This window comes from Tauraco erythrolophus, chromosome 18 (assembly GCF_009769465.1).
Source record: "Tauraco erythrolophus isolate bTauEry1 chromosome 18, bTauEry1.pri, whole genome shotgun sequence".
Lineage (NCBI taxonomy): Eukaryota > Metazoa > Chordata > Aves > Musophagiformes > Musophagidae > Tauraco > Tauraco erythrolophus.
Genome location: NC_141482.1, coordinates 15,211,515 through 15,345,138, shown reverse-complemented (window position 1 = coordinate 15,345,138; position 133,624 = coordinate 15,211,515). Strand labels below are relative to the sequence as shown.

Here is a 133,624-nt window from a genome sequence, read left to right as displayed (position 1 = left end):
ACACTGATCCTAAGGGGAAAAGCATTTAGAGGAGCACTCTTTGGCAGACAAGCTCCTCACACCATAGATGTAACGACCTTCAGCCGCTGCGACAAAGCAATTAACGCAGCAGGAGAGAAACCACAGACCTGAGTTCATGTCTCACCGCTTTAGAAACAAGGGGTTTATTTCTCACTACGCCGCGGAGTTCCCAACAAGTTACGTTCAGCACTTGTTGGGATAGTCTTGTTTTAACTTGTTCACCCGAACAAGACTGAAAACAGACGTAGTTACAGACTTAACCATGGCAGAGGATCCGTTTGACTTGGAAGTATCTCTGCAGCTTTGACACAGGTGACCAGCCAAGGACAGCCTACAGACCTCAAGCACCTTCCGTTATCTGCCAGCCTGGATTTCAGTTTAATTCAGTTTGGGTTAAAAATGTTAAATCAGCATAAAACCACTCTACTGGAAACAGTGCCCCCCGCCCCCCCGGCCCAGGCTCAACACACCAGGGTTAAAACACACGCTGTTGATTTTTTGCAACCCATCACTTCTGGCTGTCATTTTTTTGCGCTACGCGTTTCAGCCTTATTGCTCTTGGCAGAACCAGACCATACACCAGTTTCCTCCGCTGCCGTCTGCAGTGACATTTCGCTTCTATTCATGTTGATGGACAGGTATTTAGAGGCTCCTGGCAAATGCCTATTTCCCTTCAAATACGTCAGCTTTTTAGCGATTTCAAGGAAAAATAAATATGCACGTGAGTGACCCAGTCATATCTCCTGGAGTTTGAATGAGTTCTAAACTGCTATGAATGGAAAAACATGCAAGTTAAAACAGGGAGATGTTAACCACCCTACTCAGTCTGTGATTTTTTTTTTTTTTTTTTTTTTGATTCAAGATCAGGTTATATGGAACAACTGCAGCGTAACTGAAGCCCTTAGCCATGGGAAACACTTGCTTTTTTTTTCCCAGCTAATAAAATGAAGTCATTGCTTATGAAAAACAGCAAACATCTTACAAGTGGGTTTCAGGAATCTGAGCATCACCTCAAGAAAAGCCCTGGCAGCAGAGGTACATGTGCCAAACAACAGCAAGAAGCCTGAATTTTTTAAAAAATCCCCTTAATCAAAAGTTCATCTGTGACGTTTTGCATTTTTTGTCATTTTGCAACGCCACCAAACTGCTCTTGATTTCCCTGCAACTTCCCGGCGGCTTTGCTAGCAAACGGGGTGCCGAACACTGGCAAAAGTGCCGGATTGCGTATGATTTTTCCATGTTAACCAGGGTTACACAGGATCTGAAGTCCAGTGAAATAAACACACGGGCTCCTCCGCCGATCCGGGCTTACCGCAGGGTCCGATTCACCCGGAGGTGTCACTAAGGGCAAGTTCAATATTAACCCAGGTTGGACCCAGTAAGGCTCCAGGGTGTGGATCGTTACTGGTACTAAAGCAGGGAGCAGGGACTTCATCTCTTCTTCCTAGCCCAGAGGCAAACCCATCGCTATTTTGCCTCTTCTCCAACTTTCACTTTCCTACCTGTAAAGCAGGAATAACAAACGCACCTGTTGGAAATGGTGGAAGATACACAGCTGGAGCAGCCCCTCTCTGCGGGTCACCTGCTGGTCCCCAAGCCCCCACTGGGTCTCCATGGCCCCTTCCCACCCATTTCTGCCCTCGCTGGTGCCACCATCCAGCCAGGCTGGTCTGTGGATCCCGGAATGGAGGGACCACGGTGACATCAGCCTTCTGGCAGGCACGCAGCCCCCGGCACGCTGATCCCTCTCTCCTGTTACTCGCCCAGGGGAGGAATTTGGAGACAGCAACACATGGAGAATGTGGTGAGTATTTCCACGGCCTGGAAAATGGCGGGGGGGGGCACAACACACCACTTCCCACTTGCCCCAGCAGTGTGCTCAGAGAGGATTTGGAGGTTAAGGTAGTTAGAAATCTCCTTATTTATACAGGAAATTTTAAAAGCAGTCGCTTTAATTAAAGAAAAAACAATTCTATGAAAAAAAAAAAATCCCTGCTGCATGTTTAAATCAGCACAACCAGAAGTGAGGATGCGGAGGCACTGTGAATTATTTCCACCCTCCGCAGCCACAGTTTGGGGACGTTTCCTCATCCCAGAGGGCATCACCATCTGCACAGAAGCGCTGGCAGAAGCAATGTCACCCGATGGCCCACTCGCTGCTGGACATGCGAGCAGAGCCAGGGACAGCCCTGCAGAAGAGACCAGCGACCTGCCCGAGGTAGGGACTACATCTGTCCCACCGTCCCCGAGTGCTTTGCTAGTTAAAGAACCTAAAACAGATCAAAAAAAACCCAACACCACCACATTCAACAAATCCTTACTGTTCTTTCCTGGAAATCTCCCGTGTTTCAGTTCCTGTATTGAACAAAAGGTCCGAGTTATCCCAGCACTGGTCTCAAAAAAGTAAGGCATGAGTTTCACTTCTCAGCTGAGCCTTTGCAGCTCCCCATAGCCCGAGGGGGCTGAGTAACATCGGCTTGATGCAGACCCACACCGCACCTCCAGCTGGGAAAAACCCACCCAGACAAGTGCTATTGCTAACAAACCCTTCCAAGTACTGTCCTCTCCAGCAGCAGGCCCGCAAGTTTTGTGCTATTAACCACAAAATAGAAGGAAAAAAACAAAAAAAAAACCCAAAACAACCCCAAACCAACAAACAAAGCGCATTTCTTACAGCCATCAGTCCAAAAGAATTGCTAAAGCAGTCCTGGCAGTTTTCAAACCTGAATGGGAGTCCTGAAGCTACTTCACCAGAAGAGGCTGAGACCCACCACCCCGCGCAGCATCGGCACCGCTGCCCCGACCTGCGCGGCACCAGCTCCAAGTTTCCCGGAGCACAAAACCCTGCAGAAGTTCCCTGCTCCGCCGATACCCACGCGTGCCCCCGAAATCCACAGCCCCTCTGGGGCATCCCGGCAAACCGAGCCCCAAAGGGGCAACGAGCCACCGACCTCCGGAGCGGCACGGCTTTCCCTGGAGTCAGCCGGGAGGCGTGACGGATCCAGCTACATGCTGAAATTGTGGGAGAAGCGGCTCCAGCGCCTCGTCTGCTCCTCAGCGGGATTAGAGATTTCAATCCCCAGACGTTAGGAGGGGTGAGGAAGGGGAGGGAGAGGAGGGGGAGAGGGGCCGCGGTCCCTCCACCTCCCTCGCGCGCGGAGAGCGAGAGACGGCTTCTACGGAAAACTGCAAAGGGCTTTCCGTGGCTTTGCTAACTCGATGCTAAATATACATCCCAGAAGCTGCACACTGGGTTCCTAGAGATCAGCAACAAGTGGTGGCTCCCGCCCACCGTCACGCTCCCAGGGATGAGGTCAGTCCGGCCCCATCCACATCCCATCAAGTATTTTTTAAAGCCCAGCGTTCGCGCTGCAGGCAAATTACGCTGCATTTCTTTAAGGAAACGAAGCACATCTGCAAGTTTTGCAAGGCCAGAGGCTGAATCATGAACTAAAACTCAACAGTGCTGCAGACTTCCCAGCTGTGGGATACAGCCCTGGAACTCCATCGGTATGTGGTCCCCAGCCCCGGGAGCGCCTGGGAGAGCCGCCCAGCTCCGCGCCAAAGCTTTTTCGGAAAGATTTTTGTCCTTGTTGCCAGGAGTGGAACAACTGACAGTGTCATTTCTTGTTACAAATTGAGGCCAGATTTTCAGCCGCATCTCGTGTCAGCATCAGTCTCCCGTTGCAACAGAGCGAGCTGCAAGAAACATGTAGTTGGTAGGAAACACAGGCAACTTTGAAAGGGTTAACTCAAATAGGAAAAAGAAATTTAAAAAATCATAGTTTCTTAATATTTGTGCACACCAAAGAAACATTTGGTCGTTCATCACCATTTTGCTTTATAATCTAGTTCAAGTGTTTAAAAGCATCACTGTATAGAGGGCAAAGGATGCCACCAAAAGGAATCACTTAAAAAGGAGCAGTTTTCACTAAAAGAGGAAGAGTTGTCACTGCCCTACATGTAAACACCACAAATTACCTTTTCTGTAATTCCTATTGGATCTCAGTAATTGCTCAGATTTGCTACAGTTTAATTTAAAACCAGGAGGAGATGAGAAAGGAAAGAGCACAGATCTCCTGCACCTCACTTTCAGGGAATTCGGATCCAGAGCTCAAATTCGTGCTCCATTTATGTCAGAAAAATCTGGAGCTGCTTCCCGTGCTTACGTCCAGGCTGTTGCGTTCTGGCCTACCTTTCCCACAGTGCCCACGCGATGCTGCGGTCTCCTGGCTTTGTCTGACTGTAGTTCAAGGCCAACACCATGGATTAAACCTCAGGGCCACCACAGACACCCAAGCCCTCCCTGAACGGCAACGCAAACCAGAATTTAAAAAGCAAAAAGGCAGACGGATGCTGCTTTGCTTATGCACTGAATGGCGTGAAACAACAGCTGTGAGCACACTGATAAATGGCTTAAAAGATGGTCTGGTTTCACTTAGGGGCTGGAAGGACCCCAATAGATTATCAACACAAACATCTTGCTTGGACCATGTTCCAGGAACGCTGTGCTCCAAGTAGTCCTCTTAGCTCTGCACCAGCATTGGGGAGCACACATCCTCTTGTACCAGGGGAAAAAAAAAAGGCAGTCAGCAGTAATGCAACAACTAAGACACCAGATTGTCCAAAAAAAAGTCAGCTCCCACCTTAACACAAATCAAAATGACTGTTCATTTGGTTTGGGTTTTTTTGTTTGTTTAAGACTTGGTTGGTGGCCAAAAGAGCCGCGCTGAGGGAGCTGCCCTAAGCAGGAGTGCTGGCACGCATCGCAGCATCGTAGGCTGATCTCGAGCAGGATGCTCCATGAACTGGAAAGCAAGGAACCTCCCCAGTTTCTTGTTATTACCTGTTACTCTATATTTAGCTCACTCTCAGGGTAGTCTGCATGTGAGTCTTCAGCGTTGCCTGCAAACACAGCCATCTTGGGAGCAGCAGGGCCCAGGGGGGCTGGATTTTGGCAGCTTTCACTCATTTCTGTTCCCTCCCAGAGTCAAACTCAGACTATGACACATTCCATTTTGGGGAGACACTGTTTAGGGTCTCTCCCTTCCCCCACTGTCTCCTGTCACTAGGTTGGGAGCAGCCTGTGACGTTTGGGACCTCTGCCTGGCTCCACGCCGAGGTGAAGCTGGTTAATGAAATGAAGTATTATTAGAGGGTGGAGACACGGAAGTCTCATCTTTTCAAGAACCAGTTGAGAAGAACAACCAGTCCTGGCTGTGAGCGTGGCCAAGCCAAGAGAGTAGCAGAGACCTTAGACTTTCTTTACAAGGAGGCACACATCACTGTATTCGTTTCCTTATTTTCTTGACAGAGGCAATGGTGCAGCTTACTGGACCATCTGGAAAGCATGTTGTGCTCTTGGTGGACTGCACAGCCAACTCAGAGGAGCTCAGGCGCACTCACTTGCTCGGTACCAGACTTCTTGCTGCTTCCCAGCTCATACCACCTGCCCTACAGCTTGGCTGGGTGAACGGCTTGTTCTAAAGCTTGGCTTCGTGACCTGTTGAACTCTCCCACCAGCGTTACAAAGGAGCTCGGGACCTCTCAAGATCAGGTAGAGCCAAACATTCCAACAACGTCAGAATGTGAGGCTTTTCCATTAGAATGTATTTATTTGAAAATATATTAAAATGCCTGGCTAACGTTTCACAGTGAATGGTCAAAGCCTGGTCCCTCCCCACAGTCCCCCCTTGCTTAGTGGAGCGTCCTGCCTTTCCCAACAGCGGTGGGATGAGACTCCTCCCCTCATTCAATGGCTTCCATGACTTCCAGCACGAGGGTTCGTGGTCCTGTCATGATGAGGCTGCTGATGGTCTGATAGTCCAGATGCAAAACATACATACCGTTCACCGAGAAAACAAACTGGCACACCTGCAAGGAGAGGAAGGGCAGGTTACCTTCAGCCCATGTCTTCAGGGCAGCTTCTGCCCGTGGCTGACTCGAGCCAGAGGCTGCAGTACAACTTGCTGCAAAATCCTGCAAACCCTAAAGCTCCACTCCATAAGCTGCACTAATAATCACTGCGCTCCCATCGCTGCATCATAAAAAAAGGGACCGAAGGGATTTAGGCTGTGAGCTAACAGAGGGAAAGGAAAAAAAAAAAAGAAAAAAAGGCTCGTTTATGAGCAGTGGTTCATTTCACAGACGGAAATGAGGCACAATATTAACATCTAGCAATTTGGTGGCAAATGAGATTAGGTAAGGAGAAATTAACTGGGCTCTTGAGTAAATGAAACAAACTCATCCATCCCCTTCCAAGCCTGCCTGAAGCAAACAAGGAGTCACACTCTGCCTCTGAAGAATCCAATTATTTCAAATATCCGTGTGACTTTAGAGTTAAATCAGCTGGTAGAAATCAGTCCCTCGCTGCTGGGGGGTTTATAGAGAACTGTGAAACTCAACATCTATTTCATTCACACCTGAAACTCTACACACAAAGCCCATACATGCCTGGGTGTAAAACCAGTCTCAAGACCTCGGTTCATTTCACCTGAGCTGGAAATACTGGAAGTTACCTGAAGGATCAAACCAAGGCACCAGTCTAAGGTTGTTAAGCTTTCATGTACATGGAAAATAGCTCCACACAGAACTACATTGTTAAGAGCAAGAAACACAAATTGCATTACATCTCAGGAGCTGTGAGAACAGGTGATTCAGGATAAAGTTCTGCTCCTTCCCTGCTTCACTGGGGTTATATACACTCACTGGAGCTGAACTGGGAATTCTCTGCTTTGTTTTTAGCAGCTCAAACAGTTTCAGCAGCTCCAAAGTCTGCCACAGGGAGACAGCTTAGTTTGGACAGAGGTTTTTTTTTCATTTTTTAGCTGCCCACAGCCCATGTGCTGCTCTGGGAAAAGGCAAATCCATCACCGTGCAGCCACGCACAGCGCGCTTTGCCTGCGGAGAGCATCCTTCCCTCCGCCTCTTCCAGAGCTCCACAGGCCCACTCGCTCAGACTCATGTCCACTGCAGGAGCTGAGATTATCATGGAAGATAAAAAAAAAAAAGCCCCAAAAAGCTCAAACAGGACATAAGTTCTGCCTCCTGTTAAGCCACCACGAGTAAGAAGTACCTTCATCCCGGCAGCAGCTGCAGGTCCTCCTGGGTCCACTGCCTGGATGTGACAAGGTCTTCCTCCTCGGACCACAAACCCCCAGCCCACAGCATCCCCCACAATCTACGAGCAGAACAAAAGGGTTTGAAAAAGCAAGGAACAGGCTGGATAGAGGAGATGCAATGGTTCTAGTGAGAGGGAGAGCTCTGCTCATCGTCCTAATCTGTCATGGGTGGGAGAGGCAGGGCTGTGCACCAAGTGAGATGCAGAACCACAGAATAACTTCTCTCTGCAAAGCTGCTTTCTGATTAATATTCCCTGCCAGCACGTGCAGAAGAGTGAAGCATGAAATCGCAGTGCAAGGCATGCACCAAGAGCGTGCTGAGAACACTTCCAGAGCACGCACACGGTGCCTTTCCCTTGGCACAGAAGAGCATTTCCAGGGTGGAAGTAGCCACTCAACTTCTCGCCCTCCTCTCAGCCTGCCAGAGCAGTTTGCTGCAATACTGTGGCCATCTGATGTGACTAAAAGAGAAAAGGAATTCCCAAAGGACTTTGCACATTACCCATATAGATAAATAACAGCAACTGCAGAGCTAAGCAGAAGGAAATGAGCCATGAGAGGCCCAGGCTGGCAGAGTTGAAGGGCAGGGCAAGAGCATTCAGGAGGAGAACAAACAGCACGTCCTCATACATGCCACGCTGATCACCAGCTTTAGTTTTTCTTGCTCCTTCCCACCGATTTCTACAGCACAGTTAATTCAGGCACCTGATCCACAGCTTTTAGGTGACCACCTCGTGTCAAGCCAGTACAGGAAGACAGCCCCCGCGCTTCCCAAACTGGGCACCGTGAGATTCCCCTTTCAAAGGTGGGCAGGAAAAGGCTGAGAAGTTTTACACAAAAATAAAAAAGTGCGACAGGATCTGCAGGGCCGGTCCTACAGCTTTAGAAATAATCAGAGAAGCAAAACCCCAAAACGCAGGTTTTCTGCAGCATCTTTGACAACATCTTTGTCCCCATCCCTGGATGTGTTTAAGAATAGGGTGGATGATCTACTTGGGGATATGGTTTAATGGGGATTAGGGATGGTTGGACTCGATGATCTCTAAGGTCTTTTCCAACCTAGAAATCTATGAAATCTATGAATCTATGAATCTTGGAGATTTTTGCAGTGTGTTCATTTTCTCCATGAAAAAAAGCCCATCCAAAGAAAGGGGAGAGCAGCCCTCAGATGCTCCCGGTTCAGTGCTGCTCCATCAGATGCTGATGGATCATATAAACATATCCGATCCGCATCAGGAACCTGAAAGATGCACAAAGCCACGCATGAAGGTGACATCTGTGTGTCTCAGCTGTCACAAGGCTTGACTGATTCTACAGTATGTATGGAGCTGGATGAAACATAAGTGGGAGTTTTTCTGTCCAAGAAACATTCTCTTTCCTGATCTACCTCTTTGATATACATTAAACTAAAGCAGAAGCTGCACACATTTTCACCCACAACCATATCTGAAGACATCGACCCACTGACACCAACAGAGAGCCGTGATGATGTGACATGTAATCAAAGGTTCAACACACAGAGGTCAGAGCAGCACCCAGAAAGCTACCAGAGAGCAGTCGGGGAGCTCAGCACCATCAGGGTAGCAACACCATTCGCAATGGTCACTTACAGTTAGGGTTTTCTTGATGTAGGGGGCCCCAGGGGACAGAAGCTCTTCGTTGGTGACGGGTCTCTTTAACACTAGAGCAGAAGGTGACAGATCCTATCAGAATCAACAGTTTTGTACAGTAAAGTGCATAACGAGGCATCCTGGGGATTACCATGGGTTGGAGAACACGTTAGAACCAGCCACAGGTGCTGCACACAGAAATCTTTGTGCTTATCTCAATGTTTTTCAAAACACTTGCCCAACTTTTCAAACCAAGACTCAGAGGTGAGGCTGACCCTCTCCTCTTGCAAGCCACCAAGCTCAGAGTGGATGGGTTTGGACCTGCGCCTTGAGCTAGCCCGTGCCCTGAAGGACTACATGAACCCCATACAACGACAGGGCGATGCAGAAGCCCAGACCTGATTTGGGGTTGCACTCAGCCACAGGAGGGAACACCAACGCAGGAGTCGTGCTGAAGTAGGGGTTGGAGTTTCCAGCGAGGGAAGTGATGCTGCTCCTTCGAACTGCTGAGACAATTTTGATCTCCTTGTTGGTCTGGACTGAAAGAGGCAGAAATAACAATTACCTGAGGAAGGAACAGACTAGTTTAAAATAACAAACCTCCCTCAACAGCCTGATCCACAGCTGAAAGGTAAGCTTCCACTGAAGATGGCGTTTGAACCATTTCTTGAGAAAGAATAAAACTAGCTTCAAAGAAGGACCAAGATCTGAGTTGGTGGTAAGTTGAGGTTTTCTCCTGGGACGGGGAGCTGTGATAGAGACTGCAACTGCATCATAACATCAACCATGAACCAGTGGGACGGGTGATCACTTCATACAATGCCTGGAGGAATACCCTACGCTCTGCTCAAGCAACACCCTCAGCTCTGGGATACTCTGGTAACATAATCCTTGCTTTCCCACCCCTCCACCAATACATCCACAGTTACCAGAGAGAAAGCTGGTGTTGCCTGGGTCCGGGTTGAGCTTGCGAAGGCAGAAGGGGCTGTCCGGGCTCTCGGACAGGGTGCGAGAAGAATTCTCATTGAGTAACTCTGTGAGACGACGCCTCCGCCGAAAGTTGATCCAGAACTGGTAGAGGATGTCACTGTCAAAGAAGTGATGCCTGTTGGAGACTAGGAGAGAACAGGGGAGGAGGGAGAGGCTGAAGGGGTGTGAAAAACACATAGCAAATATACTGAGAACACCAGATGAACTGCTTTTAATGCCTCTGTCTTCTATTGCAGTTTTTCTAACTGTTTCAAAACACTGCTTGCAGGGCAGGAGGAACAGCAGGGCCACCTCCCCAGGAGTAGCCATCTCCCATGGGTGCACCACCGAGCCACAGCCCTCTACCTGTCCCAAGACACTCAGAGGACTCCATGTCTTCTGAACTGAAAGTTTAATTCCTGCAGATGGTTACGATCTCCAGCCAACATTACATCCTCACAACCCAGCCCTCCAAACCCAGGGGTGGACCCCAGTCCTGCGGCCGGAGGCTTTGAAGAACTGAAGAGCAACAGCTCAGATTTCAGCTCAAAGCCTTTGCGGGTGGCGGAAGATTGCTCCGATTTCAAAGGTCACCAGCTCCAAACATAGAACTAAAAGGCCCCATTGCTATCTCCAAGTGGGCACTTGACCAGCACTTGTTGCACGACATGAATAGGGATTTGTTCCTGGCAGAGCCCTCACAGCTATGCTCATCTCTTGCCTTCCATCCCGGCTCCAGCCGGACCCTCGCTCACCGTGCTGAATGATCCCATGCTCCAGCAGCACCCGGCCCAGCTCCACCGCTTCCTTTCGGTTCTCCACCTCTCCCTCCTGAACAAGCCAGTCGATCATCTCACGGCCCAGGAAAGTCCTCTGATACTTCACCGAGTTCTCCTCTCTCACCTTCAGAATTGACTCTTCCACGCTCACCAGCCTGGCACAGAGGTGGGACAAGGCTGCCGTGACGCCGTACGGCCCCGCCGTCCCAGCGGGACCTGCAGCCGACGCACGGCCAAGAGAAGCCGGCAAAGCGTTACAGCCAAAACCTCGCTGCCTGGGAGCGGTGGGGTGGGAGGGAGGAACACAGGAAGCCTTGGAAGTCTTCATCGCAGCGGAGGAAGCAGCTTTAGCGAAATCAGTTCAGCTGCAACCTTGGCTAAAGACAGCAGGGCAAAGCCAAGCAAAGAGCCGGACACGTGCACCAACTGGCGGATGGTCCGAAGTGATGGAGAAGGCGCGTTTCGGCCAACGCACGTTCAGCTTGCAGCATGTGCGAGAGCCGAATCCAGCGTGTCCACGAGAGGGTGCAGCGGGCTCAGGCGCGGCGGAGGCTCTGCCCGGTCCCACGGCCACCGCTGCCCAGCAAAAGCAAAGCAGAAGGGATGCACGTCTGCCAGAGGGACGGGGAGACACCTGAAGTCACCCCCCCCGCCCGGCTGAAGGACTTCTCCTTCAGTGCCCCTTGGGGAATCTGATTGCCAGGGGTTGAGGATGGAGGAGATGTGAAGAGGCCGGTAGAGGAAAGAGGTCCAGAGGGTGGTCTGGGGTTGAACCCAGTCTAACAAAACAGCTTGCGAGGTGCCTGGGAAAGATGGCTTGGATTTAGAACCAGAAACCAGCAACGCAAAGAAAACTAAATGCTTGGAGGTGGAAGGTGTTTCCTTTACTGTCTGAGGATCAGTTTTCCTGTTACAAATTTTGCAAATAGGTTAAGGGAGGTGCAGGGATCCAGACCCACGAGGGCCCTGAAATCCTATACCCCCACTGATTTTGGTGGGACAGAAGTCTTAACAGTGCTGGTGGAAGCAGCTCACCCAGGGAGGCTGGGGGAGCGCCCACCCAGCAACCCTGCCCGTATCCATCCCGGGAGCACCCAAACTGCAGACTGGACCTCAGCGCTTCCCTGGAGCACCCGAAAGCATCCGTGGTTCGGAGTACAGCTCCGCTTGTCCTGCAGCTGTGCAAAGGCTCCGGAAAACAGCGTTTCCCGATGCTACAGCACAGGGCACAGAGAAGGGGGAGAAAAGGCAGCAGCAGCCGTGGCTCCCGGCTGCAGGACCATCAGCGAGGGCAGGCGGCAGAGCCCACTCCCCGCACCTCTTGCTGGGAGCTGTTTTGCAAAGGAAGGACTCACGTACTTCTCATACAGGCTCTGCCCTCTCATGAACACCTTCACGTCCTTGCTCAGCGGGAAGGTCCCGTCGTCCTTGCGGAAGCGGTACAGCAGTTTGGCATCCTTGTAGTCGGCGTGCTCGTCGCAGACTGAAAGGAGTTCAGAGCAGGGATGTCAGCGCTGCGGCGGCTGTCAGTCCCTGCGGGACAGACGGACAGAGCTGCACAGGGCAGGCTCAGCAGGCTGTTATCTCCAGGCTAAAAGCTACGGGGGGGTTGCATGCGATGTCCTTGGAATGAACTGGGAAAATGTTTTTGTTATTATTTAAATGTTGGTAGTTTGGTTCAGACTAAAAGAAAACAAACAGAATTGTCTCAATCAGCGCTTTTTTTTTTTTTTTTTTTTTCCAGAAAGCTGCTGCCACATGTAGGCAGACTTGGAGGACAGCAGGAAAAACTCACACTGCCTCCAAACCCCCATTAAATCACCTCTGTCCCTGTCAAAACCATTTGTAAGATAAAACGTATGATGACACCAATTATTCCACACCATTTTGTGCCAACCCTCATTTGCATGGCAAACTGACCTCAAGAGAGAAATTTTTCTTCAAAGCCAGGTGCAGACAACTGGAATAATTGAATCTGTAGGAAAAGCCTCACTTTCATGTTTATCTTGGGAATGTGCACGCAGTCTGTAAGTGCATGGCTGTTAAGTGCACGCAACATTTAGCAGGTAAATATTTGGGATACAGCTGTGAGATAAACTTCCCTGCAACAGATTCCTAGACTGCAAGTCAAAACAAAAACCCAAAAAACCAACACAGTCCAGCTGCCAAATCAGTCAGCCTGCCTTTCTGCAGGTCCATTCATCTGAAGCAAGAAGGAGAAACTTCAGCAGTAAAAAAAAGAGTAAAGAATATGCCCAGAAAATGAAGAAAATTCACCAAAGGGAGAAAAAAATCTGCAAATATTTCCTTACTAAAGTAATGTAATCCAATAGAGTGAAATTCAAAAGTCATAAAATACTTCACTCTTGTCCATTCTTCTGCACAGACTGGTAAAACTTCGTTCCCCTTTTGGGGAGCAGCTCAATGCTAAAAACTGTCAGATTATCCAGAGTTCATCATTCCTCCTGAGCTGCTGTCTTGGTGTGCAACCAGGATGCTAAAGCCCACCAGCAGGAAGGCAGATCCAGCAGGTCGGTTGAAAAGGTGAAAGTTTGCATCTTAACAATTCCAAGCAGCAACCGTTCAGATGTCATTGCGATGGGAATTAAACACAAAACCTCACAGGGCTGTGCTCATAGAAAACCAAAGCATTTTTGCTGTTTGAAGACCAATCTCAACGTGTTTCCAGCATGTAATAGAATAACAGCTCAAATCACACCAGACCATTACGAGGCAGCACAGAAAATGATCTTCATGAGCTAATTACCATCTCCTGGATCCCAGCGGAGAAGAGGGCAAAGAGTTTAGACAGACAATTGCAAAGCACTTAGCACAGTCCTGCAGTTAACAGGCAGCCCCGTTTCCATAGGACTAACAACAATTCATGGTGATAAGGCAAGTTGGAAAGTCAGCTTCTGTGTCCTGCCAGGAATTGCCACGGAAGCAGGAGGGACGCGGCCGCGATAAGCAATCAAAAGAGCAGTGGTACCCAGCGCTGCACAGGTTTAATTAACTAATGGGTTTATTTGAAACTGTTGGCTGGGGAGATGGAAAAATAATCAGTTTTAAGTGTTAATGGTTAACTGCGAGCTCAGTGCTTCAGCTGCGTGCTTCTGTGATAAAGCACAGCAGCAGTTTATTTGCATTCAAGGCAGCTTAATACAAAGGGCATTAACCTCAGCAAGGAGCAGGTGGGAACAGAGTGCTTGCCTTGCGGTGGTCCAAGGCAGATATTTCTGGGCCCTAGAGAAGAGGGGGAGGAGAGGGCTGAATTTGGTATGGTTGTCATCTGCTGCTGTCCCCTCAGCTTCACCCTCTTGTGACAAAGCACCACCCAGCTCCGGGTTACCATAGCTCACGTCCCAAAAACTTGGAAGCAAGAGAGCCCAGCCAAGAGTCAGCAGCTCAGCCACAGCCCTTCCCACCAAGGGCAGTGGTCTCCCAGGCCTGCTTGAAAATCCAGGACTTTTGCTCCTGATTGGGCCTGAAAATCACATGGAGAGAAGCGGCTCTTTGCTAATATGGAGCACTTGGTTTGTGTTGTTTTATCAGGATCAAGGACTGGACCTTGGGGACGGCTCTGCAGCTCAGGGACACGCACAGACCACAGTACATGACCCGAGTCGATCCAAAACTGCTGAAAGTTCCAAATAATTTTAAAAAAGAACAAAGCCTTAATACTAAGTGCTGGGCTTGAGCACCAGGATGCTGTTTTCCCCCCTTTCCTTTTTCCTTTTTTTTTTTTCCTCTCCTTTTAACAGGTTCGATGGACAAACCTTTGAAATGGCATCACTTCATTCCCAAGGGAGGCATTCCTACAGGATTACTTCAGCCCCAGGTTCACAGGAACTGGATGACTTTTTACTTCGGGTGGTGTGGACTCCACACCTCTACTTGTCCCACCCCAGCACGGATGGGGAAACTGAGGAACACTGGGCCCTTACAGTATAAAAAATGAATTTTCCTGTAGATGTGAAGCAGGTGTTACCATTCAGCTCCCACTTCTGCACGACACAAACATGAGCTAGACCAGCTTGTGTAAAAACATCCACCACCAGCTGCCACTGCAATTGCTGTTGGGCAATACAAGTCAGGCATCACTGAACTTGCTTTCAAATAAGAGGCACTTCAGATGCTGTTTCACCAGTGCCCAGCCCAACTCCCTTTTCTGCAGGGCAGGGAACTGGCACATCCCCAAAAGCAATGCAGCTTCACTCGGATCCAGCCCCACACAGCCTCATGCCTGCCCATCACCTCCCAGCTCCTCTGTAGGAGGGTCACGAACAGGGACCTGACCGTGCTTCCACATCCTGGGCTGAGGGACACAACGTGGTGACCAGACACACAGCCACCTCCCTGGGGAGGCTCAGCAGGTAGCAGAGAAACCCACACACCATGATGGATGATGTAATGGTCCATCAGCTTCTGCATGAGGCGGATGCCCGTCTCTCGGTCCGGTGCTTCTTTGTGGTCAATCAGCCAGTCCGTGAGCTCCTTCGCCACGAAGCAGTTTGGGTACGTTCGGAGGTGGTAACGTCTGTCCTTAATGAGCTTCCCATCATGGAGGCGAAGCCTAGAGAGAAAGACAGCCACTGAGCTTCGCTGGTGCTACAGGGGAATTTGGGTCTAACAGCCCAGCGTCTGCCCAGCCTGGAGAAACCACTGATGATTTGAGACTTCTGGCAAGCACCCAGCGACCCATAAATTCAACCAAACCTCTTTGCCTTCCAAGACTGTGTCAGTCAATCCTAAGCAGCCCCTCCATCATCCCCTTCTCTCCTCCTATCACTACTCACATTATATAATTACCTGCACCAGACTCAGTCTGAACCATACGTGTCTTCTTGTTCTAAACGAGCCTTTAAATAATACACAGCAGCAAATCGAAGCTTGTGAAGAAGGGCCAAAACACAGCAAAAAAAAAAAAAAAAAAAGTATTACATATATTTGTCATCTCGGTGCCATTCTGTGTTGAGTTCTCCTTCCCATAACCATGAAAGCAGGAATGTAGCTGCTCCCAGGACAAAGTCTTAAGTCTCAGTCAAACAGCAACTACCCTATCCTGAAAAACCTGACGTTATGGCCAGGCTGTGACTCTGATGGAAAGATACATATGGGAGAAGGTTACTCAGGTGAGCATGGCTTTGACTTTTAAAAGGACCTTAACAACTGAGCAAGCCACAAGGCACAGAGATCTTATGTGTTCAAGCCAAAGCCAACCCAACTTGGCAGCAGATCTGTTCAGGCACCAAATTTTGCCCTGTAGTCATGACTGTTCCCAAAATACTAACCCTGGAAAACGGCCAGTGCATGTAGCAAACTCAGAGGGGAGATGTTTAACTAATATCTTCTCTTTAACTTCAGGATATTTCTGGTTTGAAAAATATTCATTTCAATTCACAGTTTTGCCTTGGGCCAGCATATTTTACAAAGGTATTAGTCACTGCAGCCCTTTTGTTTATTGAATGCCTCACGTTCTTTTGTTCTTTTTGAAGAAGTCATGCGTACGCCTCATCATGTTGGACAACAGTTTCAGGCACCATACGAGAAGTTTTAAATATCCTGAAAATTTATCAGATAATAAAGGATTATCCTATATTGTAGGACTGACAAATACCAGGGTTTCAAAAGCCTTTAGGCAAAATCTTTTGTTGGAAGAAGAACTAGTAATTAATTGTTGTCATTAATGCTCAGGGTACTATGAGCTAACATAATTCTTAACAGACATTTTCGGACCTTCCTGGTAACTAAAACACTAAACCACAGATTCACACAGAACCAGTTCCTGGCCTTGCCTTTGACTGGCCTCCCTCAGATACTGAGGTCTATATTCAGAATTTTACTCTCTTTACTTGGCAGGCTCATTCCCACAAGTGGCCAGCAGTCATTCTGCACATGGATTTCATCTGAAGAGAACAGTCCACAGGCAGCTGCCTGCCCTTTTTAGAGTTTTTAGCTTTTTCCTTCCTTTATTTCACGGTCCACTGTCAAAATGCAATCAGACCCAGGCAGCAGCAACCGCAAACAGAGAGGCTCCCCACCCGACATCCCTCTGCTGCAGGAGAGGACAAGTAGTCATTTTTATGTGCTTGCTTTCCTTAGTACTCAGCAAGTGGGATGCCACTTTAGAGGCATGTCTGGTAGAGATAAGAAATGTTTAACCAAGGGTACTCTATTGCTATCAAGAGTCTGCAGGAGTCTATAAAGACATATATATATATATATATATATTTGTATACTTATATCTACACACACACACATATATTTACCCACTATAACACATGGACCATAATCACACAAGGCCTGAATGGAAACTGGTTGGGAGAATACTGTTTCCCCTATAGGTCTTTTTTTATCACAATTCAGAACACCGCAGAAAATACATGGATCTTGGAGGTGGGGGGAGTGGGAAGAAAAAAGATTTTCAGCAAATGTTACTATTAAAACCTAGGATTTAAAAAAAAAAATAAAATACACTTATTCTGAAACTATTATACTGGGAATAGTTGCCAGGATAGGATTTAAGTGGTATTTAAGCACCTCTGGAGCAGCAGTACCTTGGACTTTTTGGGGCTGTTTTAAGCTTATTTTAAGTTTGTGACAAATTTGCCCTCCTGCCTGCAGACCCAGGGCAGCGGAAGCTGCACAGCTCCGATGTCCTTGCAGCCTTTTCACTTTCCTCTTTTTTACTGTTTCCCATCAGCTAGGAGGAGAAAAAGCCTGTCCTTCAGACACAGAAGGACGTGACACCGTGTCTTCGAACAGCTCAGCTGACACCCTCTATAAACCACTCCACGCACGATGTTGCAAAAACAAAGCCAGTGAAACTACGAGTGGCTTATAATCATGCTTCCAGATAAAAAAAAAAAAATAAGGAAGGATGTGTAATGTGTTATTATGAGTTTTCTAGATGCCAAAAGCTACCCCATGTACACATGAAGGGAAAAAAAAAAAAAGGCAGAATAATGCAATGATAAAATGCTCGCTGGAACAGGAGAGTCAACTTAGGAAACCCTCCTGGCTTGGCAGCCGGCGCTGCGGGTAGGCTGCGTTGGGCAACCCCATTGTTTCTTTGTCAAGGTCACTACAAAGACATCATTATTCATCCCATGTAACCTTGTTGAAAGGCAGATCCAAGCAGTGTAAATAGAAGGGGGGGGGGGGAAACAACAAACCAAACAAAGTAAACAAAAATCACAACCCAAACCTCTAGGGAATCAAAAGTTGAAGCCACTTCAGCTGTTACAAACACAACTTCCCTGCTCCTCCAGCGGGCCATTACGGATGTCCGCTGCTGGAGAGCGACCCAAGGAGCTTCTCGCTTGGTTACTTCTGTGTGGTTCCCATTTCACTCAACTGCAGAACCAAGAGTCTAAATCAGGGGCTTACATTGAAGCAAAGGGATTTCTTGTGATGGAAAAGGTGCTACTTTTACTGTCTCGCAGTCACACAGCCAGAGCAATCCCTAAAGCCATAGCTATTCCGCACCGAGAACTCGTACGTGCCCACACGGAGTGGGAACATCTCCCCGGGATGCTCTGCATCACCTTCTGCCCCTGTAAACAGACCTTGAGCAGCTCAAATGCCAAGGTGGATCTTCCAAGGAGATTAACTCCAGTTCACATTCCCACAGCCCTTAAGTACAAACAAATGGCCCTGGATGGAAAGATGCGTCACCCAAAGGCTATTTTCTGTTCCTATCTTTACAGGAAAAAAAAAACAAAACACACCAAAACCAAATCCAAACCAAACAAACAATCAAAAAACCAAACAAGCAACTAAGCGCTCAGCAAAAGGCAGCAACAGCCACAACAGCATCTCTGCAAAATAGCTGCTGGAGAGGCACATTCAGGCAAAACAACCGAACAGGCTCAGCAAAACCCAGTTTGCTGCCCTCCCAGTCTGCAAAAGCACCAGTAGGTCCTAGGGGAGAGGGGGAAGCTTCACACACCTGTGGCAGCCCAACGTTTTATTTTCCTACTTGTATTTAAATGTATGTATAGGAAAACAAAACTTAAAGAGAAATCCCTGAAAGCACAAGTCTACTTCCCAGTCCTCACTTTCCCTCATGCTAAGAATTTAATAATCAGCTTTTTAAGGTCATTCTGAATAACACTCACCCAGCAACTGCCACCTCAAGCAGCATCCCATGGCTCCTCCATGAAGACATCCTCACTTCAAGAGATCCGAGTTCAACAGAGAACCACCAAATCTCCTGTGGACCCAAGATTTTTGGCCAGGAATACAAATTCTGGTGTGTTCAGCTACACACCTTTAAATGCATCCAATTTCCAGAGCGTCAAAGTACGAGCACTTTATTTAACAGAATCTCAATTTGACTATCCAAATAAAACACTCAGCACCTTTGAAAATTTTGGGCAGTGGCTGAAATCACAATTTTGTTCTTCATAGGAGAAAACTTTCCTTCTCCTCTCACTTTTTCTACCCACGTCATAGATTTACCAAGCATATTTTATGTTTAAGAGTGGTTAATGCAGCTCAACAGAGTTCTTAGAGAACAGCTGGTCCACTTGGCCATGAGGAATACCCAGAAGAGAGGGCACAGGACTTGTCTGTACCTGAGAAACTCAGATTACAGCAGGGTGTGAACTCAAAGCCCTTCCAGAATATCTCTGTGCAGATAAGCCATTTGCTGCAATTAGAAATGACTAATTGGGCATCTCTGACAGGGTACCACCCAGGAACACACGACGCCCAGTAAAACCAGTGTGATTTTCATGTCAGTTTATGTGTCTAAAACAGTGAGACCGACAGCAGGAGATGTGAGGAATGAGTCCAACAGAGCAGCCCACTCAAACTCAAGACCAAGACATCAGTAGAAATTATTATCTTCATCTTTTTGATGGGGAGAGACTCGAGACCCAAAACTCCTCTTCCCCCTCCATGGACTGGAAGGCAGCATCCCAGCAGGAGCGAAGGGACCCTGGCAGACAGACAGCCCAATGCACAGCATCCACCCTCCCCTCGATTCCTTTAGGATCTGTTTGGTTCCCGGCCATCCCCACAAAGCATCCCCTCACCCCTCGCTTGCGCGGCTATTTCTGGCGCTGAGAAACGCATCCTGACACTGAACAGACTCATCCCTCCGGCCAAACCAGACTCAGGGGGATTTGCAAACTTGCTGGGAAGCCAAGGAACTGTAAAGATGGAGCAAAGGTTTGTTTGGTTAAATACAACAGTGGGTAGGCAGGGCTGGACGTGGAGAATGGGGAAAGACAAATGTTTGAGATTTTATGTAGATACAACAGTGTTATTTGCTGATTGAGGCTAACAGAGTCAGGGCAGACCCGGAGGCTCCTCTACACGCTGCTTTATGCCTTGCCTGGAGGAGAGCAGGAGAGGACAATGTGGGCATTTAGCCCTGCCCCATCTGCTATTGCCTGAGGCATCATCCAGCCTCCGTGCCTCAGTTTCCCCATTGCTACTTATCTGACACCCGGCCCTTGGGAAGGCTCATATCACTAACTCCTCATCCGCCAGGCTGCAGGATCCCCAAAATACAAGAGACAGACCCAACGTGCTCTGTTCTGCATCACTCAATTCTCCATTCAGCTGGATGAGCCGCAGGGGAAGGAGGAGCCCAGCCACAGTCTGGTGTCCGTCTCTTCACCCTCCTCCCCGGGTTTTCACCCCATGCTGGCCAGCAGCTCCTTCCAGTCTTTCTCTGCTGGGAACAGGCTCCTGCCCAGACCAAGGCAGAAGGATGTGGCTGCTCTGTGCCAAGCCACCAGCAGAAAGACCCACCACTGTCTGCAGCGGGTAACTCTGGGGTCTGTCCTTGGTGTTCAGACCCATCACCCACAGAACACAGCTGGGGAAAAGAGCAGTTGTGCCGGATGAAATCTGCCCACTCTTCTCCATGCCACAAAGAGCTCGAGTGCCTCAAGAGCAGGTCAGGGACGTGAACCAGTCGAGGCTGCCCAAAGGCAGATCGGGTCTGCGCCCTGGGCTGCAATGTTTGCAAAGCAGCACGCGTCTCCCAGCATCGCGGTTTTAGCGTACGACAGCCTCCGAGGCGAGAGCCCTCACCCTGTCTCCCCTCGTGTGTGTGTTCCTGCTCCTCCTATCACCCCTTCCAGCAGAGATAACCTGCACCAGCTTCATCCTGCGGTAGCAAACTGGACAGGAGCAAGCAGTGCAAGATTGCAAGCTGCTGCGATGGGTTTGGTCTGAAAACTCTCAGATTTAGGGAGCTCCCTGAGCAGGAAACTCCAAGGCACTCCAGGTATGGAGGAGAGGGAGGGGGAAGGAAAAGATGAGTGCCCCCAAAAGTACTTATATTTTGGGGTTTCTATTTAACTTAATCCCAGTGGCACTAATGGCAAGTTCTTCCCTCCCTGCACAAACCTTACCTCCCTTCAGGGTTTAGCATCCTTTTTAAAGGCTCAGGGCATATTGACACTGACAACAAGGAGTGAAGTTTCCAGACGAATGTTGGGAGGAACAAAAGAATTGGCGTTACCAGTTTTCAGAAGAGCAGAAGAACATTTTTCAGAAGAACATTTGTACTATGCCTTTATCTTGCTTGTAAGAACTTGCGTAGTGTGCTGCCTAGTAGAAGGGCTCTGTTCACAAACAGATTCACTCTGTCCCCTTCTCCTCCTTACAGTCACAATCACCAAACAGTCCCAGATCTGATATATTCCTGTCCTGCAAAAGGCATGAGGAAAGCACATCATCCCCCTTGCACACACACTGATCAGTTTTAACACATGGCTTGATTATTATATTTTCTCTCTGAATACCTGATCCTCTCCTTTGGTCCAGGCTACAGGGTCCATTTTAAACCTCAGTCACTCCAAATGCGTAAAATACTGGAAATATAAATATGAATAAGCCTACCCTGCCCACGGGATGGAAAAAGTCATAACTTTATATCTCTTGCACAGAGTTATTGAAACAAGGCAAGTCACTCTTAGCTTTTCCCCATAAGAAAGTTAAGCTCTTTTCCAAAGCCTCCCTTACGATGCAGACCATAAATCCTGCAAGGGCAGAAAGGTTGATGCAGCCTCCACTCCCAACAGCAGCTCTCCCAGTCATTACCTAAGGAAAAAAATTAATTTCTGGAGCTAGAACAGTAATATTTGTGAAAGACAATAGACTGGAAGTGTGGCTAACCATCACTACATGGTTAAAACCCAGCCACTTTGGACATTGACTGTGTTTTTAAGATAGGGCCCTAATCCTGAGTTGGAAATTATCAGTCCTTCGTACAGTACAAATAATAAAGCTAAGGTTAACACGGCTCACTGAGAACTGACAACAGAGTGACACGTTGCTAATTTTAGGAACCTGATGCTAGCAAACTTGGGCTCTGGGTTCTTTACATTATTCAAGGATATTTTTCCTATTTTCCACTCACATTTGAAAACAAAACAGAATGGCTTTAGATACAAACAAGCAAACTCTGCTCAAGAGCTAGAAAAGCCTACAGTCGCACGCTTAGTAGCACGGGGGGGGTTCTAACCCTGGGTACACGAGGAACATGTTTTCTCAGCCACACGAGTTTTCTTGCGTGGCAGAACGTATCTCTGTCTTCATAAGAAATAACAAGCCAGAAGTTGCTCGAGAAGTGGCACTACAAACAGGCAGAAGTTTCCAAAAGTGACTTTCAAGAGAGGGAAGACCCTACATGTTGTTATGCAAAACAATTCAGGTGCACGGCACCCATGGGACCACCTCCCAGTCACCCCCGAAAGTCCGAATGCCCCCGGGAGGCATTGCTGTGCCCATCCAGCCAGGGACCTTGAGGAAGCTGCTCAGTGTCACCACATCAAGCTCTGGGCTTAAGGGAGAATGCAAAGGAATTAAAAAAAAAAAAACATGTTACCATCTAAAACCACCTGCCAGTCCCTTGGCACCTGGGGATGGAGGCAGGAGATGCCCAGCGGAGAGCGGCAGGACAAGGTAACGCGGGAAAGAACCGCTGATTTGGTGGGTGAGGGAAGCATCAGCAGATGCTTGGGAAGGGGAGACACTGGCACCTGGGAGGGGGAAAACACTTGCTCAAGGATAAAGCTTTGAGCCTCCTGCTACCGGGGCACAGCCCCAGGGCTGACCCTGGGCACAGCCCTGTGCCAGCCTGGAGAAAGGACCCATCACCTCCTACCTCAGCTGCTCTCCAGCGATCATCACCTCTGCCCGGTAGTGCTGCTCCGTGGCTTTCTTCCTCAGGCTGCAGCTCAGGCTCTCCATGCCGGCCCGGGGGCAGCGGGACGCGCCGGGGCCGTGCCCGCCCCATGGGATGCGGCTCTCGGGGGTGCCCGGCCCGGCCCCGACGTGCAGGTGGGCGGCTCCAGCCGCCCGCCTCTGCTTCCCTCCCCGGAGGAGGAGCCTCCTGCAGCCCCATCCCGGCTCCGCTCCATCCTCGGCCGCTCGTCTCCAGCCGGGGCCCCTCCGCAGCGGGCTGGGGGCCGTGTCCTTTCTGCTGGCTCGGTGGGAAGGACTCCAGCGGGCTCCGGGCGTTCTGGGGCTGTAGGATGAGTGGTTTGATAAGCAATAAGATGGAAAAAGCGCTTCCTTCCTTAGGCTGTAACTTTCCTGTGCAGGGTTCAAGATGTGCCGTTCCCAAACGCACAGCCTCAGGATGGGCGGCTTGATCCCAGCCTCTTCCCTGAAGGGTTTCCACCTCTGCCCGGAGTGGTCTGCATCCAACACCGTGGCCAACGCTTGCTAAAAAGTGGGCTCAGGGCAGCTTGAGCCCTTCCCCGTTGTAGCGACCATCACAGAGGCTGGACAGAGAAGCACAGGCTGTAATTAGCAAGGGCTGGCACTAATAAGTCTGGGACTCCACTGGTGCCAAGCTGGTTGCCTGTAGGGTGCTGCTAGCTTCAACCAGTAAAGTCTACCTCCAGGCACTGGAACCTGCCTCAGTTATTACCAGTCATTTCCAGTATTTGAGATATTTTCTGCAGGCCAGAGCTGATCTGAAAGTGATAGTGTTCAGCAAAGAAGTAGGCAGAGGAACTGGGATGTGGAGAGGGTTAATTACAACCGTCATTACCATCGGATGCATGCGTAATTATATTGCCATTAGTTAAAGCAGGAGTGAAAAACACTGGCTGGCATAAAGGACCATAGGACAGGATGCCAACAGGGCAGGACCCGCTTTCACAGCCCGCCTGCCGTCCGGGCTCACCTGTGCCACCGATGCCTTCCTTGCCTCTTCTGACCTCTCTCCCAAGAGCAAATCATTGAAACACTTTTGTCACCGAGTTCTGAGAAGTGAGATTTCAGATCGTGACAGCTGAGCTCCCGGGTTCCTAAGAGGTGGGTGCTGAAACATTTCAGAGAGGGGAACAGAGGCCTTGCAAGCTCTTCAGAGCCCAGGCTGGGGTGTAGAGCCCAGTAACACCCAGCTGCTGATACAGTCACTGACAAACACTGCCAATTATTGCCAAGTCAGGAGAGGACTTTCACACCATCCCAGGAGAGATCCCACTCTTGTGTCTGCTGTTCTGTAGGTGCCAAAGCACATCTTTACGAGGGCTGAGCTCGTGCCACGCAGCTCGTTCTTCAGGGCACAGTTGGCAGAATCACTTTGTTGAGGGTGCAAGTGCTGTTCGTCTCCTGTCCAGCAGCCACCTTCTCCTTGCTCAGATGGCTGTGAGCTTCGTTGACTTCAGCTGATCCTCTCTAGGTTTTCTGCCCCATAACACAGCCCTACATCAGGCTTTTACCAATTTGCATCAGCTGTTCCACCACATCTCTATCCTTTCTGTTGATCAGGATGCAAGCACGGCCTTCCTGCAGAGGGTACCAATGCCCACCTGGATGGGACAGGCCCCTGGCACCCCAAGAGATGTCAGTACTCCTGTGCAGGTATTCAGGGCGTGTGTTGCACATCTCCAGATAGCCGAGTATGGAGCATAGTATGAGCAGAGGGAGAGAAGATGTTTCTGCACACGCAGAGATGGGGGCAGAGCAAAAAGAAACAGGCGACACCGGGTAAAGGCATCCTTGTAGCTGGAGGTACACTGGTCCTGCCCTGGCCAGCAGCACGGCTAGCTCTCCATCCATGAAGGAGCAGCAGAAGTGCAGCTGGTGGGGCTGAACAAACCTCAGTCTCATGCTCCCATCCAAGTCAAACAACTGCTGCAGCCTGGCTGTGATGGGCTGCACCAACAAGGCTGCTTCTATCCAGGCTCTCCCGGAGAACACTCTCTCCATGTCTTGCTGATCACGCCATGCCATAAAGGCAGGCAAACAGGCTCCCCTTGTGCGCAGGGTCGGGCTCAGCGGCAGCTCTCAGGCTGTCTCCTGGAGTCCGCTCCAACATCGCTGATGCCTGTGTGTCTGTGCCAGTCTCAGCCAAAAGGCCTTTAAGGTGCTCCCAGGGCAGGCAGGGCTCGTCCCTGCCCAGCGCTGCAGCATCCTTCATTCATAACACGAGAGTTCCCCAAATCTGCCCACCCCATTGCTCCCCCCATCACAGCACAGGCAGCTTCCACACCCCACCCGCACACGGCAGGGCACTGTGTTCGTCCTCAAAGCTGGAGCCCAGCTCTCATGCAGCACTCCCCAGCCCATCCAACCTGCAGAGCCACCACAGACCCCATCCTTTCTCCTAGCCCGTGGCTAATTCTGAGTTTGTCAAACAGCAGCACCTGTAGGCAGCTGCTTTCCTGCACCCACTGTGTGCACAGGGCTGCTCTCGAGGGTAGGAGCAATGGCACAGAACAAAAAGCAGAATGGTCTGAGGTTAATGCCACCTTATCTCCAGCGTTAACAGGTTGAGAGGATTCTCCTGCTGCTCTGGCCGGTCCCAGGACTGTCTCCTCTCGCCGTGGAGGTGCACAGGAAACCAGCAGTTCACCCTTTTCTTGCTTTCTAGGTCTGATATTCTTCACTTCAACTAGGGAGAAACTGCTGCTGTTTTATTCATTGGATAGTAAATGCCTTCCTAAAAAAATAAACGAATAAAAGGGAGACTATTTCAAGTGAAGCTCCAAGCCTGAAAGTTAATATTTTGCTGTTATAGTAACAAGGTAAAGGATTTCAGCTCTTGCCAACTTCTTCCATGAAAGATACAGGAAGAAAAAAGCTTATTGCTTCCATAAATAACCTTGTAAAATGTACCGTTTAAATTAGACATTAATATTTCTACTTAAGCCACAAAAACAAGGAAGAGAAACTACTAAAAATATATTATCTCCCCTTCTCAAGCCCCGAGAGTACTTAGTCAAGAGAGCAGAGGGAGGGCACGGCAGCTGATGATATCCAGGTCTGCTGAGGATGGTGGAGCTGTGCTTGGAAAACTGCCTGTGGGGATGACAGGCAGCCAGATGGACTAAAACTTCTTATGAGAGGACAGAGGGCCACTGTAAAATACACCTGTTTCAGAGAAGGTGACTATGGAGTAGTTGTTCTCCCAACAAGGACCAGGGCCAGGCTCATAAAACGAGTCAGCAGGCTCGAGACAAATGACGGGATTTTTTTCTCCTTCACCAGCATAAAATTAAATTGTGCAATTTGTCACCTCTGGATATTAAGCCTTGAAATCTAAATAGATTTTAAAAAGGGATTAGGGAAATTCACGCAGGACAGGCCTTGGCATTGAACATGGTTAGTGAATATGTTAGTGAATATGCACAGATATGTTAGTGGAGAGGTTACTCATCTCTACTTATCTTATCTTAAGGGTTATTCTTATCCTTTTTCCCTGGCATCTGCTACCAGTCCAGATAACAGCAAGGATCCAGACCTGGAGGAACAACTTTCTCTCCTCAGCCCAACAGCCTGAACATCACAACCTTATGTTTTCACACCAGACGTTTTGGAGGAAGAGCACCTCATCAATTCAGGAGAAAAGGGATGTTAAACCAAAGCCAGGCATGCCCCATGCTCACAGCACCGAGTTCTTATTTAACCTCAGGAGCATCCTTCGCAGATTTGGCACCTTTTCCCCAAAGCATTTTGTGCCACTGAAGGGAACACACACCAAGCAAGCAGCTGTTAACTCCATCCTGGAGGTGACAGCATTTCAGGGCTGACATATCCCTGGCTATGACTTCCCCACTCCCCATCCATGCAGGGATTAAGTAGATTTAATTAGTTACCAGCTAGATCTACAGATGAAAGGTGCTGTTCGTAGAATGGCTTTGGAGTCCAAGGCTACAATAAATATGCATACAGCACTGCAGGCTCACTCCTTTAGGTCTCCTCTCCAGAGGAACTGTAGTATCTGGATTTTTCTGTTTCAATAGATTAATGAGTAGTTTGACTCATTAAGTGCTCAGAAAAGATAGAGACCCCACTGGGTACAGCCACCTCTCTTGGTTTTCAGCTCCCAACAATATTAACAATGTCAAATTGAAGGTTTAGCACCAATTTTTAACTTTTTCTTCTTTTTCCTATGGAGGGCTGAGGAAAAGACAGGAGGGAATTGGCTAAGTTTTTTTTTTTTTTTTCAAATTATAAGCGCACAACTTGTCAAAAGATAAAAACCTGTTTGCAAAGCACTCCTTTTCTGCAGCGGCAGGTCAGGAGTGAGCACAGAGGACGCCACGAGCTGTCACAGTCATCCCTGTCAAGGACTGCAAACTTGGCCTTAGTCCTTTCCCTGAATTCTGTCCTCCCCACGGCAGCCCAGGCTCTGTGTTTCACAGAGGTGAGCAGAGAGCTGCTGAAATCTCCCGTGCAGAGCCGGAGAGCCTAGCAACAGCTTGGGATTCAGATTTTTCCTGCTCTGAGCTGGCACACCCGATGCCAGCAGCTCACAGCTGGCAGCCAGCCATTGCTTCTCACCCCACACACTGGTTTGGATTCAGCCTAGCCAAAAAAAAAAAAAAAGAAAAAAAAAAAAAGAGTTCACAGCCAACATCAACACAATAAAACCTCTGATTTTGCAGGGCCTGCATTTCCTCTGAGCAAGAAAGACATCGCCACGCCAGCCGACAGCGAGCTGCTCTTGCCAAAGACCGTTTTCCCGGGGTAACTCCTTGTTCCCAGCAAGGTGTGTGTGTTCCCTGGGCCAGAGCCCGGCCCTGGGCTGGGCAGCAGAGCACAGCGCTGTTTGGGAGCTGGTTTCAGAAAAGACATTTTATATTTGCCTGTAAAGCTCACAGTCCACCCCCAGGGCTATTTGCTGCTTAACTCCCTGATGTCAGTGCCACAACAAATTCTGCAGACCACCTCCCAGCAAGCACCTGCAGGGAAAACCAGTTAAAATAGTAGATCAGCAATACTGGGAGCATCTTGTGCATGGAGATCTCTCATCCAACAGCAGCCAGGGGAATGGTCTTGCAGGATTCAAGCCAGCCTTGAGATTGCTGTGCACCGGGGAAGCGTGTCACGCCATGGAGATTCCTTCGTTTCTGTGTTGGGAGCTGATAATGAGACTGGACAGCAGCGTTCTTGGAGCTCCAGAAGTTTGGGTAAAGATTTATGACCTTCTAAGAGCAGAAAATGAGCATGTTATTCAGCAATTTCTCATTAGCCAGTTATAAATCTGAGCTGGAGCTCTCATGTCATTGAGTGTCCTTCGTTTTGTCCAGAAAATAAATTTGGATGTTAGAGCAATATATATTGCTTCTTTCCACAGAAAAGAAGGACTGCCTTCTCCAAGCAATCAAATGTAAATCGAAATAATCTGGCTGGCTTCAAAATGGCAAATGGAGTATCTTTATTTCCCTTACAATTTTAAATAATTACAGCTCAGTCACAGTTCTCCAAAACTACAAAGAATAGAACTTTATCTTGAAAAAAACAAAACAAAACAAACAGAAATAAAAAACCAAACCCAAAACCCTGAAAAAATAAAATCTCCCACAATTTCATTGCTTCAGGACCTGCAGCTTTAATGAAAAGACCACCAAATACTTACCTTCATAATGAATAATGGAAGTTTTCATTGGGGAAAAAAAAAAAGAACAAAGAACAACAACAAAAGAATCACTCTTATGCAACAAGACACGGAACCTGTGTCATGTTCACTTCCCCATTCCTCATCAGCAATTAGAACACTGAAAACTTTCAATAGTGCTTAACGCTCAGCTCCCACACCAGTGCCTGGGTGTGAGACTTGGTAGCAGACCAGTGAGCTCAATTCCCTCTGCTCACCCTAAGGGTGAGGCTCTTCAACAGTGTTTTTAAGATCAAAGCCAGGAGTTGCAGACCCCTCTGATGGGGACACAGAGACATCCCAGTCCCTATCCTGGGGGTCTGTGAGATGCTCCTCCGCTGCTCCAGCTCCACAAAAGCCTCCCAGTGAGGAGCAGACTGCAGAGCTGCGCTCACAGCTCTCCAGCACGGTCTGGAAACCCCAACCTGGGTCAGGGCCACGTCAGGTCCTGCACTGTACATGCAGTAGCCAATTCTAGACCCACATTTCTCCCAGAGAAAAAACCCTTAAGTTTCAGAGGTGGGAAAGTCTCCAGTCTCATGCTGTGATGGGAACGTGCTAATTACAATTAGCCTCCAGCGAAGGCAGCCAGAACCATTCCTGGCAGGGTAAGCGTAATCCGTTACAGAGAACTGTTGGCTATCGCTGTGCTGTGGCAGGAGTGATGGAGAGGACAGCCCTGTCCCAACTCTGTACCACGGGTCTGCTGCTTCCTCATCCTAAAGGAAGGGCTGTTGCACTGGTTCGACAGCAAAGGGCCAGGATAACAGCTGAGAACCTGGTATTTGTTCCAGCCTGAGCTTTAAGCTGCCTCTGCCCAGCCTGGTGCACCCAGCCGCGGCGAAGGGAGAGCTCACATCCTGAGGCAGCACGGCAAATCAAAAGCAGAACGTGTGTGTGGCTGGAGGAGAATTCGCGTGGTGTAGGTTTTGAAGGCAGAGGACGGGATGGGGCTGCGATAAGCAGATACAGGAGCACGACACGTTTCTAACCCTGCATGGTTACTCACACCCCGTTTGAGCTGTTCCCTCAACAGCCATGCACAGCAACACCATCCCCTCTAGAGGAAGGCAGGAGAAGTGAGGCTCTCCACCAGCAGCATTGCTCTGACCACAAGCTCCAAAAGTAGCATCTTCCACGTAAGCTGGTACGTTTTCCCAGTCCTTCATCACAAGCGCAAGAGATGGTTTGCACTGGGACTGATCCGGAGGAGTTCCTGGAAGGAGATGGGTCTGAGCCTCCGGACTGCACCACCCGCAGAGCCCAGGGTGTGCGTGGCCTTTTACGGACGAAAAAAACCCTTCGGAACCACCATCACAGAGAGGACAGGCATTTCACAGACGTGGAGATGGGAAAGTCGTTCTGCAGAGGCTTAATTTAACTAGCTTGGATATCACTAGCAGCCTCCGTTACACAAGAAGTACTCATTCCACTTCTTTGATATGCTTTGTGCTCCCTAACAAGTTCTATGACCAGCTTAGAGACACACCTCAGTGTGGGCAAGAAGTTTAAGAGACTTCCAAGGGGTCTTAGATTCAGATTCTGTCCGTCTTGCCTGTACTGCAGTAACACTGGGGGGCTCGAGCTGAATGGCTAAGCCCTGCCCAGGTAGACTAAATTTATAATTCCAGTTTATTGCATTGAGATACACTCCACAGCTGGCAGCTGATGGCTGGAGTCAACAGTAAATTTGTGAACAGAGATAAAACAGCAATTCACTCTTGAGCTGTAATAAGCTTCTATGCAATAACACCACACTGAAAAGCTTCTGGAAAGAAGAGTATTCCTAGTTTTACCTCGATCACAACAGCCTATATATAGTCTGGCACATCAATTTACATATATTAACCATCCATGCCAGCAGGCCAGGAAAAAGAGTGGGGTTTGCCCTAGGCAGTCAAACACTGTTGTATTTAAGGCAACTCGAGCGATCCAGGGAAGAACTGCTGATATTAAGCAGGAGCACTTCAACCAGAAGTGGTGAAATTTTTTTTTCACGAAGACCCACTCCAGCCTTTCTGTGTTTCCTGGCAGAAGCTGCTTTATCTATTGCAAAATTCAACAGCCTCAGCAAAGCCCAACAGCCTCTCCGAGGGAGCGTGCTTTGGCAGAGCTTACAGGGCAAGACAAAAACCGGTTTACAAACTGCGAGGAGCTGATAGCACTGGATTTTCCTGCTTGAGCAGCAATCCTGATCCTAGTGAGGTACAACACAACCGTACTCTTGGCAGTCCTCGTAACCAGCCCAGCCAGAGACTCGGTCTCTCCCACTTGTTCTCAGCACTTGTAAGCACAAGCAGGTGTCTCCTAGGAGGTTTTTTCAGTATTTACTTAATTTCTTCCATTTTTAGCCAGTTTTAACATTGCCATTGTGGCAGTGTTGGTGAAATTCAGAGCTTGGAAGAGCATTGTTTGAGGATAGAAAAACCTATGGTGGAGTTTCATCTCACCTAAAACAAACACCAGTGACATGCTCAGAAGAGGTGGCTTAACCTTCCTTCTCCTGCGTTACTGGTGAGATGCGGCTTAACCTTCCTTCTCCTGCGTTACTGGTGAGATGCAGCTTCACCTTCCTTCTCCTGGTTACTGGTGAGATGCAGCTTCACCTTCCTTCTCCTGGTTACTGGTGAGATGCAGCTTCACCTTCCTTCTCCTGGTTACTGGTGAGATGCAGCTTCACCTTCCTTCTCCTGGTTACTGGTGAGATGCAGCTTCACCTTCCTTCTCCTGGTTACTGGTGAGATGCAGCTTCCTGCTGACAGCACAACAGCTGGAGCCAAGACAGACCGGCAGCATGTCTTGGCCACCTTGCACATTAGTGACTTAGCAGACGATGGGTGATCGTGCTGCACGTACGTCAGAGCTTTGGGTTTCACAGCTTCCCAACAGGACAACTTCGCTCCACTCCACTTTCCATACAGGACTTTTTCTGGTTTTTTGGCTAACGAAGGCAACTAGAATCTGAACGTGAAGCATCACCACCAGCTGAAGGATTCGTCAAAGGAATCTCACTTCTTGGAAAGGAAAACTGCTTTAAGAGTTACCTTTTTCTCCTGTGATAAGTGCCTTGGTAGACAAGCTAATAAAAATCTCAGAGTACATAAATCTATGTGCAACCACTTTGATTTCTATTTTATAGTTCTCTTTAAATAAAGGAGGCAACCAATGTCTTAAAACCATTCCTAATTCAAATAGATCTTAAATTAGCATTTAAAGTTAAGACTATGAAACTCCAGTGAAATATAAAGATGAAACACATGGTTTTGGCTCTGTCAACACTGGCAGCTTCCTTTCTCTCTCATTACTGGCAGTGAGGAACACCCATGACACCAGCACATCAGGACACACATTCGTGCTGTTAACATCAGCCACTCTCCTCCAACACGACAATTTCATACTCACATTGTAACTACACTTTCCCACTTTCTGAATTCCAAAGCATCCCATTTTGAGCTTACTCTGTGGTGCCAACCATAGCGAGCACTAACTTGGCTCAAAAGGCCACAGAAGCTACGCTAACGCACGTGGATTTCGAATTCACTGAAGTCTCCTGAAAAAGGGCTAAACACCACTCTGCTCCGTATCTCTTTGCTTTATTAGAATGCTCTTTGAAAGATGACACTGCAGTTCAGGTCCGGTACCACTCTACAGAACAAAGAACAGCGTTCACCGAAATTCCTGTGAACGTCACAAAAAACACATCAGGAAAATCAAAGATACAGTACTCCACACTGACCAAGTCTGCTGGCATGAAAATGAAAGAGGGCTCGTCAACTACAGGTCACTAAGCCGTTAAAATCAAACCCCAATAATGGACATTGAAGTGTTCCTTGATTTCTGGTTAAATCACTGATTGCTCAAGCCTTTCTCAACAGGGTGACTGAAATTTCACATTGCCAAAGGAAGGTGAGAACTGAAATACCTTGGTAACTGCTGTTCTCCAAGAGGACCACTGTATCTTTAAATGTATCCTGGATTAAACAACAAAGGTTTTACCTACACTTGTTAAATTATTGCACAGGTCATTACACTGATAAATACATTATGAATCCATGGAATGTTACACAGTCTGGCTTGGAAAATAAAAGCAGCAGCATCATCCTTGAGGTCTCAGCTATGAGGAGGAGCTGGCCAAGCACTTCTTAAAACGTTATAATTATTAACAGATTCCAAGACACAAATGAAGCATTTTAAAATAATCCCTAACTCCTAGGATCAGGTTCCTGGTTCAGGAACATTCTCTAAGACTTTCACTCTTTTGCAAGTGGCACTTAGTTTGAATGTCTTGAAGTTTTTCTTATTTCAGACTACCTGTAGGAATCCAGCTGCTCTGTATTTTCCAGAGTTGAAGCCACACAAAGGAATAAACCACTTTGAAACACTAGGAAATTTAAACCAAACGTTACAATGTCCAATTGTTGCAGCAGTCGTTTCACCTTCTGCGCTCTCTCCTGGCAATTGCTTGTACAACTTAAAATTGTTAATACATGGTGTGGGACTGGCAGGGAAGAGGACCCCCGAGCATCCACCAAGCAGGTGAAGCACACGCAGCGACACGAAAGCCTTGCCAATCCACAGGCTCACTCAGATTCACGGCTGTATCGTCACTCAGGTAAGCGGGCTCAGCTTCAGCAGGCTGCACTTAATGCCTCTAATTAGTGTTCACAATCTGGCCAATAAAAGAGTAACTGGGGAGAGAAGGGGAGGGATAAAAAAAATAAAATCCAATTTATAAACACTTGCTTCATACATGCAACTCAACTGCATGCATTTCACCAAACTGAGGACACTTCCCAGCCATCTACTCTTAAAAAAAAAAAAGTAAAGGAACTAGATGATCTTTGAGGTCCCTTCCAACCCTAACCGTTCTATGATTCTATGAAAACAGAGGCTTTGCAAAAGAAAATGCCCTCATTTCATCCTTTCCTCTGGAAGACATGATAAAACGTTCAGATACAGACAAGTCATTAAAAAAAACACCACTGTGGCTGTCAAATTGAGAGCTGTTGGTTACTGCACACTTTCTGCCACTATACTGGTTTTAATATCTTCCATTAACACCTTTCTGGGGGTTGTAGCGTTTTGTCACCTCTCTGCAGCGCTACACAAAGAGATGGCAACTGCTCTGCCACTGTCTCCTCAGCTGGAAGAAAAATCGTTACCCAAAGCTTCTGCCCGAGCAGGGCCCTGGCTGTTCAGTTCAATTTAGAACATAAAGTCTCAAGAGATACAAAAATAAAACACGACGAACAAACAAATGGCTCATGCAAATTGCAGCTGCAAGTATATAAATAAAGCGGTTTTCTCCTAGGCAAACCAGGCGGCTGCGGAGGCCGCACGCAGACACATCACAATAGTGCTGATGGAACGGACTGAAACGAAGCTTATCCTGCTAGGAGTCATTCCAGGAGGTTTAGAAAGAGAATCTGTGATAAATTTGTGCACAGGAAGCAGAATCAGCCGCTCCAGGCAGACACCAGCCATCGGACAGTGCAGCCCATGGGATGTGCTTTGCTGTCCCTGCTAACGCGGCACTTCAACGTTCCCCGAGGACCAGGCAGTGCCACTGCACACACACCACAGCACCACCTTCCAAGGACACACCTCACAGCTTCCTACTGGGCACCGCGCAAATGACAAGTGGGCAACAGAGGTGCGTGCATAAAAACACAAAGGAGTTACATCTGACATGCAATTAAGCTATGGCAAAGGTATATCTGGAACAGGAGAGGAAAAAAAAGAACAAAATCCTTGTTTTTACAGTCAGGCTGTAAACTTCTGCCAACGGTATCACAAGTAGCATTGTAAACAGAGATCTCTCGTGCCTTCGGTGCCTCCAAAGTATCAGCATGTTGGCAAGAACACCCTGGGCACTTCATGTAGCTCAGCCCGGAGTAGTGCCTGGGTCAGGAGCACCCCTGGGTCCTGCAGCACAAGCTTCAGAGACAACACTATCAGGAGAAGCGAGGGGGGAAAAAAAGAAATCCCAACTCTTGCAGGACAGGGCTGGAGAAGACTAGAAAAATATTTTGTTCACCATCTGAAAGATCCTACTAACAGAAATACAGAATCAGGCTGCAAATAGAGCTACTTCTACTTAGACTTAAGCCTTTAAAATCTGCTACTTTTGAGGTGATTCATGATTTTCCTTCCTTTTTAACCTCTTATTACTATAAGCTTGAAAACCTCTGAAGAGAAAAAGAAATGAAAGATTATTTAAGGTAACGTTGATAACTTAAGACGGTTGTTTGCTTGAACACATTAATTAATTTTAAAAAGAAAAGGCTTTTTAGGTATTTAGTAAGATCTACAGGGTCCACAGTAAAGAACACCATGCTTGTAGTAAAGCAGACTACAAAATGACATCATGATTTGAAGTTTTCAAGTGAGCTGATTGTTTTCAGGCTGAGTGTACATTTACAACCCACTCCTAAAAAGAAAATGAGATACACAGGCCGTCTTTCTTTGACATTAAAGTCAAAATTCTTCTGTAAAAGTTATGGTTTGTGTCATGCAAAGCAATTTGTTGAGTCAAAGCTGAGACATGACTGAATCTTCTATTCCATTCCTTAATGCTGACAAGGAGTTTCTGAAGTTTCCAAAAGAGTGTTTCTTTAACAAGATCCAGGAAGAAAACGTGGAGAAATACATGATAGAAACAGAGATAGAGTTTGACATATTAATTTGGAAAACATCTGCTTAATTTAAGTTTTACTATTAAATCCAGACATCTACTCATCTTGAAAGGGGCTTGCTGCCAGCCTCTCTCCTCAATGTTCTCATATTTTCCACCCACTTTTTCTTACTGGAATCTTTTTTATAAATTTGTTTCACTGTGAAGTTGCCAAACAGATGTCCAGAAGGCCACAAGCAGCAGAAAGATTTCATTTTTATCAGAACAGATAAAAGAGACGGGTAGAAAGACAGAGAAAAAACAGACTATACAAAATACTCCACCTGGAAGAAGGGCCTAGGTAAGGAAGGAGAACCCCACAGCTTTGCATTTTGTCTGTGCAGGAACGCTGCACTGTGCAAACTCTTAACCCACCAAGCAAGGGCAGCAAGTGGAGCCGTGCTGGATAGCCCTTGCTGGCCCAGGACAAAACTACGAGTTTACACAAATCGTTATCTAGCCTCAGATTCCTTACTCATCCTAAGGGGAGAAAATAAGTTTTAAAAGACTAAAAAAGGGATCTCAAAGTTTAAAAACAAAGCTTCAATAAAAAGTATCTTAAAGACCATCTTGAATTGCCAGACTTAATATGGTCAGAGCAATCCGTAAGGCATCCGAGCTGGATCTACAGGACTGCAGTTTGCTTACTTCATGGCTATCTTTTCAAGGCACACCCTGTCCTTTGTTTGCACTAAACAGCTCGGATTATCTCAAATTCTAGGAGGACTGGATGAACACCTATTAACCTACACATGCAAGGTTGTGCCATGAAAGTGTGCTTGCACTGTTTTTTTCTTTCCTTTAAACATTCGTGCTAAGATAGTCACTGTATCCAGCTTCAATAGTGCAGGGAAGATTAATTTATCACTACCCTTGAAAAAGAGAGAGCCACCTTTATGTAATAAAAGATTCAGATGCTGCTTTTTTTTTTTTCCTAAACTGAGATAAAAGAAAGTAGAACGAATGGGAAGCACAAAAGTAACAGACCAGTAAGGTAAACCAAGATACTCCAGTTGTGTGTAAAACTTTCTCCCCTCAATCAGCCAGCATAGCCTCCCCTTCCTAGCTGTGCAAAACAGGGTTAACAGAGTTCTACCAGTTCTGGTTATCCCACCCATCATCAGCTGAAGACGCCTTTTTTGTTGCCTTAGGAGGTTTTTTGGTCTTGCTCTCTCCTCCTGCGTTTTCCCAGTTGGTCTCCCAATTTTCCCAACTGTCGCTGTTACTGTTTTTGTTGTTGGAGACTGTTCCTGAGCCCCACACGTCCCAGCTATCGGAGCTCTTCTTCTCTGTGGAATTGTCCACATAGGTCCAGCTCTCACTGCTTGGAGATTTATGAGCTTTTGGTGGATCTGAGTTGCCAAAGGTCTCCCAGAAGCTTTGATCTACAGCATTGTTCTGGTAGCCTTCCCCTCCACTGTTCTGGTAGCTGTCTCCCTCAGCTGGTCTTCTATGGTGGGGGAGGGAAAAAAGGAAGGTAGAAATAAATTAGTTATTACAAACATAACAATAAATGACCCCAAACAAAGGAAACTGTAACACTACTGCCCTTTGCTTAAACAAAAACTGACGATAAAGGCAGAAGAACTAAATACATTGCTCCAAAAGGCTTAAGATCATGTTCCAATTCACAGATTTTTGCTGACAGCCTTAAGTACTACTAATAGGCCCAGGGTGAGGGGACATGCCTTTCAAATAATTTCAAAGCCCAAGTGCTATGCAGTATTTTGTTCTCAGTTTAACAACTGTCAAACAAATAGACTGAATTCCTCCCGTATTACAAACAGGAGGATGAGCAAAGACAGAATAACTTCTTCCTATTTAAAAATTACCTGCTACTGCTATACTGCAGAGAATATAAAGGAGATAAAATTATGTTTTTAAAGAGACACAGAAAATAGTAACAAGCAAATACCTTTCAGAATTATCATCTGGTTTGCCAGAAAAAAAAGTGGTGACATCTCGCCATCCCTTACTTCCAACTCCCTGAACCTAGAGGAAAAAAGAAGACGACACTCCATTCATTTGGACTGAACCAATGCCTCTTCCAAATCCAACAGCAAAAGCCACAACACGTTCCTCCACTTGTTCAGATAAAGAGAAGGCATTTCATCAGAAAATTTCACTCACAACTTAATGTTTTTCACAGGCAGTTATGTGGTTGATGTAAAGAACATACATTTGACAGCATCGTGCTGCTGGAAGATGTGAAAAGTAGGTCAAGTTCAGCTTTTCCACCCATCATTTTCAGTAACTGCTTCTGAATTCTCTCTTAGACATCCTTGACAAAAATGCTGGAATTACTCCTCCCATAAAATTAAACTTAACGACAGTTAAGTTGATGTTTTGATGTTACAATTCGTGTAACTGGTATTTGTAGTTCTACTGTTCTACAAAACTACTTTCACTCCAGTTCAGTAGCATTATTTCACTGCCCACGTAAAACAGGCTGAAAGTTGAGTTCCAGAATAAACATGACTGCTAGGAGAATCCTTCAGGGGTTACTATAACGGACTGGCGTTGCATTAGAAACAAATTCTGAAGTGACACTCATGGAAGTCACTACTCTAAGTCACAGACATGGAGGATGAATCCCAGAATTCAGACTTAAAGTAACCAGGCTCTAAATAGAACAGGTACCATCACTTATTTTATTCAAATATTACCAACGTTTAAGGCACTCAGCTGGTACATGACAGAGGTTCCAGTGCTGACTTTCATGGCACTAGAAAGACAGATCCTCCTAGGGAACCCTGCACAAGTTACCAAAGCAGACCTTAGATCGTACAGGACTCCTGTACGTAGCAGTTGTGGACAACACTTACCATGTTACCAAGCAATGACAGCAAAAGAAGACAAAGAGAAAAGGTAGAACATTAGTAACTTTAATGGTACAAGCGTAACGCAAGCTGTCTCCATATTCTCTAGCAGGCATTTTCTTTTTGTGTTTGGGCCACTGGTTGTATTATAACTCTACATCATGCCCTTGGTGAAACTATTCCAAGGACTACATCGTACCTACGTAGCTTGTTAACACCTCAGCAGAAGTACTGCTTACTGAAAATCACACTCGCAGAACTTCTGCATCCAGCACAAGCAGAGACAGCAGCTGCACCATCTTGTTTCCCTGCAAACTCGTTGCAAGAATATGGAGACTGGCTTACAGTTTGGCCTCCTCACAGGCAGGCAGGCACTTCATACCTTGCTGGCCAACTGGGATACCCCCACGGTGACCTCCTCAAATATTTTCCCCTCTTTCACCTACGTGGATCAAAGTATTGGTAATTAGTCATAAAACAAAGTCTTACTGAAACCTTACGACAAGCTTACTTGTGCTTACCAGCCAAAAATCAAAAAGCATTACAAAGCCCCAAACTGGAAGTGAATCAAAACATAATTAAGTCAAAGCTAACAAAGTTAAAAAAAATTACAGGTAAAGTCCACTGATCTCTGATGGAGTGAACTTCAGTTCTTTGAGGTTTGTCGGAATTTTCTACTGATCTATAGACAGTTTGAGGAAGGCAGCATTACACTAACGCTGAGCATAAAACACCAACACAGAACAATCTGCAAACGGGACATTTTAAAAATACATTTTAATATATAAAAAAATAGTTTTGAGAAACTTAATTGATCAATTTTATTCTTTATGATTTATACTTTATTATTTAAATATTAAAAGTGCTTTGAATTTTGGTCAACCAGAATACAATTAGTGCCTTTCACCAATTAATAAATGGCAGCTGATCCAAAGCAAGTGACCTTATATAACCATATAAGTGCCAGGCAGTGATCACTGAGCCCGTCAGAAAGTAACACTTATTTAGAACTAACAGAACAACATCCTAAAGGAAACAAACTTTTTTTTTTTATATAGAATGCAACATTCCTCATTAACTTCTCCTACAAAATAAAAATCAGCTCAAGGAAACGCACCCTAAAAATAACCCTGAAAATAATGCACCTAAGCACTCTGAAGTAAGTTGTGGATAATTCTAGGGAATAGGAAACAAATTAGAGTCTTCTCCTGTGATTTGAAATGCTACATAAAGAACGTGGAATTAATAAAGGTAACGCAAGAGAAATTATTTTGCAATGTGGTTAAACCATTCGTTTCAAATTGAAAATTAATCCATATCCCAAAGTGGTGGCACTGCTTCTCTTAGGAGAGCAAAATTAGCCTGCTTTATCAAAACCAATATATTTTGGGCAAGGGTCTGTAAGCAAGTAGAGCACCACATTCTCAGAAAAGATTTCATCAAAATTTTGGAGCTCATCCAACATTCTAGAAGCACAGAACAAATGCTCACCAAATGGGAAAGACGTAAAAGTACTTTTTTTTTTTTTTAAAAACACATGGCACAGGAAGGCAACATTTGATGCTAGGGAGAACTTTGACTAAAATTTACACTACCAGTGATCACTAGTCCCTCATGAGGACTACCTTGCTTTTTTTCCATGCCCACTAGTGCCCACCTGCATTTACTCAGGCCAGCACGTGTGCTTCCTTCCAACTGCTGCTGGTAGTGCCACTACTCACAGTTGTAAAGGGAAGATGAAAATCTGCTTCAAACCAGTTTCCTTGGAACAACAGTAACCAGAACTGCTAATCCAAGCACTACTTTAGCACACACCTTGCCTATGGATGCATAGAAAACTTGGGTTTTAACTGATCACCAGGTCATTCTCAACAAATACCAAATAACAGTTGCAAGAATATGTTACTCCTATTGATAAATTGTCCCCACTCATCTTAAACACATACTTTGCCCCAAATTCTACTGTCCCTGGATGAGGCAGCAGATGAACTACAGTGGTTCAAAGATGCTTAGCTCAATTACAACAATATTGGCAGGCAGATGAGTAAAACACTACGAACTCAACACTCAAAGATACTATTAATAGTTGGGGTTGTTTAATAACAGATTTTTGTATCCATTTAGGGTGCATTTTCCACACATCTTCCATTATTGAATGCCTGAAATCTAAAAAATAGTATCTAATGGGGAAGAATGTAAGAGACTCTGGTGGACATGGGAAAGATTGGTGCAGGGAAACCAGCCCCATTAATCTCTCTTTGGTCACGTACCAGCTTTGAATTATTTGATGTTTCCCCTTTGCTACTGTGCCAGTAGATGAAAAAACAGAAGGACGCACAGACAAACTGGGCACTTGTGACAGGAGGAAACAATCACTCCTTAAATCAGCATAACCATACTCTGCAAGTAATTCACTAGTTCCAAAGTTACCTTTTCCTGTGCAGGTTTGAGAACATTTTCATTTAATGTCTGACCTAACTCTGACGCCTAGTTAAAAGCAAAACAAAAACAAAGTCAGTTATATTTTATTTAAAAAAAAAAATAAAATATATCCACCACAAAAAAACACAGCCAACATCTTTTGCAGGCTAATTTCTCAGCAGTATCTCCAAAACCACATGAAGCTTCAGGCTTTGATTGAGACAAGCAGAATGAGCTGAAAAGCACACACAGTACAGTGCTGCAGAAAACATTCCAAGAAAATAAATTAAAAACAGATGCACATGGCAACAGGTTGTTGGAGATGCCCAGAGCCCAAGCCAAGCCTGACCTTGCACTGGAAGCAGAAGCAACAGTTCAGCCAGTGGTAGCCTACAAGATGGGCCCCTCGCTAATGCCGGCAGCTGAATGGCTGGAAGAACTGACTTCCTCCACCCTTGTTTTTCCTTACTAACGCAATTACTTGTAGAATTAGATCTTTTTGGCCAATTTTTCACCAATTTTTCTGTCCTGTAGTGCTGCAACTGTCATCTATGCATAACAGCCCAACTGTTTCTAAGAAAGAGACAAGAAGCAAAGCTGTTACAGAAGATTTTTGGTGTTTGTTTGTTTTACAGCTCCAGGTTTGCAGGGAGAGAAAACAATGCACTTCAGAAATCTCTTGCAGTCCAGACCAAGTCCAAGAACATTGTACTACAGAGGCACCTTACAAAAATGTAAGCCCACAGTGTAAGTCACAAATATACTTTTCTAAGATGACACTGACACAGACAGCAGGGTTTGCAAATGTTCCATTTGAAACTATTCCTTCCCCTGCTACCACCGTAAGCCTTTGATTGATCTAAACTTTTCTTCAGAATCACCATGTTATATCAATTACCTTTTGAATTAGCCCAATTAATCCAAAGGTGCCAATTTGCTTGCGAGACAAACATTATTCCTAAACATCAGCATAGACTAAGGAAATTTCATTTCCTAAGAGTCTGTATCTTATTGCTAACACAGGTTAGGGTGCAAGCCTGCATTCCTATTCTTCCTGGGCATGGAGCACCTTGAGCATCCCTCCTCCACAGATTCCCAGTTGTCCAAAAATCTTTTCCTTCAGCCACAGCACTACTAGGATCTCCTCTCTACGCAGCCACCATTATCTCCAATACTTCTACTCCTTACCAGTTCAAAAGTTATTTGAGAGGACAAAGGCAAAAGGAAACCTCATTTCCACCTAGTAAGAAATGCGAACGCAAATCACAAAGTTTCCATTGGAAGTGAGGCTAGAAATTGTTTAAGAAAAACGAGAAAGGGGATTTTTCATCTTTGAAAAATCCTTCAGAGTCTACTAAACCTGGCAAACTGTTTATGTTATATAATAAAGCATATCACACACTAAGATTAACAGGTTAGGTATGCCAAGTGAAGCTGTTGCTAGAATCAGGAAAAATTCTTGTATCACCCCATTTACTCAGGCATAATTTTGTGAATTCAGAAAAGGAAGATTTAGGTGCAATCGTGTTTCCATCTGAACCACTCCTTTATCTGTTCTATTGTTGAATTTTGGATAGCATCCTAAGCACCACTACAAACACTACCTAATGGGGCATTTATTGAAGAGTCTGCCTTCAAACAGCATCCCAGGGTAGCTCCTGGTGTACTGCATGCCTGGATCAGACATGCAACGGAAATCCTGAAGTCATCTGTGGTTACGAAAAGCATGAACAAAAGTACAGGATGTTTTCTGAGAGTGCAGAGCTTGGATATCTCCATCTGATTTAACTCACTTAAAATAGGTTTGAAGAAACATTACTGTACGAAACACACATTATTCTAAAACAGATTTGACTTAAGGCAAAAAAAAGAACAGACAGCTCAAGAGCAACTGAACATATGCAGCACCAACAGTGACAAGGAGTCCATGCACAGGAAAATACAGGAGGGCGTTACCGGCTCCGGCTGCTGCTTGTAGCCCCAAAACTTTACCCAGAGAGCAAAAAAGAAAGAGCAAGGAAGGTAGAAGCAGCTTTTAGCAAAAAACTGGCAGCATGTTTTCAGGCAAGTTAAGTAGCACGAACCTTTTCCAACTTTAACATCTACTGACAAGATAAACAGTGAATATGTTTGGTCACTGGCCACTAAATTTACTTTTAAACAATATATTACATCAAAAAGATGTGAAATCTGTTCTACAGTGCAAAAGATCAGATGTTTCAAGAATAAAATCTAAGCTTCAGTAACACAGCTTAGACTCCAGAGCACCATGTTGCCGTGGTCCTTGTCAGTAGATGTGAGGAGCTTTTACACTTAATAATAATTGACATTTGCTGATAATACTAAGGAAAGAACAGTTTTCTAAAAGGGACACTGCTGGAAGGAGTGACAGAGGAAGACTTGGAGAACACTTAGCTTTGTTTTAACCCTAGTTTGAAAGAGGAAATCTTGTAATTGCTACTTTTTTAAATACACACAAGCAAGTTAATTTAATAACAATATTAAGCAGTTCACATTTGTAATATCTTATTAGGCTTTGGCAACGGAAAGATGACTTGCATTACATTGTATCACTGAGAAAATGGCTTTGAGACAGACCACACTGAAGGTTCACAAAAATTAAGAGTATTTTAAGTTTGCAAGCATGGTTTAAAGCACTTCATTCTACTGCCCCTCCAACACACCCCGCAGTTCCACACAGCAGAGTATCACTGTTTATTTCTTGCTGAATTCAATCACTGCAGTTGATTGTAATCCCCATGGAAATAAAAGCTAGAACCCCAAAATTACTGTGCACTGTGAAGGATAAACACACTGGTCTGCTGATCAAGTCTAAACCGATTGTTGCAGACAAACACTTGACATTTAAAGCCAATTACAGCCAACAGACACAGCTAAATCTATAATCACCTTTTGACTTGCTTGAGATCCAAACCTGGTAGCCTGCGAAAAGAAGCAAATTCGAGTGTACTAGGAACAAAACTTTTTGATTTTTAAACACACACATTCAGAAATGCTGCAGGATCCTCTCCAAGACAAATGGACCTTTGCCAGAATTTCGCAATGAACAGAGAGTATCCATATCACCACCCCTGGCGTTCCAGATTGCTCTGGGGAACCATTGGTTTTTCTCAACTTACAACAGGTGGAAGACAGGGTCTTCAATACAAACTAGATCTTGGTGGGCCAACGCAGATGAGTATCAATGTTTTTGTCTCTCATAATGTCATCCAAAGCAAGAGATGTTACACTCTGTTAACGCTCATGAACTGTTTGAACTTGGGAGATAACTGATACGCTCGTAAAAGTTTGGAAGAATACTAAGCAAAACTGGGAAAAGTTGTAATGCACAATTTTCACAAAAATATTTAATCTCTTTCCACCATCATCTATGTAAAATGTAATAACTTTTATTTCCTCTGGTTTTAGTCTACAGTTAGTTGAATGATTGTCACCTAAATTCTGCGTGAATTGGCAGAACATGCAGAGCATGAAGACCATGCCTTGTATTTTTCCCCTCAAAGTGTCCCTCTGGGCACAACCTCTGCCCAATAAGCTTTCTATTTAAACTGACAAAAATGCTGCAGTTAGAGAGAAGTCAAAGGAAGGAAAAAGCATAAAACCATCAGCAGTGTGTAACTTGGCATTAAATTCCTGCTGAAGAAGGCGATTTGGCCTCACTTGGCACAGACGGAAATTTCTGCTTTATAATAAAAATTTTTCTTGAGCTCTTTCTTGATGCTTACATCCAGTGGACACATTCACAAAAATGTCCATCCAGAAACGTGAGAAGTACTTCAGGCAGAGATCTGAATTCAATATGCATCTATTTTATATGCCATAGGCAAAGAAACAAAGAGCAGAATTTAGTTTGTCTTTGTAATACTTTTAAATATTCATCACTATTAGAACACTAACAGAATCTCTGGGTTTACAAGAATTACAGTGAAATACATTGTTTACTTACACCTTCTTTAGCAGCTGAGGCAATTTTGCTTGCTCCAGTTGTAAAACTGCTCCATCCCTTTAAAGAAAGGGAGAATATCGTAAGCTATGAGTAGTGAATAATAGTGAACAACCAAGTGTTCAGTATTACATGTTAAATTAAGTCAAAATGTTCTCCAACACAGCTTGTCCTGTAGTATTAAGAACTACTCACTAGTAAGAGCAAAAATTATAGACTCTCTTCACTGTAATATGGTGATGAACTTCCATTTTTGGGTCAAACAGCTGCAAACTGAACAAACCTGAGTGCTTCAGGTATTATTCTAATAAAAATGGCTACACACAAAAAAAAAATTCCTCCCCTGTAGAAAAGCAAGAGAACAAAAAAAGACATTAAAGCCTTAGTAAGTGGAGATTGGCTCTTCAACAAGTAAGCACTGGATAGGGGGGAAAGTGTTCGAAAAAAGAAAAACAAGGAAAAAAAATTAATCAGTGAGCAGTTTAAATATGTCTAAAAAAGCTGAGAAGAAAACAAGAGGTGGCAATTCATAAAATGCCTATAGAGCAATTTTCCATTTCATAATAAAGCTTCAACCTGCTTGTTTGCTGCAAATTTTACCTTCAAAACCAAAAGAAATAAAGTTTTATTTTGCCTCATTTGTTCTTGGAAGATCTGAAAACCACTGGCCATTTCTTAAGACTTTTCTGTAATTAAACAGAAAAGGTTTCTTCTAACTACTGATTAGCAGATACTTCTTAAGAAACTAGCTAAAAGAAAGTGGAATGGGAGAGTGATTCTAATGATTTCATTTTTTTAACAAAATAATTAAAAACCTCTTAACAACTGTTTAGGTTTCAGTTCTTGTTAGTAACTCATTCATCTAGAATCTGTCCAGCAAAACAAGTGCAAAAAAACCCCACCATACTTGAAAGGATAAAAACCAGAAACAAACTTTACCATGTCTGTGCTTCTCCTTGTATATAATAATGAATGAAGAAATAGTTTTTCTTCTTTGCAGATCATCACCACCTAATTTTAAGCTATGCTACAGAATCCTTTAAACAGAGCACTATAAATGCAAGGCTAACATCCATGTCCTTATGCATCTGTCACTGCCTTTTAATAATTTGATTTCCATCAAAGTGAAGATGTTTTGGTAACAAGCTGCCTTTTGGGTAGATTCCCATACAAAGGCTGTAAATAGCATCTTCTTCTCCTTATCCCTTCTATTTAATTTGATTACACCACATATTTAGGGTGAGGGAACACCTTCTAAAAAAGCAGCAAAAAATATTTTTGGCCTATCTTTTTTGAAGTCTCTTCATTAATCGCCCTTCCTGTCCTACGCTGAAACACTGGAAGATAATTATTCCACCAATTCCACAGTTTTTACGTTAAGCAGAGTCTCGAGGGACTCAAACCCAAACTGCAATTACATCTGTTCTTTACAGAAGGAGTTGGATAGTGTGGTCGGTGTGAACTCTACAGCAAATGCTCCTTCTGATATGTAACAGCAGAAAATAATGGACACACATAAGCACAGGGTGTGTGGGCAAAAGCAATCATATGCAGTGGGAGGAAAACTGGTTTCCTCACCAGCATGCAAATATTTAGTCTCACGATAATAAAGGCCTTGGAACCGTGCTGTAGTGCGGCTCTGTGGTCACGAGAGGGAGCTTTCATCACAAATTTCCACGAGCTCCTGTCTTCAAATAACGGTCGAGAGTGTCGTCTCCCCTTTGCTGTCTCAGCACAGCTGCCGTATGCTACAGATGTGGTTTCTAACTTGAGCTCTTGGCCTACAGTCTACGACATTCCTAGAAAATATTCAGCAGATCTACGCTGAGCACCCTGTGAGATCACCTGTTCACAGGCTCAGATGCTGCCTTTTTCTATTATGTTCTTGTGAAATTGTTATATTTTGAAAACAACCAACCAAACAATAGAACCTGGTGTGTGGATATTTAGACTGATGAAGCTCTACAAAAGACTTCTGGCCACCAACCCTGGTAGCAAACTTTACTGTATTTCAAAGTGACTCCAAATCCCAAACATTGTTCAGCGCTGTCACTTTGCAGCCTGTCAAAGCACCAGTATGTCCCTGACTGCCTCTGACTGCATTCCCATTTCCTTTAACGATGCATCGTTCAGCATCTCTAATCACAACTGTTCAACCACATGCTGTTATCGCCTCGCACCCTGTCACAAGTACTTCAAACGTTTTCACCACTGCTCAGGACTTCTGGCACCCACATACACACACATTTCAGTTGTTTTCCACTGAACACACAAAATATGGTTAATCTATTTAGAGGATTACCAGCCTAACTGCTATTCCCAACAGGTAACTATCTATTTTTTTTTTTTTTACTCCCTTCAAGCCCTGTTAAGTATTAGTTCTTAATCCATTCCTCTATCTTCATTTCCTTCTTTCTACGAACTGATACCGGACACAATTTCTGAGTTTTGCTCAAGTTTCTCCCTTCATTTTGCCTTTTAAAGTCTACCAGTATCTTCTTCACTCTTTGAGAACACAACCAATACTCTACATCTGTCTGTATCTACTTGCCATTTTTAGTTACTCTTTTTTCATTTATATTCTCCCATAGCAGGAGATGAAGTAGAAGAAAAGAGTAACTCAGGTCACAGAAAGCTCCAAGCATTTCCTTACCGAGTACAAGGAAGACATAGCATTATTCAGGAAGTCATCCTCTTTTTTCGGAGGGTTTACTGTGTTTCCAAATCCCACATAGCGATTCTCTTGGCCACTACCAGAAGAACATGAATAAACAGCATCTGTATTAGCATGCATCCATGAAAGCCATGAAACAAAACCAGGAAAGTATGAAAGCATGGCAACTGTTTAACAGACTTTCAAATATACCTGGGAAAAAGTCTTACAGCATCTCACACTCAAAACACAAACCCACTCGCTTCATAAAGTCATTAACACCAACAAAGATCCACGGATGAACCCTTGCAAATTGGTGTCTCCTATGTCAGCTAATGTGGTCTCAACGACTCTCCAGGTTCAACAGACCAGTGACATCAGAAGTCTGAGTAAATCCTCATAAAGTAATACATGAAAATGGGAAAAGGAAAGAAAGAAGGAAAGTGTTGTCTTTATAAATCCCCATTTAACTCAAGTCACTATAAACACTAAAAACTCCCTACTTTGGAGCCCACCACAGTGACGTTTGAGTTACAAGCACTTCCTTCAACGCTATTCAAACATTTTTGTTACACAAACGCATTCAGAGGCGCCTTCCTTCCTCTTACCCTTTCTCATATACTATTAACATATTTTCAGTAGTAAACAAGATGTAACTGTTAACTAGTGAATCAGGATCACAGTCGTGTAGCTGTACTCGAACATCCGAGTCTTTGTTACGCTAGAGGGCCAGGCACTCAAGAAGTTAATAAATATTACATTACCCTTGGTAGGAGTTGACATCATCATTTAACCAGTCTTCAAAAGCCTTGTCAGAGGAGGCAGTTGCAGCCTGAGATTGCCCAGCAGAACTACTGAAATGGAAGATTTATGAGTCAGACAACATAAAGCAAAAACCACCAGCTCAGCAGCGCAGCCTGACATACATCATCGTAACACAGGCGCAAAATTGATAATTTCTTTCGCTTGGCAAGTAGGGAACTCTAATGCGACCACTAAAAGCCACCGGAGTGTTGAATGAACCAAGCAACAGCAGACTCAGACACAGACAATGCTGCTCAGACTACAGCTAGCCCCTGAACTGGCTGGATGATGGCCAGGCATGAAGTGCTTGTTCACTTGATTTACAACTGCTTTTTAAGTTAACTTGATTCTTTAGTGCAAAGAATAACAAACACTTCATGGGAAAGCAGAAAAACAAAACTGCTGTGGTCCAGCCTTGAACCTCCCATTAGTAATTAGCACCGTAAGGAAAAAGGCTGTTCTTCCCTGGCATTCCATCACGAAGTGGAACAGCACTGCAGTTCAGGTAAGGCTGTGACACGCTACACGTGACTGACACAATGAGTAATCTCAGGTGCATTACAAGTCAAGACAAAACCAGCATGGCTTGTCCTCTCCTCTTGCTCACCTGTCTCTGCCAGGGTTAAGATCCAGGTGGAGGAGGTGGCAATTATTACAGAAATTAAAGCCCTGCTACCTCATATTCCTTAACTTCAGCAAAAGAAATGCTTGTTCAGACACCGGCATCAACAGAACAAAAGCAGTAGACGTTCAAACACCAGGTTTTGATCCCGCTGCTGCTACATTAACATCAGATAACAAGATACACACCGATGAGTGGAAGAGAGAGACAGTTTAGGCTGAGGTGGGGTCCAGTTCCTGGCAGGAGAGGTTTCAATAGACCACTCCTTGCCTTCAGCTACTGTAGCTACCTAGAAGAGGTAGGAAAATAATTGGAACGCTAGGTTAAAGTTTTCATACAAGTTATAGACTGGTCCTGTAAAGTGAGGACAACTCATTTTTCCAACTTGCTGCCAGCTACACAGATCAATTGATTTGTTTTACAAGAAATCATTTTTTTTCTGAATCTCAGGCTAGAAGCGTTGAATTGAACACTATGTCAGGCAACTGATTTGAGGCAACTTCAAACAGGCAAATTTGGTTTGAAGAGGAAAGACTAGATTAACAAACAGATGTAAGAGGAATAGAAAGAGGTGAATTTATGGTCTGGCATAGAGGAGGTAAAACACATACACAGAATTTTCATGTTCTCCTGCCTCCTTCAAACAAAGGATCTGAACTTCATCTCTTCACCCCTTACCACTCCTCTTATCCAAGTCATAACTTCGGCAAGTTAACACAAAATTTCCAAAGGCCTTGCCACAGAAACTCCACAGTTCCCCATTTCACATAATAAAGGCTTACAGCACAGAACTTAGGAATTCTGTGATTTCATCAGGATCAAGCCTACCATCTCCTAATTCCTAGCAACTTCTACCATCTCCTAATTCCTAGAAACTTCTAAGGATGCAAAGAGATGACACACACACCTTCAAAGCTGCATAGCTACCCCAGTAAGCACAAAATGTACCTTTTAACCACTTCCGTGGCGGGGTCAGATCAAAAATACAGTATCCTTGTAAATCTCCAAGCTCACGAGTTCAAGCTGTTCATCATTTGATTTTTGGAAACTCCAAACCTCCATGAAGTGATAATGCCATTACAATTACTAATTTATTCATTTATAGGCCTGTCAGTGTTTGGCAAATTTTGTTACTACATACACAAAAGACTTATCAATAATCACTTTGGCTAAAACTGTACTGCTGAAGTAGTAAACCACTTAGTGTGGATTGGGACAGCTCCACCGACTAATTTGTTGCAACAAATTGCAGCAGTGAAAATCTGAGCCACTTCAGCTAAATGCAGAAAAGAAAGTTTCTACAGAAAATTCTTACATTTGAAGAATTATTCCTTCCAAGGGCCACTGCAGAGGTTCAAAAGCTTGCTACTTTCCCTCTCCCATCCTTCAAAAACAAGTGCTTACAAAGCACTTTGATATTTTCAGCTAGTAGGGCATGAGGACATACACAACTGAACTTACCTGATCTCTAAAAAGAGCCGCAGCTTTGCTGTTGTATTTCTCTTGCATTGACCAGCAGGGATCATAGTCATCTTGAGACTCCAGGAACTCTCGAAATTTGCTATTACCTCCAGCCTTCATTTTCTCCAGCTCAATATCCTTCCATTTGTCCATGGTTACGGAACGTACAAAACTGAAAAGCAGTTGTTTTTTTTTTAAAACAAAATTAAATCACAGCTTGTTGTAATTTCCTGCTGTATCAGCAAGGATAAAAAAAACATTGCAATCTCTCTCAAAGGTTGAGAGTATAAACATGTCAGAGAACACTCCCCAAGTACTGAAAGATATAGAAGTACAGAAGATACAGAAGGTTGTCAAATCTTCACTGAAATAAGCTAAAATCACGCCATTTATTGGCACTTAAAGGAGACAGTCAACAGAAGGCAAGTGACAGAAAAAGCAGTTTTCTTCAAGTCCAGAAATTAATCTAACCCACTATATAAAAGCAACTTTTCTGATATTTCTTTACTCTGCAATTTTCTTTTCCTGTCTATTTTCACAGCTACACTTCAGCGACCTGCGAGGACACCTCCTGTCCCACTCCATGCTTCTGCTCCTAACAACCAGCAGGCACTGACAGCTCAACTGTTTAAAACACTCTATTCTATAATGTGACCTCATCTCAAGGCATTTATGACTGCAATTAGCATCTCAACCCTGCTTTAAGCCATAAATTCTTGAAACTGCTTATTAAACTATGTTTAAAACAAGCAAACAAACAAAAAACAACAAAAAAAACCCTCAACCAACAACAAAAAAACAACCCAAACAGTGCCGTACTGTTAAATACAAGGTCACAGAGGGGGAAAAAAGTGAGACACCATCATCAACAAGGCTCTTTAAAACTCGTTTCTTGACTGACTTCTTTCTTTTTGTTCCCAAAGAAACACCCTTCATCCTAGCCTCATCTCAGTAATTTAATTTTTTCTTTCATGTACCTATGGAATAGTTCCAAACTCTCTTTCCTATGGCATTTCTATTCACTAATGAGCTTCAAATCACCCCTTGAAAAGCAAAGCACATACTTGCAAACAGCCTCCTTGCTTTGGTGATTCCCCTCCTGGGCTTTCTCTCCCTTCTCATCTGAGTAACTGTCCCCCACTCTGCCCCTATATATACCCATACTGTGAGTCTCTGGAACACATAATAGTTCTTATCTCACAGTTTCCCATCTCAGTTGAGTATGTTTCTTGGTAAAAATAAAAAGTATTTTTTTTTAATTTTTGTTCTGTTTTATTGTTCAGGCTTCTGAACAGAATAAAACTGTTCTTTACGCTTGCATACACTACAGAAGTAAGTTTAATGTGACTTTTTTTGCTTAACTCTCATGCTGTTCTAGCACTACTTTGGTTTTACTCGATAAAGATGATAGAAGATTAAAAGAAGAGAGTACAAGGATTAGTGCAGTATTACCACACACCACCTCACAATGCAGCCAGAGACACTGCTGTCTAGAACTGGGCACAACATGACTGCACTGGGGCAGCACATGCCCCAACTGATTACAGACAAGGCACAGAGAGGAAAGCTCACTTTGGAGAGGAGCATGAAGCAAAACCTCTGGAGAAATGTTGGAATTGAGACATTCTATACCCTTCCGAAACAATCCACTCTGTTCACAGCCATAATGCACCCTGAGGTAACCCAACTCAGCCCATCGTCTGCTTGAGAGGCTGACCTGAGGTGAACTCCCAAGCCTCGGTGTTTTCCTGAGCACTCAAGACAGATCCAAATTCCGTAGGTCACACTCACCCACTGGGGGTTAAATGCACCACATTCAAAACAGACCTGCGGAGAGAAACAGTTATCTCTAACACTCCATTAGCACTCGTCCCTGTGAAGTTGTCACAGTGCAGCTCAAGAAGTCAAACCACAAAAGTGTTACACACAGAAAATCATTTCAGAAAGGAGAGTTCTTAGTGTTTGGAAATACCTTCTCTGACAGCACAAGCTTCCTTCAAATATTTATTTATGCTGCATGGAAAGAAATACTCATTAACTTGCCTGACTTAGATTATAAAAATTACTGTACTGACTACCAAAAACCAGTGAGGTAGTAAGTAGAGCAAGTTGAAATTAATGAGCAAAGAATTCAACTTAATTTAATTTCTATATTATCTTGAAGGAGCAGAACTAACCAAACTGAATTCTTGAGGTCTTCTTGGCAAAATAAACATGCAACATTTAAAGTTCAGAGCGTTTATTCAGTCATACCACAGTCTGGCAGCGAACGACAGCAGATCTAAACAGAGGTTTTTCTTAAAAACAGCTTTATTGCTTCTACAGTGCAACAACTTAACTTCTCACGACTGGAATCACCATCCAAGGTTTATGCATTGATATAAATAAAACGTAACCTGCCCATGGGCTATCACATTTAAGGTAGTGCACAAGCAAGCTACTTGTAATAGATCATTTTAATTAAGCTTTGCTCAAGACATCACCTGTTGAACAGACTCTAGGGATTACAGCATTACTGGAACTTCTGAAAGACTTGTGCTAAATATGCAGCAAGGTTTTATAATACATATATGAATGAAAGTTACTGGAACTAACACAAACGAGATACCCAAATTTATATGTTACCATCAGTTAGCCATACTAGTACTGTAAACTCAACAGCTGTAGCAGACCACAACATGCATCTGGAGTAGGTAAAAAGAAAATACAATTCTGCAAAACTCATCTAAAGAAGATTATAGTTTTCTCACATTGTTCTCGTCTTGTGCTCTCACTTCCTTCAGGACTTTCCTTGTTCTTGGACTCGCCATAATTCTACACAGGGAGAAAAACAAAAAACTAAGTCATATTCAAGGATTTGATAATGGTAAGATCCGTCCTACAACAGCCCATATCCACACCATTCCAATGTTTACATACAGTAGGAGTTTCAGATCTCTATCTCCAAGCTGACAGAGGAAGTGATTGCCTTTGGGTCTGCCGTAACTGCTTTTTTTGATAAAAACTTTTCAATTGAAAGACCTCCAGCCAAATGCAATCTGAACACATGCCCCTTCCAGAAACACCAAGTTCCCTGACCAAACCACCACATCTGTCTGGTGGGAAGGCAGAGCTTTATCCACACCATGTCACCCAAGAAAAAAAAAGGAGGTCACTAAGGCCACCAGCTTCTCACCTTGTTCTCCTCCACTAAATCATTTGGAAATGAAGGAAAGAGGGACAAGGAAAAAGAGTCACGCTCTAAGCTTTCTAACAGATAAATACGATAACAGATAAATACGATAACAGATAAATACGATAACAGATAAATACGATAACAGATAAATACGATAACAGATAAATACGATAACAGATAAATACGATAACAGATAAATACGATAACAGATAAATACGATAACAGATAAATACGATAACAGATAAATACGATAACAGATAAATACGATAACAGATACGGCGCCGTCTTTGAAGGTACCTGGTGTATTTTCAACTGTATTTGCCCACAAAGTTGTAAGTGATCAAATTATCGTTTACCACCCAAAAGCTGAGCCCTAGTTGCTGACTGGGCACGTAGCCACTGTGCTGTTTAAGTTTCAGGAGTAAATACTGAAGTAACGATTGTGCAGACACCTTAAATAAACAGGCATTGTTTCGATCGATGTAAACGGATACGAGCAGTACAGAAAATGTTTAGTTTAGGAATAAGTTTTCACTGAAGAATATAAATATTTTGGGCTAAAGGTTCCAAAGGGGAAACAGAGAAATCTGACAGTCTTATTTCCTAAACGATCCATTTCCAGAGCAAGAACTACCCGTGCGTGGTATGAATTTCCACGTCAGGAATCTTTAGCTTGCTAAAAAAGCAAGAAAAAAGGCACTTTTAAGTGGAAATGAGCCATAGGAGGACACCGGTCCTCTGATGCAGCAACAAATTCGCAGAGTTGACTGGTAAAGAGCTTCTGAATATGACGATTAGGCTGGTGACGTGGTCTGCATGACATCACGGTGGGTCTCACCGGAGCAAAAAGGCCACGGCGGCCCTGCCGGCCGGAGAAACGCTTCGAACCGACCTCCACCGCCATCTCCGCGCCGCGGGCAAGGCTGATTTCCAAACATATCTCGGAGGCTGGTGCACGCTTTTAAAAACGCGCCGTTCTGCACACCCAGAAGCACGGCCGGCTTACCGACAGCTTCACGGGGGCCGCGAGGAGGACGATTTTTTCACCGATCTCCGGATCCCAGCCGAGTCCTGGAGGCTCCCTCAGAACATGGCCCGACCCCCGGCGAGCACGCTGGCCTCTCCGTCCTAGGAAAATAACAAAAAAAAAACAAATTAAGAGATATAACAGGGTGGGAGGGGAGGGTTGTCGTGAGGAGAAGCCCAGGCCGCCTCCCCGCCACGCCAGCGAGCACCGCCGCCTCCCCTCAGGGACCGCCCCGGTGCGACAGCCCGGGAGGGCCGGGCCCGAGCACAGGCCGAGCAACGGGTCTACCGGGGCTCCGGGGGGGGACGAAGCACCCCGAAAAAGCGCAGGGGGCGGAAGATGAAGGGGCCGCGGAACGCACCGCCGGTCCCGGTCCCGCCCGGCGCCTCACGGCGCAGCCGCTGCCCCCGCCGCGGCGCCGCAAAGCATTGTGGGTATGCGCCATAACCCCTTACGGCCCGGAGCGGGGACGGGGGGGGCGGCCGAGGCCCCGGGGCCGTTTCGGCCCCGGGGCCTCGGCCGCCCCCCCCGTCCCCCAAGACAAGAAACACGGAAAATATTGAATTATTAAGCGTTTGGGTTCTTCTGCTAAGCACCATTATTTTCTGGCACACATAAACCAGTGGGGAATGAGGTTCCCGTTCTCTAGGCGCTGTATTAGAGGAGCTAAGGGGGATATGAATCATCTCCGTTTTTCCCGTACAATCGGGAGGTTGCACGTGGAATGTTTGCGCTCGCGGCCTCAGGGGAGCAGTGTTGGGAAGCGTTTTCCATCCGTCCCGGTGCGGGGCTTGGAGTCCCTCCCGTGGTCTTCGTTTACCAAATGTCAAAAGCACAGAATCACAGAACGGTTTGGGTTGGAAGGGACCTCAAAGATCATCCAGTTCCAACCCCCCTGCCATGGGCAGGGACACCCTCCACTACACCAGGTTGCTCAAAGCCCCATCCAACCTGGCCTTGAACACTTCCAGGGATGGGGCAGCCACAACTTCTCTGGGCAACCTGTGCCAGTGCCTCACCACCCTCAGAGGGAAGAATTTCTTCCTTATATTTAATCTAAACCTCCTCTCTTTCAGTTTAAAGCCATTGCCCCTTGTCCTGTCACTACAAGCCCTTTTCCAAAGCCCCTCTCCAGCTTTCCTGTAGCCCCTTTAGGTACTGGGAGGCTGCAATAAGATCACTCCGGAGCCTTCTCTTCTCCAGGCTGAACAGCCCCAACTCTTTCAGCCTGTCTCCATAGCAGAGGTGCTCCAGCCCTCAGATCATCTCCGTGGCCTCCTCTGGACCCACTCCAGCAGCTCAGCTAATGTGCATGTTCACACTTCATCTGAGCAGCTCTGGCAGTGACAGCTTCGTCTTTCCAGGATCAGAATTGCCATCACCAAAGCAGCACAAAACAGTGTTTCTGTTTTCACCATCGCAATTTGCCCCGAACCAGGAGTCATCTTCAAGCCGTGACGGACAGTGAGCAGCAAAGACCCACACGAGTGGGTCTATCTGGGGGTGGGACTATCTGGTTTTCAGTAGGAATGAAGGGAAGCCACAAACATTTGCCTTTCTTAGCAAGCAAATAAATCCACATCATTCCCTGGCAAGTCCAGTTTGCTCCGTTCCCGGAATTTGGGGTGGGTGCATAGCATCCCTGCAATGTCTGACAAATATCTATTCTAAGATAATAGATAATGCTGACAAGAAACATTTACAAAGGCATCCTGCATTGTATTCTCTACATCTTCCCTTTCTCAGGTTATAAATTTATTCTAGCTTGAAACTAAATTACAAATATTTTTAGCACAATTGCCATTTTTATAATTGTTACACCCAATGTCAAACACGTAGGAAATGTAACAATAAGGAACAAATTACAGGATAAAGTGATAAAATATATGGCAGGCACAGCCTCTTTGAGCTGTTTTCCATGTTGAGGTTTTTCAGATATAAATAATTTTACTTGGCTACGAAGGGATAATGCTCAAACGTGTAAAGGGGAGTCTGATTTGAGAGCACAGAAAACATCTAGAGCCCAATTCTGCAAATATTTCATGAATATGTGTGTCATAATTGCAGTGAGGAAGACTAATAGCAACTGAAAGCTTTGTATGATAACCTACCTAGTGTGCAGTTTTGCTTGTAAAAAAATAATTTTAAATGACGGCTTTGAAATTTCTTAGGTAAAAAAAAAAAGTCTCTGGAACAGGGTTTAAACCAAAGAGCAATCATTTTCACTTTTTCCTCTTTTACACAGTTCCTGAACCCTTTCCAATCTATTAATGAGACTTGATTTTGGCTACTAAACATTGCAGTCCCTGACATAAATGAAGTGGATTTACCACTCAGTTTAAATTGCACAAAAATACCTGCAAAATCCTCTTCTAGAATAGCTGACAGCATGAGCATGGGGAGGTTCCTCATAACCCTTCAAATATTAAAGGAAAAAGAGAAACAACAAAACCCTATTTTGACTCGTTTATTAACACTTATGTGGGCTGAATACAATACTGGGTAGTAGCAGCACTTGTCGTGGACTGAGAAGCCGTGGATTTTTATTGCCTTTTTCTCTCCCAACACACCTGAGATTAGCCACTACATCAGAGTAATGTGCAGGATGTCACAACGCTTAAATTGAGGGGGAACAAAAAGGAATGTAGATACCCTTGTTAGATAAATCTATTTAATAAATCTGAAGAGCGAGGAGCAAGGAATAGACCCATTTGCATGATAAATGTCACCGTTCGAGTTCTGCGTTGTCATTACTTATGACTTATGTAACCATAACTCTGTGAATAATAATAAAACCCCAAACTCAGCCCTTTTAGCTCCGTGAGTGGTCTTGTTAATTGATGGGAATGTGATAACACCCTTTTCTTGGAGGGTTTTTTGTTATTTCTGTGCGTTGCACGCTCTGAATAGCACCCTATGAGCTGTAGGCAGGTTGTCACCTGAGCCACCAAAGACTCGATCTCGTTTTCAACTTAATGGGCTTGAGAACTCAGAGTGAGTTCAGGGGGTGTCTTTTTCTTTTTTGTAAATCTCAACAGAATCATAGAATCATAGAATTATAGAATGGTTAGAGTTGGAAGGGATCTCAAAGATCATCTAGTTCCAACCCCCTACTAAGATTATGTCACATAACAAAAAATATTAGCAAAGTAATACATGAAACATTTTCTACCATCGGAAAAAACATCAGCCCAGTTGTTACTTTATGTTTCATTTTTATTATTATTTAGTATGCTGAATAAATAAGATTTATTTATGATTAATTATAGCATTCAGGGTTATGGATATTCATTGCATTTGCCAGCCACAGCACAACAACCCCACCGAGCTACAATGAATATTGCCATTAGGTTATAGAAATGCCACACGCTCTTCATAAAATAATCCCTTCCCTCTCATTGTACAAGGGAAAATTATTTTGTCCTTCCTTTTCAGCTGAGAAACCTGTAAGGCCTTTTCTGATACATTTCCTCAGTTAACTTGACACGGGCAAAATCTGTAACTACATCTAATTACCAGTCCAGCTGTACTGGTGGTCAGGCAAGAGAAGCTGGATTAGGCAGGAGTTTAGTCCTACAGCTGAAACAAGGAGTCCTGCCTACACCACGGATCACACACCGCAGCCTCCAGCGCGGAATTTCATGTCCAGCTCTTCAAAGCACAGACACCATCAGGAGAGTAATCAACCCCCATCCTTCCACCGCATATTTCTAGGAAATTCAGTTCTGATTTGAACTCACGTGCCCACTCCTCCGTGCAGCTGGGAGTGCGTTTTAATGCACGTATTTCTACTATCAATCAGGTTACTAAGACACCCTTTCATTGTGTTTCTCCACTTCATAGCTAGAGCTGGAGAAAAGCTTAAGCAGCTACTCGTATGGAGAGACCCCCACCAGACCTTCTGCCTGTGCACATTTTTTTCATTTCAGGAATGAGAAAAAATTTGGAAAGTCTTCATGTGAGACAGCAGGAAGCCTTACCTCTGGTATTAAACCAGCAAACAGGAAAGCAAAAGCCTTTATTTAACAAGCAGCTATTAGTGCACACAGCTTTAATTTTGTGTTAATGTCACATACGTGTGTGTCACATCACAGTTTGTGTCATTGTCAATCTGAGCTACCAAAGTGGCCATCTAGCATGGTCTGGGCAGGATGAAAAAGCCTGGAAGTGCCTGTATGTACTCTGTGGATATTCAGAATGAACTTTGGGGGCTGGTTCAAGTGGCTTATTTCCAAGGCAATTAATTCTTTCTAAAGTAAAAGTGTGTAAAAAATGCTCCTTCAGCCTGGTGGCACCTGACACTGCTGACTTCTTAATACATATTAGCTTTCACTGGCTGGGATTGGGAAGAATATCACTGAAACATGGCAGAAAAGTAGCTCTGTTTTGTGTATACAGGTGTTTGAATAGCTTCTGATCGCATGTTTCAGACCTACCTCGAGGCAGTACTGGTACTCATCAGCTCCTGACACCCACTGCTGTAGATGTCCTTCAAAAGGCACTCTAAAAGATACTTGTTTTCTTTGTTAAATTGGCTTAGGGAAGTTCATGAGCATTTGGGAAGAAAAAAATTACTCCTAAGCAAATGGGGAAGCGGCTTATCTAAACCAGAGCACCCTAAGCTGCTGCCCAAATTGGAGACTGCTCTCACCCTTTAGGCTCTTTTTTTGTCATATCATTTGAGAAATGCAACTGTTGCATGGAAACCTTGAATAATCACTTGGTATCGATACCCAGGGACCTTGGCAGCTGCCTTGAATTACTTCTTGGTCACACTGCCTAGTGAAATTGCAGCTGGAAATGTGGCTGCAATCGTGCCAGCTACTCAGATTGCATGGGCTGAGATGCTGGGATGTCAGCTGTGACAGCTTGCTTTTCCTGCGTGAATTAACCCTTCGGGCACTCCCTCCCCTCCACTCGATGCCATGCCTATGGAGGCACCTGTGCCACTCACCCAGGAACGCTGACATGCAATCCCCAGAGCTGCTGTGACCTCAATTTGAGCAGCTCTTCCCAAAGCAGTTCAGTAGTCGTTTCATGTTCTCGGTCTCCAGCTTGCAAATAAGACAAACTGGGAATCTGAATGAATGAGGGAGGCTCTCCTGTGCTGCTGCTCAGGGGAGGTGATGGTCCCTGGCACAAGGCACCCCCCTCCAGGGCAGGTTCCAGGGTGTTTCTGTCTCTATAGTCATGGAGAAGTAGAAAAAGTTATTTGAAAGACTGCTTGTGGGATGTTATGGCAGAATTGTCAAGGCATCTTATTAAAGCTGCAAAAATGTGAATTTGAACCTTGACCCCACTGCAGCGGTAAGTGGGTGCCGATGTGTTTGATCCAGGGGAGGAGCGACACCAGGCATGTTTCCTTCCTACAAGCCCTTGATCATACAAACGAGGCAGCTGGATGTGCTGGGCGTGGACAGATTGTTCACCTTGCTATTGTTCTGACACACGGGAGGGCTGCGTGAGTCTGCCTTCCACCTCGGCCATCCTCCACTTGCTCATCAAAGAGGGATGAGAATGTGCTGTGCAGCTCAGCGAGTTAATATTAGGGAATTACAAACGCAGAATGTCGATGCTGGTGGTGTAGAAATGCCAAAAATCCTGATTAGGAGCTGCCTCCCCCCCAACAACATCCAAGACTTCACAGGGATCAGAGAGAAAATGACAGATTTCACACACCAGTTCTGATAAATTTTACAGATTGCCCTGGGCTGCTGGGGAACCATTTCAAAGCATAAAAGTCATTGAGATCGTTTCCTTTCTTGTGCAGTGATGAGAACAATTTTTAAAACGTTGTGCTTTGCTCTCACAGGGCTGGTTTTCTCCGCCATGTATTCACGGGGCTGCAAAAGGAGGGGAAGAGCAGAGCGTGGTTCCTTTGGACATCTCCTGCTGAGGGTGTACTGCGATGGTGCTGCTCAGCTGGGGCTTCTCTGCCTCTCTGGTCCCTCTCGAGGGAAGAAGGACACGTCCTTGCTATTGCCACCTCTCTTGGGTCTTGTGCTTTGATAGTCTTGGCTTCAGCTGGCTGCAGTCCCAGAGCAGCTGAGCTCTGTAACAGCCCTCTAGTTGTTACCTCAGGGTAACGGGGGGTTTGAAAAATTACAAGTTTAAAATTAGAAGGTCAAAAGTCCTTGACTCTTTTTTTTTTTCATGATCCCCCTCTCATTTCTAGCTGGTTCAGTAATCTTCTTCTATTTACGTAAAAAGTCTTCAGTAAAACACATGGGAATATCACAGAGTCCAGTTCTTACAGCCAGACCTGGCTGCCCAAGGTGAGTGGTGGCAAACTCTGGCCACCGGCACTTAGGTCCTGCCACTGCATCCAACGTGTGGCACTGCCAGTGCCCTTTCCTCCTCCCACCCAGGAAGATGGTTCATCCTGATCCATTCGCACCCATGCACATTTTCAGCATCCACGGTGTCCTGTGGCAGGAAGCTTCACAGCTCACCCAGCTCTTACGTGAAGACTTCCCAATTGATCATTTTGAATGTGTCCCCTGCGAAATATCACTGTGCACGGTGGAAAGGTGCCATCAGTCAGGCGACTGGTAGTGGGTTTTAATTCTAATTTGTGATGGAGAAATGCGATGTGACATGCTGCCTTGGGAAGGCTGCTGCCTGCCCCGCCGGAGGGGAGCGGACGGGCTGACTGCCTTGTAAGGCCATAAAGCACTGGAACAGGCATGTTTTGCCTCTTGGATGTGGCATTGATAAGGTTGGAGTACTCTGACACCGCTGCCTTTGATCAGACATCTGTAAAGGCACTGTGACCCAGATGAGGTTATTAAAATGGAGAAGAGGTGGATGTAAATGAACTGAGCGGAATAATGGACCCCACGTGTATCGTGGGATGTAAGACCATCTATAGCTTTCAGCAGCTGTGACAATTACAGGGTTTGGGCTGTGAAGAGACGTGTCCCCAGCTAATACTTTTAGTCTCTATTGCTTATCTTGATCTGTCAGAGTGAGGAGGCTGCGGATAGGAGAGATAACAAGCTGTGCTAAGATACTGCTGCTTTGTTTCAAGCCTGCTAACTTTGTTTCTTGGTTTCTTCTGAAGTAAACCTTTGACTTCTTGAAGTAATTTGGATGTAATCAGCCAGGAACGAGGGATAACAATGTCCTGTTGTTGCAGGTACATCTCCCCTAGCAGTGCAGCTGGATCCATGCAACCTTCTCAGCACAACAAATTTGGATGGGAAGAGGTTCCTGGTTCAAGCACTGGCTAAGAACAGGGACATTTGGTCTCTGGAGCATCATTTCAACCTGAGGGTGATTCCTGACTGGATTTTGTTCCCTCCATGAAGTCAGGATGTGACCAGCCTGTGCATCAGGATCTTAAAGTGAAGAAGCATCCTCAGGAATTAAAGGAGGAAAAAAGAAACCAGTAGGATCTCTTAAACATACGTGTGGTACAGCAGTTGGAGAGGGCTGCAACAACAACTGCTTGACCAATTCCCTTTTCTTGGTCTTCTCCTGATGGCTGTCTGATGGAGAGGGATGGAGCTGCCTGCGATTGCCTTGCTCTGTGTACAGACATGAGGGATCAATATCCCTGCTGAGAATCTCTCAGACCCCATCCGAAACCCCTTAATCAGGAGAAATCCTTCTTGACATCCAGACTGGACTCTTGAAGCAACATTTTACCCATCGAAAGCTGAGGACGAGGTTAGACTCCAGGAAGTAAAAAAATCAGGATAGTGAGCAATTTTGGTTTTCTTTCTTTTTTGCCAATTTAAAGTTGTAGTTGGTTTTATGAGCTAAACTCTCAGGGTAGATGCGTGGCCCTGCAGCACTCATGCAGGAATTCAGATGGTCAGGACTTTGCACAAATTTTAGGAGATGCTGGTGGCTGCTGTGGGGATGCCGAGCCAAGTGCCAGTGTGTGGTGGCACGTGGGGGATCCCTGGTGGTCTACTGCACATCAGTGATGGCACTGTGTTTTGGCAGCCTCTGTGCTGCCTCATCCAATGGTGCCTTGTTAATCCACCTGCTAATTAAATAAACCTAATTAGGTTCTATGTGGTTTATTCACTTAAGTCCAAATTCAGCTGGGTTAATATTTCATCTCACGGAAATAAAGGATTTTTCTGGAGGTCTGCAGGAGGCTTTTTAATTGGCCTGCAAGGAGTAACCAAAAAAACAAACCTGTTGTCAGGAGATTCAAACTCATTGCACTTCCACTGGTGTCTAAAATCAAAAGAGGCTGGAGACCAGTGCTGAAGCAAGTGTCCAGCTTGCTATACGGATGTCCTGCTATACCAATGCAGATAGGAAATCACACGAATGAAGATTATAAGATCAGGCTCTGGGAGTTTTCAGTCTCCTTCTTTGAAATACAGGTTACATTAGCCCTGTGGCTTCACCCTTCTTAATAAGCCAAGAGGACTCAGTGTGTTTTCTTTCAGATGTGTGTGGAGTCCCAGGCAACACATGGTTGCCTTTTACTTAGCTTATCAAGATCAAAGTGCAGGCGGAAAAAAACCTGTTTATGTCAAACTTAGTATTTCAGCAGCAACATCTTTTGCTGTTTCACACCGTGTCTCCTTTGTGGTACAACTGAGTTGGAAAATAGCTGTGCTTGTGGGAGGTTTTTAGAAGCAGGAGGCAGTACAAGAGATGCAGGAAACCTCAAGAGATGGCACAAAGGCAGACACTAACCTGCACGGCTGCAACCCAGCCTTTCCCGTGCTGCTCCCAGCAGCTTCCAGAGCACATAACACAAACAAGTCTCTCAGCAGAATTCAGCTTCTGTTTTAGTTCTGATGTCAGATTGCTTGGCCCTACGGTGCAGAGTGAGACCTCCCTATGCAGTTTGTAAGGAATGTTTCATCTGCTGTCATCAAAAAATGAACTGATCTTTGTTCCTTTTGCCTCCACCATCCAAAAACCATCTTCCTGGGAACACAAATGCTGCCAAAGCTGCTTCAGTCCACAGTTTTCTGAGTGAAGTAAATTAGTTTCTTCTCTGGTTGTATTCCTTTCACCTATAATAAAATGTGGTTTATTGTATCTGACTGCACTAATTGATGCCCTGGTTATGCACCGTGCACAGGTCAGATAATCGATATACTTTACCATTTAAAACCAGTAGGATTTGTGATCAATTCAGAGTCTGTCACCTAATCTCAGGTATTCAGAGTTTGCTTGTTTGTGGGTTCTTTTTCGCCCGGGGGCTGATTTGAACAGCAATAATGTTGTTGATATAAGGCTTTTAACATTCATAGCACTTTAGGACTAATCCTGCTTCCTTGGGGTATGGTCAGGCAATACTTTCCTTGAGTAAAATGACAGAGCTTCTATCATTTAAGCTACCGTCTCCTTCTCACACCGCTGTAATAAGCAGTGTGGCATGGTTATTTAAAAAGAAAGCAGAACTGTTCACTCATGGTACGAAGTCGCACCCTGCTTTGGAGGCAGAAGAGAAACTCTGGCTTGCTTCGAGGAAGAAGGAACAGCCTGAGAGTAAGAGCAAACTGTCGTGCAGCCAGTGGAGTCACTGGAGACTGCAAAGAGACGACATCGTCACCAGATGCAGCTCTCCCAAAGCTTCTTATCCTGTTGTGTTGAGCTCAGCAACAAGCCTGTCGCAGTCACAGCACGAGGTGTGTGACCTGCTCCTCGGGCTGACCCGAAACATGTACAGTAGGGAGGGCTGACACGATCCTGGGTCTCCTGGACCCTGCTTCTCCTTCGGGAGAGGCAACGCGAAGGACTTGGGCATGTGAAGGAGGTGGTTGTGCACTCATGGATTTGCTCTACTATGTGCAATTGAAGTAGACTGGCTTGCTTTTCTGCAGATGCAGGTTATGGTGAGTAGTTCATAGATGGTGCTTGGGTAGAAGCTCATCTTGGAAGAAGAGAGATGCTCCTCTACATCCCTTTGCTACTAGTCAGCTGTGATTCATTCACAAGCAAACATGCATTTTAAAGAATTCCTTGTCTTATCCTCCTTTCTGAGTTTGTCTTCCCTGTGCACTCTTACTGACCAATTTTATGAGAAGAACCACTGCATTTTAGGTTAACCCCAGGCTTCATGATTTTTAGGATGAGCATGCCAGCACCTGCACGGGGAGGAAGGTGATGGGTATATGCAGAAGGGGGAGCGCAGCTCCTGATTCCCGTCGCCCAGGATGCCCTATAGGCTCCGTATCCTACAGACACAGCTTTCCTGCCCAGCACACCCCTCTGCCCCGGCCCATACCGGGCACCCCCGGCCAGCGGCACAGCCAGCACCGCCAGCATAAAAGCATCCCGACCAGGAGAAAAAAATCCGGGGCTACTCCGCGGGGGGAAGAGGAGCTGCCCCCGGCTGCGCTGCCTGGCTCAGCCTCCCGGGGGAGGGCTCTGGCCGGGAGGGTCCCAAGGGGGCTGCGGGGCGGGGGGCGGCAGCGAGCCCCCGCCCCGAACGCCCCGTCGGCGCTTGGGACGGCCGCGGTCGGCGGGGCATTGCCCTTTTAAGCTGTGGCCCCACTCTTCTCCTCCCCGGCTCCCGGAGGGGCTTCGGCAGCCGCCGCGACCTCCCTCCCTCCCTCCCTCCCTCCCTCCCTCCTCCTCCTCCTCCTCTTCCTCCTCCCTCCCTTCCCCGCCCGCCTCGCTCCCGGCGGCGGCGGCGAGCGGCAGCTGCGGGCCGGGGCGCGGAGAGCCCCAGGGCGGCGGCGGGGCCGCAGCGAGCCGGGCTGCCCCTGCCCCTGCCCCCCTGCTCGGGGACCATGGGATGCTGCACCGGCCGCTGTACCCTGATTTTCCTCTGCACTTTGCAGCTGGTAAGTGGAGGCGCTCCGGGATGGGGGACAGCGGAGAACGGGGGGGGTTCGGCATATAAGCGGCCCTCCCCGCCGCCCCCCGCCCCCAGCTCCTCGGTGCCGGCTGCCCCGGGCATGGTGGGGGGTCCGGTCCCTCCTCAACTTGGTCTCGGAGGAGGAAGGTGGAGGGATCTCAGGCTGCGCTCGGGAAATTTGCTAATGCCTAAAACTCGGAGAAACATTTCAAAAAACCACCAAAAGTTCTCAATTCATAAGTTTGTGCTTATCAAATGCAATTAAAATAAAAAAAAAAATCACTCCGTGAAAGGAGTCCCGGCGGGTACGGTGGCGATGTTGCAAACCAACCCAACCCAACCCAAACTTCATGCGTGCTGAAACCCACCGGTACCTTCAGCCTCTCTGTGCCCAGCTGCCAGCACGGGCTCGCCTGTGTCCCGCACGGCGCAGCTCCGTGCTGGCTTGGAAGGAATTCTTTCAAACCTCCTTGGGATGAGGTGCTTGGATAGAATGTGCTTATAAATATACATATATTTATTAAGGAATAAACCGCCCGGTGTGCGGAAAGTGTCGTCCCTGATGGGCGAGCGTTCCTCGTCCTCCTGCCATCTGCGCCCAGGATAACGGGATAAACAAAGGTCTGGTTGTTCCCCGAGTGTCTGTGCATCCAGCCTGGGTCTGGAGGGTCCCCTTCTTGTCAATAGCTAATGGGCTCCAGGGCTCCTCCAGCCTTAAAAAGGAAATGACAGCATTTATGTATTTAATTTCATTTATTTCTTCCAAATATTCTGTGTTTCGGGGCATTAGCGGCGGGCAGGAAAGGGCAGGTTTCCTGCGGAGCTCTATTGAATAGTGAGCTGGTGCCAAGGGGTGAGTCTCGTTAAAACTCTTTGTTTTGGAGTTGCTTACTGTGACAGCGGTGTGTTTTTGGCCAAGGGACGCTGAGCGGGCGCTTTGCTGAAGGGGGGAGAGAAAAAACAGGCACCTGCTAGTTTTTAAACGTAAACCAGCAGCCGAAAATCGAAGGGGAAGAGGGTGGGAAGGCAGCCCTGTCCGTGCCGACTAGCACCATCGGAAGGTGTGGATGGAAGATTTGACTCGTAGTTAAACAAAATACAGAATAGAAGTGGGGGGGTGTTTTGCACAAAGCGTCTCGTTAGGCATATTTATGAGCGAGTTGAATGCCTGGGGAGTGTATTTAGTCTCCTGGATTATTTCTTTTGATTTTTCACCCATAATCATAGAAGAAAGAAGCTGTACCCTGTGTTACATTAGAAATTGGCATTTCAGCACTCACTGTCTCTTAAACCCATCACTGTGTCATCCTACTTGAACGCACACACTTGCACACACTGGAGGAATAAAAAAAAAAAGAATAAAAAGAGAAAAAGCCATGAGCTGCTGGTGCTGTTCTCATTTCTGACAAGCGTGGGAGTTTTCTCGTATCCAAGATACAGGGACAAAGAACCCCCAGCATTTTATTTTCCTTAAGACCCTCCTCCTTGAAGAAAAGAATCAGTTTGGCTCATTCTTAAGCAAGTTTGGATGCCTTGGCTGTAGTGATTTCCCATGGCACTTGCTGGGTGAATTGGTAGAGCTGGAAAAATGTGAACTATGGTGAGGGAATTCCTGGAGCCGCACTCCGATGGGGGCGAGGTCAAGAGATCCTGGCCGGTTCCCAGCAAGTGCTTGGGTGAGGGTAAGGTTCAGCCTAGTCCTTTTTTGTTTTATTTTTTTACATTTTTAAGCAAACTTTGCCTGTAAATCGTCACATCACTTCCACATCGGTACGGCCGAGTGACCTGCAGGTCACTGAAGTGATCGGGCCAAGATCGTCAATAAATTATAAGGATGTGAACTTCCTTTGTTCCTCTCATCTCTCTGCTCTGCTTCTTTTGATACTTTGAACCCTACACAGTCTTCCCTGCATGTTGCCAACCTCCATGTCTCCCACTACCGAAGTCCCAGGGGTGAAATCCTGGCTCCTCTATGGTCTGTGGAGGTTTGGCCTCTGACACTTAACTGGGGAGAGGATTTCAGCACCGGGATTTCCCACTTCAGTTTTGCAGCACATCTCTATGTTTCTTTACCTGTTCTCATGTCTGCTTGTCAAGGCTTCACTGGGACTTCTTATAAACGATGAATGGAAACACTAAACAATCCCCCTCCTTCCCCCCTGCAAAAAAAATCAAATTAAGAATTTGAGTTGCAAAGCTTCGTAAAGATTGTTTTATTAGGTGCAAGTAGTTGAGTGAGCGCGTGGGGAAGTGTTTGCACGCTGCAGCCTAAATGTTTCCCTGGGAAAAAAAAAAAAAAAAAGGCAGAAAACAAACATATTCATCATTGCAATGTGTGCTCCCAAAGAAAAAGTTTGCGATCCAGTCGGAGAGCAGAACGACGTGTGAATTCAAGGAGCTGCGACACAACGCGAATACCAACTAGATCTTCAGCCCCCCACGGGCTGGGAGCTCGTGGCGGAGATGGAGGAGGAGAGCCAAGTGTGTCTGTCTGAAGGAAATCAGGGCTGGCTCCCCAGCGGTTTGCTAATCAAGGCGGGAGGGAAGGCTGTAGTTTGAATAAATAATTTGCCATGTTCCAATTTTAGGTTATTGTTTCCTTGAAACGTCCACGTTAGGCTCTTGCTTTGCCGATCGGTGCCGCAGGGAGGCTGCGAGAAGGTTCTGGGTCTCCCTCCCCCTGATCCCAGCGCGTGTCGCTGTTCCTAACCCTTCCCTTCTTGCCGATCCATCCCGGTCTTCAACAGAAGTTTGGGTGAACGTTGGCTCAGGTGAGGGCCACCCTGCAGATGATCTTAGCCTCGGCCATGGTGTAGAGCAGGACCGTTGGGAAGGTGAAGGGGTGTTTGTAGCTCAGAGTTTGTGCATCCCAAGGGTGTTGTCACCTCCCGGTTGTCGCTTCGCTCCAACACCTCTGCCATGAAGATGCTGAGGTTACCTTGCCAGCCCTTGCTCATCCGTCTCAGCTTTTGGGCAGTTGTATATTAAGAAACACGAGCAAAACTTAAATGAGGTGTAGACCTCCCAGGAAAAAATCAGGATTCTGGAAGAGAGCCTCTGCGGAGGGTTAAGAAATGTCCGCAGTAGAAATTAGGTTGAAAAAGGCTTGTCAAGGGTAGGATTTCCGAAGCCGAGTGGTATGATAGTCTGTTGCACCCAGCAGGACCGTGGACTGGGGGGGTCATGGTGAGAAACCACAAATGAGGCTGGGTCTCAGGCAGGGAAATATTAAAAAAATCATCGATTTGCTTCTTACCTCTTTGCCTGCGTGAGATTGCACCCAAACGGTGCATTTTCTGGAGCAGTAAGTGATTGTGCACTGAAGGCCCTGTGTGAATTTATTTCCACCGAGCATGGAAAAATTCCCTCCCTCTCCATGCCCTGTCCCAATAAATCAAACAACTGTAGTTTCTTTACATTCTGTCCGTGGATTGAGAGCTCAGATGCCAAGCAAAGCCTGGAGACAATTTTACAGATACATTATAAATCCCTCTAGAATAAGGGCTTCTAATGGAAAAAGTGACTAATACTTCAAATGAGCACAGAAGAAGGCGCCTTGGGACGGGGCTGCACATCGAGACTAACCAAAAGTAACTATATACCTTTATTTATTTATTTTTTTCATGCTCTCTCTCTTTCTCCCTCCCTCCCTTCTCAGCAATGCCTTTTTAATCTCTTGCAGAAGGGGGGTGACCAGTTCTGGAAACTATTTGAAACCAGCACAGATCCTTCTCGAGCTGCTCTCGTGTAACTAAAGCGGTCGTGTCAGTGCGATGGAGACGTAAAGCGATGAAGAGCGCGCTGGGGATGAGGGAGGAAGGGGAGCGTGGCAGGCAGGTGGGGTTGCCCAGCGAGGCAGGATTTGGGCAAAAAAGAAAAAAAAAAAAAAGTATGAGTTAAAATAGGTGGGCTCGATGGGATCAGCACACGTGGGCTGCAAGAGGGAGGGTGGTGGAGCATCCGTCTGTCCCAGGTGAGGAGCACGCAGGATTGCAGCATCTGGGGATTGCAGAGACGACTTGCTTGGCTTTCTCCTCTCCATTCCAGGGATATTTTGAACTGGAGGCAGGGTGGAGAGAGCAGGACCCATCTCTCCCCTCCTCTGCAGCTGCCTCCGGAGCTGGAGCAGTTTGCTGCATCTCCTGAGGGAGGTCTGAGCTCGCCCAGCTGTGCTCCGGCTCAGCACAAAGCCTTGGAGGCAAGAGCAGGTGCACGGGGGAGCGTGGTGCCCCTTTGCTCATCCCTCCAAAATTACCTTGTGCTCTCCCCAGCTGTTTATCTCCTCCATGGTTTTGTGCTCAAATTATAATCCCTCTTGGGAAGGGACTATCTTTCCCGTATGTGCACAGCACCCAGCACCGTGACGGCTTGAACCTTGCCTGAAGTCCTTGAACAATACTCCAGGCTAAATAATAACATAAGTCTAAAGACTGCATGTGACAGATGCTGTCTTCTCCGTGTCTGTTCCAGACAAAGGAAAATTAAAGCTGTGCCAATAATAGAGCTCGTCAGCATTTTCCACTGAAGCTGACTTTCAGTAGAAACCTGGGGATTTGACTAAATGAATATTTTCATGAGAAGTATCTGCTTTCCATAGACAATTCTGAGTTTTTCTCCCAAGTTTTGGCCGGAATGTTTTGGCGAAAAATCAAAAATGTGCTGGCGAATGTTCGTTGTGCTGGCAAACATTTTTAATTTCGGAGTTGTGGAGCTTTTCTTACAAAAAGTTGAATTTTTGCATGAGATTTTTCTTTTTTTTTTCTTTTTTCCTGAGCAGCTGGAGCCAGTGCTGCTGTAGCACAGTGGTCTGACCCCACGAGCTTCCGAGCAGCACAAGGGAAGAGGAACTGGGGGTATGTGTTCCAGCCATGCCCTGGGGCAGACCACCCCTTGCCCGGCTGCCCGCGGCCGCGTTTCCCATCGCGGTGACGGAGATTGCGAATGACTCAGAGGAACCGCGTTTCTTTGTGACCTCTATCCAAACCCATGTAGCCCTTTCAGACCAGGAATGAAACTTGGCAAAGGCCAAGCCAAAAAGCAGCTGAGGACAGGGTGGTGTTGAAGTCAACTCTTCTCGGAGAGCCAGGGTTTTATTTCGGCTGATGCCGTGTGTTTGTCTGACCGCTCTCTGATTTCTCCTGGCTGCTCTCCGCTTCTTTGCCTTCCACTTTTTCCTCTCTCTGAGCACCTGGGCCATTCAAGAAGAGAAGGAGAAAGTTTTCCCCTGATGGGGAACCTCTCCCCCTGGCCGATGTGGGGTTAAGGGAGCTGACATGAAGTTGCTCCATTGTGTGCTAATAATATACGGAAACTCGGATCGTTTTGGCTGGGGTGTAAAATGGAGCTCTTCCAAGAATCTGCTCCAGGGGCCCTCAAGTAGGAACTGTTGGAGAATAAACTGGGTAACAAAGGCCAGATTGTGATCGCTTTTCCTCCAGGAAAACCCTGGAATAGCCCATCGCTTTTCGAGGACTTAAGAAAATGTATATGATCTACTGAGCAGTGCATTCCCTTTTCCCATTAACCAAACATTGGGTTTGAGGTCAGTAGAACTGAACCTTTCTTATTAAAAAAAACCCTGAGATAATTCATGATTTAATGTCCTTGTGCGGTTCCCTCTGTCCCCACTCCTCCTGGGCTGCAGTAGACATGATGAGCACACCTAACTGCATAGGTTGTGTCTCTGTCTTTAAATTTGGTAAAAAGCAAATTTTCAACAAAGTGGAAACTTTTGTCTCAAAAGCAGCATGTTCTTCTCACGTTCCTCATCTCCAGAACATAAGGAAGGGAAAAATAAAACATTTCTGGGCAAAAAAAAAATGAAAATACTCTGGCATTTAGCAACGTTTGCTGAAAATGATGGGGGGAGTTATTGTGCCAAACCCCAAATATTTTGAACTTTTCAGAAGTGTTTTCAAGCTTCTGTAAAAAAAGTTGAAAAGTTTCTCTTAAAAGAAGTTGGTTTGGTGGTGTTTTTTTTTTTTCTTTGGAGTTGCGTGCTCTGAAGTTCTCATCTTCCAAATATCTCTGACATCACGGTATCTCCCCCAACCCCAGGTTGTGTTGGGCTTTGAGGGGAAAAGTCCTCAAAGAGAAAGCACAGGCTTGTGCAGGCTTGCCCCTGGAGCTGCAGGGCAGTGTCTTGCTGAGTTGACTCATCTGCTCACAAGTCAGTGGTTTTTGGTATTTTTGTTGTAGAAGGAAACTCAACAAATAAACGCCCTACAGAACTGCCAGTCTGAGATACTTCATAGTCATTCCAGAGTCATAATATTACTTTAAAGTTCATGAGATTGCAGGATAAGAATAAATGACTTCTGCTTTGCTTGTTTATGGAGCTTTGATAAGGGTCAGAATCTTACTTCATCTTCTTCTTGCCAAGGATAGTAGTAGAGATTACAAAAGTGAGGATTCAGAGTAGTAAATGTAGGGGATGGGTAGTAGTAAAGTAACAACAGGAAAGTAGGTAGTAATAGTAGGGATGAGAAAAACTGAAATAATTTAAATATCTGGCAGAAATGCCTGAGATGGGGTTTCAACAAAGGTGCTGCTTCTCACCAGCGTGTTGGATTTGTGTTTCACGTTGAACTCAGAAAAGTGATGGTGTTGTGGCTTCTCCCTGGCTTAGCTGAGCCCTGGACCCGCATCTGAAAGTCCTCGTGAAGAACAGAGGTTTTATTTTGCTTTATGTTCTGAGGTTTCACAGACCAGAGAGGAGCGAGGAGCAGTTCTCTGCTGGGGCAAGATCAATAGATCCTCCCTTGACTTTGCTGTAGCTCATTAACATCAACTGTCTTTTCCAAGGGATGCGTTTTGGTCTCATTTCCACAAGGACTTAATTGCCATTTTCCGGGTGTCTGGGGCTTGTTCTCAGCACAGCTGCTTCTGTGTCAGGACGTTAGACACAAATATGTTGTTTGTCAGAGAAGGGCACGTCCCAGATTTTCTCTCAAAGGTGAGGATTCATGGAAATTCGGAGAGCAGCTTTTCTGATCCCCCTTCCCCCTCCGTCCTGGGTGGTGTTTGGGTGAATCCAGGTTTAGTAATTGAGGTGTCAGATTCCCTGACACCTTCCAGCTGAAAGGATGGTGGTGTGGAAGCGGTGACCTCCGCTGCCATCTGCCACAGCTTAATGAGAATATACTGTGGGAATCAAGGTGACAGCTTGTCTTCATCACCTGCTTGGAGAAGGTGGACGTCAGGAGATGCTGTGCCAGCTTCCTTTGCAACCTTCCAGCCACCGGCCAGCCCTGCAGGCAGCCTCCCCCCTGCTCGCCAGGCTCTCTCAGGCCAGCAAAATATCTACTTTTTTCCCTCTTCCCCCCCCCCCCCCCCCCCCTCCAGTTTTTTCATCCAGTGCTCAAAACTCTAGAAAACCAGGACCATCATCTATTTTTCCTGCACCAGTGGGGCAAGCACACGGATTGTTAAGGCAGCAGGCGGTCTGGCTGTGCAGCGCCGGGGCGGGAGGGCTGAGTGTGTCTGCAGGACCAGCCTCCAGCCCCTTTCTGCTCTTTGGGGCAGCCCCTCACCCCACAGACTTGCTCCCCATTGCGTTGCCCTCAGAGAAGACAAGAACGCAGCTGAGGACCCCGCCGGTGAGATCCCTGGAGATGGGGTGCCTGGAGCAGGGTGAGCCAGGGCTCCTCATCCCAGGTCGCTCCATCCCATAGAGCTGCCCAGGAGCTCGGTCTCCCAGGTCTAGGAGGGCATTGCTCTGCAGCTGGATCTGTTTTCTCAGCACAGTTCTGCAAGTCTCTTTCCCTGTCTTTGTGCCATCCCTGAGTGACCCGGGACATCCCTCTCCTAGGGATGGTGGGTCAGAATGACAGAGGACAGACTCGTTCATTAGTGAGCACGTGGGTGACCAGTCAGGTGGTCAAAGATACGAAAGAACAAGAATTGAACATTCCTGAGGATAGTTGGGTTACACTTCTCCTCAAGAGCTAAGTACGCTTAATAAAAAATGAATCCTGGTGCTCAGATGAATACACATTTACAGCAAATATACAAAGCCTGGGGAGATGCCTCCTGTGACCCCTCTCTGGGGAGCAGGGACCTGTCCTGTGTCTGTGGTGACCCTGACAACAGCCTTGGACCCATTAAAGCATCTGGTGCTGAATTATGTTTTTCAAGTGCTGTTCTCTGGAGATAGTTCATCTGTAAGGACCGTTTCATCTGAACAGGGAAGGTGAGATAGAGGACACTAAAGAAGGGGATGGAGCATTTTATTACCCACAAAGAACTTATAAAATATTGAGTGTAACCTTGTATGGAGTGCTCTGTATGGTGTGTTCATCCATCACAGATAAACAGCCTCACCACAATTAACAGTTTGTCACTGTCTATCTTCAGTTTCACCAGAAAATTACCTCTGTAGTATCTAGAGCTCAATCCTGGTACCAGGATGGTTAACCTTCCTGAAGATCAGGACAAATCTTAGTTCTGGCCTAACTCAAATTTGTTCGTATTTAGGAGGTTTGGACATTATTCTACAGTACTACAATAAGAGCATTGTCCTGCACATTAGAAATGGCCTCTTTGTGTTGGGAGCATATTGGGTTCTACTCTAAGGTCTACAAGCAAACTGTTCCCCTACATGAAGCTCTGCAGATAGATGGTCTTTTTGTGGAGGGTATGTGGCAGCATCTTTGCTTAGTATTATTGCTATGGTCCAGATACTCAGGAGTGCCTGACTCCATGCTGTGGGGCTTGGGAGCATCCTTTCCTCCTTTTGGAAGTGCTGGACCCTTGATACTCCATTAAAAGGGAAATAATCCCACTTTGGTGGAAGCACCACGTCCTCCAAGGACCAGGATGTAGTCATGGGCACTGAAAATACGTTCCTGCATCCCTGAGAAGTAATTGTTGAGTGAAGCTGACTGGAGGAAAAACTCCTCCTGAACGAAAGACCCACCTGGGCAGGACAAGAAAGAGCTGGCCTGGCCTGACTGGCTTTGACCTTCATTTAGGGGCCCTGAAAGCAGCAGAGACCACAAGTATGTGTCTACCAGCTAACAGGTTCACAGAGACAAGGTCTAGGTCCGTAGGTTGATTAACGTGGTAGAGAAGGATCAAAACCTGAGTCCTGGGTCTTGGGCAGACTATTGCATCTCCCCAGAACCCAAAGCGCCTTTGAGGTTCTGGGCCAAACACCTCCTGTTCAACTGCAGCGCAGAAGAGCTTCTCCTGCAGCTGCTCTCCTACTTCTACTGGCTACTTTGCCAAACCAAACCCAGCTGCTCATTTCCCACGGCTCCTGGTAATCCGTTAGCAGCAGATTTCCACGTGTGAGATGGGAACAGGCTCTGCCGGGCGGCCGGCATCCCCAGCTCCGGCAGCCAGCGCACTTCTGTGATACCGTTGTGGGAAAGGCAGGACACCTGCTTATATCGTATATGTACAGAATTAGGGGAGAAATCTGATTATCCTAATTACTCAGAAATGCTAAATATGTGCAGAATACAGTTTGGCTAATTGGGCTGGGAGCTTGCTGGCTGTTGGGGCAGGGAGGTGAGCAGGCGCTGGGAGGAGTGTGGTGGGAGTTCCGTCTGTTACGTGCCCTTTGCTTTCCGAGCATGTGGAGAAAAGGGAGCAGGGGGGTTTGGAGATGTGATTGCCAGCCTTAAAACAAGTTACGAAGCTGGGAAAGGGCAATTCTTTTTCAAACGTCTGCCACTTTTTAGGATGGTGGGTCTTCAAGTTTCCCATCTCATTATTCGGAGAGGAGACGTTCAAGGGAAGGAGGGTTCTGCCTCGCTGCGCAAACAGCTGGTGGGAGCCCCTGCATGGCACCTTCTCAGAGGCATCTCTTCTTCGTGCTCTTTATCCTGCCTTGGGGCTGACACAGGCAGATTCTCAAATGCTCTCAGAAGCCCGAGGAGACCACGATGGTTGTTGGTTCTGTGAACAGTGCTGCTTCGTTTGCATTTAATGGGCTCATTTGCGCCAAGAAGTGCATGTTAGAAGAGGTCTTCTGGCCCCAAATCTGACCTGCTTTTCCCAGAGATGCAGAGGAGGTCAGGCAGGTGCGAGGCAGGGCGGTTCATGCTGAGTACATCTCAAGGTGTCTAGATCCAGAGAACCAAGCTGGTTCCTCCAGCTCCGTGCTGGACATAGACCCACCAAGCAAAGCATGACACCTGCACCAGTGTGAGGTCGGGACAGCTGGCACAGACAGCTCGGTGTGTTCTTGGGTCCTGCAGTCTACACAATGGTCTGACATCACACCAGAGCCCAAATCCCCATCTTCTGGACAGAATCAGTACCCAAAATGCACATTCATCCGTTGCTCCTTGTAGCTGTGCTTCCTCATGTCTTTAAATGACCCTGCATGGCTTTTTTTCCTGACCTACCCAGAGACTAGTGTCTACCTCAAGCTTTTCTGAAGAGGTTAACTTCCCTTCTCCTAAGCCTCTGGCCATACTCGGTGCGCTCAGGATCAGTCCTGCCATGGGTTTAAAGCAGCATGAGGTGGGCTGTTCGCTATCAGGAGCTGCAGAAGCATCCAGGGCTGCCAGTGAAACAGCTCAAAAGTGAGGAGTGTGGCAGCCTGAAGGAATAGATAGGGTGGCATAAAAACTCTGCCGTGGCTTCAGACAATAAAGACTGTGTCTCCCTTCTGATGAATAATGGCTCTTTGTTTTACTCCTTAGATGACAGGGCTGTTACAACTGCTGAGAACTACTCCGGTGCTAAATATACGGCTGTGTGATAAAGGCTCTGCCAGCTATGAACTGGGAATGAATGGGTACTTGAGTGAATCATTTAAAGTACGATGAATTTCTGAAGCAGCTCGTAGTGACAAGAGGTGGAGGGGCAGGAAACTCCTTTGCAGATCGCTTGGCCAAAGGATGCTTTCCTTGCAGGAGACGTAACCCAGGTTTCATGGCTGCCGAGTGTTTTCCCTGTGGTGGCTCCCGTGGCTGTGTGAAGTTCCTCATTCCCAGTTTTGGACACTAACCTGCAAACCATGGGCATTTCAGGTGGAGTTCCAGTGTTTGCTGGTGAGACACTACAGATTTCCTAGAAATCCTGGAAACCCAATCCTGGCAGGCTTAGTGGGAATGCAGCAGTAAACCCCATGTTTAACTGCAAGCCAGGGCTGAGAGCAAAATGGGATTTTGCTGGACCCCATCAGAAATGGTGATGTAATCTGGAGCTTGCTCCGCTAAGGAGGAGAATGTTGCTTCTCACTGCTGCGGTGTTGCCACGCTAGCAGAAGAGGCGATGCACAGATCTTGTAAGCACTGTTCTGGAGTCCACCTCAGAGTCTTGCCAGATTAAACTTCCTTGAAATTACTTAATGTAGCGGCAAGGATTTGAATTTCCATCATGTGGATTAGCACTTTTCTATTTTAGCTAATCCTCGCAGACAGACCTGCAAGCAAGAAGATCAAAAGACCTGAAAAAACAGCTCGGAAAGTTTGGAGTAGGGACAAGCCAAAGGTGCCGTTGTTCCAGGGACGAGGAATGGTCTCGCATCTCCAAGGGGAGCAGTAGCAGCTGAGAGGCAGGGCCGTGTGGGGATGAAGGTTTGGTGACACGAGCTAACAGAGGGCAAGTCTTTGTCCCCCTTTGTGGCCAGAGGAGACACAAGAGTTCCTGAGTGCCCCATGTTTGAGGTCACCAAACTCTTGCACTGCGGAGACACGACCGCGGAAGAGTCGCTGCAAATGAACTGTATTCTCCAGAACTGCCAAAGTGGCATCTCTTGACCAACCTCTATTTTAAAAGAGGAGGGGAAAGGGAAAAAGAGAAGGAAAAGAGAAATTCAGCTTTGCTGTTGAATAAACCATGAGCCGTTGAGGAGCCGGGAGTCAGCAGGGGAGGGGCAGCACGGAAATGGAGGGGACGTAAACGTCACGCGAAAAACGGAGCGCGGGAGGGACCGGGCCATTGTGTGACACCCTTGGAGACTTAACTGGAGAGTCGGTTGGTGGGAGGCCAAGAGACGTATACAAGAACACAGAGACACTCGACTGGACTGAAGATGCAAACAAATTGGGCAGCGCAACAGCGGAGATAAATGATGCTCATAAAATAAACAACGGCTGAGTGACACTGGATAAACAGCTACAAATAATAACGGCACTGTTTGTCTCAGCCATCCTAATTGGGAGGCTGGGCAGCATCCCATGAAAACTCTGCGTTGCACATTTTCCCTTTATAATGAGGAAGGTTTTCCCTCCCCCGAAAGCCTCCCCCCAGTCCCATTTAGCAGCAAACTGAAAGGCCTGGTTTCATTCCACTTTCCCACAGCAAACTCATCCTGGCAGGAGCTGCATTAAGGAGGACGAGCGGAAAATGATAATAAATTGAGGACTTGCTCTTATTTCACCTTGTGACAAATCTATCCAGCGGATGACTCCGGGAGGGTGATAAGAGCATGGCCGAGGCTGCTGCTTTCCTTTTGACACTTGGTCATGTGGAAAATAACCCCATTCTAGCCCTCACTCAAAAGGGCTTTCCTTTAAAAATAATGCTTTTTAAAAGGCACTGAATCCTTATTTACACTGTTGGAAAGGCAGCAGCTCGCCTCCATCGGAGTGAACGTCACGGGTCTCATTTCATCGTCTACTTGGACTGAAGAGCAGAAACAAAGGAGATGCCATACAAAAAGTAATACGGTCAATGCCACTAATACAAGTGGCAGAACTTGTTAAAACTTAGCTTTTTTCTTTTTTTTTTTTTTAGCATGATACTATATTGCTAATAAATCCCTGATGAGAATCTTTTGCTCCATTGAACTCCTCTCAAGTACAGTAGGAAAACACAGCAGCGCAGGGAATGGTGAGCAGGAGAAAAACACGGGCTTAGTGACTTCTGCCACGGCTTATTCTCACGCTTTGAACACAGACCCTCTGCCCCAAAGCGCTTATTTCCAGCACTCGGTCTAGTTTGTAGCAGAGATGGGCTCGTACCCTTTAACGACTACCCAGAGCAGATTGTGCTTCCCAAGCTGCTTCATCAGCCCATGGAAGAGAGAGGGTGGTGAGGCACTGGCACAGGTTGCCCAGAGAAGCTGTGGCTGCCCCATCCCTGGAAGTGTTCAAGGCCAGGTTGGATGGGGCTTTGAGCAACCTGGTGTAGTGGAAGGTGTTCCTGCCCATAGCAGGGGGACTGGAACTAGGTGATCTTTGAGGTCCCTTCCAACCCACCATTCTATGGTTCTATGATTCTACAAACTTCAGCCTCAAATATGTGTCTAAACTTTTTACCATCTCCATCCTTAGATATTTACTTTTTTAATCTGAGTGCTTCACATGTCTTCGTTTTCTTGCTTTTATTGACCCAAGAAAAAGAGAGTTGGATCTCTTCTTCCCCGCCTTTAATGTTCATGAGGAGGTTACAGCCAAGGAAGATACCCTAGAGGTGGTCAGTCTTGTTGCCTCTGAGAACAGCGGGGACCGTGCCTCTGGGGCCATGCCGAGGGCACCAGTGACTGCCAAGATGTGGGTAGCAGCTCAGAAGTCATCTTGGATCGCACAAAATCGGCTTTGCTTCCTAAAGTGGCTGGAAAACTGAAGCATGCCTAGTTTACATGTCTTCAGGGGGGCAAGGGAAGCTAATTACTAAGGTAATGAATCAATTAATTGAGTACAACTGATTTTCTTGCAGTGGAGCCATCAGAAGATGGAAGTCAATAGTGACTGATTCATTTTCTAGCCACTCCATAGAAGGGAAGTTGTGGGGATTGTGGTTATTGGAAAATTCCTGCAATACCCCGAAAGCCTCTGACAGTGCCTATTTGTAACAAAATAGTCATTTTCCTGTTTGTTCCAATTTAAAACCCTTCCTGTCAAAAGCATTTTACTGGAACCAGAAGCTGGACCACTAAATGTTTTTCATGTCTAAAATACTCTTTTCTTCCCAGTTCTTTTTTGTTTCACGCTTTGATGGCAGGCCTGGAAGTTTGCTAGTACATTTGTTAGGGGAGAGTTGGTCAGTTATTCTTCAACGATATTTATTTTTGAGCTGAAAAAAATGGCTACACATTTGTTCAACTATCGTTTTTTGAGGGAAATTTTTTTTTTGTCCTTTTTTTGACTGATATAAGCACATTTTTACAGTAGGTTGTTTTTTCTGGCCAAGCACAAACAACTGAGTGTTACTGGTGATGATGAAAACTCTGGCAGTGTGGGTCATTTTATCCTGACGACAGCGTGCACGAAACGCGAGCAAATCGCTCGGGCCATTTGCAGCCAAACTTCTAAAATACCTCCGGCTTCTAATTTGTCTGAAAACTTTCTGCATGTCGCCGTGGTGTGCAGGGGGGAAAGTCTCCCGGGTTGGTTTTGGTATAATAAACCCAATGTCTTCTGCGGTATTAGCTCATCTGCTCGGTCCTGACTTCCCAGCTGTTTATTAGACTGAAGTGCATTAGAACTGATGGGTGTGGGCACCCTTTGCTGGGCATCGCGGGGATTTGGTTGGAGCATCCACAGGGCTGAGTGTGGGGGATGCAGGGGCAGGAGCGGGTGAGTTTACCTCTCTGTTTTGTGAACATGACAGCAAAGGGAAAGGTGAGGGGGCTGGTGCTGTGGTCAGCACGGGGAGGTCCCCAACCCAAAATGTCACCTCTTTTTATCACTATGGGCAGGTGGGCATCTAATAAAAATGCTGTTGCAATGATGATGCACTTTCTGCTCGTGCCTTAGTATGGAATGTTAAAGAAGATTGAACACTGGAACAGGTTGCCCAGAGAGGTGGTGGATGCTCCATCCCTGGAGACGTTCAAGGCCAGGTTGGACAGGGCCCTGAGCAACCTGATCTAGTTGGAGATATCCCTGTTCCTTGCAGGGAGGTTGGACTAGATGACCTTTGAAGGTCCCTTCCAGCCCTAACCATTCTATGATTCTATGATTCTAAACACAACGTAAGTCTCCAGCTATCCTCTGCATAAAATGAGGGTATTGTTTCTAATTCCACCATATAGGCAGGAAAACAGACAGGTAACTGTGCTGGAGCGCGTTGGCGGAAGGAGTAGGAGCAGAATCAAACCCAGGAGGCTGATCCCTGTTTGGGATAACACCAGTGTGTGCTGCCCTGTGCTGGGTGTCAGCGCATCGATGCCCAGATGCCTCCGTGTTGTTCCCATGGGATCTCCTCTCCTGCTCCGTCAGACGCCGGTTTTCCGGAGCCCTTTGGCACATGCCTGCAGCTGGATGTGCGCTGGGCCTCGAGTCGGCAGATGCTCTGGCACTTGGCTGAATAAGGGCTTCTGTCTTGCTCAAGGAGCTGCTGCTCGTGGCTTCACAGTGGGGCAAAACGGCACCGTATGTAGCTGCTGGCAGGTGGGAAGGGAAAGCCATAAAATCGTGGGAAATGCATCCCTTTGGCTTCACGTGTTGTCTCTCCCCAACTTCACAGCCTGGTACTGGGGAGTGCTGAGAGCACTTGTCTGTGTCCTGGTGGGGAGATAAAGTCATGCTCTAAGAAGAAGGGTCCGTTTGTACAGCAGTTACTGGTGGAAGTTTGGGGAGGGCTGTGTTCCCTCCCCTCCTGCTGCAGGATGACTACAGATGGGCTTTCCTTCGAGGAGCAAAGTTGCAGCAGGACCATGGCAGATCTCAATTTCCCAGATTATTAACAATAACAGTATCATTTTCTTTCTCCCCTATTTCTCACCCACCCTGCGCTTCCTTTTTAATGAATTCTCTCCTCTTGCTGTAGACTCCACAGTGACTCCAGCCTGATTTGTAATGTAAATGGGCGGCCCAGCGTAAAGGCGACCTGCAAGAGCACCGCAGGCTCTAATTATAATTTTCATTAAACTCCTTCTGTTTACGAATATCCAAGCAATCTGGCATTGCAGCGGGAGCAAGAGGAAATTAAAGCAACGCTACCGCTTAGCTACAGTGCCAGGGAGCGGGGACCCAGCTGCTGAGCAGCAACTGAAACAGGGCTCCTACGGACAAAGTTTTGCAGAGTTGTTTCAGCTTTGGCATCCTCCCTCTCTCGAGCTTTTACCCCGGTTGGGGAGCTTGCATGTTTTTCCTTCAGAGGATCTGGCTGGTGCAAGTGTTTTACGCATGATCTGTTGGTGACCTAATTAAGGGGATCAGCTGCTCGAGCTCCCAGTGCCATGTGCAGCAGGAGCTGGGGGGAGAGCAGCCACCGAGCAGGGGACGAGGTGAGTGGAAGGTGTGGAGCAGAGGGAGAGGGACCGTGGAGCAAAGGGGAGAGCAGGGAGCTTTATCTAAGCAAGTCCCTGGAGGGTTTCCACAAAAGATCAGTGATGCAGAGACTGTTGGTCCACCTGGGCTGAGTTCAGGAGAGCTCTGATGCACAGCTTTATGCAGAAAGTGGGGCTTTGCTGGCCATGCTACATGGACACCAAGCAACTCTCATCCTTGTCTTCCCCTGGTCAAGAAAAACAGCTTCAGGTGGCTTTCTGTGGGTGTTTTGCCTTCAGAGAGGCATTTTTGTAACTCAGGCTACAGCTGACCTCACATGAGAAGAAAGTTCTGTGGGTGCCAGCCATGAGCTAGACTTGCAGGGGACACTTTTGTTCTAAAGCTAAAGGCAGGGGATGTTCTCAGTGTCCCTCAGACACAGCGAGTCTTTCCCGGGCTGTGCGTGGACAGGACAGAGGAAAAACAGAACTTGGCTTTTCGAGCCTGAAGCAAGAGTTTCTTCCTCTGGGAAACTGCCAGTAGTGTATTTAAGGTCATAATTCAACATTGAGGTAACCAGAAGCAAAATAAAATTGCAGTTTGCAGTAAGTGCCTATAAAATAGCAAAGATAGCCATAATTATGTCTAAACTGTGTGGGTCCAGCTGCTATCTTACGGGCTTTGTACACCCTGTGAGTTTTGGTCCAACCCCTGAGTGATTTGAAGTCTTTCTAGTGCACTTGAGAGCTCCCGGGGATCTCTGACCTGTTCCCAAACTGCTGCTCCCACATCCAGGAGACTGCAGAGAGCTGCATCATTAGAAGACAGGCTGGGCAATTCTGGCCCAAGCCGTGCTTCAGCACAGCCTCGTACCTTCTGTGCAAGTCACAGAACCATAAAATGTTTTGGGTTGGGAGGGACCTTCAGGATCATCTAGTTCCAGACCCCCTGCCATGGGCAGGGACACCCTCCACTAAACCAGGTTGCTCAAAGCCCCATCCAACCTAGTCTTGAACACTTCCAGGGATGGGGCAGCCACAACTTCTCTGGGCACCCTGTTCCAGTATCCTGTTGATGTGTTTGCTCTCTCCCTCCAGCAGCAGAGCTGGCTCTTTTAGCAAAGCAGACGATGCTTAAGATAGCAGGTCCAGAGGGTATAGGGTATATTCCCTATACCCAACAACCCCTTGGCTAATTTTCAAGTATTTTCACTTTTTCCCTGCATCCCTGTCATGTAAATGAGCCCAAACTTTAGATAGCCTTCCTGGCTGGGCAGAGGCAGGGATTGCAGGATATAATGCCCTGTTGGTAGGAAATAAATTGTTCTGTTAGAAAATTAAATTCCTGCCAATCTCCAACACTGCTCTGCCTCGCAGCCTTTGTAGTGTTTAGATGGCTTTGTAAATGGTAGCGGATCTCCTGAGGGAAATGGTTGGCAAGTTAATGGCACGTCTTTAATATACTTCACTCAACAGGGAAAATTGTGCTACTGGTGGGAGAAGGTCCCCCCCCAAGTGCTAAAGCTGTCTGCCACACCAGGATGCTGTTTGTGGGGAGCAGCAAGGATGTTTGCCCACCATCATCAGTACGAGGTGGGCTAAGGTGGGACGGCAAGTCTTCCAGGAGGCAAGGGAAAGCCACAAGTGTGGAGCCGGAGCATGGGATAAGGCTGTGCCTTACGGAGCATCTGGCTGACAAAAATGTCAGGCACTTGTTGAAGAAACTCGTTATTTTTTATGTCTGTTGTAAATCTAGTCGTGTCTCCTTTGTTCCAGTGCCCCCTCCCTCTGGTACAAAGCTGGGGAGCCAAAGCTGAGCGATGAACCTGAGGGAGGAGAAAAAAGCATTGTGGGCACAACAGATTGATTTAATTATGTTTGGGAAACGTAGGTTTGAGTGTTGACGTCGGTTACAAATAAAACAAGTTTGTTATTCTTGTCAGTGTGGGTTTTTTGCCTGGATCAGAAAGGCACCTGCTTATTAATTTAGCCTGATTGCCAATCTCAGCAATCAGCAATCACAGCAGCATGCAGTGCTCAGATGCTATCGGGAGACACGAGCAGGAGCGAAGGGAACGGAGCAGCTCGGGCATCTGATGCTGCTGCACAGACACCTCTCTGCATCCCTGAGGTCTGAGCCCCGAGGCGAGCGGTGGTCCGGGAATACCAAACGCCAGAGACCACGCAGGGTGTACAGAGCACAAGCCACACCAGGCACGTTCCTGACCCCGATTTGGGAGAAGTTTAGGCAATACAGGGCAATAATTTTGCTGAAACGTCCCTCCTAGGAAGCAGTCTTTTTCCTGGGAGCTGTATTCTGAGCACCATTCAGAAAGTCAGTGCGGGCAACTTCTCCTGTCCTCTGCGACGTGATGTGCATGAGCCAGCTAATTAACAGTACCGCTGATCGCCCTGTTTAGAGGGTGGTGGAGCAGGGAGGGGGCTGCCACGCTGGTGCCACAGTTGGGGATGTGCCATTTGGTAGGGACCACTGACTAGAGAGTCTTGCTAGAAAAAGTATTGGCAGCTACTGCCTCACACCCAGCGCCTTCGCCCTCCCATCACATATCCCTGCTGTTTTGCCCACTACGTGGCCCAACCCAAAACTTGGAGGAAGAAGGGTGTGTGTGCAGGAATGCTTGTGCATAGCCCGTGTCTTCAGCCGAGCAAGGCTGGTGGCTGTGAGTGATGTACTGGGAAACCTCAGCCCTTATGAAGCTGGAGCCTCGACTCCAGACACAAACAAACAGGCTTCTGCACCGCTTCGGTGCCAGTCTCATCCCTTATGTTTAGCAAGGGTTGTGCCTTTCCTGGAATGCTAAACAGCATTCGGGCACATGGGACTGAATAATGACATATCTTTGCAGCTAGGATGTTTTGGAAAGGCATTGGCAGCAGGAAGTGTAGGGATCAAGGTCAAAGCAGCGGCACTCCGGAGAGCATCGTTGCCAACACACAAAGTGACGCCGGGAGGGGAGAATCCAGAGCACAAAGGTGCCAGGATTAAAAGATAGAAGGTCTGCTGTGGGGGGCCTCTCTAATGTCTGCGTGAGTAGAGGGGGTTTCAGCAGCTTCTGGGGAGAAAACAGACCAAACCGAGCAGAGAATGGGGCTTATTGTATCCCGTGGCCAGAGTGACCAAACTGCCGGAGAGACAAAGTGACACACAGAGACCTCCTGTGCAATTAGTCTCTTGACCTCCGCGGTCCGGCGAGGGATGCTGGGAGCGGGGCTGTGGATCACAAGGCCCCGAGGAAGGTTTCCTTGACGACACTTACTGAAGAAAAATGAGATTTCATGAATGGAGCGAGTATTAGCATGGGAGATGGTGGCTTTAGAAGAGGCAAGGATGCGGCACCTCGCGGAACGAGCCCCTCCGTTAGGGGAACGTGAAGTAGCGGCTCACTGAACTGCTTTTTTCAGATAAACTTAATTAAACAGCTATTACAACCATTAATATTTATTTCAAAATGCAGTCACTGTGATAAAACCAGACTTATTGAATAATTTCTCTGCCCACAAAATCTCCACCTTGAACAAGCGCCGGCACAGAAGGGAATTTCCTGCTCACCGCTGATAGTTTCACCCAAACCCAGCTTGGGTTTGGCATTCTTCAGATCTAGCATTGTTTCACCATTTACAAACACAAAGCAATTGGATAGAAAGACTATGTATAATAATGTAACATTATCATAATAACACCAATAACACAAATAATATCAATACCAATAATAATAATAAACAGAGCAGACAGGTCTTTAGTATCACAAAACTTAAACTATTTGAAAGAACCAAGAATAAAGATATTTGTATTCAAAACCTAATTAGATATATTTTTAAATTACACATTTGGGACTTGTTAATTTCTTCCTGCTGTTTCAGCTAGCTGGACTTAAATTTTCATCCTTATGTGATGTCTCATAGGGATAGCAGAACTGCGACTTTGCCCTGAACTCAAGCCACCAACCATTGCATAGCCAAAATACCTCAGGAAATCAGTGCAAGTTTTTCCCCCAGAAAAGACCCATGACCTTTTTCAGTGAAAGTCTTGGCCGCTCCGCGGGTGTTTGCACAGCAGACGAACAAAGAAGCATCTTCTTAAAAAGCAAAGCCAGTTGGCAGGAAATCAAGCGCTGAATCGCCACGTCGGGGACCAGCCAGGCAGCCCCGAACATCACGGCAGCGCGGTGGTGACCGAGGGCTGCAGCTGAGGCTCCTTCTCAGTTCAGGCTGGAGAAAAAGTAAATATAGGGGTTTATGTTGCAAATTTTGTGTGTCCAAGCTGTAGATACGCACGCCGGGGTCCGAGGCAGCTGCGGACACGGCTGAACAAGTGCAGGAGCCTCAGCAGTCTGTGCGACCATGTGTCCTCGGAGCAGTGACAGACAAGGGAAAACCAGAATTTTCAAGTTGGTTTTTTATGGGCCAAGTGGAAAATTGTCTAGGTTTCTGGGTAAAATTTTTTTCTTCTTTTTTGCAGCATTATCTCCCTTAAGTCCTGGCTGGCCCGTAGCAGTAGGATCCGCCTTGCCCATTTGCTCCATTTGTTGCATGCTTGTAAATTTACTTGTAACATTTAATTTTAAAAAAGAAATCTCTTATTAAAGCTGAACTTGGAAAGTGTAAAGGCAGGTTTGCTTGGAACTGATTCAGATGGAGGTGTGTATGTGTGCAGGCAGCTCATCCTCTTTGCCCATCTGTACCTGTCATTGGGCTTTCCGAGCATCTTTCCTGCAGCTGTACGAGTCCTGTCAACACCTTGAAAGTGATATTTGTTATTTTGTGTCCCCATTGATTTCAGAAATGCAGTGAAAGACACAGATCCAGACCAAATAAGATTAAAGGCTTTAAAAGCTTAATAAACCAAGAGGAGCAAATCTAGCTGATAACGGGGCCTTGATAGCAGGCTACAAAGGCCAGGGAGTTAAAGGATTACAGGTAACTCTGACTTGTCCATCAGCATCCCTGCTTCCTTAGCCGTGTGCAGGCACAGGGGGAACTGGTTGGACTCTCCAGCTTATCAGCCTGACAGGAGCAACAGAAGATGGGGCTGTTGGGATAGAAAAGATTTGGGGGACCAGAATTTAAACAAGCACCCCCCCAGCCTGTGCTGAATCAGCTTGGAGTGTCCTGCTGGCATCAACATCCACCAGTGACACTGTCCTGCCAGAGGCATCGGAAATGCAGCTGGAATGGTTTGAACCCTCCAACAAGAAACCGTTTCAGATTTTGAGATGTTTTCTAAAACCTTTCTCTTGTTCTGCAGCAGGCTCCATCGGGCAATCCTCCCCTCCAGCTCAGGTACAGCTTCTCTCCCTGGTGAAGTTTTGATGGTGTAAAGACCTTGAGCATGTCCCATCGTGCTGCCTGTCACAGCCTTTGCTCACTGTGATAGGACTCTCTGTAAACTGCAGAACATCTTCTCTGCCTTTATCTTTCCCAGCCGTATGAATGAATGATGGCCCAACAGAGAGCTTTGGCTTGTTTTGTTTGCCTGGCTAACAATTGCTTCACACAGTAATTTGCTATTCCAGTTTCACTCAGATCAGCAGAAATGTGTTTTATTTTAGGAGAGAAAAGTCTGCCACCGCTATTCCGATGTTAGTACTGCAACAAATCATTTCATTTAAAGAATGAAAGGTAAAAATGTTCTATGGGCTAGGGAAGCAAGGGGAGCAGAAGGAGTCCTGTTTTTAATAAGAATAGTTATAAAGAAGAAAAATTTGTCCTCCCTGATGGAAAGGTCCTGTCAGCTTTGAATGGGTTGAAACCTGTGCCACAATCTGTGAAATTTCTCTTTACAACCAATATCTCTGGAATATAATAGGCTTTCTCAATAGAATAGTGTGAATCATCGTAAAGAACGCTGCAGCAAGGATATTACTCTGCAGAAGCGTGGCAGCAGCAGAGAAAGATGGCATTTCCCCTGCTCAACAAGAGGCAGCCAAGAGAGGTTCAGTACTGGGGGGCAGATGTATCGGTACCCCTAGGCAGGGGCAAACCCTGACCCTGCCATTTCTGAGCCAGACTGAAGGAACCAGGACTGGAGGGTTCCACGACGTTCTTCACATCCCAACCCCAAATCAAGGCCAGCTTAGCACAAACATCAGCCCCGTTTACCTGCAAATCTCAGCAGCCTTTAATGAGTAAGCTTTGCACAGACCTGTAGTGTAATGAGTGAAAGGGTTGTTTATCTATTTGTTTTTAGCAAATATTTTCTCGATTATGCTAGGTTCCTGGAGGAGCAGGGACAAGCCCAGGGTGACTTCAGGCTGTGTTTCTGGATTGCAGCACAGATGCACTATGTCCACGTCACTGTTGGAGTCTCATCAGTAGCATTTGCACTTGTCATCAACACGTCTTACAGAGAGTTGCTTTTATTTTATAAATGAGGAAACAGCCTGCCTGAGCTTGCACATCACACAGAAGCACACTGCCCCAGCTCCTGCTGCCTTAGCTGAGCCTGCAGACAGGCACGGCCCATCTCTCTACCAGCTGAGTCACGCCTGCAGCTCCCAGGGACACAAAACCATAAAAAAGTGCAGAGAAAGTGGCAAAGAAAGTGGTAAATCAGAAAAGAAAAAACCTGGAGACAAGGACAATTGCAGTAAGGCAACGGGAAGTATGATATGAAGCTAACTTCTGGGGTCATGGGGAAAAATCCAGTGTGGCCAAGGACCAGAGACCTCTCTAGGAGCTGTGCCCCAATCTGAAGTCAGCGTAGATTGGCACGTCCATCTCCAGGACGGTTGGGTACCTCTCACTTCACAGATCCATGTTTTCCCTGGGCCAAACAAGCCAGGAAACATCACGAAGCTGCAGAAGGACACGCTTTCTCCTTTTATCTAGCCCTGATAGCAATTGTTCATTTGTGAGAAGAAAACACTTTTCCAGACATGGATGCCCTGAATGTGGAGTGGGGAAACTCACGGCAGAAGACATGGGCGGGAAGGACCTGTCTTTATCCCCCTTTTCAGCGCCTCGAAGGCAAGAGGCGAAGCTGAGCAGGGCGTTATCTCTGCAGAACACCCCCCGTTGTGCCCCCTGGGCTGAGCGATGCTCTGTGCGGCACGCGCTCCCGCATCAACGCAACGCACAAAGCCAATTAAATGCCTGATTGGATGAAGCAGTCACAGTCAAGTGACCCGTCGCCAGCCAGTCGGCATCCCAAATTTCCAAATATCGTTAAGGCATGTGCGTTAATCCCCTCCTAAAAGATTAAGTGCTTAACCTATTACTGCTGTTTCTGATGAGATACAGCAAATCTGCCGTGCTGGGGGGGGGGCAGAGGTGGCCGAAGGGTGAAACGAGCGGTGCGTGCCCTGTGCCAGCCCCGGAACCCTGCGTGTGGCCGTGTGGCACATCTCGCCGCATCTTCCAGGCGGTTCCCATCGATTGGAACGGGGCGGTGTGCGTTGCCTCAAATGGGAAGACTAATTATTTCACAGAAGAGTCAGATTTGGAGAGTGCTTCCATCCCCTCCCCACTCTCTCTGCGCCCCTTCGCCAGTGACGGGAGATGTCAGAGAGGGAGACGAGCTCATCACCTCGCTGATTGATCTCCCTTAGCCAGGGCTGCTATAGATTTCTTCGTAACGCGGATTTTTTGTTGAACTTCCAAGGTAGTGTTGAGAATTGCAGTGCCTTCCGAGCCCAAGAGAGGTGCGAAGGGGATTTCCTCACTGATCCAGGAAAAACGGTCATTTGAGAGAGGTGGCTTCCCTTGTCGTGTGGCTTGAGAGGGACCTGCAGCTGCTCACGTCCTTCAATGCTCTGAGCCATGACAGACACTCCAGTTCTGGGTTCCCAGCTGCCATGGAAAAGCCAAGCCAGAAGATGTCACATAGCTGGTGACGCGCAGCGGACTAGGATCATCCATGGTTAATGTCCAATGAGTAGTTAAGTTAATATTGACTATCGATGGTAAATAGCCTGTTTAGGTGAAAATAAATATGAAACGTCATAATGCAGTCCCGGCGTACTACTATGGTACTTAAAGACACTTGGGAATCTTGCCTTGGCGGGGAAATCTGCGGTGCCTCAGCACTAGCAAAGCCGCGGGCCGGCGGGGGGAGGTTGGTGGCACTGCGTTAGGGAGGACAAGCACAGAGGAGATCTCTCTGCACAAGGCTGGGCGCTGGTGAAAAACCTGCAGAACTGTTTTGCCCCCTCCCCTCGCTGTTTCACCTATAGACATACTATTTGAGGGCGGGGGGGGATGTAAAGGCTACCGTGCAACGACACGTTGACTGCGCTCTCAGCTGCGTGCGTATCGTGGCAGTTCAGATCCAGGTGACTTGTTGCCTGGTACACAGCTGATGGGTACAGATGAAAAGCACGTCTTCACGCAAATATGATCTGAAAATCAGGCCCAGTCCTTCAACAGTAAAGGAGTTTTATTTCTAGAACATAGTACTAGCCTTGAACCCTGTTATTAGTGCTGGAGAGAAGCACAGCCTGTCCTCCTGGAAAACCGATGTGTTTGCAGAATTTCTTTGCTGAGTGGTGGCATTTTCTGTGGGGGGAAGGTGGAGGAGAGAGTTTGCTCCTCTTTCTCGCTTTGATGGATGGGTGCCGGAGAGCAGAAACACAGGAGGTGTCAGGAATGATGGAGTGATGCTGAAGGCTCTGAGAAATGAGCTCTTGAAAGTCCTGGTGCAGTTGTTTGAGATGTCACCGTCCTGCTCTCACCCCTGCCCTCTGCCAGGGCCACCCCCCATGGCAAAGTACCCAAAACAGAGGACGTGTCCCGCCCGGGCACTGGAGCTCACTGGTCTGCGTTAGCTCAGTCATCAGAGGAGACAGCGCGAGCACAAAGTGGGATAGGAGAGTGTAGACACACGTTCTGTCCTACTGACCTGGCTCGTAGGCAGTAAATTGCTTTGGGAATGGAGTAACATCTTCAGCTCCTGCAGTGATTTGCTCCGGGAGCACGTCAAAACCTTGAGAACAAACATCACGAGCCCAGGGGCTGTAACTCTCCTTCTCCTTTTCCCTTCCAGCTTGCTGCATTAGAGAGGCAAGTGTTTGATTTCCTGGGATACCAGTGGGCCCCTATCCTCGCCAACTTCCTCCACATCATCATTGTCATCCTCGGCCTCTTTGGCACTATTCAGTACAGACCTCGCTACATCGTGGTGGTAAGTACTGGCCGCTCCGTTCGGAGCCTTTGCTCTGGTGGGACACAGTGAATGATGAGGAACTGAGTAAAGCCCTTGGGAAGTCAGGCGTGAGCGTTGTAAACAGTTTGAGCAGGAGGTGCTGCACGTAGGAACACGTTTGTTCAGTGTGCTGCACTTTCACTGGGCTTCCTCCAAACTTGGGAGATGTCGGATAATTATTACTGGTGCCAAAGTAACACCGAGATGCTGCACAACAGATGGGGAGAACTAGGTGCTGGAACACATGACAGAAGCTCTTCCACTCCCTCCAAACTTCTGCCCCTGTGTCTCCGATCAGGGAAGGGACCATCTGCATCTGGGAAACAAACGGAGGAAAAGAAAACCATTGCAGTGCTGACTCAGGGCATCAACTGCCTCCAGCTGCATCCCATATATATAAACTAATTCCAGTGGCTTCCTAATGTTTATTGCTTCTCTCTCCCCTCCATTCCCTTCCAGTATGCCATCTGGACTGCAATTTGGGTTACCTGGAACATCTTCATCATCTGCTTTTACTTAGAAGTGGGAGGACTCTCAAAGGTGAGTAAGAGCTTTATGGGTGAGTGCTCAGGCTCTGCATCGAAGGGAGGGAGCTTGGCTGGGAGACAAGGGAGGGAGTGATGTGGGTGGCAGGGGGCTGCCCAGGGGCAGGTCCAGCCCTCTTGCCTATGGAGAGGGCTGTCTTGTTAGGGGGTGCAGGAGTGCTGCTGATCATATGGTAAAAATGAGGCACTAGTTCTGATTTCTGTAGCCCTTTTGCTGTTTGGTGCAGGTGGTGGCTGGAATGAACCTGCCCTTGCAGCAGGCAGAGTGTGTTTGCTTTTTGAAGGTGAGAGCAAGCCTGGCCACGGAGCTGTCCTGGGGGAGATGGGCTTTGCAGGCTAATTCTCAGCCGTGATGCAGAGGTGGCTGAGGAAGGCTGTGAGCTAATGAGATTACAGCTGATCCTCTTGTGAGCTGATAAACACCTTGGGAAGAAGGTGTATGAGTTGGAGGTCCTGCAGCAGTGAGTGTGCTCTCTGCCAGCCTGTCCCAGAGAAGAGCTACAGCAGGGACTCGAGCTGGCTTGGACCAAGGACTTTGCTGTAATTCCATACCCAACCAGCTCTTGATGTCTTTTTACCTCCCAGCCCTGCTGAAGACCTAGTGCCCTTCAGCAGCAGGGTAGGTACCTGGTTGTTGCCACTTCAGGCAAAATATTTCCTGTTTCACCTTTTGGGGAAGGTTTTTCTCTCTGCTGAAGAGAGATCAAAGCAAAGGGATGCTGAGGAGGCTGGTGCATCCCCTCTGGATGCGGCCTCGGAGGTGATGTGGCTTCTCTGTCTTAATTCTTCCTTCTTAAACACAGTGGTAGTTATTCATGGCTCTTGGCCAGGGGTGTTGTGAGTTAATTTATGAAGCTCTGTGAAGACCAGATAAGTATTGCTGGCTGCTTAATAGGAGGTGAGTCAGGAATAATAAAAATGGGAGGCAGGCCCTAAATTAAGCCTGGGCTGTAAGGAATGAATTACTAAGTGCTGCTGTAGCTCAGCAGGCTCAGAGTGATTATAGGATACAGGTTTGTTTCGGAGCACTCTACATCAGGCTTAAATTCCCAGGTCATACATCTAAGTTGCAGTCATAATTGGAACTGCACTATGGTTTTTTTATCAGGCCTACAGCAAGTCATGAGTGACAGAGTAAATCCTTTGCAGATAAGAAAATGTAAGTTCCTAATTCCTCAATTAATCTCCATTTCCCTTCTCAATTATCCATAGAAACTTTGAGAGAGTTCTTGCCCAAACCAGTGATTACTCATGGTCTGAGAGCTCAGCCTGAGATGATCTCAGTGTTGGCCGTGACCAACTAAAGAAGAATTTTATGTAACTATTTGAAGGCTCCCTTCTGCGGGGGAAATATTGGCTTGATAAACTGCTCTGGGAGTTTGTCCGACAGCCAGTGTTTGCTTCCAGCCAGCTGATTACTCACGTTTACTAATCCCAACCAGCCCTGCCACGCGTTGCGTTGCCGTTCCGCAATTCCGACAGCACAGCAAACTCCGCTTTCTCCACTACGGAGGAGCTGTGTCTCAGCCTTGCTCTGTGCTGCGGCTCGTTTTAGCAAAGCCAGCACACAGAGACTCTTTATTTAGCCTACAGGATGTCACTTGGGATTGGGGACTTTTTTTTTTATAGAATCAGGCTGCGGTGTAAGTTGTTATCAACTCGGTGGCCTTCCCCCCAGCGCTGCAGTGAGAAATTCATGGTGGTAGTTTGGTGGCAACTGCTAAAAACAACAGAGTAGTTGTGCTTGTTTGGTGGCAATATCCTTTACAACCTTGCCTCTGTTCTTCGTGAGGGTTTTTTCATTTAAAAAGGCAGTGTTGTAAGGGGAAAAAAAACTCATGATGCTGCTTTATTTCCTCCCTCTCCCCTTTCACTGAAGTTCTTTGGCTCTATAATGGCAAAACAAACCCTTTGCTTCCACATGGGGACAAAAGATACTCTTGAAACAGGAAATGTTTCTGTAGGACAGCATGGTGCTTTGTGGGCTGCACTCAAGAGTAGCATTGCTCTCCTGTTGCATCTCTAGGAACCTGATCCAAAGCCAGCTGACATCTGCAGGGTCTTATTGATCCCTCCAGTCTTGGGATCAGACCCCAGAAGGACACCTGGGGCTGGATAAGCAAGTGTTGGACAGACTGCTGGAGGGGGCAAGGACAGGGCAGCATCAGCTGGGGCTTAACAGCAGCCATGCTGCAGAGGAGCAGGTACATCTGTGTGCCCTCGGGGCCCTGGGGATGAAGCTGCCCTTTAGTTCCTGGTGAGAAGTCAAAGCTTGTACTTAGCTTGGCAGTAAGCAGGTGGATTGCAAATGTTAGAAGAGCTTTGGTGGAGTGAGGCTGATGAAGCTGGTCAGGGAAACACTAACTCATTAACTACTAGGCTAAGCATGAATATGCTGGGGAGTGTTTCAAACAGGCCTGTTGCTGTGCTGATAGCTCCAAGGAAGGTCTTCAGGTGCTGTTTCCTCTGTGGTTCCTGGTGAGCATGTGGGAGAGGGCTGGGGAGTGGGAGAGCAGCATTCCTGCCAGCCCCATGCTCACCCCTCTGTGTTCCTGACAAGGGCAGCCTGCCAGGGAGATCTGTCAGCAGTAGCTAATTCATCAGGACAAAATTATGCAGAAAGGGCAGCGAGCTAGAAGGAATGGAGTTTGTGAACTTGGTGGCTGGTAATGACAGCCCAGTGCAGCTGAGATGGGTGGTAACTCAGGTGGGGTGAGAAAGGGCAGGAAGGAGCCAAGTGTTTCTGCTGAAACAAGTTTAGGAAAAGCCTGGAGAATCGAAAAAATGAGGAAATGGTTACGTGCACTCACTGCAAATTATTCTTTGTGCTCTGGTGCCCAGATCTGGTTTCACAGCGGTGAGGGATAAGAGCAGAGAAGTGTGGCGGAGCACGGGCACTAGTTCTTTCCCCCCCCCACCTGCTTTGGGTGCCCAGTGAACTAAAGAACAGAAACTAGGGGCACCACGGCTGGGGAGTCTGCAAGGTAATGACCCACGTCAGCTCATAAGCAATTTGGCAAAGGGGTTAAGAGACTACCCCCGTGTTGTAAACTCAGTGTCATTACTAGAATATGGACCGGTAGGTGCGTGGCTGTGGAATTGCACTTTTGGGGCCAGCTCTTTGCCTTCCTTCACCAAGCAGCCACTCCTCCAGTGCATCTTTCCTCCTTTGGGTTGTCTGCTTGCTGTCTCTTGCCCCCTCTTTTCTCCTGTCTTTCACATCAGTTCCTGAAGCACTCCTTTATCCTCCAGGTTCCTCCAGCAGTGCCTGGTCTCTCCTGGCTATGGAAACCCTGAGAATGGCTATTGTGGCCAGCCCTGCTCAGGGTAGCTATAACTACTTACTATCTGTCTGCCTCCTAAGTACTAGTTATAACTATGCTGAGTTATTTTTATTGAGGAGGAAAATGTTCTTTCCTGCCCTATGAATCTATTCTCTACTTCTTGGAAGAACTAAACTGGCCCAATTTCTATTTTTCTATCCTGTCACTTTTTATCTTGCAATCTCTTAGTGGGAAGAAGAGTGTGAAATGTGGCAGAGCAGAACTTCATTAGGTGGCCAGATACAAATGGATCAGCATCAGTGTTTAAGAAAGCACTTCCCTTGTTGCTGCAAGGGCCTCCCTAAGTGTGTAGCCTGTGCCAGCTTTCCTGGAAGTGCTTTCCCAGTGAGCAGGCAAGAGATGCAGCAGTCTGGACTGGAAGGGTTGCTTCTCAGCACCAGCAGGGAGATGGTGATACGCCTCTGAGCAGCTTTTGGCAGCGTTGCCTTGCTGACTTGTTCTGCTCATAGTTCTGAGCACACTTACAGCATCTCTCTCTGAAAGTGCTGCACCACTGCTCCACGGTGAGGCTCGCAGCCGAATTTCCAGATTGACGTTCCTGTTCTGTCTCCCTCCTTTCTCTTTGTCCATCTGGCCATTTGATTAGAGGAATTGTTGGGAGCTATCTCTGAAGTTTCTAAACTGTGTTTGAAATGACATGTTAAGCTTCTCCCCATCTACTCGAGTGTGAGACATACTCCTTCCTGCAACCCCCAGCCTGAGTTAATTATTAAAATCCTGCTGGTAAGACATATGAGCATCTGTCTGTCCAGCTGCCATGCTGATTGACTCTTCATCATATACTTGAGAAACGTTCGGAGAGGTTTTGAGGAATTGGTGTTGTGAGTTTCAAAGTATTCGTTTGTCTTTCCCTCTGGAATTATTCATCTCGGGATGGTGATTTTTATTATTGTTTCCACCCTTCCTTTATAGTCTTTCTTGTCTACCCAGTGCTTTGATCTGGATCCAGAGCCATGGTGGTGGTCTAAATCTCCTCTTGAAATGGAAGCTGCCCTTATTAGTCAAATGGGGGGTTATTTGTATTGCAGAGAATCCGGATGGCATCTTGGGATGACTTTGTACCTGGAAAATGCACTGTGAGGAGGATGGATAAATGTATGTGTAATTACAGCTGTCCCTCAACTCCATCTAAATTTAGAAACTGGAACCTGGGATTTGGCCTTTAAATGCTGTGGTGTCGTCAACAAGTGGGCTGAGAAACAATGAAGGTGCTTCTGTTGTCTCGGGGTGATGCAGCTACTGATGCAGCTAATGATAAACATCATAGTTGCTATTTCGATAAGAAATGTTTCCAACTGAAAAGATTTAAAAAGATACTGCTCTTAAGCTCTGGGAGCTCCCATACAAGGTTTAGTTTGTTTCCAGAGCCTTTATAGTGCTGGCTTGCCTGATAATTAAGGAAATTTGGGGGAGGCGGTTCAGAAGGCTGTTAACACCAAGAAATAAACCCACCTCTGATAGTGTCCCTTAGAAAATAATTTCAGAACAGCTTTCAGAAAACTATTTTTGAACGGGAACACAGCTGGCTCTGTGGGTGTCAGAGGTAGGTGTGAGTTTTCCCCGTGGGACGCAGTGGGGTGAGGCTGGGAGCGGAAAATAGACTCTGTAAAATGTAGGTACTGTGGCAAATGGTTGGCAACCAGGTGCTACAGCAGTTCAGAGTGAGATGTGACTTTTTTTTTTCTTTTTGGCTGGCTTTCAACATGCTCCCAAGAAGGAGCTCATATCACTCTTTGCTTGTATTTCTCTTCAGGCTGAAGGTTAAAGAGGAAGGATAGCCCTTCCAATAGCAGCCTGCCACGGAAGGAGGGGGAATGTGGTTACACACGGATCACTCTCTCCCTGCAGCAGGGCTTGATCACTTCTGGGACTGATTAACATCTTCCAACCTGCATAGCACTTCGGGGAGTATTTCAGTGTGTTTAGACTTTAAAAGTGTTGCAGAAAGGTTTTGGGAAACAGCTGTTCCCTGAACTTTCTTGCAATTGTTTTTTTTTCTCCTGATTTTAGTGTGCTGTTCCTATTTCGTAGTTTCACTTCTCTTCAATCCTCCCCTAGCCAATGAAGCTGCCAAACCACAGGAGACATCCTGGTGTGTTGTGGTTTGTGGGTTTTGGTTTTTTTTTCTCCCCAGTCTCCTAGCAAGCACTGGGCAACCGTAGGTCAATTAAGTGATTTTCTTGGATGCTCTGTTACTGTGCTCCGTCAGCACAGGTATCCTCCAAGGACATCCAGCCAGGCACACAAGCAAAGGAACAACGTTGCTTTGCGTGTTGAGACCCTTTCATTCGTGCTGCCCTCGTGCCCTGCGGTGCTCCAGACAGATGCTCATTTGCAAAGGTGTCTCTGGAACGCGGGGGCATTCACAATCCCGGTGTGCAATCAGTATTCATTTTACATCTGTGAGATGGATGGCTCATGTGTTCGAGTCGTTGTGGTGCTTTTAGAATCCAAATGTGCTCGTTTTTTTCCAATCTGTTTTTAACCGAAGTATAATTTTTTTTTTTTTGCACAGAGTTTGAGCGTGATTGTAGGCAAAAAGCAGTGAGTGCTGTTTAGGACCTACTGTTCCTCCACCTGCCTACTTCCAGCCCAGCACCTGTTCTGCTTTTTCAGGCTTAATTCACAAGCAAGTGCAGCTTCTGCAGCAAAGTTCAGCCACAGCCAATTCTATAAGGACTGACAAAAAGGAGATCCAAGAAGGAAAGCAGCCTGTTTCTTAGTTTGCCAAATACACATAGATGCCTCTGTAAGGGGCTCTCTGCATCCGTGAGGCAGAAGGTTTGGGAAGGCACCATCTGTGAGCTGGGAGAGGGAAGCCCTGGGGACTGAGGTTAAGGGTAAATCCTGTGGTGCCCTGTGGAACAGCTTTGGCTTTGTGCTAATTGGGGGAAGTCCCAGGCAAAGAAACATGAATGAGTCCTTTTTTTCGAGAAAGATGATTCTTTCCTTCTGTAACCAAAGTGATGAGTGGCTTGAGAGGGAGAAGAGCACAGCAGGTTGGAGGGCTGACTGCATCCAGGAGGAAAAGCTTTTGCCGGGGAAGATCCATGGGTCTTGGAACGTGCAAACTTGGGAGAGAAAGAACAAGCTTTGCAGAAAAGATGCAATTTGGTCGATACGTGGGATGCCTGCAGGCCATTGAAGAGCTTTGCCCAGCAGAAGGAGCAAGCCAAAGGCTCTTCTGCTAAAATTGTGATAAGCTGGAAGAGAAAACTCTCTCGAACTGTAGGTAGCACAGCACCTTGCACTGTGTGTGTTATCCTGTAGCTGCCAATCTAATAATTATTCCCTATAGCCTTTAAAATGCAGACAGCTCCCTTTGAACTCCCAACTGTTAATAGAGTTTTCCCTATTGTCTTTGCTATTCAGGCAGCTTCTGCACTGGTGCCACACTTCATCTCTGTGCCCTCCTCCATCTACTGTAAAACACATCCCATCTGTTGTGGTGATTATGTCAGGAGTTTGGCAGCTGTCTTCTCACTTAATTGTCCACATTTCTTAACATGTGCTTCCTGCAGCATATTTTAATAACAGCTCTGCAAACTGTTTTTGAGTGTCTGTGATGGAGCAGAGGGTGCCTACACAATGCACGTAGTGAGGCAGTTGGTTCCTAGTCGCAGGTTTTCTGGCTGGCTTTCAAATTTTCTGCTCTTGTAACTCAGGTTTGCCCCTGGATTCGAACACAGACACAGAGAAGTATCTGCAGGACTACCTGGCTAGGCTCCCTGTATTGGCCAGGGAGACAAGTCCCCTCTCCAGAGGGTAATTCAGAGCAGGAGCCTGGATTAGCTGCTTTGAATGTGATTTTCCCTCTTGGCTCTACAGGGAGCTGAGGCAAAGGAGCTGCCACGTGAGGTTTTGCCTGTTCAGAAGTGTGACCATCCCAAGCTCTGACTGCTGCTGTTCTAGGAATCACTGCCTTCCCACAGGGACGGTGCAGGACCCTGGCATGAGCAGTGTCACGGATAGGTGCTAAAACTTTTAGTAATGATTCAGTGGAGTGTGTATGTCCAGTACCTATTTCTACCCTGTAGAGACACACATGTTCTCTGCCTGATCCATTTTATAATCTATCCTTCAGAATAAAACTTCCAAGCTCTGTTTTCTGGTCAAAAGGAGTTGTTGATTCTGCATCAAAGTGACCCGAGAGGGCTGCTGGGGCACCCACCACTTAGCACTCATCTGTGAAACCATGCAGCTGATCTATTCAACCAGTTCTGAGTTTATCTTTTACTGTCTGTTGGGAGAGCTTTGCTATGTCCTGTGAGCTCAAAATCCCAAAGCTCTTGGGGGTGCTCCAGTGAGTACCACTCTTTTCTCAAGTGTGAGGAAATTGTTGTAATTTTTAAGTGAGCACCTGGTTGCACACCAAACTCCTGCACTACTTGTGTGGCGTTTTGCTGTGTAACCTCCACAATGGCATCGTTTAAATTATTGAACTAGCAAAGATGAGAAAAGCAAAACAAAAACCCTGTCTTGGGGTAGAGGTGATAAGGGATGGCTGGGGAAGTGTTAGCAAGAATCTGCAATCATCAGCTCGAGGTCAGCTCAGCTGAGTAACCTGACCTGAGGCTGACAGTGTGTCAGGTCAACAGGAGATGCAGAAGCACCATATGTGAAGAGTGTGGAAGGAAATCAGACAGAAATGGTAAGGGAACTTGCTAGATGTGTTAAAAGCTAGGATCAGAGGAAGATCTGTTGGGTTTTGAAACTCACTTGGGGGTTATGAAGTTCATATTTCTCAATTCTCTGTGCTGGGAAGAGCATACCCATAACACATGATTCTGTGACAGGGTGCTTAATGCTGCCTTGTTTACCTTTCTTCTTCTAGATTTGCAAGGTTCATCTCCCAAACCCAAAACTTGAGGGTTCTTTTCTGGGTTCAGAAACCACTAACAAAGTGTGCTTGGGTCTGCAGCCTAGAAACTGTCTTTCTGCTGCTCAGACCTGCTTCCAAAATATGGTATGTGATGGTGAAATAGGTTTGTTGGAGTGCTGCAGGACTACGTCAGAAATGGTTCCCACCACAGAAGCCTGCCTGTGAAACGCTTTTATTAATAAGGAATATAAGGCCTATGTATTTTGATCTGTGCTAACATTTCTTGAGGGTGGGGATCTCAGAAACTTTAGGTTTTCCATTGATTTAACATGACCTCCATCTGACAGCATGTCCAACACTTATCGTAAATAGAGATCTCTGAAACTTTCCTCTTTAGGACAGTGAACTCCTGACGTTTAATATCTCCCGGCACCAGTCATGGTGGAGTGAAAATGGTCCTGGCTGTGTAAGGAAGGAGGCTTCGATGTCTGGCATCAAGGGGCTGGATAGCCATTCCTACATCTCTGTGATCGGCTGTGCCCTGGAGTACCGGTACATCGAGGTGATGCACAGCTCCTTCCAGATCCTGATCGCGGTGAGTACCTGACCCAGCGCCGCGGGGCAGCGGTCCTTGAGGAGATGCTGGTTGGGTTTCTTCCAGGCACAGGGACTGGCCCATATTTTTCCGCCCCATTTTGTGTCATCTGATTGTAAAAGCCTCTGTAAATGTTTTTTTGTTTTGTTTGTTCTCCTGCTCTCCTATGAACAATATTGCTGGGAAGAATTGGAAATGGATACCAGCAGCCTAACACCTGAAGGCATGTATCACATGCAACCATACAATAACAAATCATTCTGTTTCCCCATCGAGGTGTAGAAATTCATGTTTTGACAAGGACAGAGACCCTTCTGAAGGATTTCTCTTATTCCACATGACTTAGTGATGGGTGGCAGAGCACATATGTGCATGTTTGTTGTGAAGAACTCAAAGGGAGAAGATTCTCATCTCCAGAAATGAAAGAAACTTTAAGGAAGCAGAAAGCAGCATGTTTTCTTTCTGCTGACACCTAAGATACATACATTAAATGTTTTCATCAGCTCTTTCCTCATTGGAGTCTTCCACAGGCTTTTTTAATTACTCTATAGTAATTCAACGTCCTTAATGTTCACTGTTAATTGTTTCTCACTTGTCTGTGAAATTAACAGAAACAAAATGTCCATCGCCCCCCTTACTTTGTCAGTACTCTTGCATTTTGTAGCTGCACCAGAGTTAGCAGCTCGCCTCTTTCTAATCTGCTTTGCTTTGTTGCTTTAAGTACAAACGGACATTGACTGGTGAAACATTCACATTTCAGCCTTCAGTGTTGGCTTGAAACAGAATAACTTGCCCTGATGAAATGTTAAAGGATAACAAATACAGAAATTCCAGGCTTCTGGAGTGCCAAGTACTTCTCTACGCGTTTTTGGTACAACTTTCCACTGTCTTGATCCTGCGTTTCCTATTAACTGGGATGATCTGTGTGACCCAGTGAACTGCAGGGGGGTGGGGAAGGCTCAGACCCTTTCTTGCCATGTCACAAAAAAAAAAGAGGCAGACAGAGAAGCTCCTGTTTCCTGAGTTGGATGGACTCCCCGGCCCGTGTGCTGGCTGTTAGTGTTTGGTTCGTTCTCCTTGAGGGAAAATGATCTGCATGAAGCCGAGAGTTGCTTGGACACGTGTATCAGCAAGGCAAAACTCTGTATCCAGAAGAACAGAGCCTGTTATCTTTTTAGAAAGAGCTGTTAGGTGGAATTGATCTGGCTTGATGCTGCTGAGCTGGAGCTGCTCCTGAGCTTGGTGAAACGATTGACAGATTTTGAAGTCAGAACATCCCAGACTTTTGAAGTGCAGAAGCGTGTCACTGTTAGCATCCTTCCCAAGCGCCTGAGCTGGCACAGCCGCTGCGCCCCGGGCTGGAGGTTCTGCCAAGTGGTCCTGAGTTTGGAATAGACCTTTGTTTTGTGGCAGCTTATTAACTTAGGCACACTGATATACAGGAGTCTGTATATATTTTCTCCTTTGCTTCTTCCTAAAGGCACACGACAATATTCTCTGCGTGTGTGCAAACACCACAAAGGGCCAGATGGGGACAGAGAGGAGGGGACTGTAAGATAAAACAGGATTTAGGTAAATATTTTTCTCTTTCCTTCTCCCTGAGATTTAAGTTGCAGTGGATTTTGAATCCTAAACCCTGGAAATGAGGCTAAAATACTTGTATGCATGAAAGCCATATGGGCTGAGGTATGCAGAGTGAACTAAATTTCTACTTGTCCTGTAATAAAGGTACAGCAGTGAAGCCCCTCGCCTGTAACTCCTGCCAGCTCAGAAATGCTCATATAATTTTGTCATGGAGTGGGAGAAATAGAGCTTTTCCCTTCTGCTTTGCTGAGGTAAGGCAGAAAACAAGCCTTTTCACTGCCTCACTCAGACCTTGCCTGCAAACAGTCAGCCAGTTCTCTCCCTTTTTAGTCTCTGAGGGTCAAACTCTTTGATCCCTGCCAGTATCTTTTTTTTCTGTTCTCCGTGTTTCATTTTAAGGCAGATTTTATTACAGGCTGCTGCCCTTCCCAGAGCGCCTGGCAGGTACTGTGCTGCAGGCGGGGAGCCCGGATCGATCGGACAAAAAACACAACTAAACTTGGAGGCTCAGGGGATGCAGCGAGGGACATGACCGAGTTCCCTCCTTGTCTGCCGCACATTTGAAGCCAGAATAGTCAGTTCCCTGTTAAGAAGGGCAAGGGAGAGGCAAAATTGTGCTTTCTGTAGGTTTTCTGCTTTGCTTAATGATTTCTAGAAGTTGTGAGGTGGGGGTTCTGTGTTTGTGGGCTTTTTTTTCATTCCAGATATGGTAGTGTGAAATCTCTGTTCTTAAAGCATTACCTAGCTGTGCACATTTTGGTTGTTTTCTGGAAATACCAATTCGTTGAGACTGCTGAGGAACTGTAGAGCACCATATTGAGTACCTGGGGTAAGGCTGAGTTCATCTTGCTGAATTCGCTCTCGCATGCCAAAGGAGAGGGAAAGCAAACCTGAGCCCATATGGTGAGCACAGCGCTGCTGTCATCTTGACTCCTGCTGACTGTATTATCCTGCTCCTGGGCATACATTTGAAGATACATAAGGTCTCAGTCTGCTTTTGCTCAGAGCTTGTCTGTACTCCTTGAAGGCTAAAGCAATTCCTTTAATCTGGAATGGGATCAAATTTGGGCATATCAGTCACCACGCATGGTAGAAGTAGCTGTAGGCTTTCTCAATGCTCTAGCACAGAGGACTTTGGAGGAAAAATTATAAAAACATTTTCAAGTCTGTACTGGTATAGAAATATCACTGTAAAACTAATCCTACCAACCCAATTAGGAAATGCAACAGCAACTACTTTGTTAAGAGTAGAAATCTGCTTTGTTTTTATCTTAGCAAGGATTCATCTTGCATTTCCCCAACTTGCCAGCCGGCAGGGAGAGGAGTGATTTCTGGTTTTGAAATACCTGGCATAGCCCTGGGCTGTCCATATGGTAGTTCTGGGAGTGGGGAGGGTTAGGCTTTTCCTGAGGCTCCACTGAATGGGATGGAAATTGGAAATGTCTTCCCGACTGAGAGAACTCATTGCCTGCCTGTCTGCTGTTTTCACTCAGACTGACAGGTTGGAAGGGTCCCAGGAAGGCGGCGATGCAAGCCTTGACAGCAGATGTTATGTGAGAAGCAATGTGCAAGAGATGCTTTGCTGTTGGCAGAAGCTAGATTTTCAGTGGTCGTAATTGCATCCAAAGAGTAAAGAAGGTCAAGGAACCAAAGGATTTTGATTGCCTCCTTTTGGCTATCAGCTCTTTCACAAGCTGGCTTTTTGCTTTCTTGTAGCAGAGATCTCTTCCTTTCCCCCCTCTCGCACTGACGCGAGCATACACGCTTCATTAGCTCTGAGTAGAAGTGAGACCTAGAATACATCTGCCCTGGAGGAGGAGACTCTGCTCATATTCTGTGGTGGAAAAACCAATGGCAATTTTTTTCTACTGAGAGAAGAGTTGAAGAGCTCAGAATCTTCACTGGGACAGGCGTAGAATAAAGCTAAGATTTTACACAAACAGCAGCATCACCTCCTAAAATCTGCCTTCCCATCCTTCACATATTTTGCACACTGGCAGCCAGCTAGTCCCTTTCTGTAGATCTTGCTGTAATTCAGTCTTTCTGGCTCCAGCACTTCAGCTCAGCGCTGCTGTTTTATGAACACTTTTCAACTCACTATTAAAAAGTTAACTTCAGGTGACTGAGAGGCAGAGGGATGTACAGACTTGTGTTTTCCTCCTTCCCTTTGGGCACACTTGTCTCTTCCTGTCTTTCCTGCTCTGTTCATTTCCCTGCAGAATGCTTGAGACATCCCAGCTCCATCCTCTTTTGTTCAGCAACATGTGTGTTCCCAGGCTGTCTGACAGGCTGACTGAACACACCTGCCTACAACATGTGTTCCCACTCAAAAGTTGAATCGGATACTTCTGCAGCCTGGAGGAAGCTGGTACTGAACATGCAGAACAAGTGGAGAAACAGCAGCAGAGGCTAAAGCCCAAGAACATTTTTTGGGGAATTAGAGCAATAGCTTAGTGTCATTTTACATCACTGGCATTTCTCTCCTCTTCTAGCTTCCCTACATAATTTGAAAAGATCTAAGAATTATTGCTGTTTCCCTGGAATACTAGAGCTTAAAACTGTCTTTCGTATTGGAATCAGCAACCAAGATGACACTTTGAGCAAGAGTGAAATTACTTCCAAACTCTTGGCCTCTGCGAAGTTTTCTATCCTATGTTAATTGCTGCTAAAATTGGTGATGTTTGAGGGCTTGATACATTGTCATCAAGGATGTAGTCAGAAGGGAGAAGTTGGTGTCTCTTGGAGTCTGCTTTATCTCTCACATCCTAGCAGACTCTTGCAGTGAAAAGGACTGGACAACAGGAATGGCATTTCTCCTCTGCTATATTTCCTAGCTCATGTAGAGGGTGAGACATGGGGAGTCCCAGGAGTTCATTTCATCCTTGAGATGATATGTTTAATTATAGTTTAGATCAGCCCATATAAAAATGCAATTCATGTTTATGTTGTATGTCTCTTCTCTCCTTGCCACTGAAACTCCCCTGTTCTGGCCAGGCCATGAGACTGGCAAAACTTCTTTGAATAAAAACTTCTTTGAATAAAATGTACCATTAAATAAACAAATTTTTATTAATGAAACTCCTGTAAAGAAGGAATGGATTATAAAGTCAGAAAGAAGTAAATTTTAAACACTAAGCAGGAGAGAGAAGAAATAAAAAAGAAAACCCTCCACTCCAATGGAGCTGGAATTAGAGATTTCGAGTTCACTTAATTCACTAGCTTTTGATTGGTTTGGTTTTTTCTGAATGCAAAAGGTCACCTTAGTCATAAAAGCTAAAAATGTATGGGGTGAGAGAAATGATGGTTGAGGGTTATGAGGCATTAACTTCTGTGCAAAACAAACTTCCCAGGTCAATCTTACTGCTTCCTTGGTGCTTCTGAACCGTGAACAATTTTCAGAGGTTTAACAGGTTCTGTGTGACAGCATGGCTGATAATTGTTCGTGTACTCTGCCCACAAACTGGGCAGGTAGGGTGTTTTCATCGTTAATACTATCAGGAATTCTCTGACACAGATTTCACGTAGGGTTTGTGTGTACGTGTTACAGAGTATAATCATAGTGAATGGCTTTAGGGCTGCTGCTTTGCGTGGCTGTTGACCCAAAGTTCCTACTCTGAGGCATGATGGAAAACCTGGAGAAAGAGAAAACCTTCCTAGAATCCCCTTGGAATCAGGGCACGCATTCAACATGCGTCTTTCCTGCTTGGATGTTTACGTGTATATAAATTGCATGATTTGACCTTATAAAATGTAAAAGGATGGATCTTCAAACTATAAAAATGCTGGAGCAAGTACAAAAATGTGTGTGATCGCACTCCGAATTCGATCCAACGCCCGTACATTGGAGACCGGAGCGTGCGGAGGGGTGGTTGGACACCTCGTGGAATGCGGGGACGGCTTTAAGCTGGAGCGCTCTTTTTTTCCCAAGAGCATCTAGAAATGTTCCCGTCCTTATCTCCCCCAGCCCAGCTGATGAGCGCTAATTGGTGACGTCGCAGCCGAGCTTACTGGTGACGCGAGGAAACGGGGAGCTGCGTCAGGGGCTGCGTCAGCACCACGGCCAGTTCCCCGGGCCGGGCTCCCGCCCTCCGGCCGGCCACCAAAACTGCCTCAAACTTCACAAAAAAAAAAAAAAATCCCCGGATTTTTTGTTAGTACAGTACAAGGAACAGAAGAAAAGGAAAATCTCTGATTATTCTGATTTTTTTTTTTTGGTCTGGCTGTAAAAAGCAACAGTTCTACTCGGAGGCGATTCTAAAAGTCAGCAGGTGACATTACATTGGCATGATGTGGTTACCATCATGCCCCGAAGGATTTATTTTACTTTTTTTTTTTTCTGCATGAAGTCCTCTGTAGCTCATAGAAACTTGGTATGAAGCTGCCCTGGTTTCAAAAATGCCCAGCAGGGGAATGGGTGAGTCTGTGGAGCTGCCTCACCTCCACGAAGGCACAGGACACGCTGCCTGAAGGCTCACCCAAGAGGAAAGAAGAGAGCTGACTTTGTCTTTCAGATGATTATAGAAAATTGTAAAGGAAATACAAGGTTTAGTGATGCTACAAAACATTCCATTTCTTTCCAACAAGGTGCGTTTTGTTGGGGAGAGCTGGAGAAGTCACGAATGCCTTATAACTCCCCAGCAGCAATCTCATTATCTTGCCTTTTGTCTTCCGGTGTGATGTATTTTTCTGTCATATTAAAAATGAATGGACTCTGCTTTTCCAGCCCTACCATGCATCGTTCTGTCTTCCCTCAGAGTGAGTCACTGTGTGTTACGTCCTGACTCTTGTCCAAAAGACTTGAGTTCACAGCGGAAAACAATTATGTCTCACAATAACTTTACTAATACAGTTACTGTCAACCAAGATCTTGCTAAGTGGGGTGTTATGTAAAGATGTAAAATGAAGGATGGAGAGGATAATTGATCAACAGGAAGAAGGCAAAGCAAAATAAAACCCTGCTGGATCTAGAATGCTTAACTCTCCTAGTACCAGAAGTTTGTTTCTCTATTCAGGCTGAGTAACAATTTGCTACTGAAACTGAAGGCGGCAGTTCTGATGCTTTAGAGCTTCTACAAACCACTAAGGACAGACCCACCAGGCTACTTTAAATTGCTTTTCTTAATGTTCACTCTAGTTTTCTGCTCTAAAGACTGCTCTGAGCAATGGGGTTGACACGAGGGCTGCACCACGCCAGGAGGGCTGTTATTTGAGAGGCACCCCATTGTTTTACTGCTCCTTCCCTGCTTCTCTCTGGTTCCCAGGAGGTGGCAATTTACTGCTAACCTATGCAGTTTGTGAATTAGGACCATTGCTATCGTCCTGTCTGTTTCTCACCATGCTCTGGCCCATCTACTCAGGCCCAATGCTTGATTAGTCCATACAGAAGTGTTTATTCTCCAAAGACAGGAAGAACCTTAGAAATTGTAGAGCTAATTTTTTATTTCCAAGCGTAAGTTACTAAAGATTTCAGTGTCTCTGAACATTGCTGCCAGTGCCTCACTATTTTGATGGTTAACTAAGTTTCTCTCTCATTTGCGTAAAAACTACCCACATCTTGTTGGTAGCTCCTGCACCAAAGGAATTTCTTTTCCTTTGCATACCCCTTACGGCAGCAATACAGAGCTAATGAGTTCTTGTCCCTGGACCTCTGCTAATAAAACCTACCCCTGTATGTCCGTGTGTCTGTTACTTAAGGCACTCTGCTGCACCCTCACCCGTTTTTACAGAGCGTAAACTCAGCGTGGCAGTTTCAGTATCAACAAAGCGAGCCAGTGTTCTTGCCAGTCATTCTAGCACCAGCAGGCTCCTACTCTGAAGATGAGGATGGGTCTTGCAAGTTTTCACTTTGGACCTTTGAGTACGCTCCTAGTAGTGTCTTCCCTTAAGCCTACACCTGCACCCTCTACCTTACAGCAAACGTGACTTGGCTCCACTGTTACAGTAATGCTGCCAAGTTGACAGTAAATGTTGGCTGTTGAAGTTGTGCCAAATGGGTTTTGACCAGTCTCTCAAGATTGATGCTAAAATGATTTATTCTCTCTGTTTTCCAGCTGGTGGGATTTGTCTACGCCTGTTACGTTGTTAGTGTTTTTACAGAAGAAGAAGACAGCTGTAAGTATTTATCAACAGATCCCTTGGCAAAAGTTTTATTAAATTTCATTTCTTTCTCAGATGTTTGTCTGTGAGGACTGAGTTGCCATCAGACTTCTTTCCATCTCTCCATCTATGTGATGCAGCACTACCTACCTTTCAAGGATCAGCTATTTTTACTGTGAGGTTTTTTCCCCCATATCACCATGTCTTGAATGCTGTAATTCTGCTACTCTTCCAGCCCAAAAAAAGCTTGGTGTTGGCCACTAACTCAGGCTAGGCTTTAGAGAAACCAGGCAGCTTCTTCTGTTCTCAAGCTTATATGTCTTAATGCCACTGAAATATCACCATTGTAATTAGGAGTACCTACAACAAAGAGCACAGCCCCGTGCTCAAGTAGGCCACCTGCTGAGTATCATATGCCACAAGCCGAGGATGAAGCAGAGCATGAGATTTCTTGCCAAGAACCAACCTGACCACTTAATTTAAAAGCAGAGGAAGCACTGTATCTGAATTACAAGGAGGAAGGAGGTGACTCCCTTGTGTTTGGTATTCAAATATCTTAAGTGTCATGACGTGTGTCAGAGAAGAGCAAAGACTCAGAGGAGTCGGGTGGTTGGGTCTGTGGGATCTATCCAGATATCCATAACCTGATCTTGGATTACTTTGCCCTTCTAAAACTCCCTTTGAGAGCAATAATTTTGCAAACAAAAGAACAGATACGTAGGGTTCAAACAAATGTGAAGTCTGATTTCTTTGGCAATGTGTTGCCCTTCTGTGTTTGAATTCTCAGCACGTTTGAATCAGTAAAGTCTTGCTGAAATCGATGGGTCTAGGCCAGTTTACCCCAGGTAAGGATCTGATCCAAAGGCTCAGATATCCAGGTATCTTCTTTAGTACATTCATTAGGTTTGTGCAAGTAGCTTTGTTGTTTTAAAGAGCAGCTGGCATGGATTTTAGCAGAAAAACAACAGCTTTGAACTGAATATTTGAAAGTACGTGAAGAATGTTGATTTCACAGGAGTGAGATGAGCCTCATTGCTCATTTGACTTGTCCTCGTGTTGTTCTGTTGCTTCCTGTGTGGCTGAACTCATTCCACCGACAGTATTGATCGTTTGTTTGGAGCTTGGCAGTGCACTTAGCGGAAGTGCTACATCATAAGTGATATTGTAAAAATTACTCTATAGCTCTTCTATTAGCTAAATAGCTTAAGTTCTGAGCCCCTTTTGAATATTGAAAAGTAATAACTTGACAGAGCTCATTTTTATAGTTGGGATGTGTTAAGAGAGGCAACCACACGGAAGGAAGCATTATCTAGAAACGCAGAGCTGTTAATTTCAGAATATGTTTGGGTTTTTTTTTCCACTGACAAATTCCTTTTCCCTCCCAGTTTCCCAGCTTGGAGTTAAAATGCCAGCTTGAATAATTAACAGTGACAAACTATCAATATTTCACACTCACAGTGGTGGATCCTTCCAGTGACCCGAACAAATTTGAGCTGCGTTTTAATTTTCTCTTCCATTTGTGGTTTCCTTTAAATGTTGCTTTGATATGCAGCATGGAGTAATTATAAGTGCTGAGGCACATTAATCAGGAAGCTCATGCTAACGTGATTTTCATGAGAAAACACAGCAGTAGGGATCTGCTAATGCTGAATTGTGGGCAAGAATATTTTAGATGTGCTAATACACTGTAATTTATTGCAACAGTGAACCACAGTTAAGATTTTTTTTTTAAGTGACTTGGATTTTGAGTGCTTCCATTGTTGGGTGCTCAGATGATAGGACTTTTGTGTGATCGAGGTACTAGACGGTTACTGAAAATTGAAATTCTTTAAGGTTTCCTAATTTAGACATTCCACAACTGAGGTAATATAGTTAGTATCTGTGCTTTAAAACTGTAGACTGTCTTGATTTTAAAATACTCAAAACATTTGCAAAAGTGGTAGAGAAAAGGTCAAGTCTCACTGGAACTACTGGGAATTATCCCCTCAATTAACTTAGAACCTCTACAGATTTTGCTCATTAACTGACAGTTGTTCCAAAATCACAGTATCAGCATGAAGCTATCCATCAAGATGGAATTTGTGAGAATATGTTATCCTTGGGTTTCTAAATACAAGAGTTTTTTCACTTCCAATATATTTAGCAAATATTTTTTTCTATTGTTTGTTCACTAAAAAATACCAAAACTCTTTAGCTAAAATTTAAAATAATAGTGCCACCTTCAGGAAAGAAAAATGAACAGGCATTTATATAGTTAACAAGGCTCTCCACTTATTTTTTAAATGGCATTTGGACCGGATAGCTTTCACACTTCCAAACAAAATGCACTAACTTGGCACCAAAAAGTGGTCTAAGCTGGATCTATTGAAAAGGTTTTTGCTAGGTCAGTCACAAATCACACCCCATCATACCCCTGCTGACCCGGCTGTGTTGGCCCGCTCAGGAATATAGATTTGGCCTAATTTCAGGGGAACTAAGAGAGACTTGGAAAATTCTTCTCTGGTTACTAAGGGAATTGTCACTTGAAACTTTCCTTGTTTAGTTACGTTGCCCTTCTGTGAACGCTGGAGAAAGGAAGCATTGTTCCTCTTTGTGTACAATTAAAAGAAATTGAGTTGGCAGAGGGGACGTGAAAAATATCAGAGCTGAAGATAATGAGGTATTTGCAGTTTTCCAAAGCTGCTGTCGTCTGTCTTGCAGGGAAGACAAGCGGGGCAAGAAAATTCCCACTTCACTATATAGCCTTCACGGGGATTGCTGTGCTGCCAACTTCTCCGCTGGCATTCACTCACGAGCCATTGCCCAGCTTCCTTCTTTCAGGGCATGGCTGAATGGCCGAGGCTTTGTCAGCTCAGTTCTCACGTGAAGTCACAGCGTGGTGGCAACATCCAAGGAGGCCGAGGAAGGTCCTCTTGTTTTTCTGGAGTCTTTTGTTAGCTCTCTGCTTTAAGTCTTGTGCCAGCTGAATCTCCTCCTTGGCACACTTGCCCGTCCGAGGAGATCCTGGAATAGAGGTCTGTACAGGCAGAGATTTCCACTGGGCACTCCATACCTGAAAAATCATTTTTCTGTTCTCTCGCTAGTTTTTGTGTTATGCCATGACACGCACCAACTTTCTCTTTCATTTCCTTTCAACTTTCTGGCCATGTTTGTTTATTTATTTGAGTTTTGATTTTTTTTCAGTTGATTTCATTGGTGGATTTGATCCATTTCCTCTCTACCATGTCAATGAAAAACCCACCAACCTTTTGTTCAAGCAGACATACCTGTAAGTATCATCTCCTGTGCTGAGAGGCTCTGCACACCTCTCAGTTTAGGTGGCTCAAGGGTGCCACAGGTTTGGGTTTTTTCCTCCTTGCAGGTTGATTTCTCCAGCAGGCTTTCCAGGCATGGAAAGAATGAACAAGTGGACAGCAGAAGGGGTGAAACTGCCTCTGCTTAGCCCTAGGTTGCCAGGGTGAAGCTGGTGTTGCCACACTTGGCTTATGGCAGCGCTGTTTGATAGGAAGTGGTGGGACTAGCTCGAGGATGTTACTGAAACAAACTACTGGGTGCCTTTTCCTTGAAGAAAGCTAAGAGAGGCTTCTCAGCAGCAAATGGTGCCCAAGCAGGTAAAGGTAGGAGCTGTGGGGAAGGAAGAGTCAGCCTTAGTGGATGCTGGGAGTAAGCCATAGCAATAGCAGGATGAGTCTCAATCTCAAGGTTGAACTGTGGTCTGCCAGGCAGAGCCTCAGTGACACATCTCTACTGGGGTAAAATTTGTGCAGCATCTAGTTATTTAAGCTGTATTTTAGCTCTGTGGATGGACAGTCATAACTGAACTCTGAGCTATACATCCATGCAGTTTTGATCACTGACTATGACTTTGTCATCCTCTGATAATAATCTTGTGGTAGCACCACAAAATTTGACTCTATCTGGGTACAGGGTCTCCCTGTATCTGGCTTGTACTTCCAGGGGAACCTGTAGGGTACAAAGCTGACATGCCAGTGAAGGAAATGAAACCAAGCATTAGATGGTTTGTATTCAGGGTGGCTCAGGTTTGCTCTTAAGGTTGCATTTATTTTTTTTTAATTCTGTTGCCTACAACGAGAGCAATATGCTGTATTGCTCTCTTGCATCCTGAGAGCTCAGCTGAGAGCAGGGAAGCAGCAAGAAGAGTTGTCCACAGCAGTTCCTCTCATACCACTAATAGAGATCCGTTGTTGAATTCCAGCTTCTGCCCTCTGCTAATCCCTCCCCGCTGCTGAGGGCACAAGATGACACTTTCATGCAGTCCACTTAAAAGCTGGTTCTTAATGAGACTCTCAGATATAAAAGTTGGTATTATCTGTTTAAAGCAGCAGTAAGATCAGAATTTTTGATACTCAAAAGTCAAGCTGCAAGAAGGCAGTTCAATGGGCAGAAATTTTTTAAAGCAGCTGCTAAGGGAGGTTGTTTTATTTTTAGGAATAATGTTACCAGAGAGTCTTGCCAAAAAGAAGGATGTGAAGAGGGGGGAGAAAAGTGGGACTGAGTGAAGAAAAACTGCCCCCAAATGGATTTGTGGATGTGCCCCTCTAATATAGTATGGACTTACTACCCCCTTTGTCACTGCAACACAAGACCAGGAGAACAAGTAATTTTTGCAAAGCAGTTAAATTCCCTGTAACTTTCGGGGTTCTATAGCATTATTAGAAGGGATGCTACAAGAGATTAAATATTGATTTCACTCTCATTTTATCACAGTGGGATGGAATTTTCCATAGTCTGCAGAAGCTCTGGAGCTTTAAGCAGCTCCCTGATGTACTAGCTTGATGCAGCAGTGTGCTGAAGACACATCACACTTCTACAGTTATGGGGTTTGCACTGCATTTTTCTTAAAATGACAAATTCTGTTTGTGAAAGCGGCTAGTACTTGCAAATGAAGTTTTCTATGTGGGGGGACTGTAATATGAACAGAAGCTAGCAACGTAAAACTTCCTTAGAAGGGTCTCAGTGAGGTGGTAAGCTACTAATGAAGTACACAGATAATTATTTTGTTCTTCAGACCATCACTTATCTACTGATAGCTTCTGCAGCATGATACAATATTTCTTTCTGGCTAACAGGAGGTGAAAACAGCTGCTGAGCAGTAGATAAGGTGACTCTCTATAAATTTCCCAGCAGCCACCAAATTGCAATTTTTGTTTATTTATTTCAGCCTAGCTCTTGCCTTTCTTCCACATGTATGAATGGGAGTGAGAGGAGGAACGGACACTTGATTCTCAACTAATGATGCTGTGGAGTTTTGCAGTCCAAGGCACTGAGTGCCAGGTGCCCTTGTCCTGCAGTGAAAATCATTTCATGATGACTGAAGGCATTTTCTGTTTTTATATCCTGTTCAAGAAGATGCAAAACAACAAATACATCCAACTTCTTTCAAGTTTAAATTTACAGAACAGCTAGGGGTCAGGAACATGGGCTTTCTAGTTTTAGCTCCTTTTTTTGAAGGAAATAATGAAACCAAATCCATTCTACAACTACTGACTTGGAGCTAACTGCAACCATGAGCTTTAATTTTAGGATGGCATCACCCCATTGTCAGTAGTCAGCTGCTCTCCTGATAATGCACTTGCCCTGTTGCCACAACTAACAGGATCACTTTCCTTCATTCCCTAATGGAATTATCCTGTTCACTCCAGTTTTATCTGTCCTTTTCTGATGAGATTGCACTCCTTCCTTTCCTCCCAATGCACCCTTTCCCTTGTTCTGGCTTGCAATTTCCCCTAGTCTCTCTTTTTCATCTCTCCAAACAAATTTGTGAATTTTCATAGATCTGAAGGCCCCACAGAACAATGACATTGACCTAGACCGATGAGCATAGCTGAAGTTCAAGACCAACCCCATGACCTCTGTATCAAGCACGCAGGCCATGAGATACTTAACTTTTAAATATGCTGTCACAGCTCGAAGATATTAAAGGGAGACTGCTCTGTGCCTTGGCAGCCCACTTCAGTGGTTATCAGCTGCTAAATTCAGTGTTCAAAACATACACCCCATTTCTGGCCTTCAGCTTCCACTCACTGCACTGAAAAGAGTTCTTAAATACCTTTGCCTCCTACTAGGAGGAAAAAAACATCTCCCCAAGCTATTACTGATAATAGGTGCTTCCAGACCACAATCCAGTTATCTCCCAGATTTATCATGGTAATCTACTGACCTCCTTGACATCAGTTGCAAGTCTCCAGTTAGTGGAAAACCTCACAAATGATCAAGCCAGCTGTTATTTTTCTTTTAAAAAAAAAAGAACACTCCCCCTCCCCCCCCCCCCAAAAAAAAAAAAATAATCAACCAACAGTTTTGTACTGCTGCTTACAAAGGCCTGATCTAAGTGTGCTTCATCTCAGCACCTCCAGCACTCACAGAGCAACAATGATGTTCTGTAAATACAGTTATTTCTATTTCAGGTTCCACAACTGCTTCTGTTCTACATTTTATTGACTCTAGGGGCTTTTGGGGGTGTGATAGTTCCTATTTCAAGTCACAAGCTTAAGTAAGAGAGACTCAAATTATCAAGAAAAAAATTGTTCTAGAAGTTTGACGGTGTAATGGAATTACCCTTAGTCTCACTACTGATTACTGCACTAATTATTTAATGATAATATATTAGGAATCTTGACAGAAGTTATGTTAAAATGTTTAGTGCATGAGTTTCTGGGTCAAAGTACTTAGCCAAAGGGTAAGTAGTCACTTACTGAAAACTGAAGTTATTCTCCTGAGGCCAAAAGAGAACATTTCCAACAAGTTTTCAGGAAGGAAAGGCCAAGCCCTTACTCTTCCATAGCTAAAGTTCAAATTCAGGTTATGCTTGCTTGCACCACTGTCTCCTCTTAGGCTGCACAGGACAGGACATCAGCTCCAGGTTGCTTTTCTTCTTGTTCATTTGTAGTAACAGAATTCTCATCATTTGAGGCAAGGAAGCATTGATAACTCTGGAAGGGTTAACCAAGACAGCTTGAAGTTTCTGATTAAAGCCCTTATCTCCAAGTGCCCTGCAATACCTGCCAAGACAGCAGGAGGCCCAGATCATCATGATCATTTGTCAGCCCTTCCTGGCTGCCCATCCATTCAGTCTTTCTGAAACAAATTCAGAGAATGATGTCAAAAGAAGCACTGTGCAGTCTCAATTATAAGGCAGAAGAGCCTCAAAGTATGATTTTGTACTCGATTTAGTACTCAGACAAGAACTCACCAGATGACAGGATGTAGCCTCTATTTATTTAAAAGGTAGAGAGATGGGCAATAAATCTCCCTGCCTTTTAAGGCTTTATTTATAAGGCCAAGCAGTGAATTGCACAGTTGTGAAGCTCCTGTCCATAACACTCACCGTGATCTGGCACCCCAAGTACTACCTTACATTAATGGCTTAAGAGCTTTAATTTGATTCTAGTTGCGTAGGCAGATGTCACTGACTACTTTCCTCAAGTCTACCAGTGGAACTGGCTGTAAGGTAACATAGGGTGTGACTTTTATCAGATGTAGACTTGGGTATTGACAGGGCAGCAACAGGAAGTATTGGTTAATTGAAAGGTCTAAGGCTCCAGGTGGTGATTGCTCACTTTAATCCTCCCTAATCAATTCTATTGTGGTGCAGTCTGTCTGCTGGCCATAGGCATGAAGCAGCTGTGAGCATTCATGTAAGAGTCATCCACTTACAGGCTGAAAGTAGGTTCTTCAGTAGATCAACTGGCAGGTACAAGGACACAAATAACATTCTTCAGTTAAAAAAAAAAAATCAAAATACAGACTGAAAGACTGGGGGAGAGAGGGGGGAGGGAACTCCTTTAGGATTCATTTCCCTCCACCCCCTCCAAACTTTGTTTGATGACCAGAATACTTTACAAAGGAAACTTCTACTTAACCAGGAAAAGAAAAAAAAAACAAAACAACCAACAAACACACCACACCACTTTGTTTTGAGGAGAGAAAAAGCCCAAAACAAAATGTTTCTGCTTTTCTTTCTAGGTAGACTTTTTCCCCACACAATTTGCTGAATATCAACATGAATTTACAAACTGTTTTGATCAACCTGAAGCTGCATATTTGAGAGGTGATATTTCAGCTGAAAACATTCACTCATCTTTACTGCTGGCTACAAAAGTAGATCTGCTTATACTGCTGCATCTACACAAAAAGCACATCGCCGCGATGTCAAGAAGCTACTTTATTCTAGAGATGATCCCTAGCTTTTAAAATTCCTAACCAAGTCTTATGCAGCTCCAAACGCTGAGGATATGTAGATCTAACACTGGCTGATATCTATTCCTTAGTCTAACTGCAGTATATTCAGGTCTGGTGTATCCATACAATTCTTTCCAGACTTGAAAACTACTTAACCACATTACTGCTGAGCTTTCAATCCTATTCCTCATCTGTAGTCAATCATATTTAAAAACCCAGAACAGGGAAAAAAAAACACAACCAAACAAACCACAAAACCAACCACCAACCAATTTTGTCCTCATTATTCCCACATCATTTCTGTTATCTGAAGGAAGCAGCTTACTCCTTGCTCCACATTGATGCCCTGCCTTCACTTTTTTCCCCCCACAGGCCTGCGTAAATAAAGAGGAGCCAGAAGATGGATAAACCTTGAACTCCACCATCAAAAGGTGCTGCAGGAAACAATCCCCTGTGGCCTGGATCTTTGGCAGAGGAAACACAGGATGGTGAACTCCATTCCATTTTTTGTTCCTTGTCTTCTTTTCAAATCCAATGAATGTACATTGAAGAACGGCCATGCAGTTGGTTTTTAATTCTCCAAGTGCCCTGATGAACCATTCCTACCACGGTCTGGTGGTATTAGCCAATAAATGGCACTGGCCTGAAGACCTCAGGCAGAACAAGTTCACCAAGAGCCTCTCTCAAGAGATACAGTTGAAGTCGGAGCTGCTTCCTTGTGCCATGGATCCATAAAGACGGAAGCACTGTGTAACACCCTGGGACATTTCATGTGTTTTGTAGTTAGCTTCTTCCCCTTCTCCTTTCCCTTGTGCTGAAAAGAGCCTAAAACCCCTAACACAACTTCATCTCCTTCCTGCCTGTATAGAACTAGGTGGGGGCTATTTACATTTGAGTTATTTAGGGTTTTTTTGTTTGTTCATTTTTTTAAGTTATAGATGAGACCTCTTCCCTTCTTCCCCCCATCCATCCAGGACTCCCTCATTCTCTATTCTTTAGATATGGTCAGCACCTTAGCAGGAGGCATTTGTCCTGGATTTCAGTATTCTGTCACCTAACTCCTGTAACGCTGAACAGCTAAAAAAAACTAGTACAAGCACCACATCTTTACTCAGCATGGCGAGCCATTCTCAGAGCAGCTGTAGCTTACTCTGGGCTAGCCCATCTACATTAAATTAACTCTGATGTAGCCATATACACAGATGAAGCCTGCTGCAGGACACTGGAAAATGCCTAGTTCTTCATGGATCACAGATGGTTTTGTACCTGCCACCTCCACCGAGCAGTTGTGCTTATTTCAGGTACAAGCTCAGCAACATCCTGATGAAAGGAGTTTTTTTTGTGGCAGGATAATTTTTGAGGGGAGGGAATGGGCTGAAGGAAAGGGAAATGTAAGTGTAACTAAGTTGCATTAATGAGCTGCAGCAATTAATTAAAAAACAAACAACAAAGTCAGTTTTGTTGGCTACATCACCCAGCATGTTGGGTGTCAAGCAGAGACAGAGCGTGTGTCAGCCACTCGTGGCATTCTTTGGCTGGTACGTTCCACGTGCTGTTGTAATTCTTCATTGTTTTGCCTAATCTGTTTGAGATTACTTGGGATTTTTGAGTAACGCTTTTCAGAAGACTCAAGCCAGAAGCCATGCTAGGGAGGGGAAGCGTGAGAGAAGAATTAAAAGAAATAAAACCATTAAGTGCTAAGTCAAAGACAGAATGATGTGCCTTTCTTTATCCCATTCCAAAGGGCCCAGGAAGCAAAATCCTCTTCTGTAAACCCAAAAGTATAAGCACTAAGAGAACATTTTTTGTTTCTGCAACTTCCATTCCACATACCCACTGCAACTTAACATCCTCAGTTCTGATCAGGTGCAGCTGCAAGTAAAAACGTTGCCTTCTATAGGTATTTTTCTTTCTTTTAGCCAGTAGAAGCCACAGCTTCTGACTGAGCGAAACAGACAAGTTCTGGTTTGGTATTAGTTTCATCATTTGAGGAAGAAAAAGTTCAATCCTCTTTAAAACAGCTCTACCTCCCATATTAGTCAGTGCTGTGCCACTGCCAAGTTAAAAAAATACCACAGCAGAACACAAGCTACTCCACCATTTAGACAGCATGTGTAGCAGTGTGGACACACAATCTCTTGGCACTTTCTCCACCTCTTCTTTGACTCAGTTCGTTTCTGTATTATACTCATTCCTACTTGCCCACCTGACATTCCCTGAAGGGGCAGAAAAAGGAATGGAAGAACACATCCTCTAGTCAATGAGATTGTTCCATGAAAGATTTCATTCAAGGCTTTGGAAATGAGTCATCCCTTTCCTCATCAGAAAACACTGACTTTACACTTTTGGTTTAATAAGATTTCTTTTCCTCAGAAAGAAACGTCTGTCAGATACGAGCATTCTTTATTGGCCTTGTTTGAAAGCTACCAAAATTCAGCACAGATGGTGGAGAAAGCAGTTTCAGCTTTGAACAGCTGAAATATTTCACCAGGATTTTCAGGAAGGAATTCTTCTAGATGGTAGTATGAAGTCAGAAGGATCTGACTTATTTTGAGGTCTGCGTGTTTAACACTATACCTCACACTGACGAAACCTTGACACCACATTTGCTAATAAAACCAAGCAAAACCCACTTGCCAAGTACTCTAAAGATGAGCATCAAACTATGCACCTAGCTGCATGCCTCCTGACTTTAATACACACTGGTAAAGAGTGATTAAATAAATAAAAATGAGATGACTGTAGCTTCATAACTACCACCCTATGTTATGTTGAACACAGCTAATTAAGTATCTTTTAATAGAAGTAAAATAAAGGTTCTGGTGAGCCTGTAATATTTAGTATCGGTGTCTGCCATAAATCATTCAAAAAAAAAATATCGATCTGAGAAGAAAGAAAATAAGATAAGCTACTGAGGATTGTATTCCACACTTAATTACCTCCTCTAGTTTTCATTAGCAGAGCCATTCATCCCTCATCCCTCTGACAACCCTTCCTCCTGGCCTGCTCGAGTTAGACCTGCTCTAAGTACCCTGTTCTGTTAGGGTAGGGTCTCCCAGTCGTTTCCATCTCCAGCGTCGAGCGGGAGTGAGGAGCAGCTGAAGGTTTTGCTCCAGTGGGTGCCCTTATCGCTGGGTTCGGAGTGCCCTCTATTGGGGACAGGCCTCGCTTGAGATGCTGCTAGCCAAAAAACAACGTGTACCTGTTTCTGAAGGCACATCTTCCATGGAAGAAACAGCTCCACCCTTCCAGATGGGGAAAAGCCACAGTTTTCAAAGTGTTAAGTAAAAGAGGTCCGAGAAATAGGTCATATATTTACAGCCTTGTGGTCCTGTTGATGCTCAGGCTAGGTTCCAGCCACACTAAGCTGACGTTTAGGAGGAAATAACACTATTCCAACACTTGAACCCAGACACAACACCTGATTTGGCATGGTGATGCAATTCTGTTCCCTGTGAAAGCTGCTATCTGGCAAAGACCCACCAATTCCTCCAAGAGTTGGAGAGTTTAACCTGCTCAACTAGTAATTTCTCTCATCTTCTGCATTAATATTACCTTCTTCTGAAGGCAAGGATGAAGAGATTTACCCTCTCACATGGCCCAGGGATAACTAATACCTTAAGTTACTCAGAGACAGGCCTATAACCTTGTTCAGTATCCAGGGCTGGAACCAAACAGAAGCAACTCCAGAGCCAGTGCTCCAGTCTCTGCAGATGTGTTTAAGAGCCATGTGCCAAAACTCTGCCATTGAGTTCAGACGCAGAATTATTTCCCACTTACACAGCTTCATGTATTGAGTCCTTATGCTCCTGCATCCTTAGTCCTTCTTTTGCAGTTAAGAAAGCCTGGAAGACCCACATGTTGCTTTGTGAATTCCAAAGGAAGCTAATGGATGGTAAGAACAGTTGCTTCTTTCACTCATGCTCATGTAGTACTGAGGGATAAAAGGTAAAGTGATCTACGACCTGATGCTGCAGTAACATCTCAGGACACCACCACACACCCTCCCCCAGTAGGGCATTGTACTAGAATCAGATACTCAGACCTGTGTAAGATAAACAAAAGAAAAACTTTTTATTCAGTGAAAAAGAACAGTTAATTTTTAAAAAAATGTATTTCCTTTCCCCTGCAGTTAACAAGCTATAGTATTGGCAAAAGTTACTCTTTTTGGCTGCATGGTAAAATGTTCCATTTAAAATAAGAATCATCAGTTTAGCCAGCAAATAGAAGTCTAAAAAAGGTAAGTTTCTTTAGTTATCTTCTAGTAGGACAGTATCCAATGGCCAGGGAAGAGGCTCTGTAAGAAGCTTTCAGGATATCACCTAGTGATCCAGACCAAAGAGCATTTTGCCTTCTTTCTAGGGAGGAAGATTGTGAGCTGAGAGTAAAGAGGTTGGAGAGTGTAGCTCAGGCCAGGCTTTTCACTTAGTTACATGGATTTGAGTATTACTGAAACACTTTGTCAATTGTTGAAAATTCAGCAAGGGGGTAGGGCAGAAAGACAGCAAAGAGCTCAGAAGAAAGCTAGATTCTCCCTCCCCCACAATACATTGCTGCTGAGTATTCTCGTTTCAACAGAATGAATTTTGTATGAAAATACTCCCATTTTGACTCAGACTTCTTTAAGGAAGCCATCAACCCTAGCAGAATAATCTCTAAACAACTGCTAAATGAGAGAATAACCAGAGACAGTCTACTGAAAACAGCCCTTGATTTCAACACAGAGCAGGGATTCATTTGAGAATGTAAGAATATGGAGAATCTCTGTCAACAAAAGCCTCTTTTTGGAAGACAAAAAGAAACTAGCAGAGTTTTTCTGGAGCAGTCTTGCAGCAAGATCAGCAAAAGTACAGCAAACCAGCAACTCTTACTAGAAACACTGTGCATAGGAGGCACATTTAGTCAGTTTTTGCACTTATGCCAAGCTACCCTGCAAGTAAGATTGCTCCAGCATCAGTCGAACTATTTACTTATTTTCTCCCTCTGCTGTGTTATGAATCAATTGTACAGACTTATCTTTCCCCTTAGGCACATCATGGCTCAGGACATGAAAGTCTTCACGCTCCCTCGTATGACTGCTCTGCAGATAGGACACAATCTCAAATTGAGGGCACATTCTCCACAAGCTACCAGGTGGCCACAAGGAACAAACACAACAGACACATCTCTGTCCATGCACACTTTGCACATCCTTTCCTCTTGCAGGCGTCGGAGCTGTTCTTCTGTGTTCATCCGAGACACATCTTTACAAAAAAAGAAAAAAAAAACCACACACAACTGTTAGTGATATAACAGCCAGTCCTTTCATCTTAGGAAGTCACACTGCAACTTGCTCATAATTTTGTTCAGAGACTAAGATGGCAAAAGTACCTCTCAGGCAAGTTTCACTTAAGCTGAAAAAACTACAGCTATTACAGGCTCTGGCTTATCTACCCAAGATCCAGCATATCTACATGTGCTGGACTAAGCAGGGACAGAGATCAGCATATTTTTACTGTAATATGTAGATTATTCCTGATAAACCAGTTTTTTTGTGTGACAGTCTGCTTCACAGTAAAACTCATTCCTGAATAAGGGTCTCTGTTCAGTTACTATTCAAGCTAGCACACATTCTCCTTCAGGATTAGAAAAAGTAAAGGAACACAATAAACACTGATACCAGTACTACAAAAAAAACAACCCACTTATGCCTATGCTCAATTTCACCACCACTGTCAGCCCAGCACACCTGATTCCTTTTGTTGCACCGGTTGCATTTCTCCTCTTGAACTTGATGTTTCAGTCTCTCTCTGAACAGCATCTGTATGACCAGGAAAGAAGATGACATTAAATGCTACCCCTTTCCTCCCTCTGCAGACAGTGCTGTTTAAAAAGATGAAATATCCTGGATTTCAGTAGTCTTAGGTCAAACGCCTCTTTACTCCACTGTTAACTTCACACACTCAGCCTGGAGAAGCTGATGTTCTCCGCGCTGCTTTAGTCACCATGCATGTTAACCTCCCTACCAAGACACGTCCAAATCACATTGTCTCCTCAGCAAAGTTGGTTTATCTGTCAGACAGTAGGAGCCATCATCTGCTTACTTCCACTCCTGTGCTACTATTTAATAACACTTTCAGTTTTATGGATATTTTTTTTTTTTTGCCTTAGCTAAAGAAACAGCAGACCATGATATGGAGACAGGAGCTTTGGAAAGCCAGCTTGCTACCAGACAAAGCCTGCATGGAGCTGCATCTTCAAATAAACTTCACTTGGCAAGCAGACTCCACAAAACAGGTAACACAAGACAGACAGAGACAAGTTAAGGAGGATATATTGCCTAAATAAACAAGGAGTGTGGCTATTTCTGATCCAATCATTGATTCCATTTTAAATAGGCTTGGAGTACTCATCCATCCTAGAAGCCTTGCTTCAGACAACTGCCTCTGTCTGCATCAGATGTGAATTTGTGCACAAGCCTCCACATCATGCAGCTGTCTGCTACTGCAGGTCTAAGGGCAGCAGAAAATATAGAGGACATCTACACCATAGCCCATTGGAGGCAGACATAGTTCCTGATACTCCTGTAATAACAGCTTCTTTGGGTTTCTTTAAAGCAGAACCTCATTCTTCAGCCTCTCAGAGAGAGGCAGGCTTGGGTACATGACTACTTTTAATTCCAGTCTAGGAAAAGAGAGGGCAGACCCGCAAGACACTCACAGCAGTGCTCAAGATGAAGTGAATAAGAGGTTAAACATCCACCCAGAATGTGAGTGTGAGAGTCAGGCGTACCTCTGCTTTCCTCTGCACTGCTGCTCTCTTCCCAGTCTGGCTGAAGCAGATCAGAAATCAGTTCAGACTCAGAAAGGTAGAAAGTCCCAGTCAGCATGAATCTATTCTCTACCAGGTTAGTCACCCAGGCGGGGTCAAAGCCCATCTGCAGGACATTCTGCACTATGGTAAACTGATGCAGAGAAGGAAGATCCTGCAATTGCCAATTCCTCAGAGGATCTGTAAAGCAGTGAGCAGATACCTTACCAAAAAGGCAGAAATTTGGGCAAAAAGTATGCCACTCCCTGAAGCTGTTATACATAAATTGGCATGAATGTATTCTAGAACGTTTTTCAAGCTATCTTTATAGCTGGATCAACATCCAGATTTACAGTTTTTACTTCCAATCCTAATTCATAAGAGAGTTAGTTATCATAAGTAATATTTCATAAAAGCCAAGAGGCTAATTTTGGATGGTTTATTCTACTGTATAGTAAACCAAGCCTCCCACGTTTGGCCCCTGTCCAGAATCCTTATCTTTGTTTTCGTATCCCAGAACAGAAGTTTCAAAACTGCTTTCATGAAGATCAAATGCAACATCCCAATTGAAGTGTCTCCTACCTCATAATCTAGCTCAACCATTCATCAGTAAAGATAGAACTGGAAAATTCAGCTGGCAGCCCCTTCAAAGGCTTAAGCCTTTCTAAACTCATCCTATCAGATAGGCTCTTCAGCAGAATGAGAAAAATCACTTTTCCACAGTTATGGGAGCCAAATTTCACCTATTAATGAAATTTCCTGCAAACGAAATTTGCAGGAGAAATTGATGAATAGGAATAGGTCCCAGAATCAACACTTTCAGACTACAGTATTTTAAACCTACTTGACAGGACACCAGAGAACAGCTAGAGCATCCAGTTGTTCATGAAAAACTCCACAGACAGACAATAACATCAAGAGCATGGACAAGTCAAAGGAAGGTTAGGCAAGCACCCAAAACTCATGTGATTATCCAGACTAGCTAAATGTCTCTAGTCTTAGACTAAAAAGAGGTCTCACAAGAGCAAGCAATTTTGCTTCTTGTGCTAGAGACCATTCCCTAAAAATACAGTGAAACAACTTCTAGAATACCAAGACATCTCTCAAACACCATGTCTACAGAGTACACAGTAGCTGGGGTAGAAGTAAGACTACACCACTTCAATAGAACAAAAAACCACCATGGAATTATAGCACTGACCTTGGGAAGCAGAGGAATCTTGTTCAGTCTGATCCCAAGAATCTCTCTGAAAATGTCAGAAGAGAGTCACAAAAGAGAAGCATGTGTTCAAAACTCCCCGTATCTACTAAACCCCCATCCACTATACACAAAATATTCACAACTCACTGGAGACAGCAGGGTGCTAGAAAAGGTCTCCTGAACACTGCTAACAAATTCTCTCCCCCTTGACTGCAATAAAAAGTCACACCTATGAGCAGAAAGATTTAAACACATTAGTACAGGGTCTCTCAAGGGAAAGCAGCAGTTTGAATTTTAGGTACAAAGGGTGCTACCGGATTACGAGTAAACTGCTATATTTATTAAAGAAGAGGGAGCATCATGGTCTTTTTCCTGCCCTCCTTGCATGAAGGGCAACAATAAGAGGCTCATGATCCTTCCCCTTAATTCAGTCTTGAGGTTTGGCCCAAGATGAGCTCAGTTACAACATCCTTTGGAACTGATCACAGAAAATTTAACAGACCAGTTCACAGAAAAACACAAACTACTACAGAAAAACAAGGCTTACAAATATCTTTCTTTTTGTACCTCGGAGCAGTAGAAACCACAGCTATTTGCCATAAAAGAAAGGGATTTTAAATGAACTTTTAGATGGTGAACTCTAGGTCAAATTAGAAAATCTCAGGTTTGAACTGTGCCATTCTACCTGAGCTTGAACATTTGATTTTGCTTTTAAAGCAAGAGAATCTAAATATTTAGGCCTTGTCACTTCTATTTGTACAATTTTATTTATTTATTTTTTTTTAAAAAATAGTTACAGCTTAAACAACCATCATCCAGTAGGTTTCATCATTAACACAGAACACTCCAGTGAAAAAAATCAGCCTTTGGAACAGAAGATGTGGCAATGTCTGAGAAGAAGCCTAAAGGGACTGAGGCTGACTGTCCTGCACTCAGCAAACTATTGTAAGGGGTAATGTATGTAGAGAGACACGAGACACACATCAACTACTTTTTGAGGAGGGTGGAAAGGGAGAAACAAGAGAGGAGAGGCAGTTGAAGACATGATGATTAGGTTTTCAGGCCAATCTTTGGTTCTTTCACATGTGAGGGGAGAGTTGGGGGAAAGTATTTTGGGAAGACAGTACAAACTAAATGGCAGCCCTAGAAACAAGTTTTCTATCTTGACCCACCACTAGGATCTGAAGATGCTCCCTTGCTGTGCAACATCGATCTTAATGATTCAGAACCTCTCTCAAGATTTCAGGGACTTCCAGAAGGTTACAGACTATTGCAACAGTTTATGTTGCTAAACATGATTGAACATACCTGACTAGCTTTTGACCTGCTCTAGCTAGGTAAAAAAATCCACAACATACACCTGTGACTCATTCGTCTCTCAACTTGGGGTACTTCTTAAAAAAAAGAAATAGCATGGAATGCACAGCATATCTTTTGGTCTTGCTACAAGGGACGTTTGTCAACCAAGACTGACTTACCCCGGATACCATTTGGCATGTTCCCTCCAAGGATCATCTCCTAAGGACCAGTTCCTCACACCTCCATCACAGTAAAAACACCTCACTACATCATCTTGTCCTGAAAAAGACATCAAGACGTTATTTGACAGCCAAGACACTGTATGCTCTACTAGCCCTGGATGAGAACCTGGGGAGAGATTCAGCACAAAACACAGGCTACCCGACAGAACAGATGAGCACATGACCATTTACCAACACTGTGCAAGTTGTATAGAGGTAGGACATCCGATGAGAGTGTGAACTCCCAGAGCTGCAGCTGGTTGAGATGATTCCAGAACTGAGTCACAAGCTAACAGGCAGCATGCATGTGAGCACCACAGCTCCCATGTATGTACATACCTATCCAATTTCCTCTTGCCTGCATTTAGGGTAGAGCTGTAATTAACTGTACCTATAAACATACTTTGTTTCCTAACCACAATCTGCCATAACCAGCAGCAGGCACAGTCAGACAATGTACATGTTTCTATCTCATAGGTGTAAGAATTTGGCACGACACAGTCCCAGGCTATCCATCCTGCTTCTGTGCATCTCTTTGCGGAAATCACAGGGGGGAAAAAAAATTTAAAAGCCAAAGACAATTACTAAGTGCCTACAAACATCCAGCCCTAAGGGCAATGAAACACTGTCAGTAAAGGCTGCCAGTGAGTTTGGGTCACAGACATGATCTTCCACACTCTCTCGTGTTAGAGCACTGTTGTGGCTCAGCTCAAGTTCTCCTGCTCGAGGGACCGCAGGCGAGTCCATGTCAGACTGCTGCTGCCTAACGACTCCCCAGAGTCTCTGTGCTGGGCTCTCAAACAGCTGCTCTGCAAGTGAGAAATCAACTCCAAAACAAAACACACGGGTTCTGAGCTGCAGACACCCTGGTACAGTTGATTCTGTGTTCCTGGCCATGCTGGTCTGTTATGTGCCTTAAAAATTAATAAAAAGATAAAAGCAGCAAATAAACTAATATGCCTATAATGTCCTTCCATTTAGGCACACATGCTGTTTAACCCCCACTACTGTGCTCCAAGTAGACACATACAGATGCTTAGGATTAACTGGATTTACAGCAAGATCCAGGTTACGTAGTTTGAGTGAAAATCCTGCAGAAGTAGGCACGTGCTAGCAAACTCGCCAGTCACTTCCTGTAACTCAACCTAAAAGAGCAGAATTCAGTTATTTAGACAGACTTTCCTATATGCCAGTCATTGACCATGTTGCATCTTGGATTTTTCCAGCTATCACCACATTTAAGGCTACTTTTCCCCCCATTCCCATCTTTACCAACAAATAGTACTTAAATAAGTGGAGAAAGAAGCAATTCAATTTTACTTCAACAATGACAGTGTCAGGCATTCAGGACATAGATTTTTTTCTGCTGAGGGACCTTTAGTTTATGGACTCTGCCTGTCACTTCCTTCCACGTTCCAGTTTCATGTGCAAATACTTGTAACACAGAAACATCACTACATTACTAGCTTTCAAAAAACAGAAGGATTCCCTCAATATTTAATTAGAGTCAAGCATCAATGTACTGTTTTGTACAATATTTCCTCGGACTGGTCCATCCAGGGAGCAGTACTTCTTCAAACCTATTATCTAACCAGCAAAGCCCTCTCAAGGAGAAACAGTGATGTTTTATTTTCACACGCATATGATAACAAGAAATATTGCTGATTATCCTCAAAAAAAAAGTGTGGTTTTTTGTCTCTATATGACAAGTCCAGGGTTCTTACTGCAACAAGCCAGTGACAGCCAAACGGGCTGACTATCTACAAATTTCGCTCAGATTTGGTTCTTTTAAGAAGAGACAGTTTCAGTGCGAGACAGAGCTTATACAAAACATGCCATGCCAAGATAAATGCCTCAAGTCCTTTTACGAGTGCAAGTAATAAATAGGCTCAATGGATCTTAAAGCACACACTCTTCTGCCAGTAACATACCTGTGTAAAACACACCACTTTTTCCACTCCTGCTGGTAAGGGAATCGACTTCGTAGTGGACCCCTCAGTACCCAAACAGGAGATAACGTAGAAGTGAATTTTGCACAAGCAGCAAAGTGAAACAGCAGAGGCTGAAGGAAGGATGTGGTTTCTAACTACACTACACATACTTGCAAGTATTGGTACAAGTAATAATACATGGTGACACCATCAAATGTTAACTTGAATAAGAGTTAAAAACATTTCCCCAGAGTACCTACCTGTGTAAAAGAATCCTGCTCTAGCCAGCTGCTCAGGATGCAGGTCAGTGTATTGTGGCCAGTTCTGAAACGTGGACAGTCTTGTCTCCTCTGTTACCATATCTGGGTATTCTGGGTCGTTGGGCAGGGCTGTCTCCTCACTGTCCATCCCCTGCAAAAAACTGAGGAACTGCCCATCCACAGTGTCAAAGATTTCCTGAAGAGGAAGCATCTCTTGGTTCCCAACATCCTCACCACAAATGAATTTACAGGAAGGGAAGAACTTCAGGTGCTCTGCTATCGGGCAGTCACCAGGTCTCCAGTCCTGCAGGACACCACCACAGCAGAAACACTGTACTTCATCTCCTGGACCCACAAAGAAGAAGCCAGCCTTGACCAGATCTCGGGCAGACACAGGTGAGGTGCCCGGCCATTGCTGAAAAGTCCTCAGTCTTCTTGCTTCGTTCCTCATGCTGGATTCAAACAGCTGGCAGCGAGCAGCCCTGAGCTCGAGCTCCTCTGCTGGTGTCATGTCCCCCATGTTCTCGTTCTGAAAGAGAGGACGAGATAACCCAGAGCAGTCAGCTGGAGTCCCGGCATCAGGCAGCGCTCACCCTGCGTTATTTGTTCCTCATTCCCATGCATATTCCAGAAAGCTCCTGGTCTTGACAAAGCTGAGCTCATTTTGGAATCACAGCCCAACCAGAGATCTGGTGCTTCTGTACTTTGCTGTTCAACTTTTGCTGAGTCCTCACTAGTGTCCGAAGGGAAGGGACCAGCACTTTCTGAGCCGCTCTGCCAATTCACAGGAGAGATGCTTGTGGGAACAGACAGTGGAGGGGCAGGACAAAACCTGTGCTGCCTCCCTGGCTGAGCCAATCCAGCTTTTGGCATCTGATCGGCGTGATAAATGCCAGTCATTTTGCTCAGCCTTTAAATTAACATGAAAAAGACTGCTTCCCCCCAAGCCAGATTTCAGAAGGCATCCCATAACAAAGCAGAGGACAGCCACGCTCAAACAACTGCTGTCTCATCATGTTCAGTTCAGAGCCCAAACACTACACAGAATATCAGCAGATTAATTTAAAATCCTTAAATCAAAGATAAGGCATTTTCTGTCTGTGCTAGTTCTGTGCAAGAGGAAGCGTGAAATTAAAGAAGTTACTGAGTACCGGATTATCCAAGCCCTCACGCTACGTAAGGTAACAGCCTTTCCCTCCGTGAGGAAGCTAAATTGCAACTCAGCTACTGCTTCTAACACCTTCTACATGGCTGGAAAATACACTTTGAAAAGGTCTACAATTACAAAACTGAGAATTGGGATCAATTTAACTAATCACACCAAAGGAATTCCTTTAGAGCGAAGTCACTACATAAAGTGGTAGCTGCAAACAAATCCTTTTTTTAAAAAAATTAAATGCTCAGAAAATCCCTTCACTGCCTAAATCAAAAGGTCAGCTCATCCCAAGGAAGTGCTGACTATCTACTGGTTGTCAGAGCTAAGCATTGTAAGCATACAGACCCAAGACATCACACTTGCAAATACTAAATTAGAATATACACGCACACACCCCCCACCCAAAAAAAGGGTGCTTCAAAGCTGATACACAACACTATTAAGATAATAGATAACTACTACAGTGCACTTTTTTTGAATAGGCACACTGTAAAAAACGATCAAATGGAGACCAGCTGTGTAGTAGCTACTCTACAGTAAACAGTCACAGAGGCTGTCAAGAGACACTCTGGCCACCAGCATCTCTGAAACACTGTTCCCCTTAGTTAAGTGCTGCACTACATTTAAGGGAAAAAACTTACAGGATATTTTAGTTGCAAGACCTGTAGCCAAAGTTAACAGATCCATCCTTCACAGGTATTACACATTTAGGGAGATTCTGAAAGCAAAAGTAAGCTTGCTCAACCACATCTCTCACAGTAAGAGGTAGCAAGGAAGATAAAGCTCAATTGTCGTCTAGCATCACAATTGCAGAAACCAGAGTTGGAGAAAAAGAAGGCTGTACAAGTTTGTTTTAGAAACTGTGCTTTGTTTAATACAATAAAACCGTCACCCAAGAACGATGTCACTGGTATGAAGAAAAATCCATAAAGAGAAAACCCATTAGTCCCTGATACCCAGCAGAATTTGCAAGCTAAGCAAACTTAGGAGCATGCAATTTTTCAGCCTGCACAGCAGATTTTGCTCTCAGAACACAGAGAAGCAGAGAGCCTTGTTCATCAGGCACAGCTCCACATATCAGTGCTGGTGTCATCTTGGGCCTTAACAAAACAAAACCTATTATTCTTGAACTACTACAACCACTGTTTTCCACCTAGAAGGTAACTGAGTTATCTTAGTCTACTTCCACTTAGGAAGTATACATCAGAGTAAGCTTCACAGCAAAACACAAAGAAAGAAAATGAGTTTTTCCACTCAAAAAGCTGAATTGATTTTTTTCTTTTTTTTAAAATAAGAGATACAACATGGGAGAACAAGTCCACTTATCTTTCATTAATGAAGAAACCCATTTTGGTTTACCTGCACTAAAGACATTAATATGCTCTGCATAAAATCCATTCACACAGCTCTCCAAATTGCTATTTGAAATAGTTACAGCGCCAGCAAAACCCCAATATTCTCCCACAATCCATTACTTACACCTACATAGTAACACACTTCCAAAGCTACATTACAGCTAGTATCAATAATTCCCTGTGATTAGCACAACTAAAAAAAGAAAATAAATAAATTTACCTGTAAAATGCTTAAAAAAAACCCCCAAAACAACAACAACACTTCCAAGAACTAAGTCTCTCCCAACCCCACAAGCTTCAAGCTACCCTCTTCTCTTCTAGGCACCACAGAGGTCTGTCTTAAAAAAGCAGAAACCCTTCCAAGGTGTAAGTGGCCCCACCTGGCACGGGGGCCATTTCTGATTCTTTGTTTTCCCCCATTGGTTGGGTTTGTGCTGAAATTCTCTACCAACTAGATAGTCCAAACTGCATCTTTCCAAGTAGAAAGACAGAAAGTTAAACTCAAGTTTCATAAAAAAAAAAACCCTGTTTAGGTTTCTAAAAAAGAAAAGAACCAAAAAAACCCACCCAAAACCAAGCCTTGTGATCTTGTTAGAACCTAGCACAGTACCAGACATGACATCTCCATTCCTGTGACATAATGCCTGCAATCCACCTGTTTTGCTATAGAACCTCTGCTACTGAATCCGTGATTTTTTTCTTTAATTTTTATTGATAGAATAACAGAGATGAACATAATCACATTACCAAAGAAGACTGTCCAGATACGCTGTGCTATGTCACAGGCACAAGAGCAGTTCCCTGTCAAGATGGCAACAGGCCTCAGCCCTTGCAGTCATGCTGGGACTCCAATTTAACAGTATTTCTGTCTTTTCCAACCTGCTCTCACACCTGTTCTGCACCTTACAATTTTTAAGAAAACATACTACAAAAATAAGAGATAAATAGCAACAAGACCTTGCTCAAGACAGCTCGAATAGGTTACGTTGCCTTTACTTTGTGAGTAACCACTGACTCTTTTGCTGTCAGTGCATCTTCACAACCCTCTGTTCCTTTGCCTCCCTGTGGTCACAATTCGGAATGAAGAATTTTAAGACCAAGCTTTGAAAGGTGCGATTACTTGAAAATGTGTTTTCCTCTACCACTTTTCTCCCCGAGAAGATGCATGTAGCTTATTCTAAACGACGCGCTTGACAAAACTTTTAAGTTTTCTGTGTTAACATAAGAACACAGGTGGTTTATGTTTGTAAAAAACTATAAATTAGGATTTTTCTTTCAGGAAAAAAGATCCAGAGCCCCTTTCTTACAGACAAGACTATACAAGCATTTTAATTAAACAACAACAGTGTTGAAACTTTTTTTTTTTTAATTAAATGTGCATTAATGAAAACCCCTGAGCAGTAGAGGGCAGTACTTATATATCAAATTTACAGAATCTTCTAACAAGTGACTATGGTTCTTTTTTTTTGTCCATAATGAATTTATATGTAATTGCACATTATCTTCTGCTCCACAGACCCTGTTCTTTATAAGCCCACATTGATTTCGGAAGAAGGTATCCTAAAAATATAAGATATAGAGTTAACCAAGTCCCTCTTACAGAGGCTGTTTGAGGACTCTGCTGAAGGGTTGTAGCAGGTGACTGCTTCTGTTTCTCCATTTAGGACCTTGCTTTGGCTCTTCTGGCTGCCTCTTCCTTGTCTGTTGTCCTTCACTTTCCTCCACACTGAACGGCCAGCTGGTGCCATCCTGCAGCAAAACATCTGCGCTCTGCTGCTCTCCTGAGAGGTGCTGGCACCATGTTCCTGCAACAGTCGTATCTGTGAGCTGCCTCCCAGTGCAGCACCGAGGGACCATGGCACATTGCTGTCTGTTGACACAAAACTCCAAGGCATCCATAAAACAAACCCACTGCGGACAGGCAGCGCCATCCAACCCACTGAAACATGACTGATGCCCCATCCCTGGAAGTGTTCAAGGCCAGGTTGGACGAGGCTTTGGGCAACCTGGTGTAGTGGAGGGTTTCTCTGCCCATGTCAGAGGGGTTGGAACTAGATGATCTTCCAACCCAAACCATTCCATGATTCTATGTTTCTATGACTGGTGACACCAGAGACGAACACCAAGTGTTGTCCCTTAGGGCAAAGCTCAGAAGTCTCACTTTGCTTTTTCATCCAGCTCGAGGCTCTTTCTTTTGCCGTAACGCATACTGCTGTACATCTAAAGGGGTCTCCTCTGCCTACCATCCTTTCCCGTGCTGCACTTTCCTCAGTGGATTTTTCAATAATAATGAAGACCAAATTTAACACATTAATAATACTACATTATTTATTCCTCCAAATATTAACGATCATTAATTCAGGAAGCCTGAAAAACGTTGCTGTAAAGTAAATACTCATGCTATAAATACATACTGCCAGATACAGGTTACCATACAGGTAACAGATACATGTTTTGTGAAGTGATTTCCTAAGGATCCAAACCTTTCCATCTCCTTCCCTAATTCTTTCTTCTGGCCTGCACTACCATCTGACTGCCTCAAAATTTTGTGTATTGCAATAGTTAGGAATAGCTAAAATGTAGCTTGCAACACGATTCATGAAAGTGCTTAGAATCAGATACTATTAATATACCAGCCCACAGGAACAGAACACAGTACATATCAAAAGAAAAATCTGCAAAGCACAGCAGATACTCAAAAAATCAATAGAGGAACTGACCTTAAAATCCTCCTGTGATTTGAAAGAAGAGCAAACTAACATGCTAGTTCCTCGGAATAAGGAAAATTAAAGTGTTTCTGCCACAAGCCATTACTATGTTTTATATTGTTTCATAACTTCATGATTTCAGTGTCCAGCCAATTATAAAAAACATTTCTGTTATAGAAGACAGTGTGGGTTGAAAACTGTTCGATGCTTTTTCAAAAGGTAACCGTTTGTAGAAAACAGTTTCTTTTTTATTTTTCTAAATGGCTTTTGGATCTGAAAAATTTGAGAGTTTCTTTCTCAAGGGTTTTTCTCTTTAATTGGTTTTCTACCCCTTCTTGCCTTTGCCAGTGAACACAAAACATCATGGGAAAAAAAAAAAGAATAAACCCAAACCCCTCTCATTATTTGTTTTTCTGTTTCCTACAACAGTCTGAATACTTGAAATAATCTGTAAATATTCAATGCTGCCCCAAACTGAACAAACTATTTTCAGTTTTCAGCAGCTCAATGCGATATCAAAAGAGCAAGCAGAGTGGTGGGAGGGCTGAGCAGCAGCACAGGGATTAGGAATACGGATTTCAGTTTCAAGAGAGAACTCGATGGCTAAGTACAATTCCCACAGTGAGCATGGAAAACATGAGTGATATTCCTCCCTTTCTTCCTCCCTTTCTGAGTAGCATCTGGCTGGTTTCCCCAAAGATCAGTTGTGCTTCTCCTTCCTCTCTGTTCCTGCCTCTCTCTCTCTCACTGACTCCGATTGTTTCCCGATTCCGTCTGATTCAGACATGGAGCAGCCTCACACTTGTGCTCTATTCCCTCTACTCACCCAAAGCCTGGCAGGAGGTGCAGGAACAGAAGACATGCAGCCTCACGTAAACTGGGTGGCATTGCTACTCCAGATTGTTCACAAATCAACTCACAACTCTTCAGAGGAGATTGCAATCAGCTTGTGACTAAAGTACATTCCACCATTCAGCCACTAATTACCTTTAAAGAAGGATTTGTCAGGCATTGTCGTGGCTCTAATGGAGCTCATCCTACTTTTTAATTAGTGGAAAATCAGCCATCAAGAAACATGGAACATCTGATTTTCCAATTCAATTCTGCTATAGTTTGGAACATGCTTTTGTTGCAGATAGATGGGCCTAGCTGCCTGAGTATTCCCTGGACAACAGGCAGAAAGATCTGTGCTTGAGCTACTCATACTGGCAATCATCTGGTTTTCTCCATGCGAATTGACTCGGAACAGGTTTATTTTGACCCTGTATCAATAATCAACAAGACTGAAAGATGAAGAAGAAAGACAACAGACTAACTGAAGGACACTGAAAAAATGTTAAGTGCAACATGAGTGACCGTATTCCAACAAGTAAGTAGAGTGGCCTTAGGTTTTAATGGAAACTGCACGACACCAGCAACAAAGAGTTGCCAAGGATGAAGATCAAGAGGGAGACAGAGAAACATAGAATCATAG

The 133,624-nt window shown here is 45.5% G+C and overlaps 4 protein-coding genes across 11 annotated transcripts; 1 reads left to right on the top strand and 3 right to left on the bottom strand.

The window, feature by feature from the left end:
* Positions 1-5,612: 5,612 nt before the first annotated feature.
* Positions 5,613-22,716, bottom strand: LOC104374833 (DEP domain-containing mTOR-interacting protein). Its single transcript, XM_009981044.2, has 9 exons — positions 22,631-22,716; positions 14,895-15,073; positions 11,860-11,983; positions 10,477-10,655; positions 9,682-9,867; positions 9,151-9,291; positions 8,753-8,823; positions 7,097-7,201; positions 5,613-5,895 (listed from the first exon to the last, which is right to left on the bottom strand). The coding sequence occupies exons 1-9, from the start codon at positions 22,714-22,716 to the stop codon at positions 5,770-5,772; spliced, it is 1,197 nt and encodes a 398-aa protein (XP_009979346.2). The 3' UTR covers positions 5,613-5,769.
* A 12,387-nt stretch (positions 22,717-35,103) lies between these two features.
* Positions 35,104-54,108, bottom strand: ARFGAP1 (ARF GTPase activating protein 1). Of its 7 annotated transcripts, XM_086622719.1 has the most exons (14): positions 53,962-54,108; positions 52,531-52,594; positions 51,498-51,607; positions 49,781-49,952; positions 48,508-48,608; positions 47,658-47,747; positions 46,894-46,990; positions 44,244-44,300; positions 43,187-43,219; positions 42,233-42,262; positions 40,286-40,342; positions 38,238-38,297; positions 36,952-37,028; positions 35,104-36,483 (listed from the first exon to the last, which is right to left on the bottom strand). In XM_086622719.1, the coding sequence occupies exons 2-14, from the start codon at positions 52,588-52,590 to the stop codon at positions 36,129-36,131; spliced, it is 1,299 nt and encodes a 432-aa protein (XP_086478845.1). In that variant the 5' UTR covers positions 52,591-52,594; positions 53,962-54,108; the 3' UTR covers positions 35,104-36,128. The 7 variants fall into 7 exon arrangements, with proteins under 7 accessions (XP_086478845.1, XP_086478841.1, XP_086478843.1 ...); XM_086622715.1 differs by lacking the exon at positions 42,233-42,262 and having other exon boundaries at positions 35,104-36,486; XM_086622717.1 differs by lacking the exon at positions 42,233-42,262.
* A 10,589-nt stretch (positions 54,109-64,697) lies between these two features.
* Positions 64,698-115,626, top strand: NKAIN4 (sodium/potassium transporting ATPase interacting 4). Its single transcript, XM_086622887.1, has 7 exons — positions 64,698-64,751; positions 89,884-90,021; positions 90,502-90,582; positions 99,151-99,348; positions 106,983-107,043; positions 110,212-110,296; positions 115,603-115,626. The coding sequence occupies exons 1-7, from the start codon at positions 64,698-64,700 to the stop codon at positions 115,610-115,612; spliced, it is 627 nt and encodes a 208-aa protein (XP_086479013.1). The 3' UTR covers positions 115,613-115,626.
* A 4,644-nt stretch (positions 115,627-120,270) lies between these two features.
* On the bottom strand, positions 120,271-127,451 carry BIRC7 (baculoviral IAP repeat containing 7). 2 transcript variants are annotated; one of them, XM_086623042.1, is made up of 7 exons: positions 126,932-127,451; positions 124,699-124,798; positions 123,368-123,449; positions 123,221-123,266; positions 122,002-122,220; positions 120,959-121,030; positions 120,271-120,473 (listed from the first exon to the last, which is right to left on the bottom strand). In XM_086623042.1, exons 1-7 carry the CDS (start codon positions 127,449-127,451, stop codon positions 120,271-120,273), a joined length of 1,242 nt encoding a protein of 413 aa, XP_086479168.1. The 2 variants fall into 2 exon arrangements, with proteins under 2 accessions (XP_086479168.1, XP_009990264.2); XM_009991962.2 differs by lacking the exon at positions 122,002-122,220.
* Positions 127,452-133,624: the final 6,173 nt, after the last annotated feature.

What these genes read in the sequence shown, in the direction of transcription:
- BIRC7 (XM_086623042.1), bottom strand. Translation starts at nt 127,451, where the DNA reads ATGGGGGACATGACACCAGCAGAGGAGCTCGAGCTCAGGGCTGCTCGC. An exon ending in CATGCCAAATGGTATCCGGG is followed by an intron (nt 123,450 to 124,698) that starts GTAAGTCAGTCT and finishes TTCTGCTCATAG; the next exon opens with GTGTGACTTTTTATTGCAGT. An exon ending in CAGTGCAGAGGAAAGCAGAG is followed by an intron (nt 121,031 to 122,001) that starts GTACGCCTGACT and finishes CTGGTCATACAG; the next exon opens with ATGCTGTTCAGAGAGAGACT.
- LOC104374833 (XM_009981044.2), bottom strand. Translation starts at nt 22,716, where the DNA reads ATGGAGAGCCTGAGCTGCAGCCTGAGGAAGAAAGCCACGGAGCAGCAC. An exon ending in TGAGTGCAACCCCAAATCAG is followed by an intron (nt 8,824 to 9,150) that starts GTCTGGGCTTCT and finishes CTTCTGCTCTAG; the next exon opens with TGTTAAAGAGACCCGTCACC. An exon ending in CAGCTGCTGCCGGGATGAAG is followed by an intron (nt 5,896 to 7,096) that starts GTACTTCTTACT and finishes CTCTCCTTGCAG; the next exon opens with GTGTGCCAGTTTGTTTTCTC.
- NKAIN4 (XM_086622887.1), top strand. Translation starts at nt 64,698, where the DNA reads ATGGGATGCTGCACCGGCCGCTGTACCCTGATTTTCCTCTGCACTTTG. An exon ending in GACCTCGCTACATCGTGGTG is followed by an intron (nt 90,022 to 90,501) that starts GTAAGTACTGGC and finishes ATTCCCTTCCAG; the next exon opens with TATGCCATCTGGACTGCAAT. An exon ending in TACAGAAGAAGAAGACAGCT is followed by an intron (nt 107,044 to 110,211) that starts GTAAGTATTTAT and finishes ATTTTTTTTCAG; the next exon opens with TTGATTTCATTGGTGGATTT.
- ARFGAP1 (XM_086622719.1), bottom strand. Translation starts at nt 52,590, where the DNA reads ATGGCGAGTCCAAGAACAAGGAAAGTCCTGAAGGAAGTGAGAGCACAA. An exon ending in TCTCTCTCTTCCACTCATCG is followed by an intron (nt 47,748 to 48,507) that starts GTGTGTATCTTG and finishes CTTCCATTTCAG; the next exon opens with TAGTTCTGCTGGGCAATCTC. An exon ending in ACAAGCAGCAGCCGGAGCCG is followed by an intron (nt 40,343 to 42,232) that starts GTAACGCCCTCC and finishes GCTTTTAACTAG; the next exon opens with GCGTCAGAGTTAGGTCAGAC.